This window comes from Pelophylax lessonae, assembly GCF_965119305.1.
Source record: "Pelophylax lessonae genome assembly, chromosome: 7".
NCBI classification, from domain to species: Eukaryota; Metazoa; Chordata; class Amphibia; order Anura; family Ranidae; genus Pelophylax; species Pelophylax lessonae.
Genome location: NC_138774.1, coordinates 46409355 through 46553533, shown reverse-complemented (window position 1 = coordinate 46553533; position 144179 = coordinate 46409355). Strand labels below are relative to the sequence as shown.

General features: G+C 45.7%; 2 protein-coding genes across 2 annotated transcripts in view; both read left to right on the top strand.

The window, feature by feature from the left end:
- Positions 1-26058: 26058 nt before the first annotated feature.
- Positions 26059-87653, top strand: LOC309560451 (class I histocompatibility antigen, F10 alpha chain-like; the record flags this gene model as incomplete). Its single annotated transcript, XM_082264084.1, has 11 exons — positions 26059-26134; positions 29671-29694; positions 42432-42533; positions 49498-49611; positions 53121-53261; positions 56700-56816; positions 61656-61919; positions 66123-66398; positions 67517-67792; positions 76335-76423; positions 87633-87653. The coding sequence occupies 11 exons, from the start codon at positions 26059-26061 to the stop codon at positions 87651-87653; spliced, it is 1500 nt and encodes a 499-aa protein (XP_082120210.1).
- An 18546-nt stretch (positions 87654-106199) lies between these two features.
- LOC309560450 (uncharacterized protein) overlaps positions 106200-144179 on the top strand; it is a gene marked incomplete at its 3' end in the record, with an annotated part of 506030 nt that continues 468050 nt past the window's right edge. The window contains exon 1 of the mRNA XM_082264083.1: positions 106200-106297. Within this exon, the coding sequence (XP_082120209.1) occupies positions 106234-106297 (64 nt within the window). The 5' untranslated portion in view covers positions 106200-106233. The remainder of the gene's footprint in view (positions 106298-144179) is intronic.

Genomic DNA, 144179 nt, shown 5'->3' with positions numbered 1-144179 from the left:
GCATATGGAACTTTTATGGTATTTTTATTTTGTAATCAACAAAATTTATGCTGGCTGCTAATTCACTTGCTTTTGATTGTGAATCTTTTTTGAGCGCAGATTATCCCATTATGTGTAGCAGGTTTTCCAGGCATTGGGCCTGATGTGGGTCTGCCATTGTTACCGGTTACCTCTCCCGCCCATGTGAGCTGCGACCCTGGGTGTGAGAATTGAGACATGGACAACTCAGGCATCTTTGCTTTGTTGTTTTATTGTATTTAAAGGGGATGGGAGAAGGGAATGAGTGGGATACTCCTTTAGGCTTAACTAATTACACTTGGGACTTAATCCAGGAAAAATGCCCGTTGGTGCTTCCTCTACGCCAGCCAACGCCCACTATCTCTGAGAACACACTAACTTGATAGAAGTGCTGGATCCTCGACTTTAAGTCCAGAAGACCCAGGACTGTGAATTGTAGAAATACTGACACTGCTGTACTGCAAAGTCACTGAATACTCCCCTCCCGCCTTGCACTGGCTTGAGGAAGTACATTGTAGATTTCTGTAAAGCTGCAATTGTTAACTGACACACTTTGTACAATTCAGGGCCCAACTGCAGGCACCCCCTTTAACCTTGAACTCTTTGGGGTTCACTGACTATGTACCCCCTCTGTAACTTCAGGGTCCTCAACCTAGGTACCCACTTTACAGCTAGCTGATACTGGATCCCAGAACCTCTTCTCCGGAGTGGTCCCCTCTGACTTCAGGCAGACCCCCAGGGGCAATCCTCAGTACTCACGACCTGTGTGTAGGCTTTCCTGGGACTGGACCCCTCTCGCTCTCTGCAGGTTCTCGGCACACCGGATCCCCTCAGCTCAACTCAACACTCTCTGGATTCTCAGACGACACCCTGAGACATCCGCTTCCTCAGACAGGAGGAGAGACAGCTGTTCTCTCCCTCCTGGGACTCTCCTCCCGTCAAAGACACCGTGCCACACATTTCCCCCAAACATATACCCACTCCCAGTATCCCTTGCAGCATAATCTGCCTTCTGGGGTAGTTACAAGCTTGAATGTGTCCCCTGATTGGGCTTCCTCTACTGCCCTATGAGAAGCCTCTCACAGGAGCCAGTGGGGAGACTCCCCCCTCAGCAGGCACATCTGGAAACCATGACACCCTAACTGAACAAATCACAGCCCTGCTGTTAGGCAGGCAAGGCCTACTATACATTTACCTAGCACCTACATGTAGGGTGCTACACCCACCCCACACCAAAATGAGTCAGGTCCCTCTGACTCTGAGGCAGCCGCCTCCTATCAAAAACTCTGCCAAAAATCAGGAGTATCCCACAAACCTGGAGAAGGGGAAAAGGGAAAAACTAATTTACAAATTAGCATGGAAAAATAAATCTTTACAATCTGCTGTACATGTATGATACATAGTTTAAGGTGCATGGTAACTGATGCACCCCTCAAATAAACTCACTTGGCCAGAAGCTGTGCAGGGATGACGCGCCTGCCCTGGGAAGTGACGAGCGGGGCCGGTGCAGGGCATTGTGGGACGGAAGAGGACACAGAAGAGGACGCTCTGGCTTCAGCTGCCCACAACTGATATGGCAGCGCTGGACAAGACATTTTCAAGGTAATTATTTCTTCTAAAAGGTAAGTGCAACCTGGGACAGTTCAGAGGCTATCATTGTGGAATGTACTAGCCCTGACTGTCCCGGGGGGTATTTTTATTGAAAAATACTTTCTGAGGCCGGAACTCCGCTTTAAACACTTTAAGACAGGAGGATTTTCCTGCTTAATGACCAGGCCACTTATTCAACTTGGCACTGTGGGACCTTAACTGACAATTGCGCTGTCATGCAATGTTGTACCCAAACAAAATGTACGTCTTTTCTTTTTTTTCCCCCACAAACAGCGCTTTCTTTTGCTGGTATTTAATCACCTCTGCGCTTTTTATTTTTTTGCAATATTAACAAAAAAAGCGAAAATTTGGCGAAAAATTGACATTTTCTACTTGACAGTTAAAAATATCCAATATATTCAATTTTTGTCATATATTTAGGCCAAAATGTATTTAGCTACATGTCTTTGACAAAAAAATTCTCAATGAGCGTATTTTTAACCACTTTAAGACCAGAAGATTTTACTCCCTTCCTGACCAGGCCATATTTTGAGATTCGGCACTGCATTACTTTAACGGACAATTGCGCTGTTGTGCGATGCTTTACCCAAATTAAATGTACGTTCTTTTTTCCTCCACAAATAGAGCTTTCTTTTGGTGGTATTTGATCACCTGTGCGATTTTTAATTTTTGAAAAAAAAGAGCGACAATTTTGAAAACATTTTTTTCACATTCTGATATACAGTTGTGTTCAAAATTATTCAACCCCCCCAATGCTGTAAAGGGTTTAGGGAATTTAGTGTACATTTGTAATTGTATTCAGAATGAAGTCCTACAAGGACTTCTTAAAGAACCATACGCAACTAAAATGACATCAATTGGTTTTGTAATACAGTAGTAAATGTTTCTTTTGTGAATTCTTCATTGACACAATTATTCAACCCCTTAAAGACTACCACTCTGAAGAACAGAGGTTCACTGAAGTGTTTTCAAATCAGGTATTGAAAACACCTGTGGATGTCAGGGAGCAGCAATAAAGCCTAATAAGCACCAATTAGGCAGCTTTAAAATGACTGTGATACTCAGCTCCTTCTAGACATTTACTGGTGTGGTTACAAACATGAAGTCAAGAGAATGGTCCAGGAAGACAAGAGAAGAGGTGATTACTCTTCACAGGAAGGGCAATGGCTATAAGAAGATTGCAAAGATGTTAAACATACCAAGAGACACCATAGGAAGTATCATTCGCAAATTCAAGGCAAAGGGCACTGTTGAAACGCTACCTGGTCGTGGAAGAAAGAAGATGCTGACTTCGACTGCTGTGCGCTACCTGAAGCGTAGAGTGGAGAAAAGTCCCCGTGTGACTGCTGAGGAACTGAGAAAAGATTTGTCAGATGTGGGTACTGCAGTTTCTGCTCAGACAATACGGCGCACACTGCGTAATGAAGGCCTCCATGCCAGAACTCCCAGGCGCACCCCCTTGCTGTCTCCAAAGAATAAGAAGAGTCGACTGCAGTATGCCAAAAGTCATGTGGACAAACCACAGAAGTTTTTTGTGGACTGATGAAACAAAATTAGAACTGTTTGGGCCCATGGATCAACGCTATGTTTGGAGGAGGAAGAACAAGGCCTATGAAGAAAAGAACACCTTGCCTACTGTGAAGCATGGCGGGGGTCAATCATGCTTTGGGGCTGTTTTGCTTCTGCAGGTACAGGGAAGCTTCAGTGTGTGCAAGGTACCATGAATTCTCTTCAGTACCAGGAGATATTGGATGACAATGTGATGCAGTCCGTCACAAACCTGAGGCTTGGGAGACGTTGGACCTTTCAACAGGACAATGATCCCAAGCATACCTCCAAGTCCACTAGAGCATGGTTGCAGATTAAAGGCTGGAACATTTTGGAGTGGCCATCAGTCACCAGACTTAAATCCGATTGAGAACCTCTGGTGGGACTTAAAGAAAGCAGTTGCAGTGCACAAGCCTAAGAATGTGACTGAACTGGAGGCTTTTGCCCATGACGAATGGGCGAAGATACCCGTAGATCGCTGCAACACACTTGTGTCAAGCTATGCTTCACGTTTAAAAGCTGTTATAACTGTAAAAGGATGTTGTACTAAGTACTAAGATTGAATGTCACTTGGGGGTTGAATAAAACTGATAATGATGTGAGCACAGAAAAGATATTTGTGGTTATTTCATTATAAATGTTATGTTATATTTGTCTGACCTACACGTGCCTCTTTGATTTAATTGTAAGCAGGATGACTGAATGATCAAAATCAATGTCAAACTGGCCAAAACAATCAATTTCAGTGGGGGTTGAATAATTTTGAACACAACTGTATAACATTCCCCCAAAAACATTTACAAATCAAAATTTTTTAACATTTTAGGCCAATTTGTTTTCTGCTACAAATTTTTGGTAAAAAAAAAAAAATCGCAATAAGCGTATTTTGATTGGTTTGCGCAAAAGTTACTACCTACGGGAAAGATTTGTCATTTTTTTTTTTTTTTTTTTTTTTTCTAGTAATGGCGGCGATCTGCGGTTTTTTGCAGGACTGTGACATTGTGGTGGACAGATCAGACCCCTGACTGACATTTTTGACACTTTTGGGGGGACCAGTGACATTACTACAGTAATCAGTGCTAAAAATATGCACTGTTACTGTAATAATGACACTGGCAGGGAAGGGGTTAACACTGTTGGTGATCAAGGGGTTAAATGTATGCCTCATGCTTACTGACGTGTGTGGGGGAGGGGGTTCTGTGACAGAGACAGAGATCGCAGGTTCAGCTATGCCGAATCCTGTGATCTGTCCCTTTGTTTACACAAGTGGGCGGATTTTCTCACTGTTTTTCCGATGATCGGGGAAGAGAGACAGTGATCGCCGCCTCTCCTCCTCCAGCCCAACTCCCGCTGTGTCTAAACACAGAGGAAGCGAGCCTCCGGCGGCGCGCACGCAACGCTGATACAGGGAGGAGTCCAGCGACGTAGGTCTACGCCGCTGGACCCAGGGCTGCCACCTTGCTGCAGTAGCAGCACAGTGAGCGGTCCTGAAGTGGTTAAGTAAGGCCAAATGATTCATGTAGCAATTACTTCCTGTCCTTAGCTCAAGTATGATTGTGCTTAGCGGAGAAAACTCCTCCTCGTCTCCTCCTCTCCTGAAGACTCCTGGGATGTATGACATCATTTGCCTAGACAGTAAATCAGGAAGAAAATGAAGAAATGTAAAATAAAATTTAAAACAAGTAAATATGATACACTTTCCTATCTATTTACTAATGCTAGCAGCATTAGGATTAAAAAAAAAAAAAAAAAAAAAAAAAATCAAAGCAGACTTTCACCCTAAACCTAATCTCATCTTTCCCTTCCTCCTTCCCTCTCTATCAATGGGAATAGATATTTATTTATTTTTTTTAACCACTTGCCGACCGGTCACGTTGACCCTACTGCGGCAAAGTGGCTCGATATCGTCCAGCGACGTAGACCTACGTCGCTGTACCCCCTCCCCTTGTGGGCGGCGCACGCGCGCCGCCGGAGGCTCGCTCCCGCTGTATTCAGACACAGCGGGAGTCGGGCCAGGGGAGGAGCGGCGGTGATCACCGCCGCTCTTCCCCGATCGTCAGGGATCGAGTGTGGAGATCCGCCCCTTGTGTAAACAAAGCGGGCGGACCGCCTATGTGACAGGCAGGGACAGATTGCAGGATTCAGCATAGCTGAACCTGCGATCTGTCCCTGTGTCACTCAGTCACCTCCCCCCACACATGTTAGTAAGCACCAGGCATACATTAACCCCTTGATCACCAATAAAAGTTAACCCCTTCCCTGCCAGTGTAATTTTTACAGTAACAGTGCATATTTATAGCACTGATTACTGTAGTAATGTCACTGGTACCCCCAAAAGTGTCAAAAGTCAGTCAAGGGTCCGATCTGTCCGCCGCAATGTCGCAGTCCCGCAAAAAAAGATCGTCGCCAGATCGCCGACATTGCTAGTTAAAAAAAAAAAACAATAAAAATGACATCAATTTCCCGTAGTTAGTAGCTGCGATAACTTTTGCGCAAACCAATAAAAATACGCTTATTGCAATTTTTTTTTTTTTTTTACCAAAAATATGTAGCAGAAAACAAATTGGCCAAAAATGTTAAATTTAGATTTTTGCATTTTGGGGGGGGGGGGGGGGGGGGGATTTCATATAAAAAAAAACGTGAAAAATATTGTTATTTTTTCAAAATTGTCGCTTTTTTTTGTTTATAGCGTAAAAATCGCACAGCTGATCAAATACCACCAAAGAAAGCTCTATTTGTGGGGAAAAAAAGGACATAAATTTAATCTGGGTACAGCATCGCACAACCGCGCAATTGTCCGTTAAATTAACGCAGTGCCGAATCGCAAAATATGGCCTGGTCAGGAATGGGGTAAAATCTTCCGGTCTTAAAGCGGTTAAAAATACGCTCGTTGAGAATTTTTTTGTCAAAAACATATAGCTAAATACATTTTGGCCTAAATATGACAAAAATGTAATATATTGGATATTTTTAAACTGTCAAATTAGAAAAATATTGTTGTTCAAAATTGTCGCTTTTTTTATTAATATCGCAAAAAATGAAAATCGCACAGGTGATCAAATACCACCAAAAGAAAGTTCTGTTTGTGGGGAAAAAAAGAACATAAATTTTGTTTGGGTATGGCGTTGCATGACCGCGCAATTGTCAGTTAAAGTCGCACAGAGCCGAATCGCAAAAAGTGGTCTGGACGTACAGCAGGAAAATCCTCCGGTGGTAAAGTTGTTAAATATGTGTTTTTCTCCAAAGCAGCATTTCCACATTTCACGCCTAGGTGAGAATGACGTCTGCATCCCCCAATCCTGTATCCTGCAAGTGCGCAGATGTGCCGCGGGGCTTTGGGCCTGTGCATGTTTCCCTGGACATCTGTACATGTGTGTCTTTAACCCCTTCGAGGGTAAAACAAATGTTAATGCCTAAGCACAATTTTGGAACTTTGACATGTGTTTGTAAAACTGTACATATCATCACAACTACTTTGTGTATCCAGGTGGATTATACCTTGTATTTTTTTTTTTTTTTTTTAGGGCAAATTGGGCTTTTATTTGGTGGTAAAGCACAGTCTCTGTGCTAGGAGCTCGCTATGTGACGCGTTTCTAGCACAAAGAAAGATACGCATACATGCGGTCCCACAGAAAAAAGCTCAGTTCAGTGAGGCTGCATATACAGAGTGTCTACTGTCAGTGGGAAGGGGTTAAAGATGGGTATTAACCACTTGACCTCCGGATGATTTACCCCCCCCTTCATGACCAGGCCATTTTTTGCGATACAGCACTGCGTGCAACGCTGAACCAAAGTAAAATTGATGACCTTTTTTCCCACAAATAGAGGTTTCTTTTGGTGGTTTTGATCACCTCTGTTTTTTTTTATTTTATTTTTTGCGCTATAAACAAAAAATGACAATTTTGAAAAAACAACAACATTTTTTTACTTTCTGCTATAAAGCATATCCAATAAAAAAAAATGTAAAAAATCTAATTTCTTCATCAATGTAGCCCAAAATGTATTCTGCTACATATTTTTGGTTAAAAAAAAAAAAATCCCAATAACCGTAAAAGGTATAGCGTCTACAAACTATGGGATATTTTTATTTATTTATTTTTTTTACTAGTAATGGCAGCTATATTGCGGCTGACATTCTGATATGGATCAACTCACAGGATGTGTCTGCCCACGCACCAGGAAACCTAGGGACGACACCTAAGAAGAGTAAAGGACTTTACATTATGACCAGGGTATTTTTTGCATTTCGGCACTGCGTTACATTAACTTTTGCGCGGTTGTGCGATGCTGTACCTAAATAAAGTTCATGTCTTTTTTTTTTTTTCCCCACAAATAGAGCTTTCTTTGGTGGTATTTGATCACCTGTGTGATGTTGTTTTATTTTTTGCACTATAAACAAAAAGAGCGACAATTCTGAAAAAATAAAAAACAATATTTTTCACATTCTGCTATATAACATTCCCCCAAAAAAACTTAAAACAAAATTTTTCATAATTTTAGGCCAATTAGTATTCTGCTACATATTTTTGGTTAAAAAAATAAATCGCAATAAGCGTATTTTGTTTGCTTTGCGAAAAAGTTATCGCATTTACAAACTAGGGGAAAGATTTCTGTCATTTTTATTTATTTACTTTTTTACTAGTAATGGCGCCGATCTGCGACATTGTGGTGGACAGATTGCAGAATGACCAGAGAGACCTGTGAGCCTATATAGAAGGATCACAGGCGCTCTATGATCATTTCAGAGAGAACAATGGTCTGCTGTGTTTAAAACAGCTGACCGTCCTTCTCTCTCAGTGGGGAGCGGTCGCAGGTGCCCAGTGGCAATCGCGGTCGCCGGCCCATAGATCAGCATTCCTGCTGCCTAGAGATAATGGGAGCCCGCTGGCGGTGGCGCACGCTCGCCCCCAGCACCACTACGGCGAACCGACGTACCCATGCGTCGATTTGCGCAGCCGAGCCAGCCTGCCGGTTAAAGATAGATGTTAAAGAAAGACACATCTCTACCTCAATTTGTTATTGAACTCTATCTCCCCCTAGTGGCTCTGTCTTAGGGTGACCACATTTCCTAACTGCCATTCAGGGACACTTACTTTCCCAAGTGCATTTCGTCAAACTTATATGTGAGACTGGCAAAAACATATCTGTCTGTGCATTTTTCATTATTTCTGCACACTTTAACTGGCTACTTAGATATCTCTGAAGAAATAGAAAACAAAACAAGTTGCATTAAGCCCCCGTTCACACTAAGGCGACCTGTGAGGCGACCTGGTCGCCTCACAGGTCGCCGGTCGCCTCCCATAGGGAAGCTGCGGACCCGTTCTAATAGGAGCGACACAAGTCACTCCGACTTAGAAAAAGGGTCCGGAGCTTCTTTGAGGCGACCGCTATAGACTTCAATGTTATGAAGTCCGTGGCGGCCGCTCCGAGGTCGCGGCGCGCTGCTCGCACCGCGATCTCGGAGGTCGCCCCGGGAAGTAGCGTCACGTGTATGTGAACCGGCGCTAAAAGTCCAGTTCAAAGCCCCTTTATTTATTTTTTCCTAATGCCAAAAACAATATTCCAGACTTGCCCTAACATCTACATATACATTGCTTATATGTTGCCTGAGCCTCTCTCCATTTATCTTTTTTTATCTTACATTTCCATTTCCTGCCTCTAATTCCATGTAGTAACTTACTACACGTTTTACAAGTCCAACTTTCTAAGTTTCTAAGCAATAAATATTTGCTGCCCTGAACACAAAGGAAAGAATAGACAGACATCCATTAAAAAGTTAAACTTACATTTTGTCCTCTTAAATGCTGATAACGGCCGTTGGATTACAGACAGTCAGTTACAGCAGGCTGAGGTGCCGCACAGTAGAGATCCCGGCTCCGGCTGACGTCACCGTCGTCACATGACTCGGCCGCGCACTGCGTGCAGCAAAAGGCAGGGGAGGAGCCACACACACTGGACAGTACTATGCGATGCCGATCTGATTCGGCGATCGCATAGTATAAGGAAGTGACTATCTGTCACAGCACAGCAGCGGTCGGCGGCTCACGGGCTCAGATCATTCCGGGACACTGCATTGTCCCGGAATGAGGGTGACCGGGACCCGGGACAGACTCTCCAAATGCGGGACTGTCCCGGGCGATCCGGGACACGTGGTCACCCTACTCTGTCTATACTGCAGTAAACAACTAAATTAAGTACAAAAAGAGGCATAGGGGTTCTAATCAACTGATAGAAATCACTCTACTCTATGCTCCTAAATTCAATCTATTACTTCCATTCTTCCTGGACTTAAAAAGCGTCCTGACTGCAATAAAAGATGGACACCTGGTCACTGATAACTGAGAGATATGAAATAAAACCCCTCCTACCAACCAAAATACCATATCTAAACGTGACAATGCACCCAAACTAAGAAAAATACCCTACATGTTTCACTCTAAAAAAGAGCTTTGTCTGGGGTGTATAAAATAAAATAAGCGCTCAAAATGAAAAGTGCTGGAACCTCCACATGGCAAATGGTGACTCTGCTTGTCTACAGCTTCTATTTCTAGATACTTCTCAACACCGCCATCTAGTGGATTTTATATAGAATGTTTTAACATTAGATTGATGGGGAAAAGAAATCCCCCACTCTCACCATTTTCAGTCTTACTCATTCTAAATTGTACGTTTATGAAACTGAGAATTCTTCTCTCTAGTTCACTTCTCAGCAGTTCTCAGAGGAAAATGATCTCCTCTGCACCCTGTTTATGAAGCGGAGAACTTCAGTTCTCAGAGGAAGAACAGAGAAGTTTTTCCTCTGAAAACGGCCGAGATCCATGTAAAAGTGAATGGGCTGCCTGTAATCTCGTGAGACATAGCGAGATTACAGTACGAGAAAAGCACTGAAACACTCTGGTGCCCGTTTATCAACCACTTGCCGACCGCCCACTGCAGTTTTACTGCGGCAGGCTGGCTCGGCTGCGCGAAACGACGGTCACGCACGTGGTGCTGGGGGGCAAGCCGAACCGATGGGCGCTCCCACTAAGCAGCTGGGATGTCAATGCACAGGGCCGGTGGCCGCAATTGCCACCGAGCACCCGCGATCGCTCCCCGCTGAGAGAGAAGGATGGTTGGCTGTTGTAAACACAGCTGACCATTCTTCTCTCTGAAATGATCAGAGCGCCTGTGATCCTTCTATATAGGATTACAAATCTCTGTGGTCATTTCACAAGCCACTCCCCTCCCCTCAGTTAGTAAACACCCCCTAGGCTCACACTTAACCCTTTGATTACCCACTTGGAAAAACCCCTTCCCTGCCAGTGTCATTATTACAGTAACAGTGCATATTTTTAGCACTGATTACTGTAGTAATGTCACTGGTCCCCCCAAAAGTGTCAAATGTCAGCTAGGGGTCCGATCTGTCCGCCGCAATGTCACAGTCCCACTAGAAATCGCAGATTGCCGCCATTACTAGTAAAAAAATAAATAAAAATGACAAATCTTTCCCCTAGTTTGTGGATGCGATAACATTTGCGAAACCAATCAAAATACTTTTACTGGGATTTTGTTCACCAAAAATATGTAGCAGAATACATATTGGCCTAAACAATGAAAAAAATATATTTAAAGTTTTTTTTTTTTTTTTTGGGGGGGGGGGTGTTATAAAGCAGAATGTAAAAAATATATTTTTTTTTTTTTTTCAGAATTGTTGCTCATTTTTTGTTTATTGCGCAAAAAATAAAAACAAATGCCACCAAAAGAAAGCTATTTGTGGGGGAAAGGACATCAATTTTATTTGGGTACAGTGTCACATGACTGCGCAATTTTCGTTAAAGTAACGCAGTGACGAATCACAAAAAAATGGCCTGGTCATTAAGGGGGCAAATCCTCCCGGTCCAGAAGTGGGTAAGCAGCGGTAAATTAGCACTGCATTCTCAGAGGAGACCCCCACCTCATGTTAATAAAATAATTAGTCCCCTTACACAAAAAAATAGAAAATTTATATGTACACACACACACACACACACACACACACACACACACATTTTTTATATATATATATATAGAGATACAGTAGATGTATATAAATATGGCAGGGGGACATGTTTACTGTCTTTGGGGGCCTGATTGAATAAGAGGGAAGTCAAAAATCTTCTTTCTTCCCCCCCCCCCCCCTCAGTTCTCCTGGGATTCTGTCTTCTCTCCCCGATTCTCCACCTCTGGGTTGGTGAATCTGGGAGTGTGAATTCTGGCACAGATCACCAGTGAAGTGCGGAGATCGCAGCTTCATAAACTGGCCGTTTCTGTGTCAGTCAATGACAGATTCTGTGTGTGGAGATGTTCAGCGGAGAACATGTTTCATAAACCGATAATGAACCGAGATTTGCTGCGATCATCAGGATTGCTGCTCATCTCAGTTTCATAAATGGACACCTATATTTGTAACACTTATATCACCTTCTAAACGTCTCTCACCATTCTGACATTAATTTACACTTTTTGGGGACCAGTGACACTAATATAGTGATCAGTGCTAAAAAATATGCACTGTCACTGTACTAATGACACTGGCTGGGAAGGGGAGATCAGAGAGTTAACTCTGTACAGTTTTACTGTACTGTGGGAGGTGCTTTTACTAGGGGAAGAGATGGAATTTATTCCCTGCTTTGCAGAGACACAAAGTCAATCCCTTCCCTCCTGTCAGAGTGGCAATCTGCCTTGCGAACAGGATGCAGGTTTCCCCCGCATCCAATTCACATGTCAGGAGATAATGACCAGCTCTCCATAGAGCCGGTTCACATATTTCTGTTGCGGCTCCGGTGTGAATTGCACAGGAGTCCTCTGCATCTTCTGGTCCGTTTCAGGTCCGAATTTAGCCAAAAATTCAGACTGAAATGGTGAATGGGGACACACTGCACCCCTGTTGTGAGCCGCTCCATGCGGCAGTGTGAATCCAGCCTTACATAGGTAGATCACTGTTCTGTCTCTTTGCCTAAGGATCAGTGGGTGCAGGAGGACATCATAGTTTCATAGTCGGGTTGAAAAAAGACACAAGTCCATCTGGCTCATCAAGTACCGCGCACCCGCCGATCGGCTTGATTACACACAGCGGAATCGAGCCGCCAGCAGCGCATATGCGCACCCCCTGCCCGGAAAAGTTAGATATATACATGATCTGGTGCACAGGTGCTGCCCTGTAGAAGTTAGACAGGCACCCCTGTAGCAGGCGGCCCTTAAGTGGTTAAAGGGTAACTCCACTTTCATGGAGGAAAAAAATAGCAAATAGGGAAAAAACAATATACCGTATACAATTGCGACACAAATCATATTGTAATTGAATTTTTTCTTAAATGGCCTTTCCTTTTCAATCTGCAGCTCTTGTACTTTTCTGAAAATACAGTGCAATATGGCTACCTGGAGGTGTTCTGTACACAGAATGTATACTGACCACACCCCAGAAACATAATTTCCTGCTTGTGTGATTGGCTCACCAATTTTCTCAGAAGTCTGCACTAAGATATAAATCAGATTTCTGGCATCCCCTGCAACAAGAATGCCATTTTTGGTGAGATACTCCCAATAGGAACACGTCTAAAGGGATGCAGGCCCAGCAGATTTCCTCATTAGTGGCCTGCAGCTGCACAGCTGGTTGATAATTATGAAACCATCCCTATTAGATTCACTCAGCACAGAGTGAATCTAATGGGGATGTTTTCAACAAACTGTGATTTCTTCAGAATAATAAAAGGTAGGAATCTGCAACAGTTTGTTAAAAATCCGTACAATGTACAGAGATCACCCAGAGGGGAATGTTTTTATCTCAACAAAAGTAGAGTTACGCTTTAAGTATGCATGAATACTTTGCCGACTTTGTGCATGTGTGGGCAATATCCTACCTGTGTGTAGATGGGTCAGAGAGCTCTGCCAGGACCAAATGGTTGGGCAGAGCCCATCGGCATGTCTGTGCCGGCTTTACTAATGGTGGTGCCGGAAGGGGGCGGGGCCACACAAAAAATGGTGGATGAAGTTTATATTTAAATAGTCAGATTAAAACATGCTCTGGTATCTGTAAGAGGAAAAAAGTCCCAGTGATTGTGATCAGTAAGGGGAAAAATGTCAGTGGTCAATGGGAAGAAAACTGCTTGAGGGTAAGTAGTCAGTAGAAATGTGAAATATAAAAAATGTCAGGCATCGGTGGTGAATGGAGAGAAAAATGTCCCGGCATTGGTGGTCAGTAGGGATGAGCTCAAGGTTTGGTCAGAGCGCTGAACATTTAGGACATTTGGTGCTGATGAATGTGACAGCTTTTGGCTGGTTCAGTATCAGACAAGCAGCTGAAGTACCAAAACAGCCGGCATGGGATGAAATCAGGATACAAGCTGGGGCCAGCATCAGATTTGAATATAGCAGAGTCTGGAGGCAAGCCAGGCCAAAGACAGGATGGCATGATAAAGGTCTGATAATCAATAACAGAAGCTGATCACCACTCAGTGAATCTCCTTAGTTGTCTTGTGCATTAAATAGGACTTGGGGCACCAATAGCTAGTGCCAGACCTGCACTGTAATTCACACTAATGTAAGTGCAGATATGCGCCCAGCCTTGATTCTATGCATGGACTGCTAGCTGCAGTATGAGCATGTGTAGATCTTCCCGGCATGCCTATTCACTTCTATAGTGGACAGCTTGGCCTGGTATCAGTGCTGGGACAAGTTTATCTAGAGCCCAGAGCAGACCAAATTGTGCCCCCCCCCCCCAAGATGTATGAGAATTATGTGTCAGCAAAAATCACCCCCCCCCCCACCCCAAAAAAAAAAAACAAACATTGAGCACTAATCTGCATGCATACCCCCTAAGCATAAATCCCCCCCTCCTCCCACTACAAATCTGCCTTCTGCTGAAATCTTCTGAGCACCAATCCTTGAACAACCCCCCCCCCCCCCACTCAAATTCTCTCATTTACCATATCCCCCAGGACAAATCCAACCCCCCGAAAAAAAACATTTCCTCCTCCTAGCTCCTCCTAGTACAAATCCATACCTCCCAACCTTTTGAGATGGGAACGAGGGGCACCTATTAGCAAAGGTATGTAGGCACAAGACACACCTCCTGTCACACCCCCTTAAAGGAGAATTATATAAAAAAAAATTGTTAAACCCATAGGTGCTTTTTTACAACTATTCCTTTATATTGGCTTTTGAATTTACAAATGCAGCAAATTTAGAAATTGGACAAAAGACTTAGCACTGGGAAACACTTTTTGAAAGATAAAAAGTGCATTTTATATAAAACTATATAGATCAGACCAAAATGAGGGACAAATAAAGAGGAAAGAGGGACTTTGTTCCAAATCGGGGACAGTCCCCTCAAAATTAGGGACAGTTGGGAGCTATGCAAATCCTTAACCCATTTACTCCCACTCCAAATCCCCACTCCCAGCACAAATTCTCCCCAATACCCCATCCTAGCACAACCCCCCCCCCCAAAAAAATTTCTCCTCCTAGCACAAATCCCCTCAATCATCCCTGCTAGAACAAATCCCCCCACCCCTCCCAATATAAAAAAATCCTCTTTGCACAAACCCCTTCCCCCCTACCTTATTACCTTTTCTAGTGCAACCCCCCCCCCCCCAATACTCCTCCAAGAAAAAAATCCCCTTCCCCCATCCCTCCTTTCAACACAAATTCCCTCAAATCACCACTCCTAGCACACCTCCCCAAATTTCCCCTCCTAGAACCATTCTTATCCCCTGTTGCCCCCTCCAAATTTCCCCTCCCAACACAAATCCCCCCTCCCCAACCTCTGTGTGGTGCCCCCCACCCCACCTCACATGATACCGAAGTGCCCAGGGCAGCCGTCCCTCCTGCCCACCCCTTGTCCTGGCCCTGCCTGGTATCCACCTGTTCACTTTTTACAGCTTGGCCCGGCAGTCACCATTTTACTTCCATGGTGGAACGCATCCTGGTCCCATGGGAGTGTGAGATTTTGTTCAAATATTAGGGCAGACCCCTGGGATCAGTGACAGCTGGGGGGATGTGTGCTGTGTATTTTCTGTGTTGCACAGTGTCTGTGTGCTATGCTGTGTATGTTCTGTGCTGCATTTATTGTGTGTCTTTGCTTTACATTTTATGTGCTTTGTGTGTGCTCCTTGCTGTGTATGTTTTACAATATGCTCTGTAAATGGGCCCACCCTGCTTCTTACTGGAAGAAGACCCCAGTGATATCATTACTTCATCTCTAAATAATACTAAGAATTAAAAAATATATATGTATGCAGTATAAATAAGTATGTAAGACAAACATTGCATGAACTAATAAAAACAATATTACTGTGACAAGAGATGAGAAATATACACACAGCTAGGCCTAGAACAGGAAATGTCTGAACACAAGTTCTTATAATAACACAATTCACACACATTACAGACAACACATTTTTCAGAAGGTCAGCCAGGGGGAGCTGTAAAAACAGGCAGCTGAGCCACGGTTTTAATGCTCCTCCTCAGCCACCCACCTAAAGTCTAAACAACTGGAGGAGGCTGCTGACATGCAGTGTCTAATATACTTTGTACCGTGGACACTGCAAATTTAATGTGACATGAGAGTTACCAGACGCCATCACCTGTGTTGTGCAGCTGAACAGTTTTAGTGACTAATGCCTCGTACACACGCACCGATTGTCGGCCGAAAGATGGGCCGTCTTTTGTCCAGTGTTGTTGTGTTGGTTGAAATGTGCTCTAGACTGCACACAAATTTTGTCGGCCAACAACACAATTCAGAAGTGATGTCATGTGATGGTTAACTTTCCGTGTGTTTTTTCTTCTCTGAGCATGCCCAGTCTTGCTCATCTTACTTGTGTCGGCCGAAATCTGTACTGACTGATGAACAATCGGCCGTTCCGTTGACGGCCAACAAAAATTTTATAGCCTGCACACCAGATTTTGTTCGGCCGAAAAGTCGCAGTCGGTTGTCGGAAGCATCATACTAACAAGCCGACAATCGGCCGATCGGACATTGGCCGAAAATTCACGGCCAACAATCGGTGCGTGTGTACGAGGCTTAAGTTGCCCTTATTTAAGCTGGATTAACCACTTGCCAACAGGGTACTTTCACCCCCTTCCTGCCCAGGCCAATTTTTAGCTTTCAGCGCTGTCACACTTTGAATGACAATTATGCGGTCATACAACACTGTACCCATATTACATTTTTTATCTTTTTTTTCACACAAATAGAGCTTTCTTTTGGTGGTATTTAATCACAATGGGTGTTTTTATTTTTTGCTAAACAAATGAAAAAAGACCAAAGATTTTTGAAAAAAAAATGTTTTTCTTAGTTTCTGTTATACGATTTTGCAAACAGGTAGTTTTTCTCCTTCACTGATGTGCGCTGATGAGGCTGCACTGATGGGTTGCATTGATGAGCACTGATGAGGCTGCACTGATGGGCACTGATAGATGGCACTGATAGGCTGCACTTATGGGCTTTGATAGACTGAACTGATGGGCACTGATAGGCTGCTCTGATGAGGCAGCAATGATGGGCACGGATAGGCTGCATTGATGGGCACTGATAGACTTTACTGATGAAGCTGCACTTATGGGCTTTGATAGGCTGAACTGATAGGCTGCACTGATGGCATTGGTGAGGCAGCACTGATGGAGCTGCACTGGTGGCCACTGATGAGGAAGCACTGATGAGGCAGCACTTATATGTGGCACTAATGTGCACTGATAGGCAGCAGTGAAGGTCACTAATAGATGGCACTGATGGGCAGCACTGAGGAGGAGGCACTGATTAGCAGCACTGATGGGTGCTGTTGGAGCTGCACTGATCATCAGGACACTGATGATCAGTGCCCTGATTATAAGTGCAGATATCCCCTTTGACACTAGCCCGTTTCCAGCTCTCTCCTCTCCTCACATTCTCACATTGTGACAGCATGAGAAAAGGAATGCCGATAACCAGCAAGTGTGTTTATATCGTGATCCGCTGTGATTGGACACAGCTGATCACATGGTAAAGAGCCGCTGCAACTGGATGATGCCCTCCAAGAACTGGCTGACCACGCTGTAGTTGTCATTTTGCTAAAGCGTGGTCGGCAAGTGGTTAAAGTGGAACTTTGTGCTAAGAAGTGAAAATGGATGAACAGGCAGGATTTTTAATGCAGAAGAGACATACTTTGTCTTTTCTGCATTAAAGCCACTTACCTGCCTTTCCACCCCAGTACAGTGAGCTGCACATGCTCAGCACACTGCACAAATTCGGCAATGCCAGAGCTGACAGAATTCATGCTCATGTGCAGGAGTGATGTCATATCGCCCCAGCCAATGACTGTGGCCGGCGATCGAGACCTGGAAGCTGGCCATTAAAAGATGTCAGCGGCCTGGCGGGGAGTTTCAGGACAGTGCATTGCTGGATTGAAGGGGAGTATAGTTTTCACTTTACCCTGCTTCAAGCTGCTTTTGAATTTCTAATGACTTCAATGAGGAGAGAAGCAATCCTGACCCTTGGCTAGCTGCTGTGTGGGACACACAGATACAAGTCTATATCTCAGACACAATACTTTTTGGAACATTATTTATTTTACCCAAATCTGCAACCAATAGCAAAAAGCAGATACAGCGAAACGGCTGTTGAGTTTGCTATTCAAATGCATGCAACTGGTTTAACCACTTCGCATCTCAAACCTGTTCACTCCCTATGGACCAGAGCAATGTTTACAATGTTTCTGCTATGAACCTGTTTATTCAGCAATACCTTTTACGGCTCCATTCACACCTGAGCGTATCATTTTCAGGCGTTTTTTGGGCACACTGATGGGCACTGATAGGCTGCACTGATGGGCTTTGATAGACTGAACTAATAGGCACTGATCGGCTGCACTGATGGCACTGGTGAAGAAGCACTGATGGAGCAGCACTGGTGGGCACTGATGAGGCAGCACTGATATGTGGCACTGGTGGGCACTGATAGGAAGCAGTGAAGGTCACTAATAGACGGCACTGATGGGCAGCACTGATGACCTTCACAGAAAGTGCTTGACACACTTTTCGAAATGAAGACTTCCAGGACACATTCCAGAAGTAGCAGGAATGCTGGGAGTGCTGCATTGCTGTGCAAGGGGACTATTTTGAAGGTGATAGTGTGTAAACATAGATAAAGTACTTTCTTGTAAACAGAGAAGCTTTTTGATACCACCTTGTAATTGTTCCGCTCACTTGAAGTCAGTAGGATTTTGCTGACCTGGGTTTGCCATATGTTCTAACTGCACCTCAAACCCAGGAAAACAATGCCTGTCGAAACCTGTTTTTTGTTGACTTTTATATTTTTGAAAAGAAAATATTGTCACTAAATTAATTAATTTTCCTTTGCAGCTGGACTAGCAGGGGACCTTTACATAGTGACAGGACAAGTGTTGCAGAAAATCTGTGTCACATCATAAAGCATGGCCACTACATTTGATGGTAAGTGATGATCAAGAATATTGGCAAAGCCATTTTTTGTGGAGCCCTGGAAGTGATCAAGGGGTTCCTATCTTTGTTGCATTTGTGAATACTTGCAGAACAAACTTTTAGGACTTGTTCACATTATTTGCAATGACCTGCATTTTTCTGCACTGGATAAACGCAGGCCACTACTAGGACAAATAGTAAACAATTATTTTCTATATACCCTGTTCATACCGCAATGCTGGGGGGTGGGATCCCCTCACTGCATCTGTCCCTCCCCAACACCTCTACACTGAGAACCGAACGATCTAACACTGCCGATCGCTCGGTTCTCACAGCTCCCTGAGCAAAAGAGCTGCTGACTGTCAATGAGCAGCTCTCTGCACTGCCCTCCTCGCTCATTGGAGTTCTGGGGTGGGGAGCTGCTCACTGAGAGCCTGAGCCGGATGCTAGTCCAGGGATCTAGGTGGATCCCGACTCTGTGGTGGTGATGAAGCCTGGATTGATTCTGTGATGTCAGCACAGAGCGGACTTCAACCCGCTCTCTGCTGAAAACGGGTCACAGGAGTGCAAAACTAAGTGCACTCCTGTGATCCATAGGATACGCACAGCCAAACGAGCTTTGGCTGTACTTCCCCTTTAAGATTCTACAGAGGAGAACAAGTGATGATGAATTTAGGAAGGTTTTCCAAGTTTGTATTGTTACCTTGACACAAATAGATCATAAGTAAGGTCACTTCTTAGCTAGATTTGCTTCTTAAGATATATATCTACTTTTTAATACAGATGACATTAAGCTATCGGTCCCGGAGACAGCTGGGAGGTCAATCCGATTCTGTTATTCACGTGAGTAAAATTTTGCTTATATTCATTATGCAAATCCACAGATAACATACAGTGCCTAAAAATACTATAATATATTTATAACTCAGCCTTTCAATACACGCTGAGCAGCTAATGACTCTATAATTATAATAATTTTGTTTGTTATTGTGACCTAACGAATCGATGTGCCTATTGCTAATTAGATTACTTTATGGAGGATCCTTTAGAGCAGGGGTCTCCAAACTGTGGCCCAAGGTCCAGATCTTGCCCTTTGCTAGCCTTTTTCCTGCCCTTGAGGCACCATTCCTCCCACTGACACCAACAATGGGGCACTATTCTTCCCACTGACGCCAACAATGGGGCACTATTCCTCCCACTGACGCCAACAATGGGGCACTTTTCCTCCCACTGACACCAACAATGGGGCACTTTTCCTCCCACTGACACCAACAATGGGGCGCTATTCCTCCCACTGACACCAACAATGGGGCACTATTCCTCCCACTGACGCCAACAATGGGGCACTTTTCCTCCCACTGACACCAAAAATGGGGCGCTATTCCTCCCACTGACACCAACAATGGGGCGCTATTCCTCCCACTGACACCAACAATGGGGCGCTATTCCTCCCACTGACACCAACAATGGGGCACTATTCCTCCCACTGACACCAACAATGTGGCACTTTTCCTCCCACTGACACCAACAATGGGGCACTATTTCTTCCACTGATACCAATAATGGGATACTATTCCTCCTACTAATAGGGGCTACTACTCCTCCTCCTATTAACCACCAACCCTGAGGCCATATTTATTCTGGCCACAATCCAGCCCTCCTAAAGTGTGAAGGACAATAAACTGGCCCTTTGTTTGAAAAGTTTAGAGACCCCTGCCCTGCTTTAGAGCATTTAATTTGCTGAGCAATGACCAGAAATGAACACAGGCTGCAGGATCCACTGGTGCAGCAGGCTTCAAAACCAAATACTAAGCCCTCTGTAACACCAGCCACTATTGTGTCCAAACATAAAGCTACTTTGACGCTGGGGTAAAAATGTAAAGAAAATGGGAACTTACCCAGTGCCGGGACAAGGTCACCTAGAGCCCAGGGCAAACATGCCAAACTGCCCCCACCCCCCCCCCCCAAGATGTATGAGCAAATGTCAACAAACCCCCCCCCCCCCCCCCCCAAAAAAAAAAAAAAAAAATTGAGCACTAATGTACATGCTTACCCCCTAGGCACCCCCCCTCCTCCTATGACAAATTCACCCCCTGCTAAAATCCCCCCCTCCCAACACTAATCTTTGCCTCCCCCATCTCCCTTCCTAGCTCAAATCCTCTCTGTCCGCAAATCCCCCTGCACAAATCGGCCCCCCAAAAATTACTTCTCCTGTCACAAATCCTCTAACCTTCAAACTTCCCCTCCCAGTACACATCCCCCCCCCCCCCAATCCATCCTCCTAGTACAAATTCCCCACAATCATCCTTACTAGCACAAATCCCCCTCCTAGAACAATTTATTACCCTGTCACCCCTAATTTTCCCCTCCATCCTCATCTCCTCACAAAGCCCTCCACCCTTTATGATACCACAGTGCAGCTTTTCCTTCTGCCCACCCCTTGTCCCGGCCCTGCACTTACCTGTTCTACTGTCCGTTCCTCAGATCTTCAATGTCATGCTCTTCAACAGCCTCTTCACCATAGATGTGTGCAGCCTATTGCTTTAGGCACGGTTCACATACTGGCATCTCGGATCGCGGGCAGAATCGCCGGGATTCTGCCCGCGATCTCGAATCATTGCAAATCATGGGATGTCTGTGTGATTCCCATGACTTACAATGGCATCCCAAACGCGACGTGATTTTTGCCGCAAATGTCGGCCAATGAATTGCGGTAAAATCGTGCAAACAGAATTGCGAGACCCCTGTCGCCCAAAAGAAGCTATTTTGTTGGGTGACAGGCGCTCCACTATTCTGTTTGCGTGATTGTACCACGATCCATCGGGTGACAAATGAGGCAAACTCTCGCCACATCTAGGGTGCCATTGCAAGTCACGGGAATCGCACCGGCATCCCGTGATTTGCAATGATTCTGTGATGCAATGATCACAGCGATTCTGCCCACGATCCAAGACGCCAGTATGTGAACGCAGCCTTAGGGTGTGCACCCCAAAGCTCAAACACACATGTGTATGTTTGTATGTATATACACACGCACTCTTAGAAATAAATGTAAACAAACATTTTAAAATGTATTAAGCCTAGGTTCACATTGGTCCGCTGCGGGAGCGCACCCAGATCTCCGGCAGTTAACACTGCCCTATGCAAACTCCTGGGAGTGTCAATACAAAGTTATTGACACCCTCAGATAAGTTGTCAATTCGGACAGGAATCACCCATGCGATCCGATTCTGGTGTGGAGCAAAAGAAAGGCCCTGCACTACTTTGGTCCGAATGCAATGCAAATTCAGCCATACAATCTGTATACAATCTGTATGGCTGAATTTGCATCGCACAGACATCGCATGTAATTTGTACAGCAGTGCGGTGTGAATCACATGTGATGTCTGTGATCGAATGTGAACCTAGGCTCAAACATGGATCATGTCAGTAGAGCTGTCATTTTATTATTTGTTTTTTATTCTTTTTTTTGCAATTTTTAAAATAGTATTATTGTTATTCTTTATTTTTTTTTTTAGAAGCGCTGTTAGGGAGGGGGCTTTGGTAAAATATCAGGGGTCTAAACAGGGGGTCCCCACTCCCTTTCTCTGCAGCCTCAGCTGCCCTGGAAGTAAATAAATGAAAAGTGCTCTGTGTTGAGCAGCTTCCTGCTCATTTACAAACTGAAACATAGTAAACACAGTTAACTATGCTCCAGTTATGCAGAACACAGTGAGAGATCGGTACCGATTAATTCAGAAAAGGAAGGGGACTTACCTGCTCTCCATCCTGAAACATCCCCCGTGTGCCCGCAACACTAACAAGCAGCAAGGCGGGGGGAGCATGGGGGGGGGCACAGGCAGCAGGGGGAATCTGCACTGCAATTGGTGATTAGGATGGCACACCCTGTGCGCACTCCTATGTTCTTCATGTTTGATGTTCTTTGAGTGTGTCACAGGTCTGCGCCACTGCAGCTAGCTGTGCTTCTTTCCACCGGCTCCTTCATTACTAGTGGATACAGTAGTGACATACAGGTCAGTGAAAGGAGCCGCAGATATGGCAGGGAACACAGATATCTGACAATCTCAGAAGTGTCAAATGTAGAAATCAGCCAAACAGATCTGGGTTCGGTTTGAGGCAGGATTGCAGAATATAACTACATTTCATTGTCACCTGAAATGTAGTCATGTTCTGCAAACCTGCCTCAGATCTGTTATCCATAACCTATTGAAGTCAATGGGAGTTGAATGTTAAAAAAAATAGTCATTTTATTTAGGCCAATAGGCAAAGGATTGTCATACCAATAGCAGGGGGGCTGGGCACTGCCCTCAGGGACATGTACCAATGCAAAACTTTTTAATAAATATTCTAAGGGGAGCAGAAAGTGTAATATTGTTTTAAGATTAACATTAGAAATGCAAAATTCCTAGAAATAACAAGTCTTGGGGATGTCCTACATGGCACATATGTGTGATCTATACAACCTACTACAGCAAAACTGACATTTTCACAGAAAGAAAGATGCAGTTAAAGGCTCCATTTACATATACAGTATGTGAATTGGATGCGTTTTAAACTGCATCCAATTCACATGACATGTGAATTAAACCGGCTTTCTATGAAGTCGGTTCATATATATGCAGTGCAGCGCCAGTTTGATTTCAGTGTGAAAAAGAGTCCTGTGCGCTTTTTGAGCACTGCGGTGCAGCTCAGATGCAAATTCCATTTTCATTGGCTTCTATGGAAACGCATCTGAAACGCATATTGGATACGTTTTGAACACAAATTTGATACAAAAAAACAACAATGTGGGGTCCCCCCCCCCAGTCAATACCAAGCCCCTTTTGGGGTTTGGTACAAATTTTAAGGGGAACCCCACCTCAATTTTTTTTTTTTTTTTATTTTAAATGGCGTGGGGTCCCTACCAAATTATATAACAGACCCTTATCCGAGCATGCAGACTGGCAGCTCCCGAACCGTACCAGGCCACATGCCCTCAACATGGGGGTGGGTGCTTTGGGACAGGGGGGCTTTGCCCCACCCCAAAGCACCTTGTCCCCATGTTGAAAGGGAACAGAGCCTCTTCCCCACAACCATGGGTGATGGTTGTGGGGGTCTTATCAAAATTGTGGCAAGATGCGGGCAAGGGTCTTATCGAAATTTGGAAACCCCTTTAACAAGGGGGCCCCCAGATCCCGCCCCACTTATGTGAATGAGTATGGGGTATATTGTACCCCTACCCAGTGTCAAAAATAAATAAAAGCACAGACACAGTTTTTGACAATTCCTGTATTAAAAATAAACCATGCCCCCCAGTGTACATCTATTGTCAATAACGATGCCCACTGCATCTGAACTGCATTTAAAAATCGCAGCTGAACCACTGAACAGCTGCTTAGGGGATTTGCAGTGAAAACAGAGGGGAGATTTGCCCTGGACGTGTGTGAACCTAACCTAAATTACTGGCAAATGTCAGCTTCACCTCCCTTACTTCTGTTTGTAAACAAATGGCTGGGGATTCCCTTTACCTATACTAGACCCTTATCCTAGATGAGTATGGCCTCTTTCACATGGGGTGGACCGTATTTTTATCCGCTCCAGCACTTTTTTTTTTTTACGGACAAGGAGGACACGTGTCATCTGGTCCGTATGTCTGCATATCATCCCATCCGTTTGCGGATGATATACGGACATAATGTATGTCTGTGGGATTGCGGATGTCAGCGGATGACACCGCTGACATCCGATTTTACGTCCTTTCCGTTTTTTTAAACGGAAGAAAAATAGGGTTCTGTTCTGTTCCAAAAAATGGAACAGAACTGAAAGGATGAAAATCGGATGTCAGCGGATGGTCATCCGCTGACATCCGCAATTCCATTGACAAGCATTATGTCCGTATATCATCCACAAACGGATGGGGTGATATACGGAACGCCCGTGTGAAAGAGGCCTATAAGATCTTCATGGGGGACCCTACACACAAAAATGATGTGGGGTTTTCCTAAAAATATATACCAGAGCTTATTCCTCAATGAGGGTTTAGTATGCTGTTTAAGGGATGAAACCATGCAAAAAAAAAAAGCATATCAGACCCTTATCCAAGCATGCACTCCTGAACCACACCATGCCACATGCCCTCAAATAGGCAGTGCCCTGCCAGGTTTAGGGCAGGGCCTTTTCCCTACAACCCTGGATTGGTGGTTGTGGGGGTCTACGAGTGGGGGTTCTTCAGTATTTGGAAGCCCCCTTTAACATAAAAGGGGAAACCAGATACTAGCTCCCTATGTGAATGAGTAAGAGGTACTTGTTCTTTGAGTGTAGCCCCGCTCTTCAATTTTGAAGGCCAAGATGTGATTGAAGGTATCAAGGGTCTACTTTAGAGATTAGATTAGAGTTGCCACCCTCCCAACCTGTCCGATTAGATGGAAGGGGTTAGCTGCTGCGTCTTAGCACAGAAAGAATTTTGGTAATCAAAATATTCAAACACTATATATATGCAATAACATCAAACAAGAAAACAATGCAATTACCATCATTTTATTCTATAGGCCCTCTGCTTTGAGAAAATATGAAAAAACCACAAGGTATATGGCGCAATCACAGATGTACACAAACTCGGTATCCCTATACAGACCCAAAGCAGGGTGCTAAATGAAATAAAAAAGTCCATGATAATAAATAGAGTCCAGAATCAAAGTTTTTGCACAAAAGGCAGCTCTGCCGAGAGACAGGAACAATTCTCTGAAATGACAGCCAGGGACAGTAATGCAGCTAAATGTGAACTCGCATCAATCCACAAGAAGGGACACCGAGGATGTAACAGCAGCAGTATCTAATCTCCACTGCAAGTACCGGCTCGGCTCTACTCGGCCCTGCTTGGCCCGGTTTGCTTTTCCACTGCTGGTACCGCATGGTATAGTGTCGGAACGGTTCGGTACGGTACGGTATAGGTTTGCTTTTCCACTAAAGTAGTACTAAAGTTAAGTGGGTGGGATAACAACGGGGTGGGTGGGATTCTCTGATCAATCAGTGGCTAGTAGTGACTGCATGCAAAGGATTGTGGGATATGGTACCAGTTTGGTACCTGTTGGAACCACAATCGAGTAGGTACTGTTTTTTCAGAGCCGTACCGTTCGGTTCCATGCAGTGGAAAAGCAAACCTATACCGTACCGTACCGAACCGTTCCGACCCTATACCATGCGGTACCAGCAGTGGAAAAGCACAAAAGCGTGCCGAACCGTTACGGTTCCATGCAGTGGAAAAGCGCCATATGTGTGGATCGTCCTCTCCATGATTCAGGATGTCAGTAGCAGAACCAAATGGATGGATGAAAGCAAAAAGAAAAACGGACCACTAGGTCAGACAGAGGCAAGTTGGACTACCAAATGTATATAACATCCATATTTTTTTTTTATAGACAAAAATATAAAAAACAAGGAAATATTAATAGACAAATATCAGCTTAAAACATGGTATTAATATATGCACAACAATGGGCCAGTCCGGACCTTGTGCTTTATGTGCGTTATTATTGCATAGTTGGAGGTAAGTGAGCCCCTGAGCATTAATGCGTTTCGCCTGTCTGCTTCTTCAGGCCACACAATGGGGAAGAAAGGAACAGGTCACTGAACAAATAGAATTTAGATAGATAGATAGCTAGATGGAGAGGTAGAGAGAGATGGATATAGAGAGAGAGATATATAGATATACAAAAAAACTATCAGCGCAAACCTATTATATGTGATAAAATAACTCAACACCAATTCACTGTGCATAAATCAGGTGTGTGAACTTATAAATCAATAGTGGTGTCCGGCAGCATGCACCAATCGTGTTTCACAAATCACAATAAACTATAAATCATACAAAAATGTGATGCGCCAGAAATATAAAATCAAAAAGTGATGACAATAAATCATATCCAGTTCATAAGGCACATAGCAATGTGTGTGCTTCCAATAAAATGATATAAAGAGTGTCCCTTGTTCAGATGAAGAAAATCCAGTGATGAAAACAACTTGTAATCACCAATATAGTGAATCCCTCCACCAGGTGAATCAGCCTCTCACCTTTCTGAAGGACCCAAACGGGCCAGCAATCACATGTATCATTGATCAGACTTCCAGGAAAGAGCCACACTATATTGCACCTCGAGGGATCCCTGGACATATAGAAAACAGATGAAGAAATCTAGTGCTCTCCGCTTACTAATGAGGGTATGCTTTATTAGAGAAAGGCAGATCAACTCACATTTGTCGGGCACTCAGCTGTGCCTGCTGTATAATCGATGTCAGCGATCTGTTACCAGAGAGAGACTCTGCGTCGGCCACGCACGCTCCGCCCCCCTATACGCGTTACGTCGAGCGTAATGCTCCTTTGACTTCCTCGGTAGGGGACCCCTAACGAGGAAGTCAAAGGAGCATTACGCTCGACGTCCCCTACCGAGGAAGTCAAAGGAGCATTACGCTCGACGTAACGCGTATAGGGGGGGCGGAGCGTGCGTGGCCGACGCAGAGTCTCTCTCTGGTAACAGATCGCTGACATCGATTATACAGCAGGCACAGCTGAGTGCCCGACAAATGTGAGTTGATCTGCCTTTCTCTAATAAAGCATACCCTCATTAGTAAGCGGAGAGCACTAGATTTCTTCATCTGTTTTCTATATGTCCCGGGATCCCTCGAGGTGCAATATAGTGTGGCTCTTTCCTGGAAGTCTGATCAATGATACATGTGATTGCTGGCCCGTTTGGGTCCTTCAGAAAGGTGAGAGGCTGATTCACCTGGTGGAGGGATTCACTATATTGGTGATTACAAGTTGTTTTCATCACTGGATTTTCTTCATCTGAACACGGGACACTCTTTATATCATTTTATTGGAAGCACACACATTGCTATGTGCCTTATGAACTGGATATGATTTATTGTCATCACTTTTTGATTTTATATTTCTGGCGCATTACATTTTTGTATGAGATATATAGATATATACAGTATACATAAAAGTCATGCTTCACTACATACATTTTACAGCTAGCAACCCACCTAATTGTAGGTGCACTGAATGCAGTATACATCAAAGACATATACTGTACATATATATTCACCTTGTCCAGAATATGCATGTGTAAAAGTCTCCCTGGGCCGACACTGGAGCACACAGGAAAACCAGGCAAAGTATGACCCACGGATGTTGTATTTATCAGCTGTAGAATTAAATATGAAGAGATGGGCATGGGTAGTAACAGGGTACTGTAAGTGTATCATACTATATAGGTCACTTCTATATTAACCACTTTACCGCTGAGTACTTGAATAGTACTGCGGCAAAGTGGCTCGTTCCCATCTGACGACGTAGACCTACGTCGCCAGACTCCTCCCCTGTAGGCGGCGCTCGCGTGCCGCCGGAGGCGCGCTCCCGCTGTTTTCATTCACAGCGGGAGTCGGGCCAGGGGAGGAGCAGCGGCGATCACCGCTGCTCTGCCCCGATCGTCGGGGATCTAGTGTGGAGATCCGCCCGCCTGTGTAAACACAAGCGGGCGGATCTCCTCAGTGACAGGGAGTGACAGATCGGACTGTTCAGCATAGCTGGACATCCGATCTGTCCCTGTCTCACACAGTCACCTCCCCCCCCCCACACGTCAGTAAGCACCAGGCATACATTAACCCCTCCCTCTCCAATAAAATTAACCCCTTCCCTGCCAGTGTCATTTTTACAGTAACAGTGCATATATAGCACTGATTACTGCAGTAATGTCACTGGTACCCCCAAAAGTGTCAAAAATGTCAGTCAAGGGTCCGATCTGTCCGCCGCAATGTTGCAGTCCTGCAAAAAAAAAATCGCAGATCGCCGCCATTACTCGTTAAAAAAAAAAAACACCAAAAATGACAAATATTTCCCTTTGTTAGTAAACGCAATAACTTTAGCGCAAACCAATCAAAATACGCTTATTGTGATTTTTTTTTACCAAACATAGGTAGCAGAAAACAAATTGGCCAAAAATTTTAAAAAAAATTGGTTTTTACATCTTTTTTGGGGGGAATTTCATAAAAAAAAATGTTAAAAATATTGTTATTTTTCAAAATAAACGCTTTTTTTGTTTATAGCGCAAAAAGTAAAAATCGCACAGGTGATCAAATACCACCAAAAGAAAGCTCTGTTTGTGGGGAAAAAAGGACGTCAATTTCGTTTGGGTACGGCGTCGCACGACCGCGCAATTGTCAAAGTCGCACAGCGCCAAATCGCAAAAAGTGGCCCAGACGTAAGACAGCAAAATGCTCTAGTGGTAAAGTGGTTAAAAGGCATTTTGGAGCACCAAACATCTCTGTATACCTTGTGTTTTTTACCAAGTTTCGCGCTCCACGGTGGTTCCGGATGTCCTTCCACCATATCCGACGAGCAGCATCCGGCCTCTTCCATCTATGCGGTTCTGCTACTGCTGCTGACATCCTGGATCATGGACAATCTACACATAGATTTTGCTGCTGTTACATTATAGGCGTTCCTTCTTGTGGATTGCTGTGAGTGCACATTTAGCTGCCTAATAAAATACTGTTTTTAATACTGCACTTAGTGGCGTCCCCCTCAGTCCCTTGCCCCCCTTTCAGAAAATATGCATTATGTTGAGGGTTTTAGGTAATCTTCAGAAAATAGACAATTTATTTTGAAAAAAAAGGATACCGTTAATTTTAAAATACACAAGTTCTTTCGGTATTGTTAAAGACATCAGGAAAGGATGTAAATATAACCTGATACCTTTGTTTTTTTCATGGTGCTTTGAGAGCGGTTTTCACAGTGCAGACTGGTGTAAATATTGCTTTGTTGTTGTTCAGTCTGTCTGCAGTTTACACTGATCACCAATGCACAAGCAGAAACCTTTCTATTTAATAAGTTGATGAGTAGATGTTTGCTTTGCGAATTTAACAGCCTACTCTCCCTTTTTTAACTGACTGGTCCTTTATATAAAAAATAATTACTGGTTAAAAGAAAATTGTAGGATAGAAAGGGCCAGTCTCATGAATTCTGTTAACATCCAACTACAATAGTGACATGAGAAGATTATTTTGTCATGTGCTTTTTTCTAGAACCTGACGAGAAGACTCTTGAAGGTAAGAACTAATCATGGCTTTTTTCAATCTGATTTCAAACATTACTTACTATGACTATGCACTTTTTTAGGACAGTGGTTCTCAAATCCGGTCCTCGGGACCCACTAACAGGCCAGATTTTAAGTATTACCTTGGGGGATGCAGACTAGAATACTGCAATCACTGAGCAGCAAATGAGATCACCTGTGATGTAATTTAGTTATCTTGCAAACCTGGCCTGTTGGTGGGTCCCGAGGACCGGATTTGAGAACCACTGTTTTAGGAGACAATAGTGAGTACCGTATTTATCAGTGTATAACTCTCAAGTGAAAGTAAAATGTGCATGTTATATGCCGATATATGCCTCGGAGGGGAAGGGGGGAGGGACTTGGGATGAGTACTGCTGGATTACACAGAGTAGGGATCTCCCGTTATATATGCAGTCCCACATCCTGGACCGACTTCTATGATTGACAGCACACTGGTCCAATGCCGGGACATGTGACGTCTATCATAGGAGTCGGTCCAGGTGGCGGGACTTCGTATAACAGTGGCACCCGAGTAAACAGGGGACCCCCTCTGTTTAATCCCCCCCCCCCCCCTCTGTTTAATCTGGCAGCTCTAATCTCATGAGGCTGCAGATGGGTACTGATCAGGCTGCTATGATGAGGCTGCAGAGGGGGACGGATCAGACTGCATTGATTGGCACTGATCAGGTTGCATTGATGGGTAATGATCAGGCTGCATTGATGGGTAATGATCAGGCTGCATTGATGGGTAATGATCAGGCTGCATTGATGGGTAATGATCAGGCTGCATTGATGGGCAATGATCAGGCTACATTGATGGGCACTGATAAGGCTACATTGATGGGCACTGATAAGGCTACATTGATGGGCACTGATAAGGCTGCATTGATGGGCACTGATAAGGCTGCATTGATGGGCACTGATCAGGCTGCATTGATAGGCAATGATCAGGCTGCATTGATGGGCACTGATAAGGCTGCATTGATTGCCACTAATCAGGCTGCATTGATGGGCATTGATCAGGCTGCATTGATGGGCACTGACTCCTATTTTGCTTCAAAGTTCTTTATTTAAAATTTATTTTTTTCCTGAAACTTCCCTCTTAAAATTAAGGTGTGTGTTATAAGACATGTAATGTTATACGTTGATAAAAATGGTAATTTTGAATGTCAGGTATTGAGAGTATGTTAGCAGGTGCAGTTAGCTAGTCTGATACTAGGTGGTTTTGTCCAAGCATAGTATGGTAAAGGGAATGATGTCATTTGAAGTTAGGTTCCCTTTTAGAGAAAACCTTCTTCTAGTGATGTAGTGGGTGGAGCTAGTGTCTATATAAATGCCATGATGGAAAAATTCTTAGAGATGGGGCATGGGAGCTGAACACCATAGAGTCATGTGGATGTAGACAGCTACAGCAAGGTCACTTCACGGGGCTAAAACCTTGGGTGAGGCAGTTTAACACCCAGAAGAACCAGCTGTAGTTACCTTTACTCTTGTTACCAGTGCTTTAAGTGGGCCGGTATGCACTGGTACTCAGTACCGCCACTTCCAAATATGGCTCTTGAGCATACCGCCACCTCTCAGTGCGCCTTAGCGTACCAGTACGCTAATTTTGGACATCTGCGCCCTCAATTGTCCCCCCCCCCAAGAACATTTCCCACTCCAGAGCCAAACCAGTCACCACCAGTGAGTCCCCCTGCTCCGGAGTCCCAGCCCAGGCCAGGGGGAGGGGTGCTCTGTGGGGACCCTGATGTGAGGTGGGGGGGGGGGGGAATTTATAGGCTATAATAGAGTACCAGCACCTCTTTTTGGGCCACTTAAAGCACTGCTTGTTACGTTCTGCTGGGGACTGGGAGCAGGCTGCAAAAGGCCCTTTAGGCCGTGCTAAGTGTTCTCTAACTTGAGTACTAGTAAAAGAGGAGTCAGAGGAACATTTTTGTGCCCGGCTGGGCAAAGCTATAGAATGGGACATGGCGGGAGATACTGGTATACTAAAGAAAAGCACCAAGGACATCAGTGACAGGGGCTCAATGTTGGGAATCTTGTATACATGAAGAATGGTCCCTAAACAGTGGTGCTCCCAAGGAATGAGAAGCTACAAGGGAATATGGCTTATTTATTATGTGCTGCCATTCCACACCCAAATGACTGCTACAGAATGTCTGTTCCTGTGTATGGTGCTCCATGTCAGTAAGGTAAAGGGACATTAGATATCATGCCATCTTTGAAAAGCTACAGTAAAGTGTAAAAAACATATTTCTTGTGTGGACATTTATTTTATTCTTAAATATTAAGGCCTACGGCCAAGGATGTCGTGAGTGGGCCTACGGCCAGGAGTTTGACACAATATGGCGAAGGCATACAACTACCAGCAGGTGGGTTATTGTCCTATACAAGAAGCTGGGCGTGTACTAGCACACTTTGGCTCCAACACTCAGCCAATCAGAAGTCCCCTTACAAGCAGGCTAGAGCATTCCTTTTTATTCAGAATAGTCAGGCATGAAACCTTATGTTGTATTGGCACAATCAGGTAATTATCTCATTGGAAGATAACGGAATTTTTGTAAAATCTTACCAGTAAAATTCCTTTCTCTGAGTCCTCCGACAGTCGCCGCCTCTTCATATTCGTCACTAATGGGGTTATTGACCTTTTCTCCGCAGGAGTAGCTAGGCAAAAGAATATATTAATATCAAAGCTTTTAGCATATCCCACCCCCAGGGGGTGGTCCCCTCAGTCAATACCTCCCTGCTTCCTGCATTTCCAACTCAGTTTCAGTAGCATAGCAGTAGAGTACATAAAACAAACCCCAAAAGAGGGGCGGGGGCGGCGACTGTCGGAGGACTCAGAGACAGGAATGTTACAGGTAAGATTTTACAAAAATTCCGTTTTCTCTTACGTCCTCCGACAGTCGCCGCCTCTTCATATTCGTCACTAATGGGGATGTCCCATAGCAGTGTAGACATGAGGGGTGGGAAAAAAACAGCCACGCCTAAGGCAACGCAGTACCCACATCAGAGAAAGGAACCTTACCAAGTAAGAGAACCAACTGGGCAACAGGAAAAAAATGTGCTCAACAGGAGCAACAACCCAGGAAGAACAAGTAACCTAGGGGTAAAAACACCCCAACAGCCAAGGACCCAAACAAGGGACCCTAAGGCACTGCCGCACTAAGAACTTTGCGGCCAAAGGAGGCATCCGCCGATGCCTGAACATCCACCTTGTAAAATTTTGTGAAGGTGTGAACGGACGACCAAGTCGCCGCCTTACACACCTGGGACACAGAAGCCTGATGACGATAGGCCCAAGACGTACTTAGAGACTTGGTAGAGTGCGCCTTCACAGGGAAAGGAGGAAACTTCCCCCTCAAAGCATAGGCTTGCACAATGGTCTGTCTGATCCATTTGGCGATGGTCGCAGCCGACGCTGCCATGCCCTTCCGAGGTCCCTCAGGAAGGACAAAGAGACAATCCGACTTGCGGAAAGATTCAGTTGACGACAGGTAAACCCTGATTGCCCTAACAACATCCAAGGAATGCAATGCCACCTCCTTCGGATGCTTAGGCTTTGCGCAAAGCGAAGGCAGGACAATATCCTCATTGAGGTGAAATGCCGAGATCCTCTTCGGAAGAAAAGACTGATTTGGTCGCAAGACCACCTTATCCAAGTGAATCACCAAACACGAGGATTTACAGGACAAGGCCGCCAGCTCCGACACTCAGCGAGCCGAAGTTATAGCCACCAAAAAGGCAACCTTCTTGGACAACAGAGGTAACGAAATCTTCCTCAAACTTTCAAAAGGATCCTGTTGCAACACGGACAGAACAAGGTTCAGATCCCATGGAGGCAAAGGCTCTCTCCTGGGAGGAACCAGATGACGCACCCCTTGAACAAAGGTGCCAACCAAAGAGTTAGACGCCACAGGGCGTTGAAAAAGAACGGCCAGCGCAGAAATCTGACCCTTAATCGTGGCCAACGCCAAACGCTGGTCCACGCCCGTTTGAAGGAAAGCCAACACCCTCGACACCGAGTACGAGCGAGGAGAATACCCCCTGGACTCACACCAGGCAAAGTAAGCCTTCCAAGTACGGTAGTAAACCTTCCCCGAAGAGGCCTTCCTAGCCTTGATCAAAGTGGGAATGACCTCAGGGGAGAGACCCCTTCAGGACCTGGCTTTCAACAGCCAGGCCGTTAAAGCCAGCGACTGTAAAGCAGGATGGAATATCGGTCCCTGAGACAGGAGATCTTCTCGAAGTGGCAGACGCCACGGAGCGTTGACCGCCAGATTCACGAGGTCCGCATACCAAGACCGGCGAGGCCAGTCCGGTGCCACCAGAATCACCGCGTGCGGTTCCGAGGCTAACCTGCGAAGGAGCCTGGACAGCAACTGGATCGGTGGAAAGGCATACATCAGGCGATACTGATGCCAGGGCGCCACTAACGCGTCTGAGGCGTCTGCCCGAGGATCGCAAGTTCTTGCCACGAACCTTGCCACCTTGTTGTTTAGACGAGACGCGAACAGGCCCACATCCGGGGACCCCCACTTTGCACACAACATCTGGAAGACATCCGGGTGAAGGGACCATTCTCCCTGGTCCAGGGTCTGGCGGCTCAGATAATCCGCCTGCCAGTTCTCCACCCCCGGAATGTGAACCGCAGAGATCGCCAGAATGTGCGTCTCGGCCCAAGACAGAATGTCCGCTACTTCCCGAGCCGCTCGGGCACTCCTGGTACCCCCTTGGTGGTTGATGTAGGCCACCGCTGTAGCATTGTCCGTCTGTACCCGAACCGGACGGCCCTGAAGCCTGTCCGTCCAATGCAGAAGACAGAGATTTATCGCTCGTAATTCCAGAATGTTGATCGGAAGGGAGGATTCCTCCTCCGACCAAGTTCCCTGAGCGGACAGAACACCACCCCAGCCCGACAGGCTGGCATCCGTGGTGATCACCGTCCATGACATAGGACGAAAGGACTAGCCCCCCCCCCCCCCCCCCCGACACCGCCGGGGACTGGAGCCACCACAAAAGACCCCTGTGGGTGAGGTGACTCAACGACAGCCGCAGATCCAGAGACTGCGGACGCCCGTCCCACTTGGCCAGGACCTCCGCCTGAAGTTCCCTTGTGTGAAACTGGGCGAAGGGAATCGCCTCAAAAGCCAAAACCATGAAACCCAGACACCTCATACACGTCCGGAGGGACGAGCACTGACTGTCCCTGAGGGACCAGACTTCGCACTGAAGCGTCCGAAGCTTGTCTTCCGGCAGGAAGACCTTCGCTTGAACAGAGTCCAGTATCATCTCCAGGTAGGGAAGACGAACCGACGGACACAACGTCGATTTTGGAAAATTTATCGTCCAACCGAATTCCTGCAGAGTCTGCACCGTGATGGACAGGTCGGTCACCAGGCCCTGACTGGTCGCGGACCGAATCAGGATATTGTCCAGATACCCCAGGACAGAAATGCCCTGGGCTCTCAAAGCCAGGACCGGCGCAAGCACGTTGGTGAAAACTCGCGGAGCCGAAGCGAGACCAAAAGGTAACGCCACGAATTGGTAATGATCCTCCGCAATGGCAAATCGAAGGTACCTCTGGTGACCCTCGAAAATGGGAATGTGAAGGTATGCATCCTTCAAGTCGATGGAGGCCATGAATTCCCCCGGAACCAGGGCAGCCACCACCGATCGCAGCGATTCCATGCGGAACTTGCGAACTCGCACAAAGCGGTTCAGAGCTTTTAAGTCCAGAATCGGACGTACCTTGCCCTCCTTTCTGGGCACAGTGAACAGGTTGGAATAGAACCCCCGAAATCTGTCCCGATGAGGCACCGGAACCACCACTCCCTGGGCCCGCAGGTCCCGCACCGCCAGGTGCAGATCCTGCAAGCGCTCCGGAGTCAGCTGAAGGTTTGAGGGGAAAAACCTGCCCGCCGGCCGAGAGAGAAACTCGATCTTGTATCCAGATCGAACGATTTCCTGAACCCACCTGTCCCGAACGCGGTCCAGCCAGGGTTGAAGAAAACCGAGCAAACGTCCCCCCACCCCAGAAACGGGTGAGGGCACCCCTTCAGGCCGCATTGTTATGGGCAGCGGATCCGGACTGGCCGGACTTCTGCTTACCCGCCCACGGCTTCTTCTGGGAGCCTTGGCCTTTGAAGGGCTTGCCCTTATAGTGCAACCGAAAGGCACGAAAGGACCCCTGAGAGGGTCTAAACGATATATTCTTCTTGCCACGAACAAACTTAGTCTTGTGAGTTTGGGGCAAGAGAGTGCTCTTACCCCCAGAAATACCCTTTATCAGAGTATTCAAAGATTCACCAAAAAGGCGAGATCCCGCGTAGGGCAAATTAGCTAAAGTCTTGCGGGAAGATTGGTCAACAGACCAACATTTCAACCATATCAGGCGACGGTTCAAGACCGCCACACTAGAAAGACGCGCAGCCAAAGGAACTAAATCCAAGGCCGCATCACAAAATACATGACACCCTGATGAATCTGGTCCACTATAGCCAAAGTTGTCGGCGGGGCCGAGGCAGTCACCAGGGTGCGCCTGAGCACCTGTGTCCAATCCGCAATAGCCTGGGCCGCCATAATGGAAGCAAAAATAGGCTTCAGCATAGAGCCAGCAACCGTATAGGCATCACGGGCGAGAGATTCCAACCTCCTGTCCGTCGGGTCCCGGAACACCGGGGTATCCTCAGCAGGGATCGCAGTCGATTTATTCAAAATCGCCACCGCGTGATCCACCTGAGGTGGTACACACCAACGCTCATCAGTGGCGGGTGTAAATGGATAACGCAGCTTGAACCTACTCGGCACAGCAAAAGGCTTCTTTAAATTGCGCCATTGCTCATCAACCGCGCGCTGAAATTCCGTAGAGCAAGGAAAAACCTGCGATGTTTTGCACTTTCTTTGCGTCCCATAAGAGGACAGCAAAGCAGGAGGACATGGTTCATCCTGCAAATGCAGCGTTTGTTTGATAGAAGCAACCAACTCATCCACGAGTGCAAGCTCTTCAGACGAGCCAGGGGGAGAATTATCAACCCCTTCCACCTCAGCCTCCCCGTCAGACCCTACAAGGTCAAGGGATGAGTGAGACCCTGAGAAGGGCACTCCAGCCATAGCAGCCCCATCGCCCTCTGAATCAGAGGAAATAGACACTCTGGGCCGTTTTGTGGATCGATCAGCCACCAGCATCTGCACCTGAGCAGCTAGGTTTGCCACAATAGTGGCCAGATCAGCCCCCTCGGGGGAAGCAGCAGCCCCTTGGCCCCCCACCAAAGTGGGAGGAAACTTGCAATCCTGAGAATCCATGCCCCAGCAAAAAAATTAATAAAGGATACTGCCCCTTTAGGATCGCGGCGAGCGCTGCCCACCGCACCCACTGAATACACTGACCCCCACAGGGATAAGAAACTGGGCAAGTAATACAGGAAAAAAGGAGATATAAAACCTGGAGAGATCACACAGGCTGCTGTCCCAGAGGAAAAGGAAATGATGCAAGACTGACCGCCCCTAAGAAGCCTATGCAAGGCTACACAAAAATGGCCGCTGGGCTGAGGAAAGCTTAGGGCAAATAGAACATGGCGCTGACATGTGCCTGATCGATCACCGCTCAAAATGGCGGTGCTTGGCGCCAAAAAGGCTGTGCAGTACCTTACAGGACCTGCCACCATAATTTTTGCCCAAAAAGATGGCGGATCGCTGCAGCGATCGCCGCACAGCATGACTAAAAATCTGACTGCTTCATATGACACCCAGCAGAGCGGGAAAGTCCCCCCCCTTCACAGCCCACACACAGGCAGAAAGCTCACACAGGAGCTGACAGGGAGCACAGCAGCCACACAGACATGCAGGGTCACACAGTCCCAGACTGACACCCAAATAGACAGATCCCCACATAGAGGTACACTTACCAGTCCGGATGGCGTGGGGAGCCTGCTCCAGCGACCAAACCGCAGTACAGAAGACAGGGAGTGTCGCAAGCATGACGCAGTGGAGTTGCGGTGCGAAACCGCAAAGGCGTCCAGTGAGGTAGCCACCTCACCGATAGCATCCCTGCAGCGAACAGGGATGGGTCGTTCAATGTGCCAGGGCATAACCTAAGCTGAACGCTCGATGGCAGGCTGGGAAGCCCCTGGCCTTGAACCCTGGGATCCAGGGTGGCCAGACTGAGACCCAGCGCCGCACGATCATCTTCATCAGAAGAAACTAACTAACGCTGAAAATAAACAGCTAGTTAAAAGAGAGAGAAAAAACTCCAACAAAATCAAAAAGAGAAAAGAAGCTGAGACTAAGAGCCCCAGCACAGGAACAGCCTAACCTACTCCTGAGCTAGGCAATAGAAACTGAGTTGGAAATGCAGGAAGCAGGGAGGTATTGACTGAGGGGACCACCCCCTGGGGGTGGGATATGCTAAAAGCTTTGATATTAATATATTCTGTTGCCTAGCTACTCCTGCGGAGCAAAGGTCAATAACCCCATTAGTGACGAATATGAAGAGGCGGCGACTGTCAGGGGACGTAAGAGAAATGTTTTTTACATATCTTCCAATTTTATATTTACCTTTTGAGATACTTTTTGAAACTAGCTGCTCACCCTCCCATTTCAATTAAGTACAAACTCCAGTGGCGCGAGTGGTGCACTAATATCAATTATCTCATTGGGTCTCATTGGGTGTGTCATCACATCATTTAGCCCAAAACTTCTGTTATCTATCTGAAGTAGACATAAAATGAATTATTTAAATTTACCTACATTTGTATTTTTATAAAGCTTCATTAACCACTTAAGCTCCGGAGGATTTGGCTGCTCAATGACCAGGCCCTATTTTGCGATTCGGCACTGCGTGACTTTAACGGAAAATTGCGCAGCCGTGCGACGTTGTACCCCAAAAAAATTGACATCCTTTTTTTTCCACACAAACAGGGCTTTCTTTTGGTGGTATTTGATCACCTGTGCAATTTTTATTTTTTGCGCTATAAACAAAAAGAGCGACAATTTTGAAAAAAATAACATTTTTCACATTTTTTTTATATAAAATTCTCAAAAAATGTAAAAATCAAACTTTTTTAACATTTTAGGCCAATTTGTTTTCTGCTACATATTTTTGTTGAAAAAAATCGCAACAACCGTATTTTGATTGGTTTGCGCAAAAGTTATTGTGTTTACTAACTACGGTAAAGATTTATGTCATTTTTATTGGGTTTTTTTTTTTAACTAGTAATGGCGGCGATCTGCGATTTTTTTTTTTTTTTTTTTTTTTTTTTGCAGGACTGAGACATTGCGGGGGACAGATCGGACCACTAACTGACATTTTTGACACTTTTGGGGGTACCAGTGACATTACTACAGTAATCTGTGCTATAAATATGCACTGTTACTGTAAAAATGACACTGGCGGGGAAGGGGTTAACTTTATTGGTGATCAAGGGGTTAAGTGTGTCCCTAGGGGCATGATTCTAACTGTTAGGGGGTGTGGCTAGTGAAGTAATCACAGAGATATACGATCCTGCATAGCCTCTGTCATTACTTCAGGGAGAATGACAGACGGCTGTGTTTACATCAGCCGTCTGTCTTTCTCCGTCTCCTGAGGGAGATCGTGAGTGGCCAGCGGACATCGGAGCCGCCGGTCACACGCGCGGGCTAGGCAGGGAACGAGCGGGGGCGGGAGTGCGTGTGACAGGCGGCTCCGATGTCCGCCGGCCACTCGCAATCTCCCTCAGGAGAGGGAGAAAGACAGATGTAAACACAGCCGTCTGTCATTCTCCCTGAAGTAATGACAAAGGCCCCTACAGGCTCGTGGGCGAGCGACGTACCCATACGTCACTTTGCCTGTAGGGGGCTGACTGCCGCAGTATATAGTCGTGCGGCGGTCGGCAAGTGGTTAAAATCTAGCACCATTTTATCTCTTTATGGTGCTGTACACCCACATGTTATAATTTGCGACTGAATTTTTCTTGGAAATGCTTTAAAATGGTCAGTGAAAAAGCTGCTTCAAACCCTCACACTCCAAAGCTCTGTGCTGGCAGAGCTGAGTAGCAGTCACACCCCCTCATCACAACGATCCGTATAGTCTTGTATTTCAGAGAATGGTAGAGGGTGAATTCAAACTTTTCTATGTGATTACTGAGTGCACTGGGTATTTTAGGGGTTTCTGTTAGACTGTACAGCTCTATTAAGACAACCTGCACAACTGCTGTAACAGTAGTAGTGGCGATAAGACTATGAAAATAGAGGCTGTTAGCATAATATCTATCTGACTGCATCTCTGTGACTTTAGTTTGACTTTGAGGCCTCTATCAGACGGGGTATACCAATGCGTACCACATCCCCGGGCTGTGTTTAACCGCACTGGGATGCACAGTTGTTCTCTGCATACCCAAACCTTTTGGTGTCAATTAGCACACAGCAACTGCATGAACACAGTCCCCTCCTAATATGACATCCTTGTGGGTGAGGGTACACAGCTCTGAATGCAGACAGTGTGAGTTTGGGAACAGAACATGCACCCACACAACCGCTGCATCCCAACTGACATGAATTGGCCCACCTGCACAGGGATGCATTGAATACCTGTGAAGGTTAACACAATTCTGACACTGAGTATGCATTTATGCCTCTTTCACACTTGTGCGACCTAAAAGTTGCGCAATTTTGCCACGATTTTTTGCCATGATTTTGACTGGACTTGAAGCAATGCCTGTGTAATCTTGAGGTCTATGAACCTCAAAACGCATCAATGTTGGACCAAAGTGGTGCAAGGACTACTTTGAAGTCATTGCGACTTGAAGTTGCACAGATATGAACGGTACTCATTGGAAATCATGGAGTACTACGACTTGTCATGCGACTTTGCAATCCCAAGACGCAGGACAAGTCGCAGAAGTGTGAAAGGGGCCTAAGGCTGTTTCCTAAGCTCAGTGTGTCCTCCAAGTGAATCACCAGGGCCTGCAAGAAATTAGCCTTCATCCAGGCTTTCTCCAGCTAAGGTCCTCCCCTGGGTCCCCTCCATGGCACAGCTTCTTTATCACAGAGAAAGATGTACACCGCTCAGGCAGTTGGAACTTCACAGCCAGCCATGAGTGCAGCCAGCCATGAGTGCAGGACCTAGGATCGCCACCGCAAACAGGATACAAGAGAAATGGCTGCACACCAAACAATGGCTCACGATGAAAGGCTTTATTAAATAAGGTACAGCAAATGGATGGATGATAGACGTGTTTCACACGACTCACAGCGTGCTTGTTCACTACCTCTGGTTAGTGCTCACATAGGCTATGGGGCCTAAAAGCAGAGCTTAATCCAGTAGCACCTCCCTAGGCCTCAGCCTAGGGAAAGAGAATGATTACAAGATTTGTCACAAATATTTATATCCTCCCCCAGCATTCACCAGTGGCCTTCACTTCCTACTGGTTTTGCTGAAGGAAATAAACATTCATAGCTCAGTCTGTGTGTGAAATCTCATACTATTGCCACTGGTACCAGTAACACCTACTGACAGCAGAGAAATCACAACTCACATTGAGCTTAGGAAAATACCAAGTTAAAAAAACATACAATCAATCTGGGATAACTATCCCCCAGCCAAAATCTAAACTAGTAGCCCCTGTTTAGGACAGGGTGGGCAAACTTTAAAAATTAATGTAGTTTGAAAAATAACAATTTAAAATCAATCCAATATTTTGTGTTTGGAGGCATTGTAATTTTGTTATTCCACAAATTGCCATAAATCCTTGAAGGGTGGTGCAAACCCTGTTGTGGACCATCTATGTGTTAAGGACAATTGAGTACTAATCCAGTTGCATTTACTCACTTGACCTGTAGTACTGTTAGGGTCCTTTCACACGGGACAGAGTCCGTTCTGCTTAGCGTGGGATCGATCCCCGCTGAGCAGGCGGATGACAGCTCCATCTCCGCTCTGTGTGCAGAGACCGAGCTGTCAGATCTCCGCTCTCCTCTATGGGGAGATCGGATGAGAACGGACCACCTGTCCGTTCTCATCCGATTCCCATCTGATCCGATCCTCCAGACGGATGGAAAATAGGGTTTCCATCCCTCCAGATTTCACGGACAGGATTGGTTCGGAGAGCAGCGGACATGTCAACACTGTCACCCTCTGCCCCATAGGGATGCATGGAGCATCCGATCAGGTTTGCCTGAAAAACTGACAGAATCAGATCGGATCGCGCGTGTGAAAAGGGCCCTACTATTGTGGATTGAAGCAGAATTGGTAGGAAAAAATTAGACACAGCTGAATTACTTTTCATCCTATATACACACAACTGACCAAACCAAGTAGAAATGCACTGGTCTGGATCTTCAGTTTGCAAAACTAACAAGTGCTGATGACCACTCAAATGCACAAGAAGTCCAAATGTTCATGTTTATCATTATGTCTAAAACTTGTCCTAAATAATTCTTCAGATGGTGTTTGCATGTTTGTTGTGTTATGTCCATCTTCACCATGAGAGTTCATCTTCACTATTCTTCACTACACCATAAAATGACCCATAGATGAAGTCTCTGGTCTTGAGTTGACCACATCCAGACTTCCATAATTAGTGAAGACTCTTTCACAATGTATACAAAATCTAGACTTCAAGTAAAACGACATAGGGGATCTAATCCCTTCCCACATATCCAAAACTAAAAGAAAACAGTTTTTCCTTTTGTTATACTTTCATTCTCCTTCTACAATCGGTCTCACCAATTTTATTTTTTTCCATGTTGTTCAAGATGTATTTGTACTTTGTCCTGAAGAACCTCCAGAGTCCGTCAAATCATATGATGATGGTCTGCAAACATTTAAACCTGAACCAATGGAATTTTGTTCAACTGGTAAGATACAAAATACATAAACACAGCTAAATGACTTAAAAAAGGGACACACACCTTAATTTTCTTGTCCTGAAGAGATGGTACCATCTAGATGGGTGCAGGAGCTGTTGACAAATGTAGAATTTGTTTTGGGCCATTTTATTAGACAACCAATCATATACTACAAACACTGACGTATAGAAAGACTGTATTTTGTTATTTAACTAAGGATTTTATAGAAATAAAAATAATGCAAAATATAAATAGGTAATATCAGTTTATAAAAACAAAAAAATTGCAAAACCACCACAGTTTACCTTTAATGTATTATGAGAAGGGGTACATGCTTGTGAAGGTTATTATTTATTCAGGTCATGGTATAGATAGTGTAGAACTGGACATGTTCTGTAATGTTAACCACTCAAGTTAAATCAGTATTTTTTGCTAGAAAATTACTTAGAACCCCCAAACATTATGGCTCGGTTTCCACTAGTGCGACTTGCGGTGCGACTTGACACATGTCAAGTCGCACAGCAAGTCAAAACCCATTGTTTTCAATGGGGCCCGTTTCCACTGCCGCGGCTTCAGTTGCCGCGACCTCAAAAGTAAATCGTGTACTACTTTTGAGCGCGACTTCCCTCTATATATGAGGGACAAGTCTAACTGAAGCCGTGGTTTACTTTTGCTACGAAGTCGTGCTAGAAGTAGCACGACTTCGTAGCCGCACTAGTGGAAACCGAGGCTTAATCATTTTTTTAGCAAAGACTCTGGGGAAAAAATGAAGGTCATTGCAATATTTAAGTTAAAAACCCGCTGTTAACTGCATATATGGGTGTTTTTGATGTTTCTTTCAGTAAAAACACTCCCTATAAAGTAAAATTACATTTAGCAGCGCTTTTTGGCATTTTGGGTTTTTACAGCTCAGCAGCTTCTGCTCCTGGACGCACAGGCTGTAGTTTTTTCCTACTGCCTCTAAACGCTTATGCCTCCAAAGGCCTCTGAAAGTTTGTGTGCATGGACACATAGGCTAACATGGAGGGGCATTTAGAGGCAGAAAAAAAAATGTCAAAGGCCCAAACAGCAGCTGTAAATTTTTTTCTGTGTGCATGAGGCCTAAAAGTTTGTGAAAACACCCTTTTCTAATTAAATCATTCAATCCTATGGTATTAGGAAGCCTGCAATATGTGCTAATCCTTCAATTTACATAGCTAATGGTGTGCATTCTAATAATATACAAAAATGCAGTGCTAGTAAAAAACATAGATAAAAGAAAATTGCAGCAATGGTAGTGAGGTTCCTACATAACCTAAGTCTTAAAAGGTATCAAGTCTTATAGCTTTTCACCCTAATGCATTAAGGTGAAAAACCTTCTTTGCTGCAGCCCCCCCAGAACCCCCCTTTTTCTTACCTGAGCCCATTCAATCCAGTGGCGTGCACAAGCCAAGCGGCTCCAGCCTCTGGCTCTCATCTCATTGGACAGATTGATAGCAGCAGGAGCCATTGGCTGTTGCTGCTGTCAATCAAATCCAGTGACACGGGGGGGGCAGAGCTGAGTCCGGTTGTCTGTGTCAATGGACAAAGCAACAGGACTCAGGAAAGCGGCTTTCTGTGGGGTCGCCCGACGAATAGGAGGAGCCAGGTGCACGGCCAGGGCACCCCAGAAGAGGAGAATCGGGGCTGCTCTGTGCAAAACGCTTGCACAGAGCATGTAAGTATTACATGTTTGTTATTTTTATTTTAAAAAATCCTTTACAACCCCTTTTAATCACTTGCCTACAGTGCACTTTCACCCCCTTCTTGACAATTGTGCGGTCATGCCACACTGTACCCATATGACATTTTTATAATTTTTTTCACACAAATAGAGCTTTCTTTTGGTTGTATTTAATCACCGCTGGGTTTTTTATTTCTTACAAAAAAAAAGAAAAAAGACAGAAACTTTTGAAAAAAAAAAAGTTTTTCTTATTTTCTGTGAGTAGATTTTGAAAATAAATAATTTTTCTCCTTCACTGATGTGCGCTGATGAAGCGGCACTGATGGGCACTGATAGGCTGCACTGATGGGCACTGATGAGGAGGTACTAATATGCCGCACTGATGGGCGGCACTGATAGGCGGCACTGATGAGCACTTAGAGGCGGCACTGATGGTCACTGACGGGTGGCACTGATGGGCACTGACAGGTGGGACTGATGGGCAGCACCATCAGGGCCCACAATCAGTGCCCGTAGTGCTGTCAGTCAGTGCCCATCAGTGCCTAGATGAGCAGGCACAGACTGGCAGCACTATGGGCACTGATTGTGTGCACTGATTGTGGGCAGTAATTGGCACTTTATTTACATGTTCTGTAATCAGGGCACTGATAATCAGTGCCCTGATTACCTTTCCTTGTCTCCCCTATGAGGAGGAGCCGCTGATCGGCTCTCCTCGCCACACACTCTGACAGTGTGAGGCAAGGAGAGCCAAATAATGGCACTTCCTCATTTACATGTGACCGGCTGTGATTGGACACAGCCGATGACATGGGTAAAGAGTCATGTCATTGACTCTTTACCGAGATCGGGTCGCGCCGTGCCCTAGCAACACGGCGCGGCCACAATCGCTGCTCGGCGCGCCCCCGGGGGCACGCGAGAGAGGCTGTTCTGGTGTGCCCTCATATGACGGCATCCCAGAGCAATAGCTACCCTGCTCCGCCGTCATTTGACGGTGGGCGGGTAGCAAGTGGTTAATGTATATACAGTGATAGTAGTAAAACTGTTCCACATCATGAGATAATCTTTTAACCATGATGTTCAAAAGGAACGTCAGATGCAAAGACCTCAAAGCCCAGAGGTCAATCTGATCTTTAGGCCCTGTTCACATCTGAGCGTATTTCAGCTCATAAAACGCTCATCTCTGAAGTCTCAAAACGCCCAACAAGCAAAATCCCATTCATTTCAATGGCCGCTTTTCACATTTGAGAGTTTTGTCGTCTGAAGCTCAAAAAAGTACATGAGCTTCTTTTTTGGCAGATTACAAGCGTTGGAGCCTAAGTATTGTACAATACACATACACGATTATCAAACAGACCACAAATGCCTCATTTGTTCCCAGTGCCACATAATGTATTAATCAGTATCCACAAAAAAACTCTAATGGTGCAGATTACCCAAGGCCTCCTTGTCTAATATGTAGAGGAAGCTCTATTAGACAGCACTACATCCTGATGACATTGACACTTTGGACTTTTACTGGTGTGCAAGGGCAAACAGATTAAAAAAATAATTTTACAACTTTTATTCACATATAAAAAATCATCTATATTAATAAAATGCAAGTGTCCCTGCGTCCGTCCCTGTGTCCGTGGAAATGCGGTACTGCGCATGTGCCGCACGAACAGCCGTTGGGACGCAGAGAACACCGGCCGGCGCTGGGTGGGCGTGTATACGAGCGGATCCCCGCTCACCTTTCAACATCCGCCTCAGTATTGGCTGTGGAAGGAAACCATACCTAGGTGGCGGAGAAGACCACGGCTCCGGTATGGAGAAGACCGCGGCTTCTGTCTCATAATGCCTCCCGTGGAAAGATCCATCTGACAGGGTGTCCCTGTATTGAGAAGACCACGGCTCCTGTAACTTTGAAAATTCCATCTGACAGGGGCTCCGTCATGGGTCAGGAGAAGAGGCAGGCGCCGGGGGATCTGGATAGAGCTGCTAGAGGCCATGACCGGCCACACACACAATCCGCACACCGACCGACCGAACTCACTGACAGCTCAGAGTCCGGGCAAAGAGCAGCAAGACTACAACTACGGAGAGCGGCCGGAGACAAATCATCTCCGCCTGAGGAAACCACCGCCATCTACTGGCCAACTGTGAGTATTACAACTGGGAATTCACCTCACAGGGCTGAGGACAGAAATCACCTTATCATATATTGTGATATCCTACATACACCCCAGTATAATCACCTCATCATAGACTATACACCCCAGTATCATCAGGATATCTGATGAGGTGATGATACTGGGGTGTATAGTAAATAATGAGGTGATTATATTGGGGTGTATGTAGGATATCACAATAAATGATGAGGTGATTTCTGTCCTCAGTCCTGTGAGGTGAATTCCCAGTTGTAATACTCACAGTTGGCCAGTAGATGGCAGGGGTTTCCTGAGGCGGAGATGATTTGTCTCCGGCCGCTCTCCGTAGTTGTAGTCTTGCTGCTCTTTGCCCGGACTCGGAGCAGTCAGTGAGTTCGTTCAGTCGGTCGGTGTGCGGATTGTGTGTGTGGCCGGTCATGGCCTCTAGCGGCTCTATCTAGATCCACCGGCGCCGGCCCCTTCTCCTGACCCATGACGGGATGCTCCTGCCCGGCTCCAGCATGCGGGTTAGTGTAGACTCTCCGGGGAATATGGATCTGGTCCGGAGCCGCCTGCTCAGAGGAACTTCCCTGAAGAGCACCATTATCGGGGTGACCCCCAACACCGGGGACCCGGCCTCCGACACCGAGGAGCTCCCCATCCTACACAGGTCAGTGTGACTTACTTCTCGGGCCCCTGACATGGTGCCCGCCCCCAGTCCCAACGGCTGTTCGTGGGGCACATGCGCAATCCCACGGACACAGGGACGGACGTAGAGACACTTGCATTTTATTAATATAGAATATCCTACATACACCCCAGTCGGGCGGCCGGCGCCAAAACTCTTAAAGCGGCGGGTGTGTGCGGGCACGCGCTCGCACGTGAGAGCCGCTCGGTCAGCTCTGCGTGTGTCTCTGTTGCTAGGGCAATGGATGATAACATATGAGGTGTGTCTAAGGCCCCTTTCACACATGGGAGTCGTCGTTTTTCTCAGCGGGGGATCGATCCGCCGATCCCCTGCTGAGCAGGCGGATGGCAGCTCTGTCTCCACGCTGTGTGCGGAGACAGAATTGTCAGGTCCCTGCTCTTCTCTATGGGGGAATCAGATGAGAATGGACCGTCTATCCATTCTCATCCGATCCCATCCGATCTGCTGGAAGGATGAAACATAAAGTTTCCATCCGTCCAGATTTGTCGGATCGGATTTCTCCGTTGACATCCGCTGCCCCATAGAGATACATGGGACATCCGTTCAGATCCGCCTGAAAAACTGACAGGCGCATCTGAACGGTCTGCTAGTGTGAAAGTTTGGTGAATAGTCAGAAATCTCAACGGCAACATAAACCAGGCACACGCATGCACATGGCTATCCAGAGACACGTAGAGAAGCGCCACCTAGCGTGGTGTACACATGACTGTCCAGGTAAACTCGTTGCGGGCAGTCGAACGTAGTCAGTGTAAGAGTTAGAGTGCAACTGAGCAACAAGTGAACATCAAGTTCGCATGAAATGTTGAAGCAAGTTTACAGGTCAGAAACCGCGAGCAGAAAATGTGTCAACTGAGGATGAGCCACGTTCGGGTTGCCCGTCGACAAGCAGAACCCCCAACATGATAGAGCAAAAGCTTGCACGAGTTCAGCAACTGACTCCACAACTGATGGCGGGGGAATTGGGCATTAGCAAGGACATGGTGTGCACCATTTGGGTAAGCGGAAGATCTGTTCCCGGTTTGTGTCGCACAACTGACAGATAAACAGAAGGCAAAACAGATGGAAACCTCTGGAGATTTCATTACCATGTGTGACCAGGATCTATCCTTTCTGCCAACCATCATCATAGGGGATGAGACCTGGTGCTACCAGTTTGACCTGGAATCCAAGCGGCAATCAATTGAATGGCATCCACCGTCTTCCCTGCGACCCAAAAAGAGTCGACTGCAAATGTCCAAGTTCAAGACAGTGGAGTTGATTTACTAAAACTGGAGCTAGAAACACCTGAAGGCTGTTTCTATGCACAGTTGCACCAGATTTTGCACTCTTCAGTTTTAGTAAATCAACCTCAATGTTTTGTGGACGTGGCGGCAACCCAAAAATGTGTGACAGCAGTTATGCAATCAGTCCCTAAAGAGGCCTTTGCTGACAGTTTCCAGAAGCTTTATGAACGTTCCCAAAAGTGTGTTGTAAAGGATGGCGATAATTTTGAAGGCCAATAAAAGTAATTTGTTTGTATCTTGTTTTGTTTGTTTTCTGATACCGTCCACCAAACTTTTTAGACACACCTAATATATCTAAAGCCCCATACACACACGCAGATCGTCGTCATACAAATGTTCGTCTTTTCTCCCCAGGATGTCGGTGTCTGTTGAAAAGTGCAAAGACAGCACAAGGACAGCAAAAGAATTTTGTCTGCAGACTTCAGCTGACTGCAGAAGTGATGTCATGTAATGGTTAACTTTCCCTGTGTTTTTAATTTTCTGAGCATGCCCAGTCTTGCAAATCTGCGGTCTGTCGGCCGAATTCTGTACTGACAGGCGAACAATCGTCCGTTCTGGTGTCCGCAGAAAAAAATTTTCATGTTTGCAAGAAAGACTTTTGTCCGCGGATTGTGCGCAGACAGCTGTCGGAGGCACCATACTAACACGCGTACAATCGGCAGATCTTTCGTCCGCCGACGTTTGTATGCCGACGATCGGTACGTGTGTACGGGCCTTTAGTTAAAAGAAAGGCAAAGGCTGACATGGTAGATTTTTTTCTAAAAATACTAGTGGCCTGGCTGTTTTGCTGACCCACTTGATCTTGAACTGGGACAAGTACTATGAACATAAAAACTTTTGATTTTTCTTTGACTTTCTTGCTCTTGCATGCATTAGATCAGTGACTCAGAAAATAGTGATCCAATGGGTCCGAATATTAGCCAGGCAACTAACAGAAAGAGGTCAGAAATTGAATCTCTTGTATAGCTGTCATGATGGCATTACTTTAATGTCCATGTCTAAGTTCATCACAAGAGCTGCTATTGGACAATGACTTGTCTGTATCCAGGCCTCTATAAGCGAGTGGCCTTTTCAGATTACAGTATATACAATAAATGTTATGCTTCTGCTACAGTATGTCTTACTGATTTTATTTGTTTCTTTGGTCCTTAAGATACATTTGTGCAGTGTCCAGAGGAAACTCCTGAGTCCGTCACATCATATGATGGTGGTTTACGAATGTTAAAGCCTAAACCTAAATCGAAAGTAATCAGATCACATCTAAATGGTAAGATTTAAAAGATGTATGTATATAGCAACTACCTTTCAGATCTATTTCAGTGCAGCAAGAATTTTGGTGATCTCCAAATAATAAATAATAGCAAAGCGTATTGCTCTCTACTCATATTCTGCTTCTACAATTTAGATAGTCACAATAGCTGACTTTTAGGCCACTTTCATATAGGCGTTATCTGTTCAGTCACGTTTTTGCTAAAAAAATGTATTCGGTTTACGTCAGTTAGCATCCATCTTCTGTTTAGTTCTGTACCATTTACTTCCATTTTTTTATTGGCTGCAGTTTTTTAAAAGCTTCAAAAATGCAGACTTGTTCCATTTAAAAAACGGACTTTAATGGAAGCTGGCGAAAAACTGATGTAAACCGATGACACTCACTTACATATACACTATATTATCAAAAGTATTGGGACACCTGCCTTTACACGCACATGGACTTTAATGGCATCCCAGTCTTAGTCTGTAGGGTTCAATATTGAGTTGGCCCACCCTTTGCAGCTATAACAGCTTCAACTCTTCTGGGAAGGCTGTCCACAAGGTTTAGGAGTGTGTCTATGGGAATGTTTGACCATTCTTGGGTTGAGGTCAGGACTCTGTGCAGGCCAGTCAAGTTCCTCCACCCCAAACTCGCTCATACATGTCTTTATGGACCTTACATTGTGCACTGGTACGCAGTCATGTTGGAACAGGAAAGGGCCATCTCCAAACTGTTCCCACAAAGTTGAGAGCATGGAATTGTCCAAAATGTCTTGCTATGCTGATGCCTTAAGAATTCCCTTTACTGGAACTAAGGGGTCAAGCCAAACCCCTGAAAAACAACCCCACACCATAACCCCCCCCCCCCTCCACTAAATGTTTTGGACCGGTGCACAAAGCAAGATCCATAAAGACGCGAATGAGCGAGTTTGGGGTGGAGGAACATGGCTGGCCTGCACAGAGTCCTGACCTCAACCCGATGGAACACCTTTGGGATGAATTAGGGGCGGAGACTGCGAGCCAGGCCTTCTCGTTCACATCAGTGCCTGACCTCACAAATGCTCTTCTGGAAGAATGGCCAAACATTCCCATAGACACACTCCTATACCTTGTGGACAGCCTTCCCAGAAGAGTTGAAGCTGTTAAAGCTGCAAAGGGTGGGCCAACTCAATATTGAACCCTACGGACTAAGACTGGGATGCCAATAAAGTTCATGGGCGTGTAAAGGCAGGCAACCAGTTACTTTTGGTAATATAGTGTATTTGCCCATAGGCATGCAACACTGTCCATTTTTCATCCATCAACAGAGAGATGAAAAACGGACAGATGGAACACTTGTGGCAGCAAAGTTCCAGGACAACTAAACATTAAAATGTTGGAAAATATTAATATTTATATCAATATTTGCCTGAACTTGCACTTTATAGCTAAACGCTAGACAGATATAAGCACAGGCATGCATACAAGGTATGCTTAGGCACACCTTAATCACCCCATGCGGCGCAGAGTTCAGCTGCTGCCTAAACCCCCCAAACACCCCCTCCCATAGTGCTGATGGCTCCCCTACTCTCCCCTGCCACCGGCTGTTGCTGCGGGCACAAGGGAATGTTTCAGGGTTAAGAGTGGAGTAAGGGGCCGGTAAAAATATCATCACGGGTGGGACTGTGCAGAGGGGGCTTAGGCTGAAAGGGCATTGCAATGTAAAGGGGGGCTGTGATGAGAAGGGGAACTGAGGTTACTGTGATACTGCTGTGAGGGGGGGGGGGGGGTCAGTGAGGTGAAGGGGGACTATGGACACTAATGTAAAGGGGGAGAGTGTGGTTTTAAGGGCTGGTTGTGATGTGAAAGAGGGACTTGGGATGCTAATAGACTTGTGCAATTTGTTTCGGTCCGAATGTTAATTCGGATGAATTTTTGGTTATTCGCAGATTCGAATGTGTCACTGTATATCATTCTTGTCTCAGGGTCTGATGAGGCAGTTTCAGCTGTTCACAGTAAACAGCTGCAGCTTCCTCATCCGACCCTGAGACCTGATTCTTCCAGGTGCCACATATGTGGTCAGCGGGGCAGAGGACGGGGTCAGCGGGGCAGAGGACGGGGTCAGCGGGGCAGAGGACGGGGTCAGCGGGGCAGAGGACGGGGTCAGCGGGGCAGAGGACGGGGTCAGCGGGGCAGAGGGCGGGGTATAGGACAGGGGTCAGTTGGGCATAGGACAGGGGTCAGTTGGGCAGAGCATGGGGTCAGTGGGGCAGGGGATGCAGTCAGCGGGGCAGAGGACAGGGTCAGTAGGGCAGAGCATGTAGTCAGTGGGTCAGCTGGGCATAGGAAGGGGTCAACTCTGGGTTTTTCTATTTTTTGCTAAACAAATGAAAAAAGGCCAAACATTTTGAAAAAAAACTTTTTCTTAGTTTCTGTTATAAAATTTTCAAACAGGTAATTTTTCTCGGAAAAAAAATCATAACTAGACAACTGCACTGTAGCTGTCATTCTGCTATAGCCCAGTGGGCAAATAGTTACAGAGCCGCCTCTGCCATTCTGCCTGAGGGTGGTGCTGCCCCCCTCAAAAATGCCGCCCAAGGCAAAGCCTTGTTTGCCTCGTGGTAGATACACCCCTGTATGTATGTAGTGATATCAGAAAACCATAACCATCCAGGCAGCGAAGTGAAGTGGATTCAGGGAATGAATTGCACAAAGAAGAAGCCTATGGGAGTGAGCAATAAGGTAGGTAGTTGTACTTATTCCTGCCCCTCAGCCAGACAAGCTTTTAACCCATGTAGGGCATCAGGGGACCCTACTGCACATGTACATTTAAAAGCAGCCCTGAGTTGGACGTTTGTATGTTTTATATACAAACAGTGTATATACCTGAATGTGACCTGGTGTCAGTCACTTGCCGTACAAAGAGCCAGTCAGTTCATGCGCTGACAAGAAGCATGCTGATGGAAGGAGAAAGCAGAGTGACAGAGAGAGGAGCTCATGACTGTGCTGCTTCCTTTTTTTACTATGCAATCACAGGCTGGAAGCAGGTCCAGTATGACAGATAATAGCGGGTCCAGGATGACCTGGGCTCAGGGAAGGTATTTTTGATGATGCTGACCATCAGACTGAAGACATCTAGTAAAAATATAAAAGCAAAATTTTTCCGCAAAAGCTGCTTTTTTGTCTTACCTTTTTTATTGGGCTACTCTTATTATTTATTTATTTTTGGCTGGAGTTCTACATTAAACTGTTTGCTGTTTTGGGGAAAATTCTGATTATTACTATTATATATATATATATATATATATATATATATATATATATATATATATATATATATATATATATATATATATATATATATAATATAATTTTTTTTTTTTTTTTACTGTATATTGATCATGGTTGTCTGTGTCTCTGAATGCACTACAGTAGTTAACTGAAGTCTTTCCACAAGTGTCAATTTTTATAATGTAGCACACAATCATTTTATGTGTTTTATCAATAACTGACTAGTATTAATATCTCCTTTTTTCTTTTAATCAGTGTATCTTGGCATCATGAGCAAATTATATTTGAGAGTCATACAGTTTAAAACACAGTTCAAGTTGGATTTTGGCCATCATTCCCAGTATAACAAACGTCCTCAAAAGAAGACAGCTAGCAAACTCTTTTCCATACCCCCATGTAAGTTGAATTTCGGTTCACTCAAATTAAATGGAACTGTAACTACAATACAATAAATGCATTATAATCTAGAATACCATTGTTTAGCACCTAAAGACATATACTGTTTAACCACTTGACCTCCGGAAGATGTACCCCCCTACATGACCAGGCTATTCTTTGCGATACGGTACTGTGTTACTTTATAGGATAATTGCGAGGTCATGCGACACCTAAATAAAATCCTTTTTTCCCCACAAATAGAGCTTTATTTTGGTGGTATTTGACCACATCTGCGGTTTTTATTTTTTGTGATATTACCAAACAAATATAGACAACTTTTTAAAAAAAAAAATAAAAACAGTATTTTTGTACTTTCTGCTATCCAATAAAAAATTTTAAAAAATCGAATTTCTTCATCAATTTAGGCCAATATGTATTCTGCTACGTTTTTGGTAAAAAAAAAAAAAAAAAAAATCCCAATTGGCGTATATTGATTGGTTTGCACAAAAGGTATAGCCTCTACAAACTATGGGATGATTTTTGGACTTTTTGTTTTTTAAAAAATGTTTTACTAGTAATGGCAGCGATCAGTGATTTTTAGCGGAACTGCGACATTGCGGTGGACAATTCTGACACTAAGTGACACTTTTTGGGGACCAGTGACACCAATACAGTGATCAGTGCTAAAAAAAATGCACTGTCACTGTACTAATGACACTGGCAGGGAAGGGGTTAACACCAGGGGTGAGCAAAGGGTTAAATGTGTTCTATTGTAATGCTTTCTTACTGTTTTGGGGAATGTTGATCTGTAGGAAGACATAAATCCGTGTTCCTGCTTAACAGAAACACAAGATCTCTGTCTTCCTTACCAGCAGAGCGGTGATCTGCCTTGTTTTCATTCTGCCTCTCTCCGAACCATCGCCGGGTTCCCAGCGGACATTGCGGCCACTGGACTCGCTGATTGGCTCTCGCTGTATCCGATCACAGCGGGAGCGGGTCTCCCACGACGTGCGCACCCTAGACCAGGAAGAAGAAATTCCATATTTCTTTCCTTGCCGCAGTATATGTACGTGGGGCGGTTCTTAAGTGGTTAATAGGTGGGGCTCCTATTTTGGCAAAATATTAGATATCAATGATCTCTTACCTCTACTACACTAGATATGCTATGTATGTTTTACTATGTATATTACGGCCCCGCCCCTCTCTCTGCTGACTGGCTGTGGCTGACAGCAGCAGGAGCCAATGGCCCCCCACTTCTGCCCATGAGGGAGAGAGAGGCATTAAATATGCATTAAGGTAAAAATCTTTAGGGTTTAGATCCATTTAAGAGGTACAATGGAAGTATCTCTCATGGGACTTTATGGCAGACAAATTCTTTTTTTTTAAGCAATGTAAGCGGGGTCCCCCAAGGCTCAGTCCTGGGACCAACCTTGTTCAATTTATTCATAAACGGCATTGAGGACGGGATCAGTAGTTCAATATCAGTTTTTGCAGATGACACAAAATTGGGCAGGGCAATAACTGCACAGCATGAAGCAGATATCCTACAGCAGTGATGGCTAATCTTGGCACCCCAGAGGTTGTGGAACTACAATTCCCTTAATGCTCATGCACTCTACAGTGTAGTTGAGCATCATGGGAAATGTAGTTCCAAAACATCTGGGGTGCCAAGGTTCGCCATCACTGTCCTACAGAATGACCTGGACACAATAATAGAGTGGGCAACGACATGGTAAATGAGGTTTAATGTGGAGAAGTGTAAGGTTTTGCACTTGGGGACTAAAAACATAAAAGCACAATACACGTTAGGAGGGGAACCCTTGGGGGAATCAAAAATGGAGAAAGATCTGGGAGTCTTGGTAGAGGATAGACTAAGCAATAGCATGCAATGTCAAGCGGCAGCTGCCAAAGCCAGCAGAATATTAGCATGCATAAAGAAAGGGATGTATTCCAGAGATAAAACTATAATCCTACCACTTTATAAAACTCTGGTCCGCCCACATCTGGAGTATTCTGTCCAGTTCTGGTCACCAGTCCTCAGAAGGGATGTGTTGGAGCTGAAGAGAGTCCAGAGAAGGGCAATTAAACTAATTAGGGGATTGGAGGACCTTAATTATGAAGAGCGTCTGCAATCTCTTGATTTATTCTCCCTGGAGAAGAGACGCCTGAGAGGGGACATGATTGCAATTTATAAATATCTCAATGGTGATCTCGGCATAGAAAAAAAGCTATTCAATCAGAGGGATTGCATGAGGACTCGAGGGCATACAATGCGATTAGAGGAGAAGCGTTTTAACCTCAGGCAACGTGGGGGGTTCTTTACCGTTAGGGCTACAAGATTGTGGAATTCTCTACCACAAGAGGTGGTTTCTGCGGGAAGTATGGTGGCTTTCAAAAGACCCTTAGACGTACATCTCAAAGATCAAAACATTCAGGGGTATGTGCGATGAGTACGGCCACACACACCTACACAGGTTGAACTGGATGGACTATTGTCTTTATTCAACCTCACCTACTATGCAACTATGTAATTAAAAGTAAGAAAACTTTCATACTCATTCATACACAAGATTAAAAGTTACATCTATACACCAAAGAAATCTGGTCTAGACATTGTACAGAATAATCTAATAGTTGCCAAACTGGGAGTGACTGAAAAAGTGCATTAAACATATGAAGTTGTAGCTAGCCATCAATTCCTCCCAATGCGTTTCCAAAAAAATATAACCTTCCTCAGGGGGTATCAGGTGGATCAGACCTATGCAATATAAAGAAACAGTAAAGAGTATACAAATCTAGTATAGTATAGATCCACTTTAAGATTGCAGGATGCCACAGGAGCACTTCCCTTGGAGGGGGTTGTAGTGTTACCATGCCAAATTGCAATCCCCAACAGTCCCTGCAGATATCTGGCTGCCAGTGGGAAACTGTTCTGAGAACCTGGCAGAGGAGACACCCTGTAATGGGAAATGTGTTCTTTCGCTCCAACATGTACTATTCCTACTCACTACCTATACAGCGGGTGCTCTCTCCATATCTTACTCCCACACTGTGGACCCACTGAATGAGGCAGAATCTCGTATTGAAGGACTTTTGTGTTGAAATGTGTGCCCAAACCTCACTGGCCTTCAGCATTCAATAAGATATGCGTTCCCTCAAGATGGCTGCCTGGAACCCATAGCAGGGGACAAATTAGTGCTCAATGGTCTTCTGCCAGCCCGAGGAAATGGTACCTCGGTCAGATCAGCTGGTATACATCAGACCAAAACTTGCCTATATACCATGACATCTTCACCTAGGCAACTCGGGGCGCAACAGGGGGTACGGTAACAGTACAATCTTGTTTTTTTACATGTCAATTTTGGAGCTACTATCAGAAGGCTATCATGGGGAGGAGGGGTCCCAGACAGTATATGCAGGCATGCATTGATGTATATTTTTTTGGTTTAATTACAGATGGTATACTCAAAAAATCAGATACATCCTTAAGAGATCTACATCCTGCTGCTTGTCTTTCCTCTTCATTAATGCTTAAAGTAATATTAACATCATTGTTTCAGACTGTCATCTCTGGTGAGTACCTAGATTCATTCTTAGAGCTGAAACCACACACATGTTGGATGGTATTCCACAGGCAGACCTGCTTGTATAGGTGTGTGCAGCCAATTGCATTAGGGTGTGCACCCCAGAGCTCAAACACATGCATTAGGGCCTAATCATGGCTATTTTTATTTGGCTGTATTCCACTAGCATTAATGACCGTACTGTGATGGGGGGCTTTTTTCGTGGACTATAGAAACCATCTTTACCTTTTCAGTATTTAGAAAGCTATGAATTTTAAAACTCCCCAAAAAATACAAATGCCTTTTTTTCACGGCAATGGTACCTGGAGGACAGCATTTCCCCAAATTCTCACCCATTGCTCTTTTCCTGCAAAGAACTTGGGGTCACATTATCAGAGATGTATAGTAACTAAGTAGAATTACTTCACTACTGTATTTAACCACTTAAGCCCCGGAGGATTTGGCTGCTAAAAGACCAGGGTTTTTTTTGCGATTTTTTTTTTTTTTTTTTTTTTTTTTTTTTTTTTTTTTTTTTTTTTTTTTTACTGCGTGACTTTAACGGACAATTGCGCGGTCGTGCGACGCTGTACCTAAACTAATTTGATGTCCTTTTTTCCCACAAACAGAGCTTTCTTTTGGTGGTATTTGATCACCTGTGCGATTTTTTGATCATGCGCTATAAACAAAAAAATAGCGTCAATTTTGCAAAAATAACAATATTTTTCACATTTTTTATATGAAATTCCCCAAAAAAAAATGTAAAAATCAAAATTTTTTAACATTTTCGGCAAATTTGTTTTATGCTACATATGCTTGGTAAAAAAAAAATCGCAAAAAGCGTATTTTGATTGGTTTGCGCAAAAGTTATCGCGTTTACTAACAAAGTGAAAGATTTTTGTCATTTTTGGTGTTTTTTTTTTTAACGCTTAATGGCGGCGATCTGCGATTTTTTTTTTTTTTGTGGTACTGCGACATTGCAGCAGACAGATCGGACCCTTGACTGACATTTTTGACACTTTCGGGGTTACCAGTGACATTACTGCAGTAATCAGTGCTATACATATGCACTGTTACTGCAAAAATTACACTGGCAGGGAAGGGGTTAACTGTATTGGAGAGGGAGGGGTTAAGTGTGTCCTAGGGGCTTGTTTCTAACTGTAAAGGGACATGGCTATTGGTGTAAAAACAGAGATCAACGGTCCTACATAGTAGAACCGTCTGATCTTCATTTTTACACCAGGGAGAATGGCAGACGGTTTGTTTACATAAGCCGTCCGCCTTTCTCCCTTCACCGGAGCGATCGTGAGTGACCGGCGGACGATCGGGTTCGCCGGTCACACGCACTGACTTGTCAGTGAACGAGCCGGGGTGGGCGCGCGCCCGCCCGCAATTGGCTCACAAGTCAGTGACAGGCGAGTGACGTACCCCTACGTCACTCTGCCTGGCCGGGGCTGACCGCCGCAGTATATAGTCGTGCGGCGGTCGGCAACCGGTTAAGTACCGAAAGGCGGTATCTGTACTTTCCTAGAGTAGAATTTTTTTCTCCTACTTCCACTTTTACTTCACTACATTTTTTCAATGATTTCAATACTTCTACTCCGATATTTTTTTTTTTGTGCTGCATAGTTACTCGTTACTATTATAAAAATGACCACTGACAGAACAGTAGATGGCAGATTTCATGAAGCTAAAAACATGTGTATTATCAGCGCATACGAAAATAAATACTACTGTATGTATAAATAAAAGCTGCATTTGAAATAATAAAAAACAATATGATGTTCAAACTTTTGACTTCTTTCTTTAATAACTACATAACACAGTACTTGTACATTTACTTTCAGTACTTGAGTAGCAAAATTTTTAAAAAAACTATTTGCAATACTTAAGTACAAAAAATGTTGAATACTTTAGTACTTCTACTCAAGTCACTTTTTGATCGAGCACTTGTACTTTTACTCAAGTATGGGTTTTGAGTACTTTATACAACTCTGCACATTATACACAATGTGTTGAAGGGTTTGGGCCAGGCATTGACTTTGTGAGTTCTGGTTGGTATTCAATAAAGCAAATCAAGCTCAAGAAGTAAACTACATAAAAGTACATGTAAATGTCTGCCTTTGAGGCCAGTTGACATTACTGTTATCCAGATAACTAAGTCAGCTTTTAGGTCTTATTCACACAGGCACTGTGTCCTATACAGCATTAATGAGCTGTAGGTTTATGTGACTGGAGCAGTCTGGAGCCGTAGAGGAGCCTATGTCACTGAATTTGAATGCAGAAGCTATATGGACACAGCTACAGGTCCTAATCTGACGCATGTTCAGGGGTAGGTCAAGGGCCCAAACGCACACTGTATGCATTTTGGGCCATGCACCTACCCTAGTGCAGCTTTCAAATAATCTACATACAGCCCCTGCTTCCCCATTCAGTAGCATAGGTTGCTTGCACCCAGTTCCAGACTCATTAATAAAGAGTTCAATTACACTGTACTGGCCCCAGGGACCCTATGATTGAAGCTTTTCATGACATCTCATCACACACAGTTTTTTTTTGTTTTTTTTTTAACAAACTTTTTTACGCAAATCTCACATGACGTTAAATTGCCTCGCACTGTGCTGGAAAAAGTACTGGATGCAATATTTTTTTTAGTCACACCACCCACAAACCATGGCAGCGCAGTGGTGTGAGCAGGGCAAATAGGAGACAAAGCATTTTGCCTTGTCTATACGGAGGGATTGCGCTGGAATAGCCGCCCAACACAGTCCTACAGTATCATTTCTAGAGTGAACTAGCCCTTACTAAGGCTCGATTCACATCTATGCATGTTGCTTTTGAGTGTTTCAGCAGTGCTTTTTGCTGTGCTTTCCCCGTTTTCGGACACGCGTTTTGATGCATTTTGCGTTTTTTTTTTTTTATTCTTTTTTCTTTTTATTTGGTAAAATTTGTTGTTGGGCAGAGTAAATAATGCAAAACACGTCAAAAACAGGCTAAAAGTGCACTACTAGTGCGTTTCTGCTGCGTCTCTATTAAAGTCAATTAAAACAAAAAACAAAACAAAAGGCTGTGTTTTGCATTTAAAAAAGTCCCTGACCCTTTCCAAAAACAGAGGCACAAAAATATATTGATGGGAAGTTGGGAACGTCTTCTATAGGAACCCATGTTAAAAAATAATGTCCTGCGTTTCTGCAAAAAACATGAAAAAACACATTAGTGTGAAACAATCCTAAAGGCAAATAGACTGTGCACTTTGCAAGTGCAGATGCTTCAGAGCTTAGTAAATAAACCGAGGCTTCTCTTTGCAAAGAATACCCAATTGCATGCAAAGAAAATAATAAATAAATTAAAAAAAAAAAATTTTCCTTGCACGTATAACACCCTCCTAGATGGGTGCTAGGTAAACGATAGTTTTCTCCATCTACTTATCAGGGGAGCCTGATCAGTAGTTAGGCCTGTTGCATGTGTCAATCTGTGATTCATCTGCACTGTATCCAATAGGGGAGCCTGTTGGACAGTGGAGGAAACCCAGCCAGTGACACACAGGCTTTTGTGGCTGTCCCAGTGGGTTGGCACAAGCAGCGGTGCATCCTGGGATACGTCATAAAAGCCAAGGGCACATGTGGTGGGAAGCCAGGTCCTAGGAGGAGGGTGACGACTGTCTCTCCTCCTATCAGTGTGAAAGGTGGTCACAGGCAGTCGGCCTAGTGGACCAAGTGTGTGATGCTGAGCCAGGAGGTCCAGGATACTGACAAGTGGAGTTGGAGGCAGAGCAACTCAGGCAAAAACAGTGTCCGTGAGTACGGGAAGCTTGCCAGGGATCTGCCCAGGAAGGGGACCACTCCAGTGAAGAGTCAGTGGACAAGGGGCTAGCATGCACTGGAAGTGAGAAAGGGGGTGCCAGGTAAGGACCCTGAAGAGGAATCAATTTAGGAACCTATCTTCTACTTCACTTCAGTGGCAAGGTGAAGCAGTGGCCTTGCCACACACACTACAGTCAGTTGTCCTGAAGATTTGTGCATAGTTCATAGTTGGAGTATCCCACTCATCCCTTCTCCCATCCCAGTTCAGAATAAAACACAAAAACCAAATCCCCTGGACTGATCATTGTCTGAGCCAAGCATACGTTTCTACGGACTGTTGCTATGGGTAACCCAGGGGAATCCAATCTCAGCAGCTCCCTAGGGGGCAGCTACACACATGATTGGATGAAGGAAATCAGCAGAGCTTCCCCCTCATTTACTAAGCTCTGGCGTAACTGCACTTGCAGAGTGCACCGTCTATTTGCCTTTAGTAAATTAGCCCCATTCTCTTCAAGTTTTATTCAGTAAGTCATTTCAAGCATCATTGATGAGATGTAACATGCAGAACAGTGTTTCTCAACCTTTTTCCAGTTGGGGCACCCTTGAAAAGTATTTTCAGTCTTGAGGCACCCCTGTCTAAGGCTTGAGTCATATTACTGTGTGTCGTGGAACATGCGCACAATCGCGCTTGTTCCTGGCAGACAAATGCTCTGCTCTTTAGGGATGCCATAAATTCTTGCCACTGTAGGGGGAAGCAGAGAGCACAGCACACTCCCCCCTCCCCCCCCCCTTTACTTTCACTTTTGAGGCTGACGGAGCTGTCTATTAGTGCTGATGAAGAGTTTGGCAGGGGATCAGGAGATAGGGCTCATCTGATAGCCCTTCTCTCCCATGATCCTGTTGCACACCTCAGAACCTCTGGCGGCACACCAGTGTGCCGCGGCACACTGGCTGAGAAAGGCTGACTTAGAACAACTAATCAGAAATCACTTTTCATCAAGTTTCCTCTGCTGTCTTGCAGTATAACATGCCTCTCTTCTCTTTCTCAGAAACCCAGAGTCTGATGTATTACCACACTGGAGTATTTCAGCAAGACAAATGTCCTTTCAAATTTGAAGCTGTGGGCTTCGTGAATGATCAGCAGATAGACAAATATGACCATGATAGAAAGTGTGATGTCCCTGTGGCTTCCTGGATGGAAAAGAACAAGGATGAAAGTTATTGGGACAGGGAAACAACTTATCGCCAAGGCTGGGAGAAAGTCTTCAACGACAACCTCCGTATACTGAAACATAGGCTCAATGATTCTTCTGGTGAGTATTGTATACTGCTTTGTGTAGCTTATTCACTACAAAAGTTACACAATTTTTTGGATTATTGTTTGAGATGTTATAGTTTATAGTGAGAAAACCTTCAGAAGTCTTCTCTTCCTCTCTGTAAAGACTCGCATCCATTTATTAGATGAGTGGGACTTTTTAGATGGCAATAAAGAACCACTAAATCCTACAAAAAATCATTTTTATTGTTACATTATGTTAAAATATAACCATTTTAAAAAATAATTGTTCACTCGTAACTTACTGTGTATTTCTTATGTAATTGGTCCCAGACTCCCTATTCTCCTACTCCCTTCCCTTTATCTTTTCTTTCTGTCCCTTTTTCCATTTTCCCCCTTTCCCTTTTCTTCGGCCTCCTTGGGCTGCTTCTCATTTTCCTTCCTTTTTCCTTCTCTTTCTTCTGTTTATGTCATGAGATTTGGTTGATGCTATTAGCGTACCTTAAACCGATTGCAAATTTCTCCCTACCTTGAGATGAGTTATACAATCCTACTTTTACTGTTTATATTGCTTACCAGGATCTCTCTTCTGGTTGGTACCTCACTTTATATTTTTCAATTGCTTGACCTTATTTTCAACCTCTAGACTTAAAATTTATAATCGTATTGTTCCATTTATGGTGACTGTGCAGGCTGGCTATGGGCGATAGCCATCAGCTGGGTCTGCACTTCACCCTATGACTCTTTTTCACGTTTTCTTGTTTTCTTGTTTTTTGTCGTTGTGTATAGTACATCTGTTTGTATTGCCTTAATATTTTAATAAAAATATTTTTGACTCTCAAATCATTGTCATATATAGCAGGGGTATTGAATTTGATTTTGCGGAGGTTCCATTAGTTAAATTTTCTTCCAGCAGAGATCCGAATTGCACGTTTGTGCGAAGACTCCTGTACATCACAGCCCCCCTTGTATCACAATCCCGTTCTTACATCAGTGTCCTCAGTCCTTTACACATTACAGTCCCCACTTCACATGACAGTTTTCCCTTCAATGTATATATCATGTACATAACACAACCTATTTATTCAAAGCAGTTCTCACTCCCCCTTTTAAATCATCACCCCCTCCCCCTACAGTACTGTCCTCTGCCCCCCCTCCCCCACAGCACTGCCCTCTTTACATCACCCCCCTCACATCACAACCCCCCCTAAACAGTAGTGTGTTCTGCCCCCTTCACATCATTTGTCCCCCACAGCACTGTCCTTCACATCACCTGCCCCAACCCCCTTCCACATCACCCCCCCCCCCTTCCACAGCACTGCCCCTCTTTACATCACCCCCCTTCCTCCACAGCACTGCTCTCCTTCACATCCCCTGCCCCAACCCCCCTCCACATCACCACCCCACAGCATTGCCCCCCTTCATATCACCTGCCCCAAACCCTTCACATCACCCCTCCTCCCTACAGCACTGCCCCTCTTCACATCACTGGCTCCCTACATATCATCGGCCCCCGTTACATTAACCCACACACACAGCGCTGCCCCCTTCACATCATCCCCCCCAGCACTGCCCCCTCACATCACAAATCCCTCCACCCACAGTATTGTGATCTGCCCTCTTCACTCCCCTACAGCACTGCCCCCTTTGCACAGATCTGCATTGGACGGGAGCAAGAGCTGCTTGCTGCTTTTCATATTAACCAGCAAGTAATTGGTGGTTAGGATGCAGGGCGGTCCTAACTACCAATCACTTGCTGGTTAATATGAAAAGCAGCCAGCAGCAATCGCTCCCGTCCAATGCAGAGCCGTGCCTCCCAAAGTCAGCTTAATACCAGCACTCAGCCTATTAACTGCCCCCAATGCAGAGCCGTGCTTCCCAAAGTCAGCTTAATACCAGCACTCAGCCTATTAGCCGCCCCCAATGCAGAGCTGTACCTCCCTCGCTTGGAATATTTGTGCCTCCCGACATGCGGAGAATTACACCTGCTGAGGCTGGGTAACAGAAGCGGCTCCTAAATGGCGCGACCGCAGGTCTGGATGAGACAGTGACTTGGTCTGGATCCGACCCGTGGTCCGCCATTTTAGTGATGCCTGTCATATAGCATACCGTGCCAAAAGTATTCATACCCCTTGAAAGTTTCCACATTTTGTCATGTTACAACCAAAAATAGAAATGTATTTTATTGGGATTTTATGTGATAGACCAACACAAAGTGGCACATAAATGTGAAGTAGAAGGAAAATTATAAATAGTCTTCACATTTTTTTTACAAATACATGTGAAAAGTGTGGTGTACATTTTGTATTCAGCCCCCCAGAGTCAATACTTTGTAGAACCAACTTTCGCTGCAATTACAGCTGCAAGTCTTTTTGGGGATGTCTCTACCAGCTTTGCACATCTAGAGAGTGAAATTTTTGCCTATTTGTCTTCAGAGGCGTACCTAGGGTCTCCAGCAGGAGAGAGGGGGTTTAAACAGAGAGAGACGGGGGGGGGGGGGGTTGTCCGAGAGAGGGGGTGACAGAGCGAGAGAAGGGGGTGACAGAGCGAGAGAAGGGGGTGACAGAGCGAGAGAAGGGGGTGACAGAGAGAGAGAAAGAAGGGGGTGACAGAGAGAGAGAGAAGGGGGTGACAGGGAGAGAGAGGGGGTGACAGGGAGAGAGAGGGGGTGACAGGGAGAGAGAGGGGGTGACAGGGAGAGAGAGGGAGGACAGGGAGTGAGAGGGGGGTGACAGGGAGAGAGGGGTTGGCAGGGAGAGGGAGAGAGAGGGGGGTGACAGGGGGGTGACAGGGAGGTGACAGGGAGAGAGGGGGGCGACAGGGAGGGTGACAGGGAGAGAGGGGGTGAGAGGGAGGGTGACAGAGAGAGAGGGGGGTGACAGGGAAGGTGAAAGGGAGAGAGGGGGGTGACGGGAAGAGAGGGGGTGACAGGGAGAGTGGGGGGTGACAGGGAGAGAGGGGGGGTGACAGGGAGAGAGGGGGGTGAGAGGGAGGGTGACAGGGAGAGAGGGGGGTGACAGAGAGGGTGACAGGGAGAGAGGGAGGTGACAGGGAGGGTGATGGGAAGAGGGGGGGTGACCGGGAGAGAGGGGGTGACAGGGAGGGTGACAGGAAGAGATGGGGGTGACAGGGAGAGAGAGGGGGGTGACAGGAAGGATGACAGGGAGAGAGAGGGGGGTGATAGGGAGAGAGGGGGGTGACAGGGAGAGAGGGGGGGTGACAGGAAGAGAGGGGGGTGACAGGGAGAGAGGGGGGTGACAGGGAGAGAGAGGGGGGTGACAGGGAGAGAGAGTGGGTGACGGGGAGAGAGAGTGGGTGACGGAGAGAGAGAGAGGGGTGTGACGGGGAGAGAGAGGGGTGTGACGGGGAGAGAGAGGGGTGTGACGGGGAGAGAGAGGGGTGTGATGGGGAGAGAGAGGGGGATGACAGCGAGTGAGGGGGATGACAGGGAGAGAGGGGAGGTGACAGGGAGAGAGGGGGTGACAGGGAGAGGGGGGGTGACAGGGAGAGGGGGGGTGACAGGGAAAGGGGGGGTTACAAGGAGAGAGGGGGATGACAGGGAGAGAATGCTTCTGGTGCCTGAGAGGCCAGCCAGACCTTCCGTTGCTGCAGTACATTCATGCCTGGAGGAGTCGACTGATGATGTCATGTGGGCGGAGGCGGAGCCCTGTGATGAGGGGAGCTGCCTATTGCATGGAGCTCCTACACTGACTGTCGCCACCTGCCTCAGTGCACAGAGAGCATTGGATTGGAGCAGGGGGGCTGCGAGTAAATGGGGTTGAATACAAATGCACGCCACAATTATGTGCCACTTTATGTTGGTCTATCACAAAAAATCCCAATAAAATAAATTAATGTTTTTGGTTGTAACATTATAAAATGTGGAAAATTTCAAGGAGTATGAATACTTTTTCAAGGCACTGTAAATACAACCAGCAAAAGAGAGTGTATATTGTGGCATGCTTTTATCCTTGGTAGCCAACCTCAAATTTTCTCAGCTTGAAAATAACTCGTATACTGTAGAAATGTATTATTAAGTATCATAACAAAGCCTCTTTGGGGTATAAAAGATACCTGATCGCATATAAACGTATTGGTCACTTTATTGGGTACACCTGTTCAATTGCTTGGTAACACAAATTGCTAATCAGCCAATCACATGACAACAACTCAATGCTTTTAGGCATCTAGACGTGGTGAAGACGGTTCTTTTTAATTGCATGTACTTTGCTCTTTACAGTTTTCCTCACTCTCCAGCTTATGTATGGTTGTAAAAGAAACAAAGATGGAAGTGTCAGAGGCCTTTATCAGTATGCCCTGAATGGCAGAGACTTCTTGTACCTAGATGAAAAGTCATTGTTGTGGCAACCGGCTATGTACGAAGCACAGATAAGTGCTGATAGATGGAACAGCGACCCAATAATTGCCAAGAGTGTGAAAGGCTATCTTACACAGCACTGCACTAATGCTCTGGAAAAATACATAAGCTTGGGTGAACCAGAGCTGAACAAGAAAGGTGAGGTGGTGCTACACACAGAACAAAGTATACCTGTCCTTAATATGCACCTGTCACATCATAGCAGAAAAACATTCTGCAAAAGAGGTGGTTAATGGAAGGTAAGTTCACTTTAGAGCAGGGAGAATAAAGCTAACCATTGACAGGGGGAATTTCTTTCCTGCAACCATAGTCTGTGTTGATTGGGGAATCCCTCCCACACAGCCTAAAATAGCCGCTAGCAATAACCACATGTAAAATCAGACAGGCTGGTTGTACCCCAGTTAATTGATCGTTCAACGTGGATACATTCGACCTGCCCATATATGGTTCGAATTATCTATGGCCGGCTTAAGGCAGATGTCCCACCAAACTGCTTGCATGTGTCACTCCCTTGCTGGTCAGATCAGGGAGGTGTTCATCCCTTGCTGAAGAATGGGGATGGGCAAACGCTTTGGGCTGAGCATAAGTGTGACCTGAACATTGCCCATTCGGGTCCTGCAACGCCGGACCCGAAAAAAGAAAAAAAAAACGCTTCCCCCTCAACGAAGGCTAACTGCCGAATGCCTGCTCCGCCATGTGACAGTTCTTAAATAGGTAAAGTGCAGGGCAACCTGATGACATCACCTGCTGGTCAGATTAAGGAGGTGTTCATCCCTTGCTGATGAATAAGAATGGGCGAACAGTTCGGGCCAAGCCTAAGTGTGGCTTGAACATTGCCCGTTCTGGTGCCGCACCGCTGGACCCGAAAAAAGAAAAAAATCGCTCCCCCCTCGATGAAGGCTAACTGCCGAATGCCTACTCAGCCATGTGACCGTTCTTAAATAGGTAAGGGGCAGGGCCATCTGGTGACGTCACCGACTTGTGCATGCTGGATCAGTGACGTCACAAAGGGCCTATTTAAGAACTGTCACATGGCAGAGCAGACATTCGACGGTCAGCCTTAATTGTAGGTAGATTGTTTCTTTTTTCGAGTCCGGCGGTGTGGGGGCATCGTGATGGATGATAGATCTATATTGGGGGATGTTTTTTTAATAAAGGAATTGTCTAAAACTGCCTCCTGTCTTTATTTATTTTTGTCACTTTTTTTTGGTGAATGAGTAGAAGTACAATGTATATATTTTAATTGTTTTTCTTAGTGCGTCCAGAGGTGAAGGTGTGGGGTCATCGTCAGTCGGATGGTTTTACCAGACTTCAGTGCCTGGTGTACGGGTTTCACCCCCGACCTGTGGATGTGAAGTGGATGAGGAATGGAGAGGACCGTGTTCCTTCAGATGAAATGACTCCAATTCTCCCCCATCCTGATGGCACCTATCAGATCAGAATCAGTGTGAAAGTGCCAACCACGGTGGGAGATCTTTTTTACTGTGATGTGGACCACAGCAGCCTGGAGGAGACTCTCACTGTAAAATGGGGTAAGTAAATATGAGTTGAGAAGTCAAAAGATGTTTTGAGCTTGTCCAATGTGTCAGGCACATCCTGCAAATACTGTATATTGTTAATGCCCAACTTCAACTGTTCTATACTTTTTAAGCACACTGTGAACCCAGGGCAGCATGATAATGCATCCCCAGGGGGACTGTCCATGACAAGACAACAACAAAAGAGGGGCGCACAGACCTAGTGCATTACCACTAAAATGGTTTATTTAAAATCCAAAAACGACATACATTACACTCACAAACAATTGTAGATAGCACACATATAAACACGATCGGACTAATCGTCTCCAAAATAGCCAAGGCACTCCTATAGTGCTGGATAATGTGCTGGTGTCCACACTAATCTGGTTAGGCTGACGCGTTTCAAGGGAGAACCCTCTTCCTCAGAGCTAAAAGTGCCACTAGGTCAGTGCTCCCCTCTCGTTGTCTTTTAGTGTTTTTGGATACTCTTGGTCCTGAGGGGACGGCAAGACCACAAGTGAAGCCAACAAAGACTGTCTAATATTATTTATCCTTTGTTACATACCACTCAAGCACAGGAGAATTTTTATGTTTGGACTGTCTATGACAGCCTGGGCTTACAGAAAGTTGGCTTAATGATGCAAAAGAGTAACTGTTGAAAGCCCAAACTTTTGCCTGTTTGGCCCTCTGTTTTTCTACCAATTCTATATATGACAGCCTTCTGTTGTCACTGGTTCCTAAGGAAGCCATGAGTGCTTGCATCGGTAACGTCCGTAGGAACAACTGATGTTACCAGGATTCCCTGCCACTTAAGCAAAGGGGAAGGAATAGCACCAAAATCACTAGCTTACCCCTGCAGCCACTGGCCAGGATTTTGGGGAAGAGGCCCTTGTGCTCATCAACATGGAGGGCTTTGCCTTGTGGCATCCCCTATTTTATAAGCATGTGGCCTGGCATAGTTCTAGATATTACTCATTCCCCCCCTTCCTGGCTAGCCAGGCTGCATGCTCAGATTAAGGGCCTGTTATGGTTATTTAGGGGACCTTCACACATTTTTTATTGTGGAGTCCCCCTTAAATTTGTCACCAGACTCAAAGCATCTGGTATATATTTTGGGGGGACACTATGCAATTCTTGCATATGCTTGATGTAGAATGTGCTACAGCAAAGTGACATTTACAAAGAAAAAAAATTATACAGTTTACATTGCTGACATGTGACAATCATTGCCAGCTTCTAAAAAAACACAGACCCCTCCAAAGGTACTCAAAATACATACCAGACCCTTGGAGAGGTCTGTGTGGTGTAAAATAAAGCTGGGAAAAATATGTAATTTGCAAATGTCAGTGCTTCTGCAATATTTTCTTTGCATCGGAGATGTGCCCCTTCACAGTCAGGGTCTGGTATGGATTTTAAGGGGAACCCCATACCAAAATGTAAAAAAAAAAAAACAGTGTAGGGTCCCCCTCAAAATCCATACCATATGAACTTCCTGATTTAAGCCTTGTCTCTGCAGTTCCTGGTTGCCAGAATATCATGCCTTCACCAGCAAATATCTCGCTTGTCTCTCCTGCTGCCGTCCATATCTTCACTACCATTCGTTACCGGCTTGCTCCTTCTGCTTGATCCCTATCTGCTATATCTGCTACTGGACCCTGGCTTGCTCATCTCCTGGTGGGGCGATCCTGAGGACCGCAACCTGGTGCTAACACACAGCAAAGTCCATCTCCACCATCAGGAGCTGTGGTGAATACCGGTTAGTACTTAGATTCCGCACCTCAGGTGAGCCTGCGTCATCTGCCAGGTTGACCTGCCTGTGTTCCCATCTCTGGTTCATGTGTGGGCTTCCACTGCTATAGCAACTGGTCTTCGAGCCTGATGCCTGTTTGTGACATTTTGACTGTGTGCTCGGCGGGCGAACATATCGCTAAGTGCCAAGAAAGTTCAGTTGTTAGGCGAATACCTGAATGGGTGATGTTTAGGTCAATCTTCTGCTCGGCCCAAACCATTCACCCATCCTTAGTAGTGCCTGAACATTGTAAACCCTAACAGTTACTCTTGCTGGGCGCAGGAACGGGCCCTGCTGTTAAAAATGAGGTACAAAAATTGAAATTACAAGCACTTGCCATACAGGTGCAGAAAAATTGGGCCTTGGGTGTTGGTGGTGCCTGAACACTGTAACCCCTCACAGTTACTCTTTCTGGGCACAGGAACAGGACCTGTTGTTAAAAGTTAGAAACAATAATTGAAATTACATGCACTTGTCATACAGGTGCAGAAAAATTGGGCCTTGGGTGTCAGGGGTGCCTGAACACTGTAACCCCTCACAGTTACTCTTGCTGGGGGCAGGAATGGGCCCTACTGTTATATATTAGGAACAACAATTGAAATGACATGCACCTGTGTTACAGGTGCAGAAAAATTGGGCCTTGGGTGTTGGTGGTGCCGTAAACCAAAAATTGTTGGAAGCTAGCATAATCAAGATTAAGAAATAGGATAGGCAGCATAGACAGTCTTTAAGGGATCCCAGATCCCTAGAAAAAATCAATCAGCTGCATCAGGGGCTTAAAAGCTGCTGTTGATCCAGGACTAATTCATTTTGATAAATGTCAGCCGATGAACGGAGTCTGTGGACAGACGCACTCTTTAATCCATCACAAAACCTCCAGCAGCACTGAATGTCCGTTCGGATAGCACGCTGGAAGCAGGACAGGCCAGTAGCTCAATTGCATATTGAACAAGTTCTAGCCAGTGGTCCATCCTCAAGACCCAGTAACCCAGTGGATGCTCAGTTGGAAAGGTCTCCAAGTCTGCTATTGACCCTAGATCAGTGGTTCTTAACCTTGTTGGAGGTACTGAACCCCACCAGTTTCATATGCGCATTCACCGAACCCTTCTTAATTGGAAAAATAAAACATGATTTTTTCAAATTCAAAACATAGGTATATATTTAGGACGGTATATATTTATAAATAGGTGCACAAAAGGAACAAAACCATTAAAGAACAAAACCATTTGCATTAACACTGACCGCTGATGACCGCTGACCATTTGCATTAACACTGACCGCTGACCATTTGTATTAACACTGACCGCTGACAATTTGCATTAATACTGAGCACTGACCATTTGCATTACCAACCAACTAACCAAAAAAAAAAAAAGAAGGCTCTCCTAACTTAAAAAAAAAAAAAAAAATGCCATACCAATACTGCACACTCACTCACTATAACTGTTATACACAGTGGGTGGGCACCTTTTTAGTAAAACACTTCTTTGCAGAGAACACCACACCACCACATCTACCTACCTTAGTCCTCCTGATTCTGGTCTGGCTGCTGCGCTGGCCTAGTAGTGCGTGGCCTGTGGGCGGTCTGCTCTGGCCTGGGTCTGGTGCCAGACTGGTGTCAGACTCACTCAGTGAGTCACTTGAGTGAGCCACCACTCACTAAGCCTCCTCCTAGGCCTAGGAGTTGGACCTCTCACCCCTCTAGTCTCCGAGTCCCCGCTCTCACTCCGCTCAGTCTGTCCTTGTCCTCGCCATCAGTGCACTGATTAACAGTGTGTCAGTGTCACATGACATGTGAATCACTCCGCCAGGTCCGGGCTCTGTACTGTGAGGATGTTGTGTGTTTCCATGATGACGGCGCGGAGCGGGAGCTGAAGGACACGCCCAAAATTGGAGAAATAGTTCCTGACAGCGAAGTGGTACTAGCGGAGGGTGTGCATGTCATCAAGAATCATATGAGTCCTCCGCCGAACCCATGAGACTGACTCACCGAACCCCTGGGGTTCGATCGAACCCAGGTTAAGAACCACTGCCCTAGATAGTCCTGCACCATATGCTGCAGATGTTGGTTGCTTAAACCTAACAGCCCTGGGCGCTGAAGACTAAAGAATTTTTTAAAGGCATCGGTTAGCCGGCTGCCTTCTCCACCGCTTCTCCTTTGACCGAATGAAGCCTCAGAAACACATTGTCCAGGAAATGGTAACCTCCCAGTGTCTGGATAGATGTTACACAAGTTTTTCTTCAAGGCGTCCTTAAGATGTTTCATCCTCTGCTCGCTCTGCGAAGGCAGGATGAGCTCTGCAACTTTACCCTTGTAACATGGATTAGGAAGGGTTGCCAACCAGTAATGATCCCTCTCCTTGATACCACGAATCCTCTGGTCCTTTCGCAGGCTTTGCAGCATCAGGGAGCCCATGCAGCGTAAGTTTGAGGAGCATGAGATTCTGAGTCCTCTGGGTCACTAAGGATGACATTGTCAGGAGCAACCTCTCCCCAGTCATATACAACTCCTGGGGTTTCTGGGGAATGAAAATCATCCCTTAAAGACTGCTCTACATCCATGCTGCCACTATCCTTCTCCTCCTCCTCCTCCTCCTCTTCCTTCTGTGTGTTTTATGGCCCCGCAGGAGTGTTATCTGTATAAAGGGGGCCTTGTGAAGAAAGGAAGCCCTCCTTTTCCTCCCGCTGTTCTTCCTCAAATGCCCTGTCCATGATTCCATGAAGCGTGTGCTCCAGCAGGAAGACTAGAGGGACAGTGTCACTGATGCATGCATTGTCGTGGCTCACCATCCTTGTGACCTCTTTAAATGGTGACAGGACAGTGCATGCATCCTTTATCAGCAGGTTAATGTAAACCTTTCTGCTGACCGCTCTATCCAACGAGGCCAAAACATTGCTTTCCACATGATGGTACAGAGCTGGAATGACCTTACGTGCAAAGAAATTTCTTTTTGGAACCTGCCACTGTGGTACAGCACATTCATAAAATTCAGGAAAGGGGGCAGGATCTACCAGATGAAAATGCAGCAGTTGTAGTGCTAGCAATTTGGCCAAGTTAGCATTTTGACGCTGAGCATGTGGAAGCAGTGGTGGGATTCAGCCGGTTCGCACCGGTTCCACAGAACCTGTTACTAAAACTTTGCAAGTTCACCGAACCGTTATCCCGGTTCCGACTCTGCTGGCTCTCTGCCTGTGGCCGCGGCGCTCTCTCTCTCTGCTGCGCGGACAGGAGGCGAGGGAGTGTGCATGCTGAGAGAGTACCCAGAGCTCCTCCAGAAGCCCCAATGCAAATACCACCCTCGTAAAATCCCGCCCACCTGTCATTATGCGCATCGCCAATTGGCCCAGGATTCCCTGTCTGATCCCTGATTGGTTGCACTTGCGGCGTTCATTGCTCCGTTCCGCTGTCACTGGTTTGGCTTTTCATAGGCGGATGTAATAATCAATCTGTTGAACTCAGCCACGTCATTGGTCGTCTCTATTGCATGTCAGAAGCAGGCGGAGACATGCCGTGTATCTGATTTCTCCGCCGCTCTGTGGTGTCGAGCCCCGGGGAGGGAGGAGCTGCGTGACAGCGGGGGCCTGGGGCTATAGGTGAGACCGAGTTACCTACCGTGTGTACCCAGTTTGATGGACAAGATGTCTGTGTGTGACAGGACGTCCCTGGGAGGAGAGATGCGCAGAGCCTGGGAGTGTGTGTCCATGACGTCATGTGTGGGAGCATCCAGATGTGTGTGACTTCATCCGGTGATGTCATCAACCCTGAGAGCGATGCTGTCATCCTTCTGCATCATATACAGTATATATACCTAGAGTACCTACCTCACTGCACCCCTCCTCTCTCTCTATACACACACCTAAGACACTTGCCTCCCTACACCCCTCCTATATGTATACACCTGGTTCACCTACCTCACTGCAATATATATGTATTCTGCTACATATTTGTGGTAAAAAAAAAAAATGGAATAAACGTATTTTGATTGGTTTGCACAAAAGTTATCACGTCTGCAACTAGGGGAACGTTTAATGTCATTTTTGTTTAAGCAATGGCGGCGATCTGGGATTTTTTGCGTGACTGCGACATTGCAGACAAAGTCGGAACTGGTTACTAAAATTTTTGAATCCCACCACTGTGTGGAAGGCTGGGACAGTATTTTTTTTTTAAGGTTCATCAACTGAGGTAGCGATATTTGCCTGCTGGTCAAATCAACAGGTGGTGTACTGCTAGCAGAGTGGGTGCAAGTACCTGTGATACCCATTGCTATACCATCATCCCTCTCAGTGCAGGTTTTTGAGAGGACTTGAGGTATAGTAGGGGTAGAGATCCAAGATGAGGAGCAAGGAGAAGTCTGCATTTTATTATGATGCGGGTCTTTCAGGTGCTGTTGCCAATGGACTGCATTGCAGGTCTTCATATGTCTTATCAAGCATGTGGTGCCCAAGCGGCTGGTGTTCTGGCCACACTTGATCCGCTTCAGACAGAGATTGCAAACAGCAACGCTGCGGTCTGCTGCACATGTGTAGCCTACACTAATGAACTTTTGAAAGTCAGCAGGGGGTTAGCAGCACCCTGCACTTGTTGAGCTCTGCGGTGTGATGCAATAGGATGACTGCCCTTAAGCCGGTCCCTGGAGAACATCCTGCCTCGTTGGAGTTGTTCTGCCTCCTCCTCCTCACTTTCCTCCTCTGTTCTCTCAGGCACCCAAGTACGGTCAGTGACCTCATCATCCCTTCCCTCCCCGTCACTGGAGCAAACTTGGCAGTATGCTGCAGCTTTTGGAACATGACTGCGAGTTTCTTGTCCGTCATTGTCACCCCCTCTCTTTAGGCTCACGTTATTCCCTTCCTCAACCTGGCAACCAACATCGGAGCATTCAAATTGCTGTGCATCCTCCAGCATCATGTAACTCACACTATGATCGAATAATTCAGATGACTCCTCTGTGCATGTTGGTGAGGCTACGGAAGGAGTAGCTGTGGACAAGGAGCTTATGAAATAGGTGCTTTGGCAGCAGCCGTGGAAGGCAAACTAGTATGAGCCTGGGTGACAGAGGTTGGTGAGGATGAGGACAGCATAGTTATCTACTCTACCAACTCTTCTGCATGTTGTGCCTCAATAACACGGCCAGCACCGGAAAAAAAGGACAAGCGTGCCCCGGCTGCAGAGGATGCACCATGTCCGCGACCTCCACTTTTCACTGTGGACACAGAGGGTGCTTGCCCTCTTTTAGTGGCCTGTGAGCGTCTGCCTCTCCTTGTTGGCCTTTTGGACATGATGGGTATTTTTGGGGGGTTTTTATAACTTTTTATTACAGAATGTACAATGGAAATATGATGCTTGGGTGCAATTCTTTTGTGCTTGGTGCACTATAAACTGTTTTATTATTGTTTTTAATTTTGTGGCTGGGATTTTTAAAACTTTTTATCGCACTAAAAACTGTTATATTTTTTTTTTTAAACGAAAAACTTAATAAAGCCAAAAAAAAAAACCCCACTGCCGACACATAAGGAAGAGCACCTGTGACACAAAAGTGGGGACAGCAATTATGCCCTAAATAAAATTAGTGCTGCTGCACCACAAAAAAACACCCACTGCTGACGCAAAAGGAATAGCGCCTGCAACACAAAAGGGGAGACAGCAATTGTGCCCAAAATATAATTATTGCTGCTGCACCACAAAAAAACCCACTGCTAACGCAGAAGGAATAGCGCCTGCAACACAAAAGGGAGGACAGCAATTATGCCGAAAATATAATTAGTGGTCCTGCGTCACGGAAAAAAAAAAACACTGCTGACACAGAAGGGGGGTACTAATTTTGCAGGAACAAAACCAAATGTTGCAAAAAAAAATTGAAAAGAAAAAAGAAAAAATATCAATGAAAAAAAACATGGGGTCAGTGGGGTGACACAGATGTGTTGTATACACCAACACTTCAGTGGCCCCACTACACTGTGTTACACAAGAATCACAGCACTACACTGACTGCACTACACTGTTTTACACAATAATCAGCCCTACATTACACTGCACTGCAGTACACTGTGTTACACAAGATGGATCAGCACAGCACTACACTACACTGACTGCACTACACTGTGTTACACAAGAATCAGCCCTACACTACACTGCACTGACTGCATTAAATATGAAAGCACAATCCACTAACTACCTGCCTAACCTCCACTAACTACCTGCCTAACCTCCACTAACACACTATACCCGGCTGCCGTGTATAAGCAGCCTTATATAGTGTGGGGCGTGGACTTTGCCTCTGAGCCATGTTTGGCTAAAAGCACCCTGCCTTTGGCCAATCATGGCTCTGACAGGACATTGTGCTGTGATTGGCCGAAGCATACAGGTCAGGTGCATGCTTTGGCCAATCACAAGCACTTAATGCGCTGCAATCGTGCAGTGCATTATGGGGCGCTCATTGGCGGGCAAACGTTCCGCCGAGTGCCACATTTGTTCATGTGTTCAGCGAAAACATGATGTTCGAGTCGAACTTACGTTCGACTCAAATGGTCAGCCCATCACTAATCGTGAATGCTCAAATTGCAAAGTGTCACTTAATAAGTGAAACCCTTGTTGCCTGGAACGGTGTAACAAGTGAATTACACCAAAAATATTTTTGTGAATAAGTAGCTACGATCTGTTCACACAAAATGGCAAATAATAAATGGTGCAAAAAGTTTTTATTCATACTTATAATATTTCATTATTGTTCTTCTTATTATTAAAAATGTGTTTATTGTTCTTTTCAGAACCCACCAAATATAATACAAAAGTACGTTTGGTTTCACTGTCTGCTTCATTCATCTATATTTTAATAATAATATTCTTCATTGGAATGGTAAGTTTGGTATATATTGGGGTGCATTTACTAAAGGTAAATAGACTGTGCACTTTGCAAGTGCAGTTGTACTCATTTTCTTTAGTAAATGTGGTAAAGCTTTGCTTTGTAAAGAATACCCAATCAGGTACAAGAAAATAAAAAAACAGCATTTTTGCTTACACATGACTGGATGATGGAAATCAGAAGAGTGTTACCACATTTACTAAGCCCTTGGGAAAATGAGTGGAAGTGCACTTGCACGGTGCACAGTCTATTTGCCTTTAGTAAATCCACGCCCATGAGTATAATGTTGGGTTATGATGAAGTTATCTCTGACTGTAAGGGCCAGTTCACATTTGTGTGGTGCATCTTAGGTAAACTGTGCTTAAGGTGTGTTTTACATGTGTTTTAGGTGCATTCTATTGAACTGTATAGAACATGCTTTTTCCCACATAAAACGTACAGGTATAAGTGGTCCTGTAGGCAGGTTGCCTACAGGTATACTAGTTTTAGTTAGTGGCTGGTCCACACTGGGGTGGGTAGAGAGAGTTGTGGTTCCTGGGCTTTTTTGATCCAGGCTACCCACCAATATTATAAATATAGGGGAAGGCTGGGTTAAGGGTTGTTAGATGAGCCACATCAAGCAGGACATGTGGAGGAGGGCTGCTGGGCCTTGCAGTCCATCAGAGACACCGGGGATCGGGAGATCAACCAGCAGTTGAAGGATGCCCATATGGACTGCCATCTCTTAGAAGTATTCCTGGGCAGCCATTCAGTTGTAGTTAGAGTCAGGATATTGGCACTGTTCTTGTTGGACTGTATTACAAGAAACTCCTAAGGCAAAGTGGCATCAACTGTTCTAAGCCTGCTCTGAAGTTATTCGAAGGGGTGCATGTTGGTCCTGGTGTATTTAAAAGAACTTGGGTCTGTAAAACACATGTGGGTGTTGAAGCAAAGCTACTGTAAGAGGTCTAAGATACATGCAGCCGGTCACAAATCGTGGTACCTAGTATAAGCGACAGGTCCTCCGGTAGTGAGGGGGTCAGTGACTTGGCTCCCTCCACCAGTGGTCGGTTTCCTGTAGTAACCGGAACTGAATGCGCATTACGGAGATCCATGGCCTGGTCACATAAGTACAGGGAGGAAGGAATTACCAAGTGCATGCATGAGGTCCATGCTAAGTGCACAGCGGAACCATATTCTGTTGCTGGAAGTGAAGTAACAGATGTACGCTGGACTGGTGGAGAGGGTATAGGCTCAGCGGTGTGCTTCCTAAATGTAACATTCATCAAGTTAAGGTGTGTAGTGACAAGGGACAGTACTTTTAAGAAGAACTCTGTACATTTCTACTATACACAGTGTTACGGCTAATCTCTAAGTCAGGGAACTGCATTAATTGACTTTCACATGACCGACCGTAAAAGGCACCACCACGTGTAGGGCGAGTGGCCTCATCACAACAGGCCCCTATAGAGTTTGAAACAAATGAAATGTTTAAAAAAGCCTTCTAGGTGAAGAACATAATAAAAAAAAATTCCTAATGAAATTAATGGGGGGAATTCAGTAAAGCATTTATGGCTGTTTTCTGACAGTAGTCTCCTTAGAACTACCTGCTTCTAATTTAGACAAGCATTTATGCCAGTTTCAGTAATAATACCAACATGTGCGCCAAATTCAGGTAGTACTAATTACTGCCACTTTATGACCCTGCAGTGATGGCAGATACAGATTCCTAAACAATTACCCTCAGTTTGCAGATTAGGAAACCAGAGGTAGTTAAGACCAACTTTAAGCTTGCGTACAGAGGTATACCAGTATTCAAAGTGGGGCATGACTGTGTTGGGATGTGCACAGGCCTCTATCCATGGCCCCATTTAGCTGCCAGCTGAGATATTTATAACTGAATGTAAACAAAGGGGCCAGGGAAAGTGGTGATGTTATTACCCAAATATGGCAATGCCCATATTTGAGAATGGACTTGAATCACCGGGGAGGCAGACCTGATGGGGAACATGTCTCCATGGCCAGAGAGTCAAGTCAGGTAGGCAGAGCTTGATGGATAATGAAGACACTAGTTCCTTATCAGGTTCATCTTATTTTTGATTGACTGCAGAAAGCATTGAGTAGATTTAAAAACCGCTATTGGACAAAATAGCTGCTATGGATTTACCCACTGCCATCCACTGTCAAGGAACAACAAGGTGGACCTGATGGGCAGCTAGTCTCTCAATTCTCCAACCGGTTCCATCTACCACACTACAAAACTCCTGGGCCATGCACCTGTCAATGTGATGGATGCAGTGGCTGGGAGGGAACGCACTGAGAGGTACATGAATTGGACACAAGAACCATCAATGTTGATGCGGCAACCCAACAGAAATCTAACAGGTGTCTATGAAAATTTTTTGGAGCTGTATAATATTTACAATTAGTCAGATCTACATATTGACTTCATGAGGATGCTAATGATGATCTTATATATGTTTTTATATGGTTATCTGTATGTAGTAGTTAGTATTTTATATTATTTATAAGTTTAGTAGTTTTTGTACATTTTAATAAAGAACAAAATTGTGTCATACTGCCTTATGCTTTAATGGTAAAGGCAGAATACCATGTATGGGTATTATTAGAATTTACACTTTTTTTATATTGTTTAAATATTTCTTAATTATTACAGGTACTTACTATATATAGCACTGTCAATCTACACAATGCTTTACATATATATTTTACATTCACATCAGTCCCTGCCCTCAAGGAGCTTACAATCTAAGGTCCCTAACTCACATTCATACATACACATATTAGGGCTAATTTAAAAAGGAGCCATATAACCTACCAGCGTGTCTTTGAAAAGGAAACCAAAGTACCCCGAGGATACCCATGCAAGTGATTTTTTTGTGGGTGTGACTAAAAGTGTGTGTGGTCAGTAGGGAGTCCTAGGACTTTATTTTGAAAATATGGTCACCGTATTCTATAAGGCTGCCTTGATAAATGTTTATTTCTCAGTTTCAGGCAAGACGGCCCCCCTATAGTGCTGACCCGGTAAGTAGTAACTGTTGAATGTTGACTGAGTGATTACGAATTTTCTCTGAGGTCTTGGTGAAATCAAACTCCATCTCAAATCTAGGGAATACATTTCACCCTTTCTATGGCTAGAAGGTCAAAGTAAATGATTTTTCCCCTAAACTCAGCTATTGTAGCTAGGGATAAGGGAATCAATTTGCATAAACCTGAATTTACATCAAATCTGGATGAGGTTATGTTGCTGGGTTATTGGATGATGCCACTCAGTCATTGAGCTCCAACAGTGAGCCAAAGAAGAAGTTTGCTTAAAGCAGACCTTGCATCAAATTTACTTAAAGAGGTTGTAAACCCACTTGTATAACTTTTACCTATAGGTAAGCCTATATTAAGGCTTACCTATAGGTGCTATAAATATCTCCTAAACTTGCACCGTTTAGGAGATATTTACAGTGCAAACTGCCGATGACGTCATCGGCGCAGGCGCTCTGAGGGAACGGCCACCCGTGCCGTTCCTTCAGAGCTCAGTGCCATGAATGGCGGCTCCCGCGCGCAGGCGCGGGAGTGATGTAATCGCGCCTCCGGCCAATCAGATGGCCGGAGGACGCGAACCCGGAAGCAGGACGGCAGGACATGTCGCCGTCCTGTCGCTGAGGTGGCGGCACGGCGGAGGCTTCGTTTTACGGTAAGTACTACATAATGAGCTAGTATGCGATGCATACTAGCTCATTATGCCTTTCTCTTTACAGGGCTTTTTTTTTCTCGTTTTTTTTTTTCGACTTTACTTCCTCTTTAATAAACCCCATAAAAAAAGTAAACAAATTAAGAGAAAAAAGGGAAAGATGCTTACCTCACACATTCTCACGAGAATGCACCCCTACAGGTAAATGACTTTCTAAAAAATGTCATTTTATTAGTGTGTTTACATGTAGGGTCTACTTACTGTAATTGCAGTACAGGCCGTCCCCAGTTTACAAACAAAGGTTTTGTAGGTTTGTTCTTAGGCCCCTTTCGCACACGGCAGTCTGTCGGCGGACTCCGTTTTTCTCAGCGGGGGATCGATCCGCCGATCCCCCGCCAAGCAGCAGGATGACAGCTGTGTCTCTGCACTGTGTGCGGAGACACAGCTGTTGGGTCCCCATTCTTCTCTATGGGGGAATCGGATGAGAACGGACAGACGTTTCCATCCGTCCGGATTTGACGGATCGGATCGGATGTCAGCGGACATGTCTCCGCTGACATCCGATGCCCCATATAGATGCACGAGGCATCCATTCAGATCCACCTGAAAAATGGACAGGCGGATCTGAACGGTCCGCTTGTGTGAAAGGGGCCTTATGTTGAATTTGTATGTAAAATGGAACAGGTACAATTTGTAAGTGTAGTTCCAATAAAAATAAAAAAAAAATGTTTTCGTTTTTTTTGATAGATAGGGAAGGGTTAATACCCCTGTAACATTTGTTTTGCTGTCTGTACCCCTGTTCAAAAGATTTCATCTCAGTTTCTGTCCTTGTGACAATTGGACTCTGAAAAATTTGGGTTGTTGTGGAAACAAGGATTGATGATAAAGCTTTGGTGGAGACGCTTTTTTCCCATGAGAACTCTTATAGCAGTGAATTTCCATTCCTAGGGGTAGATTTCTCCTCACTTCCTGTTGTCTCCCATTGTTTGTTAATATGGGTTGTATGTAAGTCAGATGTTTGTAACTCGGGGACTGCCTGTACCTTGCATTTTCATGCAAGGTTTGCTTAAGGGCCCATTCAAACCATGTCCATTGGGCTGCATTGCCTAAAGTGGTTTTAAAGACACAAGGTTTTTTACCTTCATGCATTGCATGAAGGTAAAAAACCTGTGTGCAGAAGCTCCCCTAATACTTACCCAAGCCCCACTCTTGATCCAGCAATATCCACAAGAGCCTTTTCTCTCTGGGGACTCGCACTCCTGATTGGCTTTTGGCAGCAGAAGGAGACATTTGGCTTCCACTGCTGTTAATCACAGACAGTAAGCCAATCAGGAGACAGAGGGGACGGGGACAAGTCACCGCTCCCTGTGTGAGTGGACACACACAGCTGCAGGTCGGGAGTGTGCCTGCATGGGTGCCCCCACAGCAAGCACCTGAAAGGAGGAAGGAGCCACTAGCGCCAGCGTGGGATCCTAAAAGAGGATGCTTGGGGCTGCTCTGTGAAAAGCCATTGCACAGAGGAGGTAAGTATAACATGTTTGGTATTTTAAAGAGAAAGAAAAATACTTTAATATCCCTTTAATGCAGGCTCAGTGCAATGACAAGCTGAAATCTGTTTTGTCCATTAGGCTAATTTCATAGCAATGCACCATGTTGATGTGTGCAGGGTGCAAACAATACATGCATAGTCTCAGCATGCCAGCAGTCCCAAAATCCCAAAAATCTGCCTCTGTCCCAGACATCGAACAAACCCAGATCCCTCCCCCTACCTCCGCTAGCTCCCCCAGCAGCGGCTTAGTATTAGGGACTATAGGAAGTGCAAGGAAGTCAGGTGGAGCCTGCCTCACAGTGGGATTAGGTGGGACTCAGCCTCGGAGGGGAGATCACTCCAGTGCACATTGAGTCTGGCCAGGTGCAGCATGCATGTGAGGAAGGAGCAGGCTGTGGCAACACAGAGAGAGTGGACCCGACCAGAGGTAAAATAGTGCCTATTTCAGTCGTGTCTGAGAGCGGGGCCTGCCGGGAGGGTGAGGGCAGCCTGAGCTGAGGAGAGAGTGTAAAGCAGGGGATGGGAAGATTACAAATACCACTGTCCTCAACCGCAATTGCCATTCTAAACAATTCCCACTCTGCTTTCATCCTAAATGCTGTCAGACTGCAGCAAAGGGCAGTGCTTGCCTATTGGTTGTTCGCAACCTGGGGGGCCAGGAGGGATGAGTAAGGGGGGGGGCAGGAGAAACAGTAATGGGGGCCGGGAGGGAGCACTAATGGTGGGCCGGGAGGGAACAGTAATTGGGGGCCAGGAGAGAACAGTAACGGGGGGCCAGTAGAGAACAGTAATGGAGGGGCCAGGAGAGAACACTAATGGGGGCCAGGAGGGAACACTAATGGGGGGCCAGGAGGGAACAGTAGTTGGGGGAGCGGGAGAGAACAGTAGTTGGGGGCCAGGAGAGAACACTAACTGGGGGACCAGGAGGGAACAGTAACGGGGGCCAAGAGGGAACAGTTACGGGGGGCCAAGAGGGAACAGTTACGGGGGGCCAAGAGGGAACAGTAACGGGGGCCAAGAGGGAACAGTAACGGGGGCCAAGAGGGAACAGTAACGGGGGGCCAAGAGGGAACAGTAACGGGAGCCAAGAGGGAACAGTAACGGGAGCCAAGAGGGAACAGTAACGGGGGCCAAGAGGGAACTGTAACGGGGTGCCAAGAAGGAACAGTAACGGGGGGGGCCAGGAGGGAACAGTAACATGGGGCCAGGGGGAACAGTATAGCACAGGGGACCAGTTGAGAACAGTATAGCACAGGGGACCAGGAGGAAACAGTATAGAGGAGCCAGGAGCAGTGGCGTAGCGTGGGGGGTGCTGGGGGTGCCACTGGCACCGGGCGCAACATTTAGGGGGGCGCATCCCACGCCCGCCATCCACGGGTGTCCAGCGGCCCGCCCGCCCACACTCCCGCACTCCTCCTCTTGGCTCCGTGACTGACTGAGCAGGATGAGCGGTGGACCGCTGAAGGGGTCACGTGCGGCCAGGGGGCGGGGCTGGTCGTGGGTGAAGATGCTCTGTGTCCGGGCCAGCCGCCGACACGCTGTCTCTCCCCGCCAGTGTTTGGACACAGAACAAGGTAAGTGATGTGCTGCCTACCCCCGGGGGCCTAGGGAAGTTGACATGGGAGGGGGGGAGGGGGTCAGTGTAGGGGGTGTCAGTATAGGTGTCAGTGTAGAGGGGGGGGGGGTCAGTGTATGTGGAAATGTAGGTGGGGGGGTCAGTGTAGGGGCCAGTGTATGGGGGGTCAGTATAGGTGTCAGTGTATGTGGGGGTCAGTGTACGGGGTGTCATTGTAGGGGGTCAGTGTATGTGGAAATGTAGAGGGGGTCAGTGTATGTGGAAATGTAGGTGGGGGGGTCAGTGTAGGGGCCAGTGTATGGGGGGGTCAGTATAGGTGTTAGTGTATGTGGGGGTCAGTGTACGGGGTGTCATTGTAGGGGGTCAGTGTATGTGGAAATGTAGAGGGGGTCAGTGTATGTGGAAATGTAGGGGGTTCAGTGTATGTGTCAGTGTAGGGGGGTTAGTGTAGGGGGGTCAGTGTACTGTATGTGGGAATGTAAAGGTGTCAGTGTATGGGGAGGTCAGTGTAGGGGTGTCAGTATAGGTGTCAGTGTAGGGGGGACCAGTGTATGTGGAAATGTAGGGGGGGGTCAGCTTAGGGGTCAGTGTAGGGGGGTCAGTATAGGTGTCAGTGTATGGGTAGGTCAGTGTAGGTGTCAGTGTATGGGGGGGTCAGTGTATGTGGAAATGTAAGGGGGTGGTCAGTGTAGGGATCAGTGTATGGGGGGGTCAGTGTATGTGTCAGTGTAGGGGGGGTCAGTGTAGGTGTCAGTGTAGGGGGGGTCAGTGTAGGTGTCAGTGTATGGGGGAGTCAGTGTCGGGGTCAGTATAGGGGGGTCAGTGTAGGGGGTCAGTGTATGGGGGGGTCAGTGTAGGGGGGTCAGTATAGGGGAGTAAGTGTATGTGGGAATGTAGAGGGGGTCAGCATGGGGGGGAGTCAGCGTAGGGGGGAGTCAGCAAAGGGGGGAGTCAGCATAGGGGGGTGTCAGTGTAGGTGTCAGTGTAGGGGGGGGGGGTCAATGTAGGTGTCAGTGTATGGGGGGTTCAATGTAGGTGTCAGTATAGGGGGTGTCAGTGTATGGGGGGGTCAGTGAAGGTGTCACTGTAGGGAGGTCAGTGTAGGTGTCAGTGTATGGGGGGGTCAATGTAGGGGGGGTCAGTGTAGGTGTCAGTGTATGGGGGGGTCAGTGTAGGGGGGGTCAGTGTAGGTGTAAGTGTAGGGGGGGTCACTGAAGGGGGGTCAGTGTACAGGGTTCATTGTAGGGGTCAGTGTAGGGGGGTCAGTGAAGGTGTCAGTGTAGTGGGGTCAGTAAAGGGGGGTCAGTGAAGGTGTCAGGTAGGTCAGTGTAGGAATCAGGAATGTCAGTATAGGGGGTTAGTATAGTAATTAGGTAGGTCAGTGTAGTGATCAGGTCTGTTAGTGCAGGAATCAGGTAGATATGTGTAGTGGTCAAGTAGGTCTGTGTAGGTGTCAGTATAGTAATCAGGTAGGTCAGTGTAGGAATAAGGTAGGTCTCTGTAGTGGTCAGCTAGGTCAGTGTAGTGGTCTGTGTAATGGTCTAGTAGGTTTGTGTAGGGGGCGCAAATTACTTACCTTGCCCCGGGCGCTGACAACCCACGCTACGCCACTGGCCAGGAGGGAACAGTATAGGGAGGCCAGGAGGAAACAGTATAGGTGGGTCTGGAAGGAACAGTATGAAACCCCAGTTGAGAACCACTGATGTAAATCATCTCAGACTCTAACCACACCCCTTTAAGCCGCGCCCAATATTTAGCGTAATTTCAACTACGCCCATTTTTCGTCTTCGCTTCGAGTGCCACATTTTCTCTTTCCAGCTAGGTCAGGTCCACAAATGAATGCCCCACCCCTAAAAAATACTCCGCCTACAGCTCATCACAGCCTGCTACAGCATATTGTATGTTAAGGAAAACAAAATAAAGTGTTTTTTCTTCTGCTCTGACAAAATGCTCATCAAGGTAATACAATGCAACACGTTAAAAAATCACTTCAACTCAAGTATTTTCAACACACACTAAAAGGCAAAGTATGTGACATTATTCAGCACAAAGTATGCAGCAGTCTTTCCCTATAGATAGCTCACATTCTAGTGTTACTAGGACCTCATAACGAAGTAAAGTGTTTCACAGGAGGAGGGGAATCTTGTCCTTTAGGCCCCTTTCACACTGAGTTTTTTGACGGATCTGAACGGATGCCCCATGCATCCCTACGGGGCATCGGATGTCAGCGGAGACATGTCCGCTGACATCCGATCGGATCCATCAAATCTGGAGGGATGGAAACCCTATTTTCCATCCGTCCAGCGGATCGGATCGGATGAGAACGGACAGACGGTCCGTTCCCATCCGATTCCCCCATAGAGAACAGCGGGACATGACAGCTGTGTCTCCGGAGACAGAGCTGTCATCCGCCTGCTCAGCGGGGGACTCCGCCTGACGGACTTCATGTGTGAAAGGGGACTTAATTGCTTGCATCAATAAAGTGGGGTCCCTATTGAATCCTGGCAGTGACAAGTAGACATGTGCATGCCGAAAAATTTTGTTTTAAGTTTTGGGATCTGTTCATTAGGTGAAGAATTTGTTTTTGGATGCATTCGTTGATGGACTGATTCATTTTCGGAATCAGTTTAATATTTTTGACATTTATTTTGTTTAATTCGGAACAGCACTGGTTGTTGGGAGCGGCTGGCCGCCTCATCCTTCACAACTTTTCCCCACTGTCAGCAGAATTTAAACAAAACATTTTTTTTTTTAAAAACAGCCTGTGGGTCCTCCCCAATCCATACCAGGCCCTTTGGGTCTACTATGGATTTTAAGTGGAGTCCCATGCCAAAATAAAAAAAAAAATAGCATGGGGTTCCTCCCAAAATTCATTCCAGACCCCTATCCAAGCATGGGGATGAAGTCACGTGCTGCGATGTAATGCGTAGGGCACCAGTATACCGAAAGATGTGCGAACGAGCTCGGTGCTCATGGATGTATTGCATTTGAAAGTTTTTAAAAAGTGAGTACCCTGCTGTCACTTATTAAACTTTAAACATATCAAACGGGATTATGCTATGGAGCTTTATTACTTTTTTTACACATGCCACGGAGAGTAATAAAACCAAAGGACGAGGAGCATAGAGGACACGTTCCATTACATTAGAAGATATATTCAATGCTGTTACCTTACAGTAGTGGTGTGAGGTGTGACTCACTCTGAAGATTCTCACTGGATTGGTCACACTGAAGACTCACTATTTTATATTATATAATTTTAGTCACTGGTTTATTGCACACTGTATCCATTTTTGTTCTTAATGTATTCTGTAATTAATTTTGCAAATAATTTTTTATGTCAATAATTATTGTTTTTTACCTCATCACCTCACGTAGGTTTATTGTCACATTATTGAAGATTTTATTTGTCATATGTGTTTCAATCATTCACCTCTATTAACACAGCCACACAGAGCAACACTTTACCACTTCCTTTTTTTATTACAATAGTTTGGGTTTGCTTTATTGGTGCTGCCCGCTGTATCTAGGCTATCATCCACTTTATCAGTGATAGCGCGAGAGTTATAGACCATTTACTATGTAACTATGTATGTGCTTTTACAGCATCACCAATGGAAAATTTAGTGTACAGAAATTCGTCCCTGTTTACGGGCACACACAATTTTGGGGCTTCACATGTTGGGTAGCTATTTACTCAATTTTATTTACTCTCATATTTTATATTATACCAAAAATTGGGTAATATAAAAGTTTATTTATTAAAACTGGAGGGTACAACTGGTTCAGCACTGCATGATAGCCAATCATCTTCTACTGTAACTTTGTTCCATTAAGCTTGACAAAAAAAAAATGGAAGCTGATTGGTTCCTGTGCAGAGCTGCAACAGATTTTGCACTCTCCCTATTTTATTTGTGTGTCCTAAAATTAACTGGAACTACCACTATTTTTTTTTTACCGTCTCTACTTTCAGAAAATGTTTAATGTCTTGGTGGGTTTAGGTAATCTTCAGGCCTAAAATTATTTTTTTAACGTGTGCACAAAATGAAAAAAATGACTGGCATTGAAAGGGTTAATGGACGATTTCCCCCTCAGTGGTAGCCACATACTGTGAGATCCCAGCCATAGAAATGAATAGCTGTGACAATGACTTTGTGCAGTGCCAGGCAGGGTGGCACAGTGGAGATCTAGGTAGTAAGGGCTGAAGGGAAGTACTGTATTTCATTTTGTCACTACCACTGAAGGGGGCTGGGGGAAAAATTAAGGAGAAACTTCACTGAAAGCAAATTTGTTCCTTAAGCTTCATCCAATTATTCCCCCTCCATATCATGGCTGGTACAGAAAGATGCATCGATCATTAACATACAGATAATGTTGTCTTCTTGTTTTCCAGGGTATCGATTTGAGCGCTTAAAGGAGAATTCGACTTACATTAAAGCAATTAATAAAGTCTGTAAAATTGCTGCACAAGCTATTTGTGAATAAAGTTTACATTTACATTTTGATCTGTAGCCGCTGTGATTTTTTTTAAACTATTAAACAAAAAAAAAATATTTAAAAAATGCAATTCAGCATATCAACCTGGAGTTGTTCTGCACAGTATTGGTGTATGAAATGCCCCCAAAAATTTCATCAGTGTGATTTTGGGAAACTTGCTTGTGAAACTGGCTTTCTGATTTTCTCATAAGTCTGCACTAAGATACGTTTTAGGCATCCCCTGCAATAGGAATTTCACTTTAAAGTGGTGTTCTGCCCCCCCCTTCCAAAAATTAAAAGTCAGCAGCTACACATACTGTAGCTTCTGACTTTTAATATTAGGACACTTACAGTACCTGTCCCGGAGTCCAACGATGTTGGCACCGCAGCTGATGTTTCCATCGGCTGCCGGGTGCTGCTGCCGCCATCGTTGGTATAGGAACCCAGCAGTGAAGCCTTGCGGCTTCACGGTCAGGTCCCTACTGCGCATGCGCAAAGTGCACTGCGCTCGGTAATTGGCCATGAAACAGAGGGAGGAGTAGGGGGCCAAACCTCAGACATACCTCGCCACGGCGAGGTCCGACGGAGGTGGGATCAGGGTACCTGTCAAAAACAGGTATCCGCCCCCCCTTCCCCCTGAAAGGGGCCAAATAGGGCACCAGAGGGCGGAGGAGACAGATAAGCGGAAGTTCCACTTTGAGTGGAACTCCGCTTTAAGTGAGATACTCTCTAATGATTGACTACTTCTAAGGGGATACAGACACTGCAGTTTTACTCATCAGAACACAGAGAGTGTGCCAGGTGATTATACTGAATAATGACAATAGGACGCACATGTTGAAATGAACAGCTTTTTCTTTAGGACAGAAGAAGGTAGGAATCTGCACCAACACAGATCACTCAAAGGGTCATTGTTTTCAGGAATGCATCCAAAGTAAAGGAATCAGTCAGATCTGTTTCTGTAATCTATAGGACCAATACATCTATTTGGGGGAATTCATTAGGGGAGAAACTCCAGTCAAAAATGAACTAATAGTGTGTTAAAGTCTGTGTGTGCTCCTGTTGTGGTCCTCTAAAAGTGTGTGCCACATCCCTTATTGGAAAGCAAAAGCTGAAAGACAATGGTATCAAATTTAAAACAAGAGCAGGCATCAGTGACATGTGCAAAATTTAAGAACTCAACCATCCAGTCCAAAGTGAGTGCCCGACGCGTTTCGAGGTAAAAAAAACACCTCTTCATCAGGGGTGACTCTATAAAGTATTTCTGGAAGTATTGAAAAATATGTATAACAATGTATAGTATATAACAAATATCTGTTAATGCAATATAGTACAAAAATTATGCAAAATAAACAATAACTCAAATGGTCATAAAGAGTCATATAAAGACATATTTCACTTACATGGTTGGTTGCATAACAAGTAACAGAGTGCTTGCTTGAATAAAAACAGGGAAAGGTTGAGCCCAGCCGGTGCTGCCCGGTCATGAAATGAAACCCATATGGATAGTTGTAACCAGACACAAGGAGTTAATGGATGATGCGCCCCCGAGACACTCGGAACAGCTGGAGTCCAATGAGGCTTAGCATTCAATTCAGACCAAATCATGCAAAGCTGCAATGGGATAAGCATAGGAAGCACACTGACCATGTATTTTTTTGCCTCAAGAAGTTGTAATAATTTATGTTGATTCATAAAGAATTGACAATAAACAAATCTATTGCAATCTAGGTGTTTGATATGCAAAGATTGGAAAAACTAGAGGGTTAGGTGTAATAATTATGTCAGAAATAGTGATATATCAGATGCTGATAATAATAGTATCAAATTATCTTTAAAGACAAAAGGTCCAAAATGTAGAAAAGTTCAATATGGGGATAAAAAATGTGTAAAGTGAGGCATCCAATAAGGAAAACCTCAACAGTGCACTATGTCACAAAGTAATTAATTAGAGGCTATTAAATGGGATCTTAAAGTCTCTTACCTGAGAAAAATATATGTAACAAAAAAAATCAGAGTGGTGTGTGTTCTCCTGCTCCCGGCGGTGGACTATGCAAATGACCGCCGTCGGGAGTTAGGTTAAATAGTGCTTATACAGGTGCAGACACTTGTCAGATTGGTCCGTAATTGATGCCAGCTAAGGGCTCCCTGGGTCGTGTGTGCCGAACCAGCCCCCACCGCTGACCCACGTTGACGACATGGGGGCGTGGCCGGCTACTCGCGTCCCACCGGCACGGAAGTGAAGCTATCGCTGCGTCAAGCGCAGGCGGAGCTGTCAGAGGAAGCGCGGTGGACACTTAGGAAGTGTCAGCAGTGAAGGACCTACGCTGCCTGAACGGCGCCCTATGGGACACCTCATCCCGTGCCGGGTTGCCCGAATGAAGAGGGACGCAGAACCTCATCAACTGCCTGAAAGGAAACACAATTAAATATATCAATAGAAGTTGTAAATCATATTAAATAACAGTCAATAATGATTAACTATTAAGATGTATATAACATCATAATGGAAATTGTAAAGATGAAATTGTATTAGTTATTATTAAAAGGGGTCCTCATTATTTGCAGCACCGGTGAGGAGCAAACATACCTGTTTTTGTACAATTAGACACCTTATGTATTTGGAGGGAAAAAAACATATATGATATACTCAAATACAAATAATAGTGTATTAAATATCTTTATCTTTGATATTATTCATTTTCTGGCTAGCAGCTTGTGAAGCTTAGAAAGTTTTATCTAAACTAGACAAACAGCTTCTTCCTGTTCTTCACCGATAATGCTATCTCCCTTTATCTGAATTTGCTAAGCTGTCTTTCACTTCCTGAAAAGGTTGTCAGTCTTTCTCAGACAGGCATGCCTAGACCTGCCCAGCCCCACCCCCCATCCCTCCTATCCTTCACCAAACATAGTCTTCATAGCCTCGTTTCGGTTAGCGGCTTTTCCTGAGAGAGAGGCAGAGAGCAGGCATTGTAAGTATGTTATGTCCACTCTTCAGGTTTCCAGCAGCATATAACATTGATTTCAATGGCACCTGTTCCCATCTATGCGACTTTGAAAAACAGCGACTTTGAAAAGGTACCTGCACTACTTTGATGCAACTTTTGATGCAACTTTGATCCAGAGAGTGTAAAGTTGGATCAAAATTGCACTCTAAATAGCACGATTTTGGGGTCTAAACAGTGGAGAATGCGACTTTGATCCAACTTTACACTCTCTGGATCAAAGTCGCATCAAAAGTTACACCAAAGTAGTGCAGGTACCTTTTCAAAGTCGCATAGATTGGAACGGGTGCTATTGAAATCAATGGCTTTGACCTGGCATGTGACTTTGTGTGTCCAAAGCTGAATGACAAGTCGCACTAGTGAAAACAGAGCTTAAGTCTACTTTTCACTATTGTGACCACAAAGTTGTGTGATTTAGCGTGCGACTTTGATACAACTTTACACTCTCTGGATCAAAGTGGTGTCAAAAGTTGCATCAAAGTAGTGCAGGTATGTGACGGTACTCACCGTCACTTGGAGTGAAAGACAGATACTTAAGGGACATTAAGAAAATGGTTTTGATAACTTCAAATGGGAAAGTAATATTTATCAACAATATCTCTCAATAAATATGAAGATTTGATCCCACTTTACACTGTGAGACCTATAGCCTGTTGCCAGGAAGTCTGTGACACCTAAATAATATTAGCAATAAGTAGATGTGTATTCCATGTACCTCAATGTCTTGTCCTGTTGTCTGTTTTGAGGTGGGATGTGTATTGTGTGAAGTCTGCCTGTCCCATTGTTAAATGTTAATGACCTCACATTGTTCTGTCCAGATGGCTAGATAATTAGATAAAACTCTGTTTTTATTGGATTGTGAATTTCATGTCCTGTTCCCCACAAGGTCCACCTGGGCGGTAACCTTGTGGGGGAAAACTGTATAAAAGAGCAGCTGTACCATTAAACCTTGAGTTCTACTTCACCCTTAATCTAGAGTCCTGTCTGTTATTGGGGAAATCTGCTACAAGGGATTGCTATGCTCGTCATACTCCCTTGGGTAATCACTAAGCTCTTGTAAGAGCTTGTTCCTCTTCCTGCTTCACTCTCTGGGGAAAGAGGTTCACCCACTGGAACCTGGAGCCTTGTCATAGGTCAAGGGTGGGTAGGAGACGGTGAGAACCCAACCAAGCTGCGGCGGTTCCTGGGGTCTGCGGTGGTTCTGGTGTCTGGTGGAGTGCTTGGAGCCCTCGGGAAGAACTAGGAGCATCCGTCAACGGAGGTACCCAGTCGGGGTGTCAGCTGATACGTTACATTGGTGGCAAGCGGTGGGATGGCATCCTAGTGCGAGGAGAAGCAGCTCTCGGAGATGCCAGTAATGTTATGGAGCGAGCTAACCCATGCAGCCTGTATCAGAGGAAGGCATACTGAACTGGAGAGATGCCACTCGAAAGGAACTGTGGTATGAGGCCTTAGAGGATGTGCAGCGGAGGCTGAGAGATATCCTTCCCAGTGAAGAACAGCGGTTCCAGGTATACGTTGCCCTGCGGTTACCTTTCCTAAGAGAGCAACCCCTGGATGAGTGGGTGACGGAGCTGTGGGACCTGATTTCGAAGAGTTGTGGCTGGATGAAGCTTACCGGGCACTAAAGTGGTACGCCACCGGTGCAACCACTGGATGGCTGACGACAATATGCCAGAAGGTGAGGACTATAATGGCCCGGGCTTATTTTGGGAGGGCTTTGAGGAGAGCAATGACTTTGGATCTCCAGCAGGGTGTCGGCTCTGGGACATTCACAAAACCAGGGAAACCCTACTGGATCTCCCCAGAGCACACGACCTGGGGTCAGACCTTATTCATCTGGTCAGAATGGAGTGGGAACTGGAGCAGGACTACCAACGCCTGCTCCACTCCATTCCGCCCCAATCTACCCTGCAAGCAGAGCCGGAGTGCTGTGTGGCAGATCCAGACCTACAACCCTTCAGTTGGAGAGACATTATAGACTGGTACTAGGAAGACCCACCGATGGCAGGAGGAGATGGGGCCGAGGTCTCTCTATCAGCCCTACAGGGAGGCTGGGCAGTCGGCCCAGATCCCCAGCTACAGCACAAGTTACCGGGAATAGAGATAGTCGGTTCTACTCCCCAGTGGCAGACAGAGTCACAGGGAGCCAACGGTGTAGTCTTTCCTCCCCAGCGGCAGTGGTACAGGAAGAGGAAACAACTAATACTTCTCGCCAACCACAGGGAGACAGCAGCCCTGACCCAAATGGTGCAGATAGGACCGTGGTTTCTGCAACAGACCTACAGGGATGCTGGACGTCCGGTCCAGATCCCCAACCTATCCTAGGTATACCAGGAGGAGGTTGGCGATCCCTCCTCTCTACAGCAGACCCCCAACCAGGTCTTGGGGGTAGTATTCTCCGACCCCAACCCAGCAGAAGAGCTGGCAACAGAGCAGAGTGCAGCTGGCCTCTGTCCTCAACGTACAAAAGATGGAGTTTCTGTGCTAGTGGATGGGACTACAGTCTTCACTTGTATACCCCAGGGATGCTGGACAGTCGGCCCAGATCCCCAACAGCCTGATGAAGTGAGCCCCACCACTTTGTCTACTCTGCAGCAGCTGAAAGGACTCCCGGGAAGGGCCAGTCCACGCTTATCCCCAGCGGTGGGTATGTGCTACGAGAGAGGCAGAGGTTGGCTTGGTTAGTATCGCTGTTTTACAGACAACTTGTTTGGGGTACTGGGTGGGTGCAGACATTGGGAGGGCCCGTGGAACACAACCTACCTTAGAGAGGTTGCAAAATCGCTCTCTTAGCCCCCTAGGCCCCTCTTATGTCTAAGTCACCCTGTGTCTATTAGGGACACAGGGTGACCAAGAAGCCCAGTCTGGCCTGCCCAAACCAGACTTCCACGGACTGATCGGCTATGAGAGCTTTATGCGCCCTGCCAGGACAAACTTACAAACTATGTAGAACTTTGTCAAGGAAGCTGCCATGATGGATTGACTCGTTGGGACTTGTTACCCGACTAACTCAGGCACAAACTGATTGGAGGTCTGGTACCTGGTTAGTCTACCTTTGGGGGGAAGATATGTGACGGACTCACCGTCACTGGGAGTGAAAGACAGATACTTAAGGGACACTAAGAAAATGGTTTGGATAACTTCAAATGGGAGAATAATATATGTGACGGGAGTCACTTTGGTTGGGGGGCCCGTGGAACACAGCTTACCTTAGAGAGGTTGGGAAATATCTCTCTCAGCGCCCTAGGCCCCTCTTATGTCAAAGTCACCCTGTGTCTATTAGGGACACAGGGTGACCAAGAAGCCCAGTGTTGCCTGCCCAAACCAGACTTCCACAGACTTGATCGGCTATTGGAGTTCCATGTGCCCTGCCGGGACAAACTTACAAACTATGTGGAACTTTGTCAAGGAAGCTGCCATGATTGATTGACTCGTTGGGACTTGTCACCCGACTAACTCAGGCACAGACCGATTGGAGGTCTGGTAGCTGGTTAGTCTACATTTGGGGGGAAGATACAGTCAGGTCCATAAATATTGGGACATCAACAAAATTCTAATCTTTTTGGCTCTATACACCACCACAATGGATTTGAAATGAAACAAACAAGATGTGCTTTAACTGCAGACTTTCAGCTTTAATTTGAGGGTATCTACATCTAAATCAGGTGAAAGGTGTAGGAATTACAACCATTTGTATCTGTGCCTCACACATTTTAAGAGACCAAAAGTAATGGGACAATTGGCTGCTGAGCTGTTCCATGGCCATGTGTGTGTTATTCCCTCATTATCCCATTTACAAGGAGCAGATAAAAGGTCCAGAATTCATTTCAAGTGTGCTATTTGCATTTGGAATCTGTTGCTGTCAACTCTCAATATGAGATCCAAAGAGCTGTCACTATCAGTAAAGCAAGCCATCATTAGGCTAAAAAAAAACAAAACAAACCCATCAGAGAGATAGCAAAAACATTAGGTGTGGCCAAATCAACTGTTTGGAACATCCTTAAAAAGAAAGAATGCACCGGTGAGCTCAGCAATACCAACAGACCCGGAAGACCACGGAAAACAACTGTGGTGAATGACCAAAGAATTCTTTCCCTGGTGAAGAAAACACCCTTCACAACAGTTGGCCAGATCAAGAACACTCTCCAGGAGGTAGGTGTATGTGTGTCAAAGGCAACAATCAAGAGAAGACTTCACCAGAGTGAATACAGAGGGTTCACCAGAAGATGTAAACCATTGGTGAGACTCAAAAACAGGAAGGCCAGATTAGAGTTTGCCAAACAACATCTAAAAAGGCCTTCACAGTTCTGGAACAACATCCTATGGACAGATGAGAGAAGAGTATGGAGAAGGAAAAGAACTGCTCCTGATCCAAAGTATACCACCTCATCAGTGAAGCATGCTGATGGTAGTGTCATGGCGTGGGCATGTACAGCTGCCAATGGAACTGGTTCTCTTGTATTTATTGATGATGTGACTGCTGACAAAAGCAGTAGGATGAATTCTGAAGTGTTTCGGGCAATATTATCTGCTCATATTCAGCCAAATGCTTCAGAGCTTATTGGACAGTGATTCACAGTGCAGATGGACAATGACCCAAAGCATACTGCGAAAGCAACCAAAGAGTTTTTTAAGGGAAAGAAGTGGAATGTTATGCAATGGCCAAGTCAATCACCTGACCTGAATCCGATTGAGCATGCATTTCACTTGCTGAAGACAAAACTAAAGGGAAAATGCCCCAAGAACAAGCAGGAACTGAAGAAAGTTACAGTAGAGGCCTGGCAGAGCATCACCAGGGATGAAACCCAGCGTCTGGTGATGTCTATGCGTTCCAGTATTCAGGCTGTAATTGACTGCAAAGGATTTGCAACCAAGTATTAAAAAATGAAAGTTTGATTTATGATTGTTAATCTGTCCCATTACTTTTGGTCCCTTAAAAAGTGTGAGGCACATATACAAACTGTTGTAATTTCTACACCGTTCACCTGATGTGGTTGTAAATACACTCAAATTAAAGCTGACGGTCTGCAGTTAAAGCACATCTTGTTTGTTTCATTTCAAATCCATTGAGGTGGTGTATAGAGCCAAAAATATTGGAATTGTGTCGATGTCTTTGGTCATTCACCACAGTTGTTTTCCGTGGTCTTCCGGGTCTGTTGGTATTGCTGAGCTCACCGGTGCATTCTTTCTTTTTAAGGATGTTCCAAACAGTTGATTTGGCCACACCTAATGTTTTTGCTATCTCTCTGATGGGTTTGTTTTGTTTTTTTTTAGCCTAATGATGGCTTGCTTTACTGATAGTGACAGCTCTTTGGATCTCATATTGAGAGTTGACAGCAACAGATTCCAAATGCAAATAGCACACTTGAAATTAATTCTGGACCTTTTATCTGCTCCTTGTAAATGGGATAATGAGGGAATAACACACACATGGCCATGGAACAGCTCAGCAGCCAATTGTCCCATTACTTTTGGTCTCTTAAAATGTGTGAGGCACAGATACAAATGGTTGTAATTCCTACACCTTTCACCTGATTTAGATGTAGATACCCTCAAATTAAAGCTGACGGTCTGCAGTTAAAGCACATCTTGTTTGTTTCATTTCAAATCCATTGAGGTGGTGTATAGAGCCAAAAATATTAGAATTGTGTCGATGTCCCAATATTTATGGACCTGACTGTATGTGACGGTGCTCACAGTGACTGGGAGTGAAGGACAGATACTTGATGATTTGGGTTGCTTCAAGTGGGACAGTGATGTTTGTCAGCCATGTATCTCGAGAGGTATGTGAGGACTGTTCCTGTTTGATTCTGAACATGTTCACTAAAAGAGCTACTGTATTCACATTGGCTTCTGTTCCATTTCCTTCAATGTCAGAGACAAGCTTTCCCTATTGTTTGTGTAATGAGATAATGTGTAGTGTGTTAAGTATGCTTGTCCCATTGTTAAATGTTAATGACCTCACATTGTTCTGTCCAGATGGCCAGATAATTAGTTCAGGTTAATTCTGTTTCTGTATACAATTTCATCTGCAAAGGATAATGTAATCAGGCAACCCCTGACCTGTGTGTAGTTATTTGATCAGGAGGGGGATGTGCTCATGTGTGTATAAATTGGTTTTGAAACTGTTCAATAAAGGAGAAGGTACCAAAACTTGTACGAACTAAGTTGTTGGCTAGCTTTGTATGAGTTTTGTATGAGGGCGGCTGGGAGAATCTGGGATATATGTTCATGATTGCAAGGAAGCTGTATACTGATATAAGATCCCAAGTACAGTGTGGGCTGGCAATTCTGTTACAATATTTATTAACAATATCTCTCAATAAAAATGAAGATTTGATCCCACTTTACACTGTGAGACCTATAGCCTGTTGCCAGAAAGACTGTGACACCTAAATAATCATAGCAATACGTAGATGTGTATTCCATGTATTTCAATTTCATTGACAGTCTTGTCCTATTGTCTGTTTTGAGTTAGGATGTGTATTGTGTGAAGTCTGCCTGTCCCATTGTTAAATGTTAATGACCTCACATTGTTCTGTCCAGATGGCTAGATAATTAGTTCAGGTTAATTCTATTTCTGTATACAATTTCATCTGCATATGATAATGTAATCAGGCAGAGGGGAGGGATTGTGTACACTGTATGGGAGTGACTGAGTCTAAAACTGTTTTTATTGGATTGTGAATTTCATGTCCTGTTACCCACAAGGTCCACCTGTGCGGTAAACTGTATAAAAGAGCAGCTGTACCATTAACCACTTTAACACTAGACCTACGTCGCTAGACTCCTCCCCCTGTAGGGAGGCGCGCTCCCGCTGTTTTCATTCACGGCGGGAGTCGGGCCAGGGGAGGAGCGGCGGCGATCGCCGCTGCTCTGCCCCGATCGTCTGGGAATCCAGTTTGGAGATCCGCCCGCCTGTGTAAACAGAGCGGGTGGATCTCCTAAGTGACAGGGAGTGACAGATCGGAGTGTTCAGCATAGCTGAACATCCGATCTGTCCCTGGCTCACTCAGTCACCTCCCCCCCCCACACGTTAGTAAGCACCAGGCATACATTAACCCCTCCTTCTCCAATAAAATTAACCCCTTCCCTGCCAGTGTCATTTTTACAGTAACAGTGCATATTTATAGCACTGATTACTGCAGTAATATCACTGGTACCCCCAAAAGTGTCAAAAATGTCAGTCAAGGGTCCGATCTGTCCTCCGCAATGTCGCAGTCCCGCAAAAAAAATCGCAGATCGCCGCCATTACTCGTTAAAAAAAATAAAAACACCAAAAATTACAAAAATCTTTCCCTTAGTTAGTAAACGCAATAACTTTTGCGCAAACCAATCAAAATACGCTTATTGCGATTTTTTTTTTTACCAAACATGGGTAGCAGAAAACAAATTGGCCAAAATTTTTTAAAAAAATTGGTTTTTACATCTTTTTTGGGGGGAATTTCATATAAAAAAATGTAAAAAATATTTTTTCAAAATAAACGCAATTTTTTTTGTTTATAGCCAAGAAGTAAAAATCGCACAGGTGATCAAACACCACCAAAAGAAAGCTCTGTTTGTGGGAAAAAAAGGACGTAAATTTCGTTTGGGTACGGCGTCGCATGACCGCGCAATTGTCAGTTAAATTCGCACAGGGCCGAATCGCAAAAAGTGGTCCAGACGTAAGACAGCAAAATGCTCTAGTGGTAAAGTGGTTAAACCTTGAGTTCTACTTCACCCTCAATCTAGAGTCCTGTCTCCTTTTGGGGGAATCTGCTACAAGGGATTGCTATGCTCTTCATACTCCCTTGGATAATCACTAAGCTCTTGTAAGAGCTTGTTCCTGTTCCTGCTCTCTGGGGAAAGAGAGGTTCACCCACTGGAACCTGGAGCCTTGTCGTAGGTCCAGGGTGGGTAGGAGACGGCTAGACCCCAACCAAGCTGCGGTGGTTTGTGGGGTCTGCGGTGGTTATGGTGTCTGGTGGAGTGCTTAGAGCCCTCAGGAAGCACTAGGAGCATCCGTTAACGGAGGTACCCAGTCGGGGTGCCAGTTGATCCGTTACAAGGTACCTTTTCAAAGTCGCTGATTTTCAAAGTTGCATAAATTGAAACAGGTTCCTTTGAAATCAATGGGCTGTGACTTGTCATGTGATTTTGTGTATCCAAAGTCACATGACAAGTCACACTAGTGGAAACGTAGACCTAGTGAAGTTGCCTGTATTATGATCATTGTAGACTGTAAGCTGAGACCCCCGAGCACTTCCAGCTACACTGACTGACTGATTGTTTTATAATATTATTGTGGATTTATTGTTTGCATATCTTATTAGACCAGCTGTAAGGAATTGTGTGCATTATGAATTAACAGTATTCTAGGCTGGAAAAAAGAAAAAATGTGTGGCAGGGGATAACAACCCCATAACAACCCCACTGCAACCACACCCATGAGGGAGGAGCCGTTTCAAGGCTCCATGGGTGAGGTACAAATCACTTCTGCTATATTAACTGGTGGTCTACACATGGTCCCATGGCTCTGAGGAAGAGTTGAAGCCTCGAAATGCATCAGCCGTCATTCTATCAAAGACAGTGGACTTTGTAACAATGGACTCTGACGTTTGAATTTGATATGCTGGTTTACTACTTCTGTTTGTGAGTAGCCATTTTTATCTTGTACTAATAAAGCCTTACTGAGGATAATGCGCTAGGCCGGTGCGCCCTTTCTTTGTTTGCAGTGTTTATATGCATGCCTGACAACGTCGGGGCATACTCCTAATGAGACGATGGATGGTGTCCTGGGGTATTTCCTCCCAGATCTGGACCAGGGCATCACTGAGCTCCTGAACAGACTGAGGTGCAACCTGGTGGCGTCAGATGGACCAAAACATAATGTCCCAGAGGTGTTTTATTGGACTTAGGTCAGAAGAGCCTGGGGGTCATTCAGTGGTATCAATTCTTTCATCCTTCAGGAACTGGCTGCATACTCTCCCCACATGAGGCCGGGCATTGTCGTGCACCAGGAGGAAACACGGACCGACTGCACCAGCGTAGGATCTGACAATGGGTCCAAAGCTTTCATTCTAATGACAGTCAGGGTGCCATTGTCTAGGTTGCAGAGGTCTGTGCGTCCCTCTATGGATATGCCTCCCCGAACCATCACTGACCCACCATCCAACCGGTCATGCTGAAATATGTTACAGGCAGCATAACATTCTCCACAGTTTCTCCAGACCCTTTCACGTCTGTCACATGTGCTCAGGGTAAACCTACTCTCATCTGTGAAAAGCACAGGGCACCAGTGGCGAACCTGTCAATTTTAGTGTTCCTTCTTTGGCCCTGTCCAGCTCTCCTAGAGTAACTGTCAGCTAACTGGAGCCTCCATGCTCTTGAGACTGTGCTGGGAGACACAGCAAACCTTCTGGCAATGGCACGTATTGATGTTCCATCCTGGAGGAGTTGGAATGCCTGTGCAACCTCTATAAGGTCCAGGTATCACCTCATGCTACCAGTAATGACACTGACCATAGTCAAATGCAAAACTAGTGAAAAACAGTAAGAAAAGATGAGTAGGGAAAAAAAATTGCAGTGGCCTCCACCTGTAAAACCATCATGTTTTGGAGGTTGTCTCATTGTTGCCCATCTAGTGCACCTGTTGTTAATTTTATTAACACCAAAGCATCTGAAACTGATTAACAACCCCTCTGCTACTTAACTGACCAGATCGATATCCCAGGAGTTTAATTAACTTGCTGCTATACTCCGATTAAAAAGTGTTCCTTTAATTCTTTTGAGTAGTGTACATCAGTTACATCAGTCAAATTGGGACCTGTGGCTGCATTCATACAGCTGCTGTGTCCCCAAAGCATAACATAGCCTGCCAACACAGAGCACCAGCTACATTAAAAAAAAAAAAAAACACTGATTCACACTACATAGGCCACATCTCCCATGTGAATGAGTCCCGAGACCTCATTCACACACACAGAGCTTTTTTTATTACCTTAAATAGTTATTGTCTTTTAGAGTTAGCAGTAAATTTGTAAGTTGTGTTGTGTCTGTGTCACCTAATACTGATTTTAGTGTATTGTTTATTGATTGATTCATGGTGAATATGATTTTGAAATTTTCAGGGGGGCCCTATCGTGTAGGCTGTATGGGGGGGCCCTGTAATTTCTAATGAATAAAGTGAAAGTGATGCTGCGCTATTCGAAAATTGTGTAAAAAACGAATACATCACTAATGTGTCATAAATAATATCAGTGATGTGCCAGATGAATAAAGTGCATGTGCTGAATAAATAAAGATGTATACAAGTGGGTAGAGGTGTATATGAGATGCAATCTCACAAAGGTGTATGCAGAGAAAAATTGTGTTTAAAGCACTTTAGCAAAAATAATTATTATAAAACCATTAGTAGCAAAAGAATCATAAATATTATATAATGATGGTATATGGAGGTATAAATAAGATGCAATCTCACAATAAATATGCTGAAATAACAAAGGAATTTAGTATCTAGATAATTTCAGTGAGGTAGATGTTGTAAAGCCGCTAATTGCAAAGAAATCTTAAGTGTATGAAACTGGGATGGTAAAGGGGAACCCAGTACTGAATGTTCAACAGCTGATAATGAGCCAGAATGAAGAGTAATCAGGCAGGCATTAATTGACGGCAAAAAAAATCCAGGCACAGGTTGTGCTAATGAGAGCAAAAAAGATTAAGACATTAAAAAGGGGGGTTGTTCAGGTTAATGGATAGTACATAAGTAAGTGAAATAAACAGTCCGTGAGTAAGGTTCAAATTAGGAACAAGTATAAACAGTCTCTTCAAACTATTTCTTCTAAAAACACGGGTCACTCAGCTCTGTGGTGGTGCAGGATACAATAAAGGGATGGGGTGCAGGGATCCTTGATGGATGTGGCCACACTACCTCCTTACCTTCTAATTGTAAGATGCCAGCATAAGTTGCAAAACCACGGCCGGTTTCTGCTGCGGGATCCTCTGGTGATCTCCGCACCGCTCAAGGGATCTTCTGCGGTTCGTGTGCACCTGCTGCCGACAGTGGGACGCTCAGGGTGGATAGGTTTTCTCAAGCAAGTAAGGAGAGAAGAAGAGCTCCGAAAGTGTGATATTGTTTTTAAAATAATATTTATTAATTAACCACTTATGCCCCGGAATATTTTACCCCCTTCCTGACCAGGGCCTATTTTGGGATTCGGCACTGCGTGACTTTAACGGACAATTGTGCGGTCGTGCGATGCTGTACCTAAACGAATTTGACGTCCTTTTTTTCCCACAAACAGAGCTTTCTTTTGGTGGTATTTGATCACCTGTGCGATTTTTTGATCATGTGCTATAAACAAAAAAAGAGCGTCAATTTTGCAAAAATAACAATATTTTTCACATTTTTTATATGAAATTCCCCAAAAAAATGTAAAAATCAAAATGTTTTAACATTTTACGCCAATGTTTTTTTTTTACCATATGTTTGGTAAAAAAAAAAAAAATCACAAAAAGCGCATTTTGATTGGTTTGCGCAAAAGTTATTGCGTTTACTAACAAAGGGAAAGATTTGTCATTTTTTGGGGTTTTTTATTTTTAACGCGTAATGGCGGTGATCTGCGATTTTTTTTTTTTGCGGGACTGTGACATTGCGGCGGACAGATCGGACCCTTGACTGACATTTTTGACACTTTTGGGGTTACCAGCGACATTACTACAGTAATCAGTGCTATACATATGCACTGTTACTGTAAAAATGACACTGGCAGTGAAGGAGTTAACTTTATTGGAGAGGGAGGGGTTAAGTGTGTCCCTAGGGGCGTGTTTCTAACTGTGATTGGCTGTGGCTACTAGTGTAAGAACAGAGATCAACGGTCCTACATAGTAGAACCGTGTGATCTCCATTCTTACACAGGGAAGAATGACTGGCGGCTTTGTTTACATTAGCCGCCTGCCTCTCCTCCGGTGTAATGGAAGATCGCGGGTGCCCGGCGGACATCGCGGGGGGGATCTGTGACTGCGGGGGGGCGCGCCTCCGTGCGCGCGCTCCCTAGAGCCTCACAGGCTACCGACGTAGCCCTACGTCGCTTTGCCTGTGAGGGGCTGACTGCTGACGTAAATCGTCGTGCGGCGGTCGGCATGCGGTTAAAAGGCTAGAACACTCATAGAAGAAAAGCTGCAAAAACGGCATACAGCGTTAGGACAGTCAGCCGGTCCTTCGGCAACTATTCCAATAGTCTATCAGCTTTCCCTGCGCGTGTCGTCACCGTCATGTGACTTCATGGCGACATGCGTAGGGAAAGCTGATAGACTATTGGAATTTTTTTTTAGCGTGCATTAAGAGCTTAGGGACAAGGTTACACTTTTCAACATAAAGTTTTAATAATGAAAAGGTCAAAGTTGTGCAAATAAAATATTTACAGAAAAAAGGTGTTCAAAGAAATAGAGACACAATTCAGCAATTAGAAAAATAAGGTAGAATTGAGGAGGAAGAATACTTGCAGTCAATGTCCTGGGTGTTATCAGAGTTCATTCGATGAGCCAGTTGTGATCGGTTCTCAAACTTGATAGATGTTCCTTCTTTGATGTTACCATGAGAACTCATCACTGGTTAGGAGTCTCCCTTTTTCTCTTGGACCAAAGGGGTGTTGACAGATGCCCCTGACCAATTAAAATGGAGTGGCCATGGGTTGTCTACGGGTTATGACAATATCAGATCCCTCCTCTTTGGACAGTTTTATACCACTATTCATATCTCTAACTATGTATTGGTTACATTCTTTAAACTGATAGTATATCATTCAGCATGCAGCATGTAATTTTGCATCCAGGGATACCAAACACAGAATATCTTAGATAAACCTGTCACCCGGGGTCCGTTCCCATCCGATTCCCCCATAGAGATGCATGGGGAACTGACAGCTGTGTCTCCGCACACAGTGCGGAGAACAGCTGTCATCCTCCTGCTCAGCGGATCGATCCCCCGCTGAGATAAACGGAGTCCGTCCAACGACAGACGGGCTGTGTGAAAGGGGCCTTAATGGATTTGTTCAAAGTTTTACGACAGGCCTGGTTGGAAGAACAGACATCCTGCCAGAACTCAATTAGTGCTTTTAGGTCTTTGAGTTGAAAGAACGGTGGTTCTTTTGAAGTGTAAAACCTCTGCATTCCATGAGTAAAGCGGAGTTCCGGGCTCAAAAACAACTTTGGCCCATCCGCTTGCTATGAATGCCCTAAAAATGAAATGGCTACTCCAGAATTTTTTTTTCTTTACTTACCTTGTTTTTTAAGAAAGTATACTTACCTTCCTTCTACTTCCTTCCTCTTCGGCCACGGCCCGCGCCATCACTTCCTGCTTGCGATGACTCCTGGGAGCTGAACGTCCTCACTCCCAGGAGTCAATGCGCCTGCACCGGCCACGCTCGTCAGTTCCGGTGCAGGCAAGTCCTTCCCTGCTAAGCAGGGCATTCTGGGACAAAGAGGACACGGAAGAGGACGCAGAAGAGGATGCGCTGGCTTCAGCTGCCCACACGCTGGAGAAGAAATTTTCAAGGTAAGTATTTCTTCTAAAAAGGTAAGTGTGATCTGGGACAGTCCAGAGGCTATCCATTGTGGAATGTACTAGCCCTGACTGTCCCGGGGGTATTTTTATTAAAAAAAAGCTTTCCCAGGGTGGAACTCTGCTTTAACTGAGGTGGGGAGGGGGAGAATATCACTACGTGTATACTGTTCTCCAAGACTATCATGGCTGACTTATAATGACTGAACAACATGGCTGCTTGCTACAGCAGTACGGGATATCATTACAACCCCCATCTCTCTTTTTCCATTACTCTGTCATTATGTCCCCTTCTCTGTCCTCATCTATTCCTCCTCTATCTCTACATGGTCCCCATGATGTACCTGTACATGCAGCAGTGTAATGGGCACAGTGCCATTCCTGCAGTCTTGCACTGGGCCTGCTGTCCCCTCCCCCTTCTCTCACTCGGCCCCTCCCCCTTCTCTCACTTACCTCCAGTTCACAGAGGAGTGTGATGGACTAGAGGCGGTTCTGGTACCGCCCACGTGGGAGGGGATTCTCCTGGAGAGAAGCAGCAAGTGTACTTGGAGAGAAGAAGTGTCTGATGTGTGGAAATTAAAGACTTTCATAAGAGAGGAGGAGGCGGGACCTTTGTTGCTGGTAATAGCTAGTGTGGAGGCAGCAGCTGAAGGCAGCTCAGGGTGTTGCCCAGCTCTGTGCTGCCTGTCACGGGTCGACTGTGCTGAGCAGGTGTAAGCAGGGCGGTGCAAGCATAAGCACTTGAGTGACTCTCAGCTTTAGCGCCCCCCCCCTCTCCTGCTGCCCTATGGCGACCGCCTGAGCTGCCTTATTCTGGCGCCAGCCCTGCTAATAACTGCAGACATCCTAAGTCTCCCGCAGCAGCCGGGAGGTTGCACGGCACTTGTGGGTGTCTGTGAGCCGCCGTCCAAAGGCGGGAGACTCCCGCAAGTCGCGGGAGACTTGGGATGTCTGAGAGCGGAACTGTGGTGATGCAGATTGGGTGGTGAGAGATGATGTCATCTCTATGCTGGCCCGCCCTGCTCGCCAACCCATTCGCCGGCCCGCCGTAGCCCGGTGGTTGGGACCCCTGAACTAGAACTCGTGCTTGAAGTGCTCTGTAATGCCCCGTACACACGTGCAGATTATCTGAAGACTTTTGTCTGCAGACTTACCTTTTCTATGTAGTGCAAGGGCCTGCCGGATTGCATACAAATTGAAAGTGTTTAGGTTTGACCTCATATTATATGGTTTTGGTAAGTCTGCAGACAAAAGTCTTCAGATAATCTGCACGTGTGTACGGGGCATAAGTGTACAACCTGCCAGTGAAAATGTGCAGCAAGTTATCAAGACTTACAATTCAACACTGCCAGAAATGTGTGGTAAGTTATCCTTGCTATCTGGGATAGAGGAAGCAATAGAGGGGTGGGGGAGGGGGGGGTTCCATGGGGACACTTGAGAGCCCCAGCAGAAGATTTTACTTCACTTCCACCTGAAGAGAGACACAGAGAGCAATTCTAACCTAAACCTGACTTCTTTTCCCTACCTAACACATTCATACATGTCTGGATTTGGGCTTCAGGTGTTTGTTATAATAATGAAAAAAATCCTCTTTTCTATTCTGAACTGCGAATTACAAAATGTCTGCTAGTAACGCGGCTTCAGTTTCTGTGCCAACCAATCACATCTCCCCGCACAGTGACCATGGCTCAGGATCTGGAATTCCCCCACACTGACTCCTCTGTCATCATGTTTGTCTGACATCTCTCCATTTTACTTTCACTTTCTCCCATTATATTCCTCAACTAGCCAACCTTTTCACACTGCCTCTGCCCAGCAACTGCTGATCACCAACGTATGAATTTTCCTATTGGATGAGAGGTAATTATCACCCAATCAGCAGTGTCCTGTGTACAGAGTCTCCGCCTCCTCCTGTACAGAGAGTATCAGTAGAAGTGGGTGAGGTGAGAGGACAGGTCGTGTTCTGTACAATGAAGAAAATGGGGCTCTTTTTGTTCATTTTCATCTCTATGACTGTCATAGGCGTCCATTCTGGTGAGTACAGTGTCAGTATTTGGGGAGGGGGGGTTCTTTGTCATGCCGTGTATGAGTTATTCTATCTATTATATTGGCAGTACTCTACACACTACTATACATAAAATATTTTTTTTCAAATGATAGGTGATAAATGCACAGCCCCCAGTGACTAAAGCGATGGGTAGCTTCTTTTATTCAGCCAACGGGATGGACGCAATAAAAAACTGACAGATTCCTCCATCCACACAAACGATGTCCCTACCAAGACATTGTATTCTGACTGCGATACTCCCCTCTGACAGTACACTGATCAACTAATGTTTTTCAACTTATTTGTGTGACAGAAGATGATCAAACGATAGCATTCTGTTGAACCGAGATGGCCACACACTGATCGAAATTCAGCGGGTCGCTGCTAAACCAGACCAATTCCGATTTATCTCTGACCTCCTTTAACCCCTCGGTCCCACTTTCTTCCTCGGCTGTCCCTCTATATGGTCTGATGTACACACCTCTAAAAAATGTACTATTTAACAATCAGATATGTAATAGCACACTAAACATTAAATGTCCACATTTATTAAAAAAAAAAAGAAAAATAGAAAAACCGAATGTAGTGATGAAAAGTAGGACTTGTTGGTTTAACCCTGTGGTCTCCAAACTGCAGACCCTTGCTAACTTTTATCCAGCCCTGGGGGCACTATGCCTCCAAATGACACCAACAACGATATTCTATTATTCCCTCTGACACCATCAACAAGGCACTATTCCTTCCTCTGACACCAACAACGAGACACTATTCCTTCCACTGACACCCACAACGAGACACTATTCCTTCCACTGACACCCACAACGAGACACTATTCCTTCCTCTGACACCAACAACGAGACACTATTCCTTCCTCTGACACCAACAACGAGACACTATTCCTTCCACTGACACCAACAACGAGACACTATTCCTTCCTCTGACACCAACAACGAGACACTATTCCTTCCACTGACACCAACAACAAGACACTATTCCTTCCACTGACACCAACAACGAGACACTATTCCTTCCACTGACACCAACAACGAGACACTATTCCTTCCACTGACACCAACAACGAGACACTATTCCTTCCTCTGACACCAACAACGAGACACTATTCCTTCCACTGACACCAACAACGAGACACTATTCCTTCCTCTGACACCAACAACAAGACACTATTCCTTCCTCTGACACCAACAATGAGACACTATTCCTTCCTCTGACACCAACAATGAGACACTATTCCTTCCTCTGACACCAACAAGACACTATTCCTTCCTCTGACACCAACAATGAGACACTATTCCTTCCACTGACACCAACAACAAGACACTATTCCTTCCTCTGACACCAACAACAAGACACTATTCCTTCCTCTGACACCAACAACAAGACCCTATTCCTTCCTCTGACACCAACAATGAGACACTATTCCTTCCACTGACACCAACAACAAGACACTATTTCTTCCTCTGACACCAACAACAAGACACTATTCCTTCCTCTGACACCAACAACAAGACACTATTCCATCCACTGACACCAACAACGAGACACTATTCCTTCCTCTGACACCAACAATGAGACACTATTCCTTCCTCTGACACCAACATTGAGGTACTATTTCTCCCACCAATACCAATGTCGGGGCGCTACTCCTCCTCCTACTGACCACCAACACTGAGGCCATGTTTATTCTCACTGATCCTGGGACATTTTCTACCCCCACTGGCTACAATCCGCCCCCCCCCCCCTAAAGTCTGAAGGACAGTAGACTGGCCCCTTGAAAAGTTTGTGGACACCTGGTTTAGCTGGAGCTGGAGTGTGCCCTTTTCCTACATCGTTTTTCTAAAGTCTCCATTCACACCTGTGTGACACTGACAATGCACGACTAGAGGAATCCCACCATTGTTTGTATGACCTAAACACTTTCAATTTGTATGCAATCTGGCAGGCCCTTGCACTACATAGAAAATGTAAATCTGAAGGAAAAAGTCTTCAGAAAATCTTATAGGGCTCTTTCACACGGGCGTTCCGCATGTCCGTATATCATCCTATTTTTTGCGGATGATATACGGACATAATGTCTATGGGCATTGCGGATGTCAGCGGAATACCATCCGCTGACATCCGATTTTCATCCTTTCAGTTCTGTTCCGTTTTTTGGAACGGAACAGAACCCTATTTTTTTCTTCCGTTTAAAAAAACGGAAAGGGCGCAAAATCGGATGTCAGCGGTGTCATCCGCTGACATCCGCAATGCCCATAGACATACATTATGTCCGTATATCATCCGCAAACGGATGGGATGATATGCGGACATACGGAGCGGATGACACAAATGTCATCCGTGTCCGTGCAAAAAAAAAAAAAAGCGCTGGAGTGGAAGAAAAAAAACTGAGCGGCCGTGTGAAAGAGGCCATAGTGTGTATCTAAGCTGTTCCTCCTCAACTAGGAACGTTGGGAGGCAGAACACAAATCTGTTAATGGTGATTCTGCCTATTAGGACTTTGTGGGTCAAATGGTTTATGTAAAAAAAATAGACTCTGATTGTTCTATGTATGAGCGTCTCTAGGCCAGTTTAGGTATTTGTTAATCTTGAGTCCTTCCATTTGACTATTACCGAGGGAACCATTTTGTGTGTTGATCGTGTAAAAACAGTTTCGATTTTACTCAGACTAAGGTGTGGTTGAATCTCTCAGTGAGAGCTGTGGGGTGATTGGGGATTACGAATTAAAGCCTTTTCATTTAGTTATGGGTCAAGAGGGATTAGAACTTCTTGAGGTATTTATTGCTTACTATGACCCCATTGGGGTGATTTAACCTCACTTTCTGTACTGCAGACACTGGGACGGGGATGGGTGTCTCCGGTACAGGAAGCCACAGTGCTTAGAACCATCTCCAATATATCTAAACCAACAACAAAGCTTTGTCTCGATTTAAATTTTTATTTTGGTTTTATAAAAATAAAAAAAACACAGGCTCCATGCACACTGGCCTAAAAATCACTGCTTCTACAGGAGTTTAGTGTTTTTCCTGTAGAAGCAGCTTGATGTTATCCTATAAAAACATATAAGTGTAGCGCGTGAAATGAAATATAGGAGAACTGCACAGTCCTTGATACAGACAGTCCGTGTATAAAACGTCTATATATAAAAAACTTCCAAGAAAGATCAAATTAGGTGCTCCTAAGGACACTCCAAACACCGATATCCCCGTGTAGGAAGTACCACCACCAAAAGTAAAGGTTGGCCTCTTACCACAGTAATTTGATCCCCATGACAGAGATCAAAAACAGCACATTTCAACCTCCACTGGCAAATCCTGCACCGGCTCGCTCACTGATCACGTCCACTTCCTCACAGTTAGGGGGACGACGTCAGTCTCTGACGAAACGCATAGGAGGAGCCTGCGGTGCGTCACGCCGAGACCATAGAGGCGACGCGGCGGCCATTTTCCCGGCAGGAATTGAGCCTCGAGGACACCCTGATTCACACACGCCATACAAATTACAGCCAAATGTGAGTTGCCACTTGTGGATTATGTCCAATAAAGTTGTTTAACGGTAATACACTATGGCAGTTGTTTCCCTCTTCATATGTCATAACTAACTGTGAGGAAGTGGACGTGATCAGTGAGCGAGCCGGTGCAGGATTTGCCAGTGGAGGTTGAAATGTGCTGTTTTTGATCTCTGTCATGGGGATCAAATTACTGTGGTAAGAGGCCAACCTTTACTTTTGGTGGTGGTACTTCCTACACGGGGATATCGGTGTTTGAAGTGTCCTTAGGAGCACCTAATTTTATCTTTCTTGGAAGTTTTTTTTTATATATAGACGTTTTATACATGGACTGTCTGTATCAAGGACTGTGCAGTTCTCCTATATTTCATTTCAAGCGCTACACTTATATGTTTTTATTGTCTAAAAGGATCTGTTTTATAAAATTCGTGGATCAAGTGTTGGCTGCTCATTTAATTTATTATTGATATTTTATTTACAATATTGTACTGTAATACTTGTGCTTATCTCCCATATATGCGCAGCATATTCTCAATGTTTGATGTTATCCTATGTGTCCATGCACATTAGGATGATTAGAGGCATATTTTTAGCTCAACGTTTAGAGGCAGAAAAAAACTCTTCTGGTTTACGTTTCTGATTGGAGTTTTCTGGCAGAAAAAATGCAAAACTCATCTAAACTCTGTACAAAAAACACTCTATATGAGCGTTTTTTTCTGCCAAGGGAGCTGGCATTTTTTTAGTCTCAGTGTGAATGGAGCCTAAATCACTAAAAAGAAATGTTCTGATCCCTTCGGTTGAACACTCTTATGACTCATTTCACTCAGCTATCCCACACTAGCAGCAGAATTGGTAGAACTGCCACTTTACCTGATTTTAAAGGCAGAAGGTTTTTCATCTGAGGGCATTGTATGCATTAAGAAAAAATGCTTTCTGTCTGTAGCAGCCCCCCCAGCACAGCACCCCCTAATACTTACCTGTGCCCCCTTTCTGTCCAGCGATGTCCGCGAGTCCCTCGGCCATCCTGGGACTCACCTCCTGATCGGCTCCCGCAGTTGTCAAAGTCAATGAGCCAATCAAGAGAGAAAGGGGTGGGGCCAAACAGCAGCTCCGTGTCTAAATAGACACACAGGGCTGCAGCTTGGTTCGGGTGCCCCCCTATAGCAAGCTGCTTGCTGTGGGGGCACTCAATAGGAGGGAGGGGCCAGGAGAGCCAAAGGGACCTGAGAAGAGGAGGATCCGGGCTGCTCTGTGCAAAACCAACTGCACAAAGGAGGGAAGTATGATATGTTTGTTTTTAAATACAAAAAAACAATACTTTAAAATTACTTTAAGATAAAAAAAAAAAAAACTGTGTGCAGCAGCCTCCCCAGCCCCCCCAGCCCCCCCAAGGCCTCATGCACACGGGAAGTTTTTGACATCAGACATTTTTTTCTGCAGCCAGTAAACTCCCCAGCATGTTATCCTATGTCTCCATGTACACACATAGGCTGTTATCAGCAGTTTTTGGCAAGGGCATTTTCTGACTGCAAAAAAAAACCCCATAACTAGCGGGTTTTGAGAGGAGTTTTTCCCCTGTAAAAACGCTCTAACGCTGAAAACTGCCAAAAAACATGGCTGTTTTGTTTATCAATGTTTTTAAGCCATAAGCTTTTGTGAGAGTATAGTTTTGCTAAAAAAAAAAAAAAAAAACCTAAAGAACGCTACAGCTGAAAAACGCTACTGCGAAAAAGCTGAAACTCTACAGCTACAGCTTTCTACTGGCATTTTGATAACATCCAGTGTGCATGAGGCCTAAAACTTGCCTGAGCCCATCTCTATCCAGCGATGTTGCAAAAGTGTCTCGGCTGCCCGGGACTCCCCTCCTCGTTGGCTGAGACATTGGCTCCGGCTGCTGGCAATCAAAGGCAGTCAGCCACTTGGGAGAGAAAGGGGGCGGGGCTTAGCAACAGCTCCGCATCTGAATTGACACAGGGAGCTGCAGCTTGGTTTGGGTGCCCCCATAGCAAACTGCTTGCTGGGGGGGCACTCAACAGGAGGGAGGGGCCAGAAGAGCCAAAGAGGGATGCGAGAAGAGGAGGATCGGGGCTGCTCTGTGCAGAACTGCTATACAGAGCAGGTAAGTATGACATGTTTGTTATTTTTAACTAAAAACAAAAGCTAGACTTTACAATCACTTTAATGACTATGTTATATGCAAATTTTGAAAAGCTTCACAATAAGTAGTGTGATGTGGTCGTTTGGTTCTGTATACGTTTATTTGTATAAACGTATGTAAAATGTAAAAATCCTGCTAGCTTTTTTTTTTTCTCTTGGTTTGTTTCCTCAACCCAACCCTTCCTGAAACTCTCCTTATAAATCATAACCCTTTTCCTTCCTGTGTCTCTCCTTGTAATCCTAACACTAATTTTCCCTGTAACTAACATTAACACCCTGTAACCCTCACACATCCCTCCTTATAAACCTAACTCCTTTCCTACCAGTAATCCATACCCTAACTTTCTCTGTAACTTCAACCCTAATTTTAACCCTCTATGCAAAACTTGCTCTAACCATCACACTAACCCATAGGCGTGCGCACAGGGTGAGCCTGGGCACATCCTAATCACCCTGTATGGCGCAGATTCCCCCCCGTTTAAACCCCTAATATTTCCCAAAAGCCCCCTAGGAAAAAAAAATGTAAAAAAGAATAAAAAATAAAATACCGTGTATACTCGAGTATAAGCCGACCCAAATATAAGCCGAGGCACCTAATTTTACCACAAAAAACTGGGAAAACTTATTGACTCGAGTATAAGCCTAGGGTGGGAAATGCAGCAGCTACTGGTAAATTTCAAAAATAAAAATAGGTACCAATAAAATTACTTTAATTGAGGCATCAGTAGGTTAAATGTTACTGCTGGCGGGTACTGCAAGGATCAGGAATGCGTTGTATGGGGTGCAAGGTTCAGGAATGCGTTGTACGGGGTGCAAGGTTCAGGGATGCGTTGTACGGGTTGCAAGGTTCAGGGATGCGTTGTACAGGGTGCAAGGTTCAGGAATGCGTTGTACGGGGTGCAAGGTTCAGGAATGCGTTGTACGGGTTGCAAGGTTCAGGAATGCGTTGTACAGGGTGCAAGGTTCAGGAATGCGTTGTACGGGTTGCAAGGTTCAGGAATGCGTTGTACGGGGTGCAAGGTTCAGGAATGCGTTGTATGGGTTGCAAGGTTCAGGAATGCGTTGTACGGGTTGCAAGGTTCAGGAATGCGTTGTACAGGGTGCAAGGTTCAGGAATGCGTTGTACGGGGTGCAAGGTTCAGGAATGCGTTGTACGGGGTGCAAGGTTCAGGGATGCGTTGTACGGGTTGCAAGGTTCAGGAATGCGTTGTACGGGTTGCAAGGTTCAGGAAAGCGGTGTACGGGGGGCAAGGTTCAGGAAAGCGGTGTACGGGTTGCGAGGTTCAGGAATATGTTGTACGGGGTGCAAGGTTCAGGAATTAGTTAAACTGCAAAGACACCAATTAGTTAAATATTGCACACTTATCTTAAAATCTTGGATTAGCAGCACACAAGAGCCAAGGGAAGAATGGTGGCATCAGATGGAATATAGAATGCAGCCTATAGCAGGACATGCAGCAGTGTAACATTTATGCAGCAGCCAGTGATTGGTGGGCAATCCAGGGGCAGCTACAAGGAGAGTGATTGGAACTTTCAAGTTGAAACACTGATGTCAGGTGTGGGCGGGGCCAGTATGCGGGGCTCTGACCTTTGTTCTGTGCATAGACAAACAGCAGCTGGCCGGGGAGGAAGGTGGCAGGGGACGGGACCAATTGTAACTGCTGTATGTGCATCCACAGCTGTGCGTAATTCAGGTTTAATATACACCACTGTGGGTGCACATACAGTAGTTACAATTGGTCCTGCCCCCTGCCATCTTCCTCCCCAGCCAGCTGCTGTTTGTCTATGCATGGAACAAAGGGGCGGAGCCCCACATTCCAGCTCCACCCACACCCGACATCACTCTCCTTGTGGCTGCCCCTGGTCGCCCACCAATCACTGGATGCTGTATAAATGTTACACTGCTGAGGTATGTAGCCCTGAGTTCCCGGCCAACCCCAGGCCTAGGGACTCGGGGCTAATAATTTTAAATAAGCAATAGGAGACCCGGGGCTTTTTGGGTGCCCACTCAGGGCTATAGCCCCCCCCCCCCCCTCGACGCCACTGCCCTCACTCGAGTATAAGCCTAGGGGGCGTTTTCAGCATAAAAAATGTGCTGAAAAAGTCAGCTTATACACGAGTATATACGGTAATACAAATGAAAACTACTAACACCATCCACTGCCCTACTCGCACCAATCTCTGCCCTACTGACACCGTCCACTGTTCTACAGACACCATTAGCATATATACAAATGCACACCTACCTGTATGTGTTTGAGTTTTGAGGTATACACCCTAATGCAATAGGCTGGGCACACCTAAGCACTAACCCACTGTGTAACCTCCACACTAGCCCTCACTATTACCATAATAACAAATCTCCCTATAACCCTAACATTAACCCTTCCTCCAAATTTAACACTACCTCTCCCTGTAATCCTAATACTAATCCACCCTATAACTCAACACTGACTCTCCCTGTAACCCTCACACTAATCCACCTTGAACCCTAAGTGCTGGTTCACACTTCTGCGATGCGGGAAGGCTGCGAATATGCAGCGTGTTCCCGCATCACATCTGCACATCTGGCAGTTCACACTGCCATATGCGATACGCAGGGGGGGTCAATTAAAAGTTAACGACACCCCCAGTTGCGATCACATATCGCAGTGCAATCCGCAAGTACGCACAGAATCTGATCGTAGAAGTGTGAACCACTATGCGATCCGATTCTACTGCGGCTCAAAAAAAGCCTCATGTGCGTGTTTGGTGCGGATACAGTGCGAATTCAGCCATACAAATTGTATGGCTGAACTCGCATCCGCACATCAGATCGCATGTAATTCGGAGCAGTGCGCTCCGAATTACATGCGATCTCCGCAAACGCGGAAGTGTGAACCGGCTCTAACACTAATCCTAACACAGGCCCACTCTGAAACCTTTATATTAATCCTTGCTGTAACCTTAACACTTAACCTTCTTGTATCTTTAGGGCCTGTTCACATCTGCTTGGTGCATTGTATTTTAGGTGATTTTACACGTTTTTTATGTGCATTACTATTGAACTCGATAGAACATGTGTTTTGCTGAAAACACATAAAAAATTCAGCATTTTTTAATCCACTGCAGAACATTTTTTAATGCACCACACCTAAATTAAACAGAAAACGCACAGATGTAAACAGGGCCTTAAAGCAGAATTTAAAGTGATAATTAAGGCATATATATATTTTTTTTTTTGTAAATAAGCATGTCATACTTACCTCCTCTGTGCAGTTGGTTTTGCACAGAGCAGCCCTGATCCTCCTCTTCTCGGGTCCCCCTCTGGAGGACCCGTTTTCGGCCATTTTGCTGTAGATTTTTTGCTGTGAAGGCCGGTGGGAGTGCCTGAAGGACAGGGAGTCTTAAGGGTGGTCTTTCCCTCTCTGTGGGGGTCCGTTAGCACATGCCTGACCTCCGGGGGTGCTGTAGCGCTGTGGGGCCGTTTATAAGAAGAAAAAATTCATTTTTTTTTTTTTTTTTTAATTTGCTGGCGTGTTCCTCAGGTTCCTTATGGACCCTGCAGGCCATTTTTTCCCACCTGACCCCCTCACGGAGGCTGCAGGGCCTTCCGGATCTCCACTGTCCGTCGATGCCTGTTCGGCAGTTCGGGGAGGCATTTGGGCTCGGGGGGTGGTGGTAGGTGCGCTGAGACGTTTCTCCGCCTACCCCTGCCTCATCTGATGTCTCAGAGTCTGAGTCTGCCTCAGCCGTGGGCCTGACGTGGGCCTCCCTGCCGGGTCTGTTACCTCGCACCCTGTCTCCTCGGATGATGAGGACGCACTGGCTGTTTTCGGTGCGTGGCACCCTGCAATTTGGAGAACCCAGCGGCGGCTGCGCCTAGGGCGCAGGTGGCATCTGGCACTCACATGCCACCAGGAGCTGCTCATTTTGCTGGCTGCTCATGTAGGAGGGGATCGTCTGAGACATTGCCTTGGGGTGTCTAAGCGGCCTTTAGCCGTTGCCCCTTTTGGGGGAGTCTCTGGTACAGAGAACTGTTTCCGCCTTTGGTGGACGTACAGTCTCTAGTCTCCGGTGACTGGCCCGGATCCCAGGCTGACTGGGTTAAGGAGGTCATGCGGTCCAGTTGCATGATCGAGTTTTGATCTGTTTATTTCCGGTAAGGTTTTTCCCTTACAATGTATGGCTGTCTCCTGATTGCTTACAGGCGCTCTGTGGGGCAGTTCAGGCTCTGTTTCAACAAGCTGGACCTACTGTTCCTTTGATGGTTCCATGCAGATCAAAAATGCAAGTTGGTATTGGTTTGCACGGTGGTGGCTTCTCTACATCGGGGGGCTTCCTGACCTCTATAGACATCAAGCTGCCTACCTTCACGTCCCGTTATGTTCTGGACAGCTACGGATCTCCGTTTTTTTGCCGTGGGGAAGGATCTCTTGGTTTGTGGTGTTACCCTTTGGTTTCCCTTATGCTGCTAGGGTCTTCACGACGGTGTTGGCTCCGGTCCTGGCGCATATCGGCCCTGGTTTCCTGGCCGCTCTGCTTCTCCGTTTGGAGTCCCCTATGGTGCTGACGACGAAGTTGGTTGTCACCGTGAGAACTCTGGTGGAGTTCAGGTGGGTTCTGAACCTTCAGAAATCATCCCTGGTCCCTTCCATGAGACTGGACTTTCTGAGTCTGACTTTGGACTCATCCCCGGTCAGGGTGTTTCTCCCTCTGAGGTCAAAACTCTTGGCACTTTAGACTGCGTCGACTTTAGCTGTTCCGCACATGGTCTTCCCTTTGGACCTACATGCAAGTTCTGGGACTGATAGTGTTGTTTTTCAAGATGGTCCCTTTCGCTCATTCCCTCTTGGGGATCCCCCAAGAGGCAATCCTTCTCGAAGGTGCCTGGAATCCAAACTCTCTGGACTTGCGGATCCGACTGGGCCGTGTGCCCTGGGAGTCTTGCTCTGGAATCCTTCCTCCCCCCATCTACTGGACAATTGTCACCACGGATGCAAGCTTTTCCAGGTGGGGAGGCGTCCTTGGCAGGTTTTCTGCTTCGGGAGTGTGGTCCCTGGAGGATCCAGGTTACCACTTATTGTCCTGGGGCTGAGAGCGATCCAGCTTTGCCTAGTTCACTGGATTGGGCACCTGCAGCTGTCCGGTGCCGCGACCGTGGCTTGTGTCATTCACCATGGGGGCCTCAAAGTGTCCTTGCTGCCTTGGAAGTGATGTTTCTTCGTTAAGCAGAGCGCCTTGTTCCGGCTCTATCCGCTGTTCCCTTTCCAGGAGGGAACAACACAATTGGTAGGCGGTTTGCCTCAGTCGACAGGCCCTGGATGCAGGGCAATGGTCCCTTCATCCGGAGTCGTTCCAGCAGTTGTGCCTTTGTTTGGGGGCACTGGACGTGGTCATCGCATCTACAGGATAGTGCAGAGGTCGTGGCCCGCTCCCAGGACCCTCTGGCGGGTGCAATGGTGGGCCCCATGGGTTCTGTCATGGGCAAGACCATTCGCTAGGTTCAACATGTTAGATGCTGAGATGTTTGGCATGGTCACCTGTGCAAGGCTGACGCCGGCATGGTCGTGCGAGAGTGCTCGCTGATGGGCCGAGGTCAATGTCAGCTTCTGTCTGCCTTTCCTCCTCTCCAGTTGCTGCCAAGAATCCTTCACAGGATCAAGGCGGCAGGGATTTCGCTCATTCTGGTCAGGCTTGCCGCCGACTCTCCTTGGAGGCTTCCTCTCAGGGAGGGTTTTTTCTCTCCGGGGCCAATCTCCCATCCGGCTTTACGGCCGACGGCTTGGCTGTTGTAAGCTAGGTGTCAAAGGACAGGGGGTTGTCTCCTTCGGTGATTCCCACCCAGTGTAAAGCGTGGGTAGCATCTTCTATGATGATTTTTTTCATCATATGAGAAGTCGAGTATTGCGTGGTGTGAGTCTTCTTGGGCTCCCCCTCGCTCTTGCTCAGTGGTCGGATCTTGGCTTCCTTCAACGGGGGGGTTGATCAAAAGTTGGCCTTGAGTACTGTCAAGGGTCAGGTTTCTGCTTTGATAATTTTTATTCCACATTCCGTTGGCCGCTCGTTCCCTGGTGCGTAACTTTTTCCAAGGGGTGCGACATTTGGTTCTTCCGGCGCGACCTCTGTCGCCAACTGTTGACCTTGGCTTGTGCAGTCGGTTCTTCCTGACCCTCCTTTGCGAGTATCGAGGGTATGCCCTGCTTATCTTATTGCAGAAGGTGGCCTTGGTTGCTGTCACTCTGCATGCGGGTTGTCGGCACTGACGACATTGTCCCATCATTCTCCCTATCTGTTGGTTCATGGGGCCAGGTGGTACTTCGTCCGGATCCGTCCTTCCCTCCGAAGGTGGTTTCTAGTGTTCACTTGCATGGGGCCATTGTGTTGCCATCTTGTGTCCTGAGCCCCCTCTTCCTACGGAATGTGCGCTGCATACTCTGGATGGAGTTTAGGCACTCGATGGGTACTTGGTGGCTATTGAGTCTTCCCGTAGTCAGGTTCGCTCTCTGTGCTCGCGGATGGCCCAAGGACAGGGCTTCCTGTGTCTGCTGCAACTATTTCCAGGTGAATTGGACAGTCGATGGTGCAGGCTTCTTCATTTATGGGTCAGGTCCTACCTTTCCCTGTTTCGGCACTTTCTACTTGGGCGCCTAGTGCTTCCTGGGCTTTTTGCCATACAGGCACCTGTGCTTTAGGTTGTAAGACGACTACCTGGTCATTTGTTCAGACCTTTGCTGCGTTTTATGAGGTGGATGTGCTGGCATCTGCAGATGCCTCTTTTCGACCGCAAGGTTTTTTGCTGGCTGCTGTTTGGAGGGCTTTTGGCCTTCCTTGAGGGTGTTTACTGTTTGTTTTCAGGTGGGCCTCATCTTTTGTTCTGATGAGTCCTATGGTGCCTGGTTGGCTGTGTTTGGCCTTGGGGAGTTGTTCTTTTCTGCTGTTCCCACCCCTCATTTTATGGCACTGCTTTGGGACGTCCCTACTGATATGAATCAGAGAGAACTGCATCCGTCAATGAACGATAGAGAAAACTGGATTTTTGACTTACCGTAAAATCCTTTTCTCTTAAGTTCATTAATGGACGCAGTACCCGCCCCTCTATTTTGAGTTGGGTTGGTGTTACTTTCTGACACTGCTTTGATACAAAACTGACATCCTATGCAGGAAGAGAGGGTTTACACTCCGGGACTGCCCATAGGCGTAGCCAGAACTTTTTTCTGCCTAGTGTCCTAGTCCTGTAGGGGGCAGTATAACCCTACTGATATGAATCAGAGAGAACTGCATCCGTCAATGAACATAAGAGAAAAGGATTTTACGGTAAGTCAAAGATCCAGTTATATTGTTTTTAACCACTTAAGCCCCGGAGGATTGGCTGCTCAAAGACCAGGCCCTATTTTGCGATTCGGCACTGCGTGACTGTAACGGACAATTGCGCGGTCATGCGACGCTGTACCCAAATGAAATTGATGTCCTTTTTTTCCCACAAACAGAGCTTTCTTTTGCTGGTATTTGATCCCCTGCGATTTTTACTTTTTTGCGCTATTAACAAAAAAAGAGCGACATTTTTGAAAAAATAACAATATTTTTCACATTTTTTTTTTATATGAAATTCTCTCAAAAAAATGTAAAAATCAAAATTTGTTAACATTTTAGACCAATCTGTTTTCTGCTACATATTTGTGGTAAAAAAAATCGCAATAAGCGTATTTTGATTGGTTCACGCAAAAGTTATTGTGTTTACTAACTACGGGAAAGATTTGTCATTTTTATTGTTTTTTTTTTTTTTTTAACTAGTAATGGCGGCGTTTTTTCGATATTTTTTTTTTTTTTTTGCGGGACTGCGACATTGCGGCGGACAGATCGGACCCTTGACTGACATTTTTGACACTTTTGGGGGTACCAGTGACATTACTACAGTAACCAGTGCTATAAATATGCACTGTTACCGTCAAAATGACACTGGCAGGGAAGGGGTTAACTTTATTGGTGATCAAGGGGTTAAGTGTGTCCCTAGGGGCGTGATTGTAACTGTCAGGGGGCGTGGCTTGTTAGATCATCACAGAGACATACGATCCTACATAGCAGGATCGCATAGCCTCAGCGATGATCTAAGGGAGAATGACAGACGGCTGTGTTTACATCAGCCGTCTGTCTTTCTCCCTCTCCTGAGCGAGATCGCGAGTGGCCGGCGGACATCGGAGCCGCTGGTCACATGCGCGGGGAAGGCAGGGAACGAGCAGGGACGGGAGCACGCCGCCAGAGGCACGCGCTCGCCCCCTACAGGCTCATACCCATACGTCAGTTTGCCCAGGAGAGGCTGACTGCCGCAGTACATAGTCGTGCGGCAGTCGGCAAGTGGTTAAGGTAATTTACTATATTTTCAAAAACTGTACTCCAGCAGGTGGCTTAACAGGCAAATTACTAAAGTTTGAAGTTATAACTTCAAACCAGTAATTTCACAGTAAATTAAGGTGACCAGATTTTTAAAATGAAATCCGGGGACATATTTTTTTTTTTTTATTGGCAAATGGTAAACTATTTTATAAGCATATTTTCCTCTTATTATATATGCAATGTATGTGGTATGTGTTTATGGAATGAATGTATAATATATACCAGGGATCGACCGATTATCGGCAAAGCCGATATATCAAGGGGCGATATGCACTTTCCCCGATATATCAGAATCGGCCTTTTGATTTACCGATATTGCTGATATTTGGGGAAAGTGCTTGTACCGGGGTGATGCCTGTAGCTAGAGGCATCACCCCGGTACCGGTGTCCATAGCCGACAGTCGGCTGACTTGTAATGACAACCGATGCAGCTGAGAAGCCGCTCGGCTGTCATTCCAAGGAGCGGGAGGGGACGTCCCCCCCCCCCCCTTCCGCCGCCTTCCGCGGCTCGCTCGGGTCTCCTGTCCCCACTTATGAAATGTACATTGTTTTAACGGCTACTCTGCCAACCACTGTAACTGCGCATGCGTGCAGTCAGACTGCACACAAAGAAGATGGTGGAGTCAGCCTGAATGTTTGTCTGAATCTCGGTTTCAGACAGCAGACAGTGACATACAACAGTGAATTCATATATATTGCAAGAAATTGAAACGTGTGTGTGTGTGTGTGTGTGTGTGTGTGTGTGTGTGTGTGTGTGTGTGTATATATATTTTATATGTATGTATGTATGTATGTATGTATGTACTATGTATATGTGTGTGTGTATATATATATATATATATATATAATGTGTGTGTGTATACACATATATACATGCACAGTATCTCACAAAAGTGAGTATTCAATAGAAGAAAAAACAAAGTAAATAAAAATGTACTTAATATTAACGCTCTCCGAATAAATTTTAATATACACTAATCTTAATAAATAATATTTATATATATATATATATATATATATATATATATATATATATATAATATATATTTACACTCACACACTATCTCACAAAAGTGAGTACACCCCCTCACATTGTAAATATTTTATTATATCTTTTCAAGTGACAACACTGAAGAAATGACACTTTACTACAATGTAAAGTAGTGAGGGTACAGCTTGTATAACAGTGTAAATTTGCTGTCCCCTCAAAATAACTCAACACACATCTATTAATGTCTAAACTGCTGGCAACAAAAGTGAATATACCTCACAAGTCAAAATGTCCAAATTGTCAATATTTTGTGTGGCCACAATTATTTTCCAGCACTGCCTTAACCCTCTTGGGCATGGAGTTCACCAGAGCTTCACAGGTTGCCACTGGAGTCCTCTTCCATTCCTCTATGACGACATCACAGAGTTGGTGGATGTTAGAGACCTGAAAATTGAGGGGATTAAGAGAGGTGCATGGAAACTAGCCAGCCCCCAGTCTGATTTACTCATCCACCAGTCTGCCAACCAACCTAGTAGACCTGTCTCACGATGTAGGTAAAAAACAGGAGTTTAGTTGACATGCATTTGCAAACGCATGTGTAAGCTGCAAGGCCCCTTCATGGCACCCTGTGTTACTTGCAGTCCTTACACTAACAAATTTGAGTGTCTCCACAATGGAAACACATGGTTGCTAATGGATGGATGGGAGACAGGTGGGATGGAGGTGGCCCAGTCCTCCCTCAACCTGCTCCCATCAATGACTGGTCTAAATATATCATATCTCTAATTAGCTGTGTTGTAGCAATGACACAAACTGAAATGGATTAGCTGAGAAGCATACACCTCCATCCCAGTCATTGATGGGAGCAGGTTGGGGGAGGATTGGGCCACCTCCATCCCACCTGAGTCTGTCATTGCATACCGTACAGTGTCGTAGCATGCCGTACCGAGCCACAGCACACACGTTTCAATTTCTTTGAATATCTATCTATCTATCTTGTACTTAATTATATATATATATATATATATATATATATATATATATATATATATATACACAGTGGGTACGGAAAGTATTCAGACCCCCTTAAATTTTTCACTCTTTGTTATATTGCAGCCATTTGCTAAAATCATTTAGGTTCATTCTTCTTCCTCATGAATGTACACATAGCACCCCATACTGACAGAAAAACACAGAATTGTTGACATTGTTGCAGATTTATTAAAAAAGAAAAACTGAAATATCACATGTTCCTAAGTATTCAGACCCTTTGCTCAGTATTTAGTAGAAGCCCCCTTTTGATCTAATACAGCCAGGAGTCTTTTTGGGAAAGATGCAACAAGTCTCTCACACCTGGATTTGGGGATCCTCTGCCATTCCTCCTTGCAGATCCTCTCCAGTTCTGTCAGGTTGGATGGTAAACGTTGGTGGACAGCCATTTTTAGGTCTCTCCAGAGATGCTCAATTGGGTTTAAGTCAGGGCTCTGGCTGGGCCATTCAAGAACAGTCACGGAGTTGTTGTGAAGCCACTCCTTCGTTATTTTAGCTGTGTGCTTAGGGTCATTGTCTTGTTGGAAGGTAAACCTTCGGCCCAGTCTGAGGTCCAGAGCACTCTGGAGAAGGTTTTTGTCCAGGATATCCCTGTACTTGGCCGCATTCATCTTTCCCTCGATTGCAACCAGTCGTCCTGTCCCTGCAGCTGAAAAACACCCCACAGCATGATGCTTCCACCACCATGCTTCACTGTTGGGACTGTATTGGACAGGTGATGAGCAGTGCCTGGTTTTCTCCACACATACCGCTTAGAATTAAGGCCAAAAAGTTCTATTTTGGTCTCATCAGACCAGAGAATCTTATTTCTCACCATCTTGGAGTCCTTCAGGTGTTTTTTTAGCAAACTCCATGCGGGCTTTCATGTGTCTTACACTGAGGAGAGGCTTCCGTCGGGCCACTCTGCCATAAAGCCCAGACTGGTGGAGGGCTGCAGTGATGGTTGACTTTCTACAACTTTCTCCCATCTCCTGACTGCATCTCTGGAGCTCAGCCACAGTGATCTTTGGGTTCTTCTTTACCTCTCTCACCAAGGTTCTTCTCCCCCGATAGCTCAGTTTGGCCGGACGGCCAGCTCTAGGAAGGGTTCTGGTCGTCCCAAACGTCTTGCATTTGAGGATTATGGAGGCCACTGTGCTCTTAGGAACCTTAAGTGCAGCAGAAATCTTTTTGTAACCTTGGCCAGATCTGTGCCTTGCCACAATTCTGTCTCTGAGCTCTTCAGGCAGTTCCTTTGACCTCATGATTCTCATTTGCTCTGACATGCATTGTGATCTGGAAGGTCTTATATAGACAGGTGTGTGGCTTTCCTAATCAAGTCCAATCAGTATAATCAAACACAGCTGGACTCAAATGAAGGTGTAGAACCATCTCAAGGATGATCAGAAGAAATGGAAAGCACCTGAGTTAAATATATGAGTGTCACAGCAAAGGGTCTGAATACTTAGGACCATGTGATATTTCAGTTTTTCTTTTTTAATAAATCTGCAACAATGTCAACAATTCTGTGTTTTTCTGTCAGTATGGGGTGCTATGTGTACATTCATGAGGAAGAAGAATGAACCTAAATGATTTTAGCAAATGGCTGCAATATAACAAAGAGTGAAAAATTTAAGGGGGTCTGAATACTTTCCGTACCCACTGTGTGTATATATATATATATGAATTCATTGTTGTACATACTATAATTAGTGCAGATTTTTAGTCCGCCCGCTAGTAACCAAAAACATGGCCGCCTCCTAGGTGGCGACAACTAGTAGGCGGACTAACAATCTGCACTAATTATAGCATCTACCGGACTGTAAAGGCTGCCGGTGTTGTGTGAAAACACCAAGTGGTCAAAATCTCAAATTATTCTAAGTACAGTCACCGGAAATAACGTCGTTGGAGAGCTCGGCAAGTTGCAGTTTTCGGCAGAACACCCTCAGCAAGTTGGAGTTTTTGGCAGAAAACTGAGACTATACAAGAAGCATCGGCTCTGCTTCCTCTAGTACAGGCTCAGTTCTTCACAGTAATGCTTTAGGGATGGTGGGTCAGGATTCCACAATCTGGGCTTACCGACCCGCCATCCCAGAGCAGGAGGTGGTATCCACAGCATAATGTGCCCCGCACTTGCACTTGCATGCACCTGTGGCAGATGCTGGCACCAAATGGGCTATTTACGTTTAGCCAGTGCTCAGGATCAGTGCTGCTTTGTCTTCAGCCTCCTGTGTACCTGTGATCCCTTGAACCATTCTCTGAACTCCACCTGCATCGACCTTGGCTTGTCCTCTGATCTCCGCTTCTGTCTGCTCCCTTGGCTCCTGCTTCAATGATCGGTTCCAGACTCGGTTTGTTTCCTGACCATGCTCCTGTATGTGCCCTTTACTCGATCCATCCTGTCGGTGTATGATGCAGCCTGCTTGACTCTGCCTATTGTTGGCAGCACAAGCTGCCTGCACACAGTGACTTACAGTATATACAGCATAGATCAATGTCCATAGGTAAGTGGATGGTGTGACAGGTGACGGAGCACAAGTGGTGTATGTTGGATAAGAATAACGCAGACACAAAGCGGAAGATTTATGGACTTTATTATGAATGTGCAATTATTTTGAGTGCATATAATCAATTATTTTGAGTATGGTTTTTATATATATATATATATATATATATGCTTATTTCAGTTGATCACAGTGGAAGATATATATTTTTTGTTAAAATTTGGTGATCATATTTGCGCTGCACTTTTGGATATGTATAAGCTTCAGATATTTGTGGAAACATAATAGTTTACAGCTGCAATATTTATGGGATTATCTTCTTTTTTTGTTCCTTATAATTGCAAGCGTAGTGCCAGGGTTGCCAACCGTTCATAAATTTATGTACCGTCTGTAAATTTCAACCCATTTACAGACTGCCTGTAAATGTCCATTACGAAGAGAGGCTGCCCGTAAAAAATGTGGCCATGGGCCATCTTTGGAGCTGTGCATGAGCAGTTCTGAAGCTTGCTGGGCTCAGGCAAACTAGGCCATTTTCGGCAATTCTCAGGCGGGCGCATGTGTAGTGACATCATGGCGCTACCGCTGCTTGGTGCCATCTATGAATTGCAGCAGTGGGCAGCAGGCCTCCCAGAGACCAGTGGTCGGTGGACCCCTGTCCACATCCATGTAAAGGGGAGTGCTGTGGTCTCTGGACACCATAGCCCCCCCTTACATCAGAGTTTCCCTTTACACCAAAATCTGCAACATTCCCCCTTACATCATGATCCGCAGCGTTTCCCTTTACATCAGAGTTCCCTTGCAATGTAAGGGGGAATTCTGCAGACTCTGATGTAAGGGGGAACTCTGTGCTGGCTGGGTTTATTATCTTGACCAGCGCTGCTGTTGGCAATCATAGGGCCCCATACTGCCTACCTGACAGGGCCCCGCTCTCTCCCCCCAGCCACCCAGAGAATATCAAATTTATATTTTTGCTAAAAATACACTAAAATCATTATTATTTGACATATTTACTGGTCCCCCTCCTCCGCGCTCCATCCTAAAACATCTCCTTGTGTGCCCTCAGCAGCTGCCGGCAGTAGAAGAGGGAATCTGGCCAAGCTGTGGGGAAAAGGGGTGCACAGGGGGAGCCTGAAAAGCAGGGGGATGGGGGGCAGATTCTAGAACTGATTCCCACAAATAGAGCTTTACTTGGCGATATTTGATCAACTTTGTGGTTTTTTATTTTTTTGTTCTATAAACAAAAAAGGACCTGCAATTTTGAAAAAATAAATAAATATATGTGTGTGTGTGTGTGTGTATATATATATATATATATATATATATATATATATATATATATATATATTTTTTTTTTTTACTTTCTGCTTTAAAAATATTTCCAATAAAAAAACATGTAAAAAATCGAATTTGTTCATCAATTTAGGCCAATATATATTCTGCTTCATGGTTTTGGTAAAAAAAATCCTAATAAGTGTATATTGATTTGTTTGCGCAAAGGTAAGGTGACTAGATTTTTAAAATTAAATTCGGGGACGTTTTTTATTGGCAAATGGTAAACTATTTTATAAGCATATTTTCCTCAAATGATATATATGCAGTGTATTTAGTATGTGTTTATGAAAGGATTTATGATATATACGTTATTTCTCGCATTTCGTCCATGAGATAAAAAAAAAAAAAAAAAAGATACTACTTAAAATTTTTTGAGCTATGACTACCAAATGTTATGAAGATAAGATAGATAAAAAACAGGGTGTAGAGTTCAGGAGTGCGTTACTTAAAGAATGCAGGGCTAAGTAGCGCTCAGGACCGTGCTATACATAAAGAATACAGGGCTCAGCAGTGCACTACAGAAAGAATGCAGGGCTCGGCTGTGCTCAGCAATGCAGAGTGACCAGTGCTCCCACCCGATGCAGAGTGACCAGTGCTCCCACCCGATGCGGAGTGACCAGTGCTCCCACCCGATGCGGAGTGACCAGTGCTCCCACCCGATGCGGAGTGACCAGTGCTCCCACCCGATGCGGAGTGACCAGTGCTCCCACCCGATGCAGAGTGACCAGTGCCCCCATCCGATGCAGAGTGACCAGTGCTCCCACCCGATGCAGAGTGACCAGTGCCCCCATCCAATGCAGAGTGACCAGTGCATGGGGATTAGAGCGCCGCCTGATTACAAAAAGCAAAGTTCTTCTACTTACCCGGCGCGGAAGCTGTCATACGAAGTCCCGCCTCCTGGAACGGCTCCTATGATAGACGTCACCAGTGTGCTGTCTATCATAGGTAGGAGCCGGTCCAGGAGGTGGGATTTTGTATGACAGCGCCCGCGCCTGGTAAGCACTAAGCAGAAGAGCTTTGCTTTTTGTAATCAGGCGGTGCTCGCTCCCCCCTTCCCCTCCGGAGGCAGCCCAACTATAGCCCAAGCGAAACCTATGGCAGGGCCGGCCCTGGGAGCCCCCCTGCCCCAGTTCACGGTGCATCGGCCCTGCAAGAGGGGGGACAAAACCGGGGACAGATTCCAGCCGGGGACTGGGTCCTTAATCTGGGGACTGTCCCCGGAAACCGGGGACATCTGATCACCCTACGCAAAGGTTATAGTGGCTGCAAATTATGGTATATTGGTATATTTTTTTTTTTTTATTTTTTTTTTTACTAGTAATGGTGGCGATCAGTGACTTAACAAGACTGCGATATTGCGGCAGACAAATCAGACACCCAACTGCCACTTTGACACTTTTTGGGGACCAGTGACACCAATACAGTAATCAGTACTAAAAAAGATGCACTGTTGCTGTACTAATGACACTGGCAGGGAAGGAGTTAAACACAGGATCAGCACATTCCCCTCTCACAGAATGGCAGTCTGCCTTGTTTACAAATCGCTGTTCTGCCTTTCTCCTGAATGATCAGTGGGTCCTGCTGATTGGGCGCCTGCGCCACCAGTGACAGTGTTGCCAACCGTCAGTATTTCTCTTACGTCCTCCGACAGTCGCCGCCTCTTCATATTCGTCACATATGGGGTATTAGACTTTGCTCCGAAGGAGTAGCTAGGCAACAGAATATGTTAACAATAAAGCTTTAACATATCCCACCCTCAAGGGGTGGTCCCCTCAGTCAATACCCTCCTACTTCCTGCAACCATATCTCAGTTTTAATGTCTAGCTTGTCAGGAGTGGCTGGCTCTCTCTGTGCTGGGACTTTTTGTCCCAGACTCTTTCTTCTTTTTGATATTTTGTTTGAGTTTTCTCTCTACCTTTACTTAGCTGTTATTTTTGTCAGCATTAGTTAGTTCTTCGGACGAAGAGGATCATGCGGACTGGGTCTCGGGCTGATCCCCCTGGTCGCAGGTCGTGGGTCAGTGGCTTCCCAGTCTGCCATCGAGCGTTCAGCCAGGTAACGCTCCTGGAACGGTGAACGACCCATCCCTGTTCGGTGCAGGGATGATTGGTGAGGTGGCTACCTCACCGGACGCTGTGCGGTTTCTGAACCGCCATTGTGTGCGTCTTGAATTGCGACTCTCCCTGCCTCATGTGCAGCGGCTTGTTCGCCTGTGCGGGTTCCCCACGCCATGTGAGGTAAGTGTATCTATGTGGGGACCTGTCTGTCTGGGGGGGGTCTCAGTCTGGGACTGTGTAACCTGCCTTTAATCACACTGCTTGTCTCCCTATCTCTCGGCTGCATGCTGTGGACTGCAAGGGGGGGGGAGCTGTGTGACACTGAGTATGTCAGGCTGGGCAGTGTGAGGAGCTGTGTGCTGTGGGGCATGTTTTTAATGGCATGTTGGGGCATATACAGCGATCGCTGCGGCGATCTAACATGTATCCATATAATGGGATAATATTGTGTGTGATTTTATGCACTGTGGAGCGGCGATTTCGGCGCCAAACGACGCCATTTTACCGGCGCCCGCTCCGGCCGCATGGTTTACATGCACGGCGGCCATTTTCTTGTAGCCTCCATAGGCTTACATAGAGCGCCCTGGCAGCATCATTTCCTCTCTCCTGGAAGCACCGATCGAGGCAGCAGCAGCAGCGGAGTCTCCTCAGGTTTTATCCTTCTATTCCTGTGTTCCATTGCCTGTATTCAGTCTGTATATTCCCTGTGGGGGTCTCATTGTGCCTGAGTGTGGTGCGGTGGGCTGCGCTTGCCGCGCTTGCTGTAAGGGGGCAGTTAACCCTTGGTTGTCTGGCATACGGGGGCAATGGATTCTCAGGAGGGCAAGTTTCCCACAGTATTGGTGGAAAGCCAGGGGACCGCTGTTTCCCCCCCAGGGGGGGATTTAGCCACTATTGTGGCTGGCCTTGCTGCACAGGTGCAAATGCTGGTGGCTGCTCAATCTACTAAACGGCCCAGAGTTGCTCTGTCCTCTGATTCTGAGGGTGAAGGTGATGGGGCTGTTCTGGCGGGGACCCCCCTATCGGGGTCCCGCTCCTCTCTTGATCTAGTGGGGTCTGAGGTAGAGGCTGAAGTTGAGGGGGTTGATAATTCTCCCCCTGGCTCGCCTGAAGAGCTTGCAATCATGGATGAGTTGATTGCTTCCATTAAGCAGACGCTACGTTTGCAGGACGAGGTGTGTCCCCCAGCTGCCTTGGCGGCTTATGGGACGCAGAGAAAACGCAGGACGCCGCAGGTTTTTCCCTGCAATGCTGATTTTCAGCGCGCTGTTAAGGACCAATGGCGCGATTTGCGCAAGCCTTTTGCGGTACCAAGTAAATTTAAGCTGCGTTATCCTTTCTCGCCTGCCACTGATGAACGGTGGTGTGTGCCTCCGCCAGTGGATCATGCTATTGCGGTTTTGAACAAAGCCACTGCGATCCCTGCAGAGGGATCCCCTGTTTTCCGTGATGCCACGGATAGGAGACTGGAGTCTCTTGCCCGTCATACTTATTCTGTTACGGGTTCTATGCTTAAGGCTCTGTTTGCTTCTCTCATGGCGGCCCAGGCGATCGCAAGTTGGACGCAGATGCTTAGGCGCGTCCTAGTGGCCGATTCGGCCTCGGCGGCGACCCTGGATATGGTGGATCAGATCCACCAGGGTGTCATGTATCTGTGTGATGCGGACCTGGACCTGATTCCGTTGGCCGCGCGTGTGCACAGCGTGGCGGTGTTGTCTCGCCGCCTGGTTTGGTTGAAATGTTGGTCGGTGGACCAATCTTCACGTAAAACCTTAGCCAATCTGCCTTATGATGGGTCTCGCCTTTTTGGGGAGTCCCTGGATGTGTTGATTAAGGGGATCACCGGGGGTAAGAGCACTCTCTTGCCCCATTTCCCCAAGGCTAAGGGGGCTTCTGGGAAGAAGCATGCGAATTTTCGGCCCCCTCAGGGGTCCTTTCGTGCCTTTCGGCCGCACTACAAGGGCAAACCGTTCAAGGGCCAGGGCTCTCAGAAGAAACCCTGGTCTGGGAAACAGAAGTCCGGCCAATCCGGACCTGCGGCCCATAACAGTTCGGCCTGAAGGGGCGCCCTCACCCAGTTTTGGGGTGGGGGGACGCTTGCTCGGTTTTCTTCAGCCCTGGTTGGCCCGTGTGCGGGACAGATGGGTTCTGGAAATCGTTCGATCTGGTTACAAGATCGAGTTTCTCTCTCGGCCAGAGAGCAGATTTTTTCCCTCAAATCTACAACTGTCTCCAGAGCGACTGCGGGATCTGCACCTGGCGGTGCGGGACCGGAGGGCTCAGGGAGTGGTGGTTCCGGTGCCTCATCGGGACAGATTTCGGGGGTTTTATTCCAATCTGTTCACCGTGCCCAGAAAGGAGGGCAAGGTTCGTCCGATTCTGGACTTGAAAGCTCTGAACCGCTCTGTGCGGGTTCGCAAGTTCCGCATGGAATCCCTGCGCTCGGTGGTGGCTGCCCTGGTTCCGGGGGAATTCATGGCCTCCATCGATTTGAAGGATGCGTATCTTCACATCCCCATATTCGAGGGTCATCAGAGATACCTTCGATTTGCCATTGCGGAGGATCACTACCAGTTCGTGGCGTTGCCCTTTGGGCTCGCCTCGGCTCCGCGGGTCTTCACCAAGGTGCTTGCACCGGTTCTGGCATTATTGAGAGCCCAGGGCATTTCTGTCCTGGGGTATCTGGACGACATTCTGATTCGGTCTGCGACCAGTCAGGGTCTGGAGAAGGACCTGTCTGTCACGATGCAAACTCTGCAGGAGTTCGGTTGGACGATAAATGTTCCAAAGTCGACACTGAGTCCGTCGGTTCGTCTTCCCTATCTGGGAATGATTCTGGACTCGGTGCAGGCGAAGGTCTTCCTGCCGGAAGACAAACTCAGGACTCTTCAGGAGGAAGTCAGGTCCCTCAGGGACGTTCCGAACTCGTCTCTGCGGACGTGTATGAGATGTCTGGGATTGATGGTCTCGGCTTTCGAGGCGATTCCTTTCGCGCAGTTTCACACGCGGGGTCTCCAGGCGGAGATCTTGTCCAAGTGGGACGGGCGACCTCAATCTCTGGATCTTCAGATCTCGTTGAGTCATCGCACCAGGGAAAACCTTCTGTGGTGGCTCCAGTCCCCGTTGGTGTCCGGGGGCAAGTCGTTTCGTCCGATCTCGTGGACGATAATCACCACGGATGCCAGCCTGTCGGGCTGGGGTGGTGTTCTGGGCGTTCTGTCCGCCCAGGGGACCTGGTCGGAGGGGGAGTCTTCCCTCCCGATCAACATTCTGGAATTGCGTGCGATAAGGCTCTGTCTTCATCGCTGGACGGACCGGCTGCAGGGCTGCCCGGTTCGGGTGCAGACGGACAATGCCACGGCGGTGGCCTACATCAACCACCAAGGGGGCACCAGGAGTGCCCGAGCGGCTCGAGAAGTGGCCGACATTCTGTCTTGGGCCGAGACTCATGTCCCGGCGATAACGGCGGTTCACATTCCGGGAGTGGAGAACTGGCAGGCGGACTATCTGAGTCGCCAGACCCTGGATCAGGGGGAATGGTCTCTCCACCCGGCTGTCTTCCAGATGTTGTGCGCGAAGTGGGGTCTTCCAGATGTGGACCTGTTCGCGTCTCGCCTCAACTACAAGGTGAAGAGGTTCGTGGCAAGGACGCGCGACCCTCGGGCAGACGCGTCGGACGCGTTAGTGGCCCCGTGGCATCAGTACAGGCTGATGTACGCGTTTCCACCGATTCAGTTGCTGTCCCGGTTCCTTCGCAGGTTACACTCGGAACGCAGCACGGTGATTCTTGTGGCACCGGACTGGCCTCGCCGGTCCTGGTACGCAGACCTCGTGAATCTGGCGGTCGACGCCCCCTGGCGTCTGCCTCTTCGGGACGATCTACTGTCTCAAGGACCGATTTACCATCCTGCTTTACAGTCGCTGGCTTTGACGGCCTGGCTGTTGAGACCGAGGTCCTGAAGGAGAAGGGTCTCTCTCCAGAGGTTGTTCATACCTTGATCAACGCGAGGAAGTCTTCCTCGGGAAAGGTTTATTACCGTACTTGGAAGGCCTATTTTGCCTGGTGTGAGTCCAGGGGGTTTTCACCCCGCACGTACTCGGTTTCCCGTGTGCTGTCTTTCCTTCAGACGGGTGTCGATCAGCGTTTGGCGCTGGCTACGATAAAGGGTCAGGTGTCTGCGCTGGCCGTTCTGTTTCAACGTCCCGTGGCTTCCAACTCCTTGGTTGGCACTTTTATTCAGGGTGTGCGGCATCTGGTTCCTCCTAGGAGGGATCCTTTGCCCCCTTGGGACTTGAATCTAGTCCTGTCTGTGTTACAACGTGCTCCTTTTGAACAGATCAGGGAGATCTCGTTGTCTATGTTGTCCAAAAAGGTCGCCTTTTTGGTGGCGATCACTTCGGCTCGCAGAGTGTCGGAACTGGCGGCTTTGTCCTGCAAGTCTCCGTACCTGGTTGTTCATTTGGATAAGGTGGTCTTGCGACCTAATCCTTCTTTTCTGCCGAAACGAGTTTCGGAATTCCATCTTAACGAGGATATTGTTTTGCCTTCGTTGTGCACGAAGCCTAAACATCCAAAGGAGGTGAGATTGCATTCTCTGGATGTTGTTCGGGCGATTAGGGTTTACCTTAAATCGACTGAGTCTTTTCGAAAGACGGACTCCTTGTTTGTTCTTCCAGAGGGTCCTCGGAAGGGCATGGCGGCTTCCGCCTCTACCATTGCCAAATGGATCAGGCAGACCATTGAACAGGCCTATGCCTTGCAGGGGAAGGTTCCCCCTGTGCCTGTGAAGGCGCACTCTACTAGATCTCTGAGTACGTCTTGGGCCTGTCGTCATGGGGCTTCTGTAGCCCAGGTGTGTAAGGCGGCGACTTGGTCGACCGTACACACTTTCACAAAATTCTACAAAGTAGATGTTCAGGCATCGGCGGATGCTTCCTTTGGCCGCAAGGTTCTTAGTGCGGCTGTTCCCTAGGGTCCCTTGTTGGGGACTCCTGGCTGTTGGGATAAGTTTTGTATCCCCTGGTTTTTTGTCTTTTCCTGGGTTGTTGCTCCTGTTGAGCACTTATTTTTGCTGTTGCCCAGCTGGTTTCCTTCCTTTGGTAAGGTTCCTTTCTTTGATGTGGAGACTGCGTTGCCTTTCGGCGCGGATGCGTTTCCCACCCCTCATGTTTGCACTGCTTTGGGACGTCCCCATATGTGACGAATATGAAGAGGCGGCGACTGTCGGAGGACGTAAGAGAAAACGGAATTTTTGTAAAATCTTACCTGTAAAATTCCTTTCTCTGAGTCCTCCGACAGTCGCCGCCCCCGCCCCTCTTTTGGGGTTTGAATGTATACTCTACTGCTATTCCACTAAAACTGAGATATGGTTGCAGGAAGTAGGAGGGTATTGACTGAGGGGACCACCCCTTGAGGGTGGGATATGTTAAAGCTTTATTGTTAACATATTCTGTTGCCTAGCTACTCCTTCGGAGCAAAGTCTAATACCCCATATGTGACGAATATGAAGAGGCGGCGACTGTCGGAGGACTCAGAGAAAGGAATTTTACAGGTAAGATTTTACAAAAATTCCGTTTTTTATTTGCAGCCAGTAAAAAGCGTGCACTTTTCTTCTGCCAGTAAATGCCAGTAACAGGAAAAGATTGCCAGTAAAAAATATGTCAGTTCCGGTCTGAAGCCGTCTGAGACCATCTAAGTCCCTGCTACCAGGACAAGGTTATCCAGCGCCCAGGGGAAGGATGCCAAACTGTGCCCCCCCTTCGCTTAGGGTTAGGGTCAAGGCGCCCCCCATCCCTGCAATAAATATATGCACTGTTTTGCACTTAAAGCGAAGTTCCACCTAAAACCAATAAAAATACCCCCGGGACAGTCAGGGCTAGTACATTCCACAATGGATAGCCTCTGAACTGTCCTGGGTTGCACTTACCTGCAAGAAGAAATACTTACCTTGCAAATGTCTTGTCCAGCGCTGCCATCTCAGGTGTGGGCAGCTTGAAGCCAGCCTGATCCTCTTCTGCATCCTTTTCCGTCCTCTTCGGTCCCACGATGCACTGCACCGGCCCCGCTGTCACTTCCGGGGCTGCAGCGTCATCCCTGCACAGCTTCTGGGCATGCCCAGAAGCTGTTTAGCAAGGTATGACGGCGCCTGCAACGAAACTGACGTCCGGGCTGGTGCAGGCGTATTGATTCCTGGAAGCGATATACGTTCAGCTCCCAGGAATCATTGCAAGCCAGGAAGTGACGAATCGCCGTGGCCGCAGAGGAAGAGGAAGTAAGGTATGTATATTATTTTCTAAACAAGGTAAGTAAAAAAAAAAAAAATTGCGATTATCCATTTGTTTTTCAGGTGACCCGGAGCAAGAAGATGGGCGGAACTTGCAGTTTAGGGTGGAACTCCACTTTAAAATGGCCATTTTATCTACTTTTTGAAGTGCCAGTAAAAAAAAGGGCTCTGTCAGTAAAATTCATGATTTTGGTCAGTAAAACATTGCTATTTGTAAATTTATGGTGTCCTGTCAGTAAATTTCACTTTGGGGGGTTGACACCAATTGGTGTTGTGGGGAATATTTTTGATTTCATTCTCCTCAGTGACTATGATGTGATGGGGAAGAGGAAAGGATCAAACATAAAATGAGAGAAAGCCAACAGACAGATTCTGTAATTTTATTATACTAATTCAATTAATGAAGTTAATCATAAAGACAATACAGGAAGAGAAATAGGAGTGACAAGTTCCATGGGGACACCTGAGAGCTCTGGCAGATTTTCCTTCACTTCCTCCTGAATTGGGACACAGAGAGCAATTCCAACATAAACCTAACTTCCTTTCCCTATCCAGTACTTGCAAAAAAAAAAAAAAAATCGTCTGGAGTTGGGTTTCAGGTGTCTGTATATGTTCTGATAATGAACAATCATCGTTTCTATTCTGAACTGCGAATTACAAAATGGCTGCTAGTAAAACGGCTTCAGTTTGTGTGCCAACCAATCACATCTCCCCGCACAGTGACCATGGCTCAGGGTCTGGAATTCCCCCACACTGACTCCTCTGTTATCATGTTTGTCTGACATCTCTCCATTTTACTTTCACTTTCTCCCATTATATTCCTCAACTAGCCAACCTTTTCACACTGCCTCTGCCCAGCAACTGCTGATCATCTGTGTATGAATTTTCCTATTGGATGAGAGGTAATTATCATCCAATCAGCAGTGTTCTGTGTACAGAGTCTCCGCCTCCCCCTGCACGGAGTATAAGTAGAAGTGGGTGAGGTGACAGAACAGTTTGTGTTCTGTACAAAGAAAAAAATGGAGCTCTCTGTGATCACACTCATCTTTATGACTGTCATAGGTGTCCATTCTGGTGAGTACAGTGTCTGTATATGGGGGGGGGCTTGTGGAGGGTCTTTGTTATGCCGTGCATGAGATCTATCTATCTATCTATCTATCATATTCCACACACTACTATACATAAAAAAAAAAAAAAAAAAAAAAAAAAAAAAGCATTTCAAATGTTAGGTAACAAATGCACAGCTTCCTTTATCTGGGGCTAAAGCTGGCCATAGACGGGTAGCTTTTTTTTTATTTAGCCAGTAGGCTGGACAAAATAAGAAACAACTGACATATTCCTCCATCCACACAAACAATGCGCCCACCAGGACATTGTATTCTGACAGCGAGACTCCCCTCTGACAGAACACTGATCAGCAAAAGTTTTTTTCAACTTATTTGTTTGACAGAAGTTGATCAAACAATCATATTCTGTTGAACAGGGATGGCCACACACTGATCGAAATTTGGGTGGTCGCTGCTAAACCAGAGGAATTACGATTTGTCTCTGGCCCGCTTTAACCCCTCAGTCCCCCACTCCTTCTCAGTTTTTCCTCTTTTTGGCCTGATGTGCACACCTCCTTTAAAAATTTACTATTACATATCTGATTGTTAAATAAGTGTTTGATAGAACCTTTTAAATGCCCAAATTTATAAAAAAAAAAAAATTGTATAAAAATGGAAAGTAGTGATGAAAAGTAGGACTTGTTGGTTTAGGCCAGTGGTCTTCAAACTGCGGTCCCTTGCTAGCTTTCCAGCCCTGGAACTATTCCTCCTAATGATATGAGGCACTATTCCTCCCACCGACACCAACACGAGGTACTATTCCTCCCACTGACTTCAACAATGGGGTACTATTCCTCCCAATACCAATGTCAGAGCACTACTCCTCCCCCTACTGACCACCAACACTGAGGCCATGTTTATTATCACTGATGCTGGGCCCAGGACATTTTCTACCCCCACTGGACACAGTTCAGCCCCCCTAAAGTCTGAAGGACAATAAACTGGCCCTATGTTTGAAATGTTTGGTGACCCCTGGTTTAACCAATCATTTTATTTTTGATCATTAATACTTTGTGGCCCATGTAAATGGGTGCATGACTGGAGTGTGTCCTTTACCTATATTGTTTTGTAAAGTCTCCATTCACACCTGTGTGACAATGCAGACTAGAGGAATCCCATTATTGTCTATATGGCTTCCTCACATCTATGCAATGTGTTTCCATTGCGACTTGGAAAAAGGAGTAGGTGCTTCTTTATTGTGACAGTTGTGGCTCCATAGACTATGGGCACACAGGAAAAGGCAGACACACAGGTATGAGTCTCACCTAAAGCTGTCCCTCCTCCACTCAGAACGTTGTGAGGCAGAACACAAATCTGTTTATGGTGATTCTGCTTATTAGGACTTCTTGGGTCAAATGGTATGTATGTGTGTATATGTATATATATATATATATATATATTATATATATATACAGTGGGTACGGAAAGTATTCAGACCCCCTTAAATTTTTCACTCTTTGTTATATTGCAGCCATTTGCTAAAATCATTTAGGTTCATTCTTCTTCCTCATGAATGTACACATAGCACCCCATACTGACAGAAAAACACAGAATTGTTGACATTGTTGCAGATTTATTAAAAAAGAAAAACTGAAATATCACATGGTCCTAAGTATTCAGACCCTTTGCTCAGTATTTAGTAGAAGCCCCCTTTTGATCTAATACAGCCAGGAGTCTTTTTGGGAAAGATGCAACAAGTCTTTCACACCTGGATTTGGGGATCCTCTGCCATTCCTCCTTGCAGATCCTCTCCAGTTCTGTCAGGTTGGATGGTAAACGTTGGTGGACAGCCATTTTTAGGTCTCTCCAGAGATGCTCAATTGGGTTTAAGTCAGGGCTCTGGCTGGGCCATTCAAGAACAGTCACGGAGTTGTTGTGAAGCCACTCCTTCGTTATTTTAGCTGTGTGCTTAGGGTCATTGTCTTGTTGGAAGGTAAACCTTCGGCCCAGTCTGAGGTCCAGAGCACTCTGGAGAAGGTTTTTGTCCAGGATATCCCTGTACTTGGCCGCATTCATCTTTCCCTCGATTGCAACCAGTCGTCCTGTCCCTGCAGCTGAAAAACACCCCCACAGCATGATGCTGCCACCACCATGCTTCACTGTTGGGACTGTATTGGACAGGTGATGAGCAGTGCCTGGTTTTCTCCACACATACCGCTTAGAATTAAGGACAAAAAGTTATATTTTGGTCTCATCAGACCAGAGAATCTTATTTCTCACCATCTTGGAGTCCTTCAGGTGTTTTTTAGCAAACTCCATGCGGGCTTTCATGTGTCTTACACTGAGGAGAGGCTTCCGTCGGGCCACTCTGCCATAAAGCCCCGACTGGTGGAGGGCTGCAGTGATGGTTGACTTTCTACAACTTTCTCCCATCTCCTGACTGCATCTCTGGAGCTCAGCCACAGTGATCTTTGGGTTCTTCTTTACCTCTCTCACCAAGGCACTTCTCCCCCGACAGCTCAGTTTGGCCGGACGGCCAGCTCTAGGAAGGGTTCTGGTCGTCCCAAACGTCTTCCATTTGAGGATTATGGAGGCCACTGTGCTTAGGAACCTTAAGTGCAGCAGAAATCTTTTTGTAACCTTGGCCAGATCTGTGCCTTGCCACAATTCTGTCTCCGAGCTCTTCAGGCAGTTCCTTTGACCTCATGATTCTCATTTGCTCTGACATGCATTGTGATCTGGAAGGTCTTATATAGACAGGTGTGTGGCTTTCCTAATCAAGTCCAATCAGTATAATCAAACACAGCTGGACTCAAATGAAGGTGTAGAACCATCTCAAGGATGATCAGAAGAAATGGAAAGCACCTGAGTTAAATATATGAGTGTCACAGCAAAGGGTCTGAATACTTAGGACCATGTGATATTTCAGTTTTTCTTTTTTAATAAATCTGCAACAATGTCAACAATTCTGTGTTTTTCTGTCAGTATGGGGTGCTATGTGTACATTCATGAGGAAGAAGAATGAACTTAAATGATTTTAGCAAATGGCTGCAATATAACAAAGAGTGAAAAATTTAAGGGGGTCTGAATACTTTCCGTACCCACTGTATATATATATATATATATATAAAAGACTCTGATTGTTCTATGTATGAACACCCTCTGTCCAGTTTAGGTATTTGTTATTCTTGATTTAAAATGAAGTCCTTCATATAAATATAACCAAGGGAACCATGTTGTGTGTTGATCGTGTAAAATCAGTTTCGATTTTACTCAGACTGAGGTGTGGTTGAATCTCTCAGTGAGAGCTGTGAGGTGATTGGGGATTTAGAATTAAAGCCTTTTCATTTAGTTATGGGTCAGGGGGGATTAGAACTTCTTGAGGTATTTATTGCTTTCTATGACCCCATTGGGGTGATTTCCCCTCACTTTCTGTACTGGGTACACTGGGAGGGGGACAGGCGTCTCCAGTACAGGAAGACCAGGGCTTTTTTTCTGTGGCAACACAGTTCCAGCACAAATGTATGTAATGGCAGTGGGTGCTGGAGGGTCTATTGATGCTGGCTTCTGGGGAATCTATTGTTGCTGGGGGGCTATAGGGTTGGTGGGGTCGATTGTTAGTAGGGAATCTATTGTTGCAGAAGGGTCTATTGTTACTGGTGGGGATCAATTTTTGCAGGGGGGTTCTTATGTTGCTGGGGTATAAATTGTTGCTAGGAGGGATCTACTGTAGAGAGAGGAGTCTACTGATGCAGACTGCTGGGGATCTAATGTTTCTGTATATTGTTGGTGGGGGATCTATTGTTGCAGAAGGGTCTACTGTTTCTGGTGGGGGATCTATTGTTGCTGGGTATGTGTTATGTTGGGGGTGTTTCTGGGAGGGATCTACCGTTGAGGGAGGAGTCTACTGATGCATGCTGCTGGGGATCTATTGTTGCTGTGGGACTATATTGTTGCTGAGGCTCTAGTGTTGAGGGAATATATTGTTCATGGATGGATCTGTTGTTGCTGATGGGGGATATTTGTTGTTGGGGGGTCTATTGTTGCTGGCTTTAGGAGATCTATTGTACTGCTTTTCTTGTTATCATTAATACATTCCTACAAATTACAAGGATACTTGATTCTGCATTCTCTAAAAAAAACAGATGGTAGTGGAGGTGAGTAGGGAGTAGAACCAAGGGACAGTGCTCAGAGGTGGGTAGGGGGGCAGAGACAAAGGGGGGGGGGGGTGACTTGGAAGGGGGGGGAGTATCTGCACCTATTCTCTGAGGGAAAAAAAGCCCTGAGGAAGATACGGCGCTTTGAACCATCTCCAATATATCTAAACCAACAACAAAGCTTTGCCTAGAGTAACAATTTAAAATGTATTTTGGTTTTATAAAAACAATCTCTAATTAACTAAAAAAAAAAAAAAAAGCTCTGATCTCTGTGGGTGAACGCTCTTATGATTAATTTCACATTGCTAATCCCACACTAGCAGCAGAATTAGTAGAACTGACACCTAACCTAATGGATATCACTTCCTCACTGAATAAAATAATGGAGGACAGAAATCACCAGTGAGAGAAAAGCGATGGAGCGACATTGCACTGGTTCAGGTAACGCCATAGAAGGTAACTTGATGCTTAAAGCGGAGTTCCACCCATTTTTAATAGGTTGGAATACATAGCTGTATGTAATCCCCTTTAAAACGGCTTTTACCAATGGAAACTTTTTTTTTTTTTTGCTAGTAAATACCTTAATTTCAGCTTTATTCCTCCTCTCCTCACTTCCGGGTCCGATTGGCGTTGACATCATTCGGCGATTCGCAGTGTCTGCTGGGATGTATTCTATTCCAGAAATCTCGCAGTAGCTGAGCTGTAGTGAGCCGTGCCTGCCCCGCCTCCGCCCCGCCTCCTCCCATTAAGTTGTATTGTATGAATGTATTAAGGCCGTTCTCTGCCCCGCCTCCTCTCATTGGTTGTATTGTATGAATGTATTAAGGCCGTTCTCTGCCCCGCCTCCGCCCCGCCTCCTCTGCCCGCCTCCTCTCATTGAGTTGTATTCATACAATACAACTCAAAGAGAGGAGGCGGGCGGAGGCGGGGCAGAGAACGGCCTTAATACATTCATACAATACAACCAATGAGAGGAGGCGGGGCGGAGGCGGGGCAGAGAACGGCCTTAATACATTCATACAATACAACTTAATGAGAGGAGGCGGGGCAGGCACGGCTCACTACAGCTCAGCTACTGCGAGATTTCTGGAATAGAATACATCCCAGCAGACACTGCGAATCGCCGAATGACGTCATCGCCGATCGGACCCGGAAGTGAGGTGAGGAGGAATAAAGCAGAAATTAAGGTATTTACTAGCAAAAAAAAAAAAAGTTTCCATTGGTAAAAGCCGTTTTAAAGGGGATTACATAGATCTAAAGTTCCAAAAATGGGTGGAACTCCACTTTAATGACTGTTATAGGCGGGTTGTGAAAAGCTTCAGAATAAATAGTGTGATGTGGTCTTTGGATTCTGTATATGTTTATGTGTACATAGAAACCTCCGCTATTTAGTTCAATGCATTTAAAAATTCTACTAAAGGCTCATACACACTATAAGAAAATCAGACGAGAATTTTCATCCAAAGAACTTTCGTACGATTTTCGTATAGTGTGTACACAACTTTCGACAGCCGATTCCGACTTTTCGTACAAAAATGCCCGAAGGGACAAACTCCAAAATTTCTCGTACGGGAACAGAACGAGCTATTTCCGTTTTAATCGGTACCGTTTTCACTCAATTTTTGTACAAGAAAAAAAAGAAAAGTGACTGCATGATCAGAAACAATACATTTTCGTACAAATTTTTGTTCATTGGTTTCAATTTGCTGTGAAACGAAGAGGAAAATCAGAAGATCGTTTGCTCGATTTTCTTATAGTGTGTATACCCTACTTCAGTGTGTTTTTGGGGTTTTCTCCCCCTAACCCTTCCTGAAACTCACAATAACCCTCCTTATTATAATCATAACCCCATTCCTTCTTGTATTCCTCCCTGTAATCCTAGCACTCATTTTCCCTGTACCTCTCACACAATCCTCCTTATATTCCTACCTGTAATCCTTACCCTAATGATGGCCATACATTATATGAAAAATTTGCCCAAATCCGATCATTTGTATAGTTAATTTATTTTTTGGTCAGTTAATGGGCACTAATTGGTAATGGGTTGTGAAGTTTGATCCAAAAAAAACAAAGGACAAGCTTGGAAATTTTTCTCACGAATGAACGATAAATTGAAAGGTTAATGTGTTTCTCGTCCAAACTGTTTGCACTAGGTAATTGTAAAAAACCAAACAAAAAACGGATTAATTTATGTCCATTACATGGGGAGTGCTAGAGGGTCTATTGATGCCCTTACATGATGACACTATTGTTTGCTCTGACGGCCGAGTGCTCACTTTTCAAAAAGGAGTTTGAGCAATTTTTGGTATAGTGTATGGCCAGCATTATTTTCTGTGTACCTTCAACCATAATGTTAAAGTGGTAGTAAAGCCCGCTTTTTTATTTTATCTACAGGTAAACCTATAATAAGGCTTACCTGTATATAAAATTATTTGTCCTAAATGTGCACCGTTTAGGACAGGGGTCTCAAACTGGCGGCCCTCCAGCTGTTATGTAACTACAAATCCCATCATGCCTCTACCTGTGAGAGTCAGGCTTGTAACTGTCAGCCTTGCAATGCCTCATGGGAATTGTAGTTCACAACAGCTGGAGGGCCACCAGTTTGAGACCCTTGCTTTAGGAGATATTCGCCCTGCATACAGCCAGTGACATCACCATCGCATGCACTCATAGTTACATAGTTTGTGAGGTTGAAAAAAGACATCAGTCCATTCAGTTCAACCTATGATGTGTGTGTGTGTGTTTGCTGTTAACCGTACATTGTATACCCCTCTATGTTGCTTCAAAGCATCGTGCCGGAACCGTGGGCTTCTGCAGGCATGTGCAGGAGTGACGTCATTGTGGCTCCGGCCAATCGAACATCTGGTGTGCGCAAACCAGCAAGAAAGACCGGGGGAAGGTGTCGGCCCTCTTAGCGGTGACATTTCACCGTGGGGGGGGGAGGGGGGCTTCGTTCTACGGGAAGTATTCTATAATTGTGCTAGAGACAATTGAGTACTGTCCATGATACTTTTTTTAGTTGTAGTAACTTACAGATTTTCATCAAGGTCCAAGCAGTACTGACTGAATAAAGTTTAAGAAGAATTAAAAAAAAATAAAAAATAAAACTGAGGGAAAGGGGAAAAAAAAAGAAGAGAGAAACCACAAACAAATGTTTAAATGAAGTCTTTCATATGAATATAACCAAGGGAACCAGGGATGCACCGAAATTTCGGCCACCGAAATTATCGGCCGAAAATGAGCCTCTCTCATTTCGGCCGATAATGGGTTAACAGTGCCGAAAATAAAAATGGCCGCCGTGGGGAAGGAGGAGGGCGCAGCGCAGGGCAGGTTTCAAAAGTCCCGCCTCTGGCCGGCCGTCCGCCTCTTAATAATGTCCCTACTACTCTGTGCATTATGAATGGACATACTAGGCGGGGGGCGGGGCGAGCGGCCGCTATAGAGAGAACTATTGAGATCCTTCACTGTCAGCTCCTCACGTCTATGTATGAATGAGAACTGAACTGAGCTGACACCGGGCGGGGGGGGGCGGGCGGAGCGGCCGCTATTAGCTGTGACTATGTGAGAGTTTCACTTCCCTGACAGGCACGTATCTCCGCTGACAAGGAAGAGAAGCTCTCACATAGTCACAGCTAATAGCGGCCGCTCCGCCCGCCCCCCCGCCCGGTGTCAGCTCAGTTCAGTTCTCATTCATACATAGACGTGAGGAGCTGACAGTGAAGGATCACAATAGTTCTCTCTATAGCGGCCGCTCGCCCCGCCCCCCGCCTAGTATGTCCATTCATAATGCACAGAGTAGTAGGGACATCATTGAGAGGCGGTGCCGCCGGCCAGAGGCGGGAATTTTGAATGCAGGAGAGGACACCCGAGGAGGAGGACGCTGAGGCAGTGGGGGAGGGGGGAGGGGAGCTGAGGCAGCTTACCAATGCTATTAGTATTATGAGGCATGAGGGGTTAATGTATTGTCACTGCTGGTCACTCATCTATTAGTGACTGACCAGTGGCAGTTAATTAACCCCTTTTGTGCTGCATTAGTGCAACCAGTGTCAGTGTTAATTAACACTGGTTGCACTAATGCAGCACAAAGGGGTTAATTACCTGCCACTGGTCAGTCACTAATAGATGAGTGACCAGCAGTGACAATACATTAACCCCTCATGCCTCATAATACAAATACCATTGGTAATTAAATTAACCTCTTGCCAACCCATCACAGTACATATACTGTGACAGGGTGGCAGCGACAGGTGTAGGTGTACGTCGCTGCCTGTTTTTGGTTTATGTCCCTGTTCTATCCATTTCAAATTTTTTTTGGGGAAAAAGTCATTTTCGGTTTCGGTTTTCGGCCAAGGGCATCCTGCATTTTCGGTTTCGGTTTCGGCCCAAAATTTTCATTTCGGTGCATCCCTAAAGGGA